At 40.4% G+C, this 116,922-nt stretch overlaps 1 protein-coding gene and 1 long non-coding RNA gene across 7 annotated transcripts; one reads left to right on the top strand and one right to left on the bottom strand.

Annotated features, from left to right (window-relative positions):
* The first annotated feature begins 29,192 nt into the window (after positions 1-29,192).
* Positions 29,193-53,069, top strand: LOC127568288 (cystathionine gamma-lyase-like). Its single transcript, XM_052011860.1, has 12 exons — positions 29,193-29,529; positions 35,068-35,149; positions 36,460-36,555; positions 37,533-37,642; positions 39,061-39,192; positions 42,251-42,308; positions 44,535-44,612; positions 45,863-46,015; positions 47,820-47,941; positions 48,907-48,959; positions 51,396-51,534; positions 52,675-53,069. The coding sequence occupies exons 1-12, from the start codon at positions 29,353-29,355 to the stop codon at positions 52,702-52,704; spliced, it is 1,230 nt and encodes a 409-aa protein (XP_051867820.1). The 5' UTR covers positions 29,193-29,352; the 3' UTR covers positions 52,705-53,069.
* On the bottom strand, positions 29,434-109,407 carry LOC127568289 (uncharacterized). 6 transcript variants are annotated; one of them, XR_007955988.1, is made up of 7 exons: positions 60,591-60,901; positions 60,198-60,280; positions 57,804-57,991; positions 52,654-52,693; positions 47,759-47,905; positions 39,593-39,718; positions 29,434-29,568 (listed from the first exon to the last, which is right to left on the bottom strand). It is a non-coding gene; the product is annotated as an uncharacterized LOC127568289 (long non-coding RNA). The 6 variants fall into 6 exon arrangements; XR_007955987.1 differs by lacking the exons at positions 29,434-29,568; positions 39,593-39,718; positions 60,591-60,901 and adding exons at positions 45,921-46,042; positions 72,204-72,351; positions 109,245-109,407; XR_007955989.1 differs by lacking the exons at positions 29,434-29,568; positions 39,593-39,718; positions 60,591-60,901 and adding exons at positions 45,921-46,042; positions 72,204-72,351; positions 85,230-85,324.
* Between the last annotated feature and the right edge of the window lie 7,515 nt (positions 109,408-116,922).

Here is a 116,922-nt window from a genome sequence, read left to right as displayed (position 1 = left end):
TACCCCAAGGTCCTTCTGTTCATCAGTATTCCCTAATGCCCTGACATTTACTGTGCATATCCTACCATTATCTGACCTTCCAAAATGCACCATTTTGCACTTGTCAGGATTAAATTCCACGTACCATTGCTCCGTCCAACTTGTCAGTTGATCAATATCATGATGTAGCCTGAAAATCCTCCTCATTATCGACAACAGGATAAATTTTGGTAACATTTGCAAACTTTCTAATCATACCTCCTACATTCACATCCAAGTCATTAATGTATATCACAAACGTCAAGGGTACCAGCAACATACTTAGTTACCTCTTCGATCAAATCAGTGAGGCAGGATTTCCCACAAACAAAGTCATGCTGACTACATAATCAATCCCTGCCTTTCCATTGTGTAAATAAATCCTGTCCTTTAGAATTTTTTCCAATAATTTTCTGATGTAAGACTCACTGGACTGCCATTATCGAGCTTATACCTGCTGCCCTTCTTGAATAAAGCAACTACATTTGCTATCCTACAGTCATCAGGTACCTCACCTGTGGCTAGCAAAGATGCAAAAATCTCTGTCAGGGTCCCAGCAATATCATCCTTTGCATCCCATCGTAGCCTGGGATACATCTCATCAGGTCCTGGGGACTTATCCATTATTTGCTCCAAGACACCTAAACTACCCCCCCCCCCCCCTTTCTTAATGCTAGCATACTCTAGAATATCACTGATCCTCTCCCTGAACTTTCCATATACCATGTCTTTTTCAGTCTTATATACACTGGACTCTTCTGTAGAGCTCCTGCAATCATATCCTCCATTTGAATCATCTTAATCTACAAAACCTACTGCAGCATCTTGTGCTGAGCCTTTTGCTTTTCACCTTTCCTTTAGGACCTAGTAAAGATGGAGTTGTTGTCCTAAAACTAATGTGAACTTACTTTCTCATGCTATTCAGATCGCAGATTCCTCCTATTAACTTCCCACTACTGAGTTTTGTGAATAATCCCATTGTTCTGATATTGCCAAATCCCTATCTACATTTTACCTTTTGACATATGTTACTCATAATGGGCTGTCTTCCATCAGTCCTAGACTCAGAACATCTCTTCCTCTGGGATCTCTCAATCTGGTCTACTTCTCTGAACAGCTCAGTACCTTGTAGGTCTGTTTTGCAATCTCATGGTAATCTCTGCAGATCCTTCTATAATAGCTATGCTCTGTCCTCATATTTCGCTAAGGTTTCCAGAACTTTTATTGCAGGTTTTGGATCATGGTGAGGTGACAATTATTCTTCTGGTGTGGGGTCGAATCTCCCATTGAACAATAAAGGATGTACTGAGACCCAACAAGATCTACCCACAGCATACTAGAAGACTGCACACTGTCACCATCAGATGTATACTTAAAAACAATTCAAAGATGCAAGGGAGAGATCTATGCCAGACCTCATCTCTTAGCAAAGCCACCAGGACTGGGGGATAATCATCCAGCCAGCTTCAAGCACCATTGAAAGGCCGAGAGAAACCTTTCCTGAAGTTTGAACTAAGTCAGGCAACACTGGAGCTGCCAGCTGAAAACTTTTGAGACTTCAACAGACAGTATTAAACACATATCAAACTTTTCCCAAGATATCAGTGATAGGGAGCAGGTGGAGAGGGAGTGGGTGGGGGGGAACATGTGGAAGAGTTGGGAGATGGAATGGGGAGGACTGAAGGGAAGAGCAGAGGCAAGGGGTTTCACTGGAGAAGGGACAGAAGAACCAAATGGTAGGGTGTGTGAGAGAATATTAGGGGATTAAGGGGTGGGAGGGACACCCTCCATCCCACCCTTCGAGGAGGAGACTGAATGAGATGCGATTCAAAGATGAGGAGATAGAGGATAACCAAGGAGGAAGCAATGGGCAAGGACTTATGTGCCTAAATCCACCCCTATATGAATGCCTACACTGACAGGCATTTGCACATGTATTATCTGGAAATGTCCTTGCAGCAGAGCCCGGTCATGAGTCATCTTGGATCCCCTTCCCACCTTATAGAGTTGTATATAGGACCCTGGACACAAGAGCTAATGAGGGTCTCTAAAATAAGCTAATTGCTTCTGGAATGTGAGTCACACTGATGCTACAACAATGTTACAACAACACTGATGAGAACCAGGATGTCAAGGATGAAATGCCTGATAAAGGTGGACTATGTTGAGAAAACCACAAAGTAGCTTGCCAAATAAAGTAATGGGCTATGTGTGAAGGTGTTAATAAACTCAGAGAACTTCCCCTCCAAACAACTTTGCATAAATTATTTGCAAGACTAATTAAGTTAGATCATTCAACGTCATGGTATGCAATAACATAAACAAGATCAAACCAGGTACATGGTCTGGGCTATAAAAATCAAATGAGTTTTGAAGGATCTCTGGAATAGGACAATTTCAACCAGTGTGTGGGAAAAAGGGATTAAAACCATGATTGCAGAGGTCATCACCCACTCTTGAGGCAGGCAATGAAGAGGAAAATGGTAGATTAGCATCTCCAGACCTATTGCACCAACAACAAGATGTTGTTGAGCAAGGTGCTAGTAAGTAAAATAGTTACTAAAAGTATTCAATATAATGCTGTAATTTTGTGTATTGTAGTGTTAAGTAAAGGGTTAAAACTTGAAAGCTACAGGTGAGGCAAAGAAGAATTTTTACTTCAGAAAGCTCTGGCCTGCATCCCACAGGGACACAAACTTATCATCCTGGAAAAGATGCAAACTCTCGGAAAGGCATGATTGACAAGGAAGGAGTAGAGAAGGCTAACTCCAATAGTATCCTCTTCCTGATGAAATTCTTGGAATGTGACCTTGTCATAACCAATGACCCGTTTCATCATTCTTGTAAGGGTGGGGGGGGCACCTATTAGATTATGTCATCATCAGATCAAGTGATTGCAAAGATATCCCACAACCTACAGCATAATAGATACTGATGATTGCTGTGCTGATCATTGCTTAATTTAATGTTACTTCTACTAGACCTGGTCCCAAATCAACATTGGCAACATAAATACTGCTGTAGGAAAATCCATGTTGAAGGTCTCAAGAACCTTGCAAAGAAATCTCTCCATAGTGCCTGAAGCGCCCCTGAAGTCCACCATAATAAGCATTCATAGAGGGACTCCTGGCTTCTCTACCAGCAAACATCAGATTAACTTTGATGAGAAAGACCACTAACTGTGGAATGTATAGACGCTTAAGCGCTCTTGAAAATCTTAAACTCTGTGAGATGAAGATGTTCCTTTAGGGTTTTCACAATATCATGTTCTTCATGCATATTACTGTGCTTCTCTTCTGTGTCTGCTCCTGGGACCTCACCAATATTGTTCACTCTCAGGAGCATTTCCACTTGTTTCAGTATGCAGGATAAATGGCTCAGTCCGCTGATACCTTTTACGAGCTCTTTAACATATTTGATATATCCACTGCCAGCCATCATTACTGTTCTACTTAGAGTATCCTGCTTTCCATTTTCTTCCCACCAGGTCATTCTCCTGGTATTCTCAAGGAGAAACATCCTAAATTTAATACTGTTGTGATGTTTGTAGGTTCCTTTTTATAGCTGCTTGCATAAGCAAATAAACAGAGGTAGAGCTGTAAACAGAACACCCAGAGACACAATAGATTCTGCAGATGCTGGCATCTGGAGTAACACACACAAAATGCTGGAGGAACTCAGCAGGTCAGGCAGCATCTACAGAGGGAAATAAACAGTGGATGTTTCTCATATCATTCCCTTTTATCCCCCCTCCCCCACCCACTTACCTTCCCCCTCTCACCTGGACTTGCCGATCACCTGCCAGCTTGTGCTCCTCCCCCTACCTTTTTATTCTGGCTTCTGCCCTCTTACTTTCTAGTCCTGATGAAGGGTCTCGACTTGAAGCGTTGATTGTTTATTTCCCTTCATAGATGTTGTCTGACCTGCTGAGTTTCTCCAGCATTTTGTGTGTGTTGAAACAGAACACCCATTCTTCATGGCAGTAACTCTCAAGTAAACAGTAGTGTCTGGTACAATGATGTATTGAAGTCATACCAGGTGATACACTCAATTCTTAAATACTTAAAAGCTTAAATACTTACACGTAAATGCACTATACCAACCAGATTGAAGAATTCTAAGATATACATACTGTAAGACATATAGGAAAAATAAAAATAAAATGTTATGCTTAAACCACTGCAGAAGAAAGAAAATAATTTATTGGGATATACAGATGGTATTAAGGGAGAGAGCTAATAAATACAAAATTTAAAAGCTTTAATGTTTAGCAAAATCTTCAATGTCTTGAATGAATGTAGGTCTAAACTTCCTCGATTATTTCTGTTTTAGTGAGGGGGGGCACATAGTCTGCTGAGTAGTAATTATCACATGATGTCATTAAAAATGCCCTATGACCTACCACATTCATGCCGGCCAGTGGACACCCATTTGTACTAATCCCATCTCCCAGCACTCAGTCAATACCTTTCTATGCCTAAGCCATTCAAGTGCTCATCCCAAGACTTCTTAAACGCTGTCAGCGACCCTGCTTGAACCACTCCCTCGGGCAGATTTATAGGCTTTTTAGTTTTAGACTAGTAGGTAATTATCTCGAGCTTACACCACAATTCCAGGGTATTTAACACAGATTGCGAATACCTGAAAGCCCAGTCGTAATTCTACTGGTATCACCAGATCTGACCCATGTATTCCTAGTCTTTGTTTTCTGTTCTTAAAGAAATTTTTGAATTTGCACATTTATCTGAACATGTCCAGGTGGCAGAAGCTTCTGTCAGACTTACTTTGTATTGCAGGTTAGCTAAGTTAGCCTTGCCATTGTTGTCAATGCAAAATCCAGGCTACTGTTGAGCAATTGGAAAGTGAGCCCATTGATAAAGATCAAAACACATAAAATGCTGGAGGAACTCAGGTCAGGTAGCATCTATAGAGGGAAATAAATAGTTGATGTTGCAGGTCAAGACCCTTCATAAGGACTGGAAAGGAAGAGGGAAGAAGCCAGAATAAGAAGGTCAGGGAGGGGGAGGAACACAGGCTGGCAGGTGATAGGTGAGTCCAGGTGAGAGGGGGAAGGTAGGTGGGGGGGGGGGGAGTGGGGATGAAAGGGAGTGATGCAAGAAGCCGAGAGGTGATAGGTAGAAGAGGCAAAGGGCTGAAGGAGGAGGAATCTGGTAGGAGAGGGCAGTAGACTGTGGAATAAAGAAAAGGAGGTAGGGAATTGATGGGCAAAACATGAGGGTGGGGGAGGGGAAAGAGAAGGGTTGAGGGGGCCACAGGAATGAGGGAAAACAAAGGGAAGGGAAAAAAAAGGAGGGGGGAAGAGGGGAGGGGTTACTGGAAGTTGAGAAATCGATGTTGAGGCCGTCAGGTTGGAGACTACCAAGGCGGAATAGGAGGTGTTGTTCCTCTAACCTGTGTCTGGCTTCAATGTGGCAGTAGAGGAGGCCATGGATAGACATGTCGGTATGGGAGTGGGATGTGGAATTGAAGTGGATGGCCACCAGGAGATTCTTGCTTTTGCGGCAGATGGAGCAAAGGTGCTTGAAGCGGTTACTCAATCTGCACCTGTAGAGGAGGTCGCACTGAGAGCACCAGATGCAGTAAATGACATCCTCGGATTCACAGGTGAAGCAGTGCCTCATCTGGAAGGACTGTCTTGGGCCCTGAACGGTGGTGAGGGAGGAGGTGTAGGGACAGGTGTAGCACTTAGAGCGGTTGCAGGGATAAGTGCTGGGGGGCGGGGGGGTCGGGCTTCATCCATGGAGAGGGACAAGTGGAGAAGGGAGAGGTGGAGAGAGCAATCCCTGCAGAAAGCAGAGGAGGGGGAGGGGAAGATGTACCTGGTGGTGGGATCCCGCTGGATGTGGCGGAAGTTGCGGAGAATGATGTATTGGATGCGGAGGCTCATGGGGTAGTAGGTGAGGACAAGGGGAACCCTGTTCCTGTTATGTTGGGGGGGTTATGTTATATGTTAGCCTCCCCATCCAACAATGTTAAGTTTCTTTTTCTGTAAATTTCCAAATTTACTCTAATTCCCTTTTTGAAAAGGAGTATAAGATTGGCCATGTCTCAAACTTTTGGCACCTACCCATTGTCTAAAAAAACATTTGAAATGGTGTTCCAGGTCATCACAGTTTCTCTCTTTATTTCCTTTGACAATCTAGAATGCATCCCAACAACTCTTATTTCAGGACAAAATGTTTTCAGGACAACATTTTTAAATCTATTGACTTTATTTTTACTCTGCCAATACTGCTAATGCCTCCCACTTTACAATTAGTTTGGATTACTGTGAGAAGATGAGATAAGATACCTTTATTAGTCACATGCACATTGAAACACACAGTGAAATGCATCTTTGCGTAGAATGTGCTGGGCGCAGCCCGCAAGTGTCACAATGCTTCCAGCGCCAACATAGCATACCCACAACTCCTAACCCGTATGTCTTTGGACTGTGGGAGGAAGCCGGAGCATCTGGAGGAAACCCACGCAGTCACGGGGAGAATGTACAAACTCGCTGGTGCTGTAATAGTGTTTATGCTAACCGCTACGCTACCATGCCGCTATAGCTGCCATAGCTGTCTCCACAAGATTTAAGTTGTCTCCAATCAGCCCAAATTTCCTTTAGACTTTCTATGTACTTTGTAAAAGCCTTTGACCTTGAAATTGAGACGCAAGAGATTCTGCATATACTGGAATCTGGAGCAACACACACAAAATGCTGGAGGAACTCAGCAAGTCAGGCAGCATCAATGGAGAGAAACAGTCGACATTTTAGGTCAAGACCCCTCATCAGGACTGGAAAGGAAGAGGGCAGCAGCAGGAATAAGAAGGTTGGGGGAGGGGGAGGAGTACATGCAGGCAGGTGATAAGTGAGTCCAGGTTAATGGGGAAGGTAGGAGGGTGGGGGAGATGTAAGAAGCTGAGAGGTGACAGGTAGAAGAGGCAAAGGGCTGAAGAAAAAGGAATCCGGTTGGAGAGGGCAGTGGACCATGGAATAAAGGAAAGGAGGTGGAGAATAGATAGGCAGGTCATGAGAGCAGGGGATGGGATGGGCAGGTCATGAGGGTAGGGGAAGGGGAAAGAGAAGGAGGAAGGGGGCCACAGGAATGTGGGAAGACAAAGGAGTAAAAAAAAGTGGGCAGGGAGAAGAGGGGAGGGGTTACCGGAAGTTAGAGAAGTCAATGTTGAGGCCATCAAGTTGGAGACTACCAAGGTGAAATATGAGGTGGTGTTCCTCCAACCTACTTCTGGCCTCAACGTGGCAGTAGAGGAGGCCATGGATAGACATGTCAGTATGGGTGTGGGATGTGGAATTGAAGTGGATGGCCACCGGGAGATCCTCGCTTTCGTGGCGGACGGAACGAAGGTGCTCGATGAAGCGGTCACCCAATCTGCATTGGGTCTCACTGATGTAGAAGAGGCCGCACTGGGAGCACTGAATGCAATAAATGACATCTTCAGATTCACAGGTGAAGCGCTGCCTCATCTGGAAGGACTGTTTAGGGCCCTGAATTAGTGGTGAGAGAGGAGGTGTAGGGGCAGCTGTAGCACTTAGTGAGGTTGCAGAGATAAATGCCGGGAGGGTCATCTGTGGGGAGGGGCACCACCTCTAACAGGATCCCACCACTAGGCACATCTTTCCCTTCCCCCCTCTCTCCGCTTTCCATAGGGATCACTTAGTTCCCCTACCCCGCACTGCCCATTTCTACCTCCTACAAAAGATCCACAAACCCAACTACCCTAGTAGGCCCAATGTTTCTGCCTACTCCTGCCCCACTGAACTTGTGTCTTCATATCTTGACTCCATTTTGTCCTCTTTGGTCCAGTCCCTTCCCACCTATGTCCATGACACTTCGCATGCCCTCCATCACTTCAACAACTTTCAGTTCCTTGGCCCTGACCACCTCATTTTCACTATGGACATCGACTCCCTGTACACCCATCCCCCATCAGGAAAGCCTTAAGGCTCTCCGCTTCTTTCTGCACAACAGACCCAACCATTTCCCCTCCACCACCACCCTCCTCCGTCTGGCTGAAATGGTACTCACCCTCAATAGCTTCTCTTTTAGCTCCTCCCACTTTCTCCAAACTAATGGTGTAGCCATGGACACTTGCATAGGCCCCAGCCATGCCTGCTTCGCCGGCTATGTGGAACAGTCCATGTTCCAAGCCTACACTGGTTACGCTCCCCAACTCTTTCTCCACTACATTGACGACTGCATTGGGGCTGCTTCCTGCACCCATGCTGAGCTCGTCAATTTCATCAACTTTGCCTCCAACTTCTACCCTGCCCTCAAATTTACATGGTCCGTCTCCGACACCTTTCTCCCCTTTCTGGATCTCCCTGTCTCCACCTCCGGAGACAGATTAACAACCGACATCTTTTACAAACCCACTGACTCCCACAGTTACCCTGATTACAGCTCTTCCCACCCAGTCACTTGCAAGGATGCCATCCCCTACTCCCAGTTCCTCCGCCTCCACTTCATCTGTTCCCACAATGAGGCCTTCCATTCTAGGATATCCAAGATATCCTCCTTTCTCAGTAAACGGGATTTCCCTTCCACCACCATCAATGCTGCCCTCACCTGCATCTGCTCCATTGCCCACACGTCTGCCCTCACCCCATCCCTCTCCCCAACATAACAGGGACATGGTTCCCCTTGTCCTCACCTACCATCCCACGCACATCTGCATCCAACACATCATTCTCTGCAGCTTCCGCCACCTCCAATGGGATCCCACCACTAGGCACATCTTCCGCTTCCCCCCTCTCTCCGCTTTCCATAGGGATCGCTCTCTCCGCGACTCCCTCGTCCACTCGTCGCTCCCTGCAGATGACCCTCCTGGCACTTATCCTTGTAACCGCACTAAGTGCTACACCTGCCCCTACACCTCCTCCCTCACCACCATTCAGGGTCCTAGATAGTCCTTCCAGGTGAGGCAGCGCTTCACCTGTGAATCCGAGGGTGTCATTTATTGCATCCGGTGCACCCTGTGCGGCCTCCTCTACATCGGGGAGACCCAACGCAGGTTGGGTGACTGCTTCATTGAGCACCTTTGTTCTGTCCACCACAAAAGCAAGGATCTCCCGGTGACCATCCACTTCAATTCCACATCCCACACCCATACCAACATGTCTATCCATGGCCTCCTTTACTGCCATGTTGAGGCCAGAACTAGGTTGGAGGAACAACACCTCATACTTCACCTTGGTAATCTCCAACCTGATGGCCTCAACGTCGATTTCTCTAACTTCTGGTAACCCGTCCCCTCTTCTCCCTGCCCCTTTTTTTTACTCCTTTGTTTTCCCAAATTCCTGTGGCCCCCTTCCCCTTTCTCTTTCCCCTTCCCTCACCCTCATGACCTGCTCATCCCTTCCCCCACCCTCGTGACCTGCCTATCTATTCCCCACCTCCTTCCCTTTATTCCATGGTCCACTGCCCTCTCCTCCCGGATTCCTTCTTCTTCAGCTCTTTGCCTCTTCTACCTATCACCTCTCAGCTTCCTACTTCTCCTCCCTCCCCCACCCTCCTACCTTTCCCCTCTCACTCGGACTTGCCCATCACCTGAACTCACCTATCACCTGCCTGCGTGCACTGCTCCCCCGACCTTCTTATTCCTGCTGCTGCCCTCTTCCTTTCCAGTCCTGTTGAAGGGTCTCGACCCAAAATGTCAAGTGTTTATTTCTCTATAGATGCTGCCTGACCTGCTGAGTTCCTCCAGCATTTTGTGTGTGTTGACCTCGAAATTGTTGTGCATCATAAAAATTGTGCAAACTGGTTATTATGCAATACAACAACAACCATTTTGGCTTGAGTCCACCACAAAAAAACTCAGTAGTGCTCAAGACCTCAGGCACCACTGAATAGTTATCATATTTTTCTTTCACATGCTATGAAGCATGCCAGGGAAAGAGCAGAATTCTGATTCTGGTGGGTGTGATCATGAAGGGAAAAAAGAGTGTAGGTAGTCAGAGGTCTGAATGGGGCCAAGGTTTACAAGTGGCCAGGGTTTGTGGTTAGGTGAAGGGTTTCAGTGAACAAGACCAATGCTGGGAAGGGATAGGGATGAGTGGGTGTTGGTCAGAAGAGAGTATTGCTTGGTGAGGGGGAAGTAAAATATCAGGCTTTATCAGGAATTTCAGGAGGAGGAAGTTAAGGATAAAAAATAAGTAATGACCCACCTTAGTACATCCCAGTCTGCCAGAGCACCATTAAAGTTGTTTGTTCCAACTATGACCAGTCACTTCCTGGAACACCATGGTTTAATTTCCCTGGCAAAGCTCCAAAATTTGCACAAGCATGACTCATGCCAGGACATGGCTAGTTAAATTTCTGAGGTAAAGCAAAACAACACAGAAATGGTCATTATTGCAATGCAGTTCAGAAATATTCCATTTTCAATCATATAGTACTGAAATTTTAAATTTACCATAATTTCTATATTTGCGGATGACACAAAACTTGGCGGTATTGTGAACTGCCAAGAGGATAGTGATAAATTGCAGCAGGATGTAAACAGGTTCGTAGAATGGATAGAAATGTGGCAGATGACTTTTTTTGTGGAGAAATGTGAGGCTGTGCATTTTGGTTGGAAGAATGAGGAGAGACAACATAGTAAACTGTGCACTGTTCTAAAAGGAGTGCAGGAGCAGAGGGACCTGGGAGTATGGATACGTAGGTCGTTAAAAGTGGCAGGACAGATTGAGAAAGTGATTAATAAGTTGCACGCAATTCTGGGCTTTATCAAGAGAGACGGTACTAATACAAGAAAGTCATATTGGAGCGTTATAGAACACTGGTTTGGCCGTAACAGGAGTATTGTGTTCAATTCTAGATGTTTTTTTATAGGAAGGATATGAAGGCATTAAAGGGGAATTAAAAAAGGTTTACAAGAATTGTTCCTAAGATGAGGAACTACAGTAACAAGGACCAATTAAAGATGCTGGGACTGGATAAAAGATCTCCTTATTCTTAAACTCCAGCCCCTTTGCAATAAAGGCCCAAATGTCATTTGCCTGCTTAACTACTTGTTGGACCAGCCTGCTAACTTTTTGTGATTCATACATCAAAACACATAAATCTCTCTGTACTTCATTCATTTGCATCCTCCCTCCAGTTGGGTAATAATCTGCCTTTTGACTTTCCTACATTAAACTTCATTTGCCAAGTTTTCACCCAATCACTCGAGCTATCTATGTCCCATTGCAGAATCACAATGTCCTCATCACAAAATGCCCTTCCACCCAATTTCATATCATCAGCAAACTTGGAAAGTTTACATTTCATTCCCTCCTCCAGATCATTAATGTAAATAGTAAGCAAATGAGGCTAAGAACTGATCCCTGGGCTACTGCTCTAGTTACATCCCTCCAGCCTAAAAACAACTAATTTATTTCAACTGTTTTCAATGTGACAGCCAGATTTCAATCCATGCTAATACTCTTCCTCCAATACCATGGACTCTTAATTTTTACACCACCTCTCATGTGACACCTTGCCAAATGCCTTTTGGAAATCTAAATACTACATCTACAGGTTCCCCTCTATCAACTCTCCCTGTCACTTCCTTAAAGAATTTGAGAAAATTAGTCAAACATGATTCACCTTTCATAAAACCGTTTGGACTAGCTTTGATTATATTCAGCTTTCCTAAATGATTAGTTATTCTTTATTGACTCTTGCATCTTGCTACCAAATAGTACCCCATCTTCTGTTTTCCTCTTTTTGAACAAGAGAGTCACATTGGCTGTTTTCCAATCTTCTGGTATCCTCTCTGGAATTCAGCATGTTATGACAGGTTCAATCAATGGACTCAGCTATCACCATCTCTGGAGCACTTCTTTTAAAACCTGTGAGTGCAGGCCATGAAGGCCATCAGGTCCTGGCAATTTGTTCACCTCTAGCACTGTGAATTTCTCTAATATTATATTCCTTGTGATTGGGCTTTTTACAAGTTCCTCAATATTATTTGAAATTAGCCTATCTGTGTCTGCCACTGTGTCACTGTGATGCAAAAAAGTTGATTTAACATATCTGCCATTTCTTTGTTTCCTGATACTAAGTCACCAGCCTCGCTCGCTAGAGGTCCCACACATACTTTAGCCACCTTTTTCCTAATTATCTATCCATAGAATCTCTTACTGTTTGTTTTGATATTACATTCAAGTTTTCTTTCTTTTCTCTATTTTCTCCCTTCTTATGAGCTTTAGTCTTTTGCTGCTGATCCTAAAAACTTCCTAATCCTCTAGTATACCATCAGCCCTTGCCACTCTGTTTGCTCTACTTTTCAACTTAACATTATCCTTAACCTCCTTTGTTAACCAAGGGTTGTGCCTTTTCTCATGGAATCCCTCTTTCTAATTGGGATAAATTCCTGCTGAGCTTTATGGACTAGCAGTTTGAATACCTGCCTCTGTTCATCTGCAGACCTGTCTCCTAGCTTTTTTTACCCAGTACACTGTTGACAACTACGATCTCCTTGCTAGTTCAGTTCATTCAGTCAATACAGATTAAAACCTCCATTGATAATTGTAGTTCCCTTCAAACCTGCCCTTGATATTTCCCCATTTATATTCTGCTGTATTGAGAGATCGCATTTTGGAGGCCCATAGACTATTCCCACCTGTGTGTTTTTTTCTCCTGCTGTTCATGATTTCAACTCAAACTGATTCAACATCACTTTCCACTGCCTCTATATCACAACTCAGCACCATTCTGATACCTTTCTTGATTAACAAGGCTACCCCACTTCCTTTCACTTTTGACCTATATAACCTAGAATATTGAGCACCGTGTCCTGGTCACCCTGTAACCACATCTCTGTAATAGCTTTTAGATCATACTCATCTGTTGCTATCTGCGCTGTCAACTCAGCTATCGTATTGCAAATTCTTTGTGCATTCAAATAAAGAATGTTAAGCTTTGAATTTTTACAGTTTTTACTCTGTGCTACGTACATCTTACAATTTTGGATTCTGTCTATGGATTCTGTCTTTGCTGCAGATAACAATGTCTCTTCCTCTAACTATACTATCCCCTGAGGTACTACACTTCTCATTTCTCCCCCCCCACTTGAATGACATTTGGTGTTATGACACTATGGATAGTTTGCACATCTTCCCTGCATTCCCCACCTTCATCCACACGGGGAGCAAGAACTTCATACCTGTTGGAAAAGGGTAAGGGGCAAGGCTCCTCTGGAACTATCCTCTGGCTCCTCTACTTGCCTCTTCTGCAGTCACATTGTTCTGTCCCTGAACAGTTGTCAATTTAGAGAAAGTAAATCTAAGGGATATGATTGCTCCTGGAATACTGTGTCCAGGTAATTCTCGCCCACCCCACCCCACCCCCAAAATTACTGTGTTTGGAGCTTGAGTTCCAGCTCATCAACCATGAGCCAAAGTTCCTTGAGCAACCAACATTTGCTAGAGATATAGTCACTGTTTACCACAATGGGGTCCACTTGTTCCCACACATTGCCACATCAACACATCACCTGCCCAGCCATCTATCCTAATTAATTCATTGTATTTATTAGTTTGTATTAGAATGAACTTCACCTCTTATTTCTAGCAGAATCCTTTACAAATATTCATGTCTAAAAGGATTAATTCTGTAAAATGGTCTCATTTCAATGTATTATTCTATTGGACACTCATGATTCAGAATGTCTGTCAGTTGCCAATTAGTTTGGCAAGAATGAAGGACTGTGCCAATTTAGTGCAATCCTTTTCATTTTTTCAAGTTCCTTGGTCATAAGGCAGAACACCAAAGCTCTGTTGCCAAAACCACATCGGTGCACTGTAGCAGAAACTTGATACCTTGCTGACTATTACTGGTCTCCAACAAAACCTTCTAATAACCTCAGCATGCATGATTGTTTGCTTGAGTATTGCAGTTATCAAGAATTAATAGACTGCAAAATTTGGAATATTCAGTGACAAACTATTTGTTGCAGTACTCCAATCTCAGGATGATTCCTGTCCTATCTAAAAAAGTAGAAAACATCACATTACCAAATCGTAGCATTCAAGCTGAAGCATAATCCAAGATTCACAATTATCCATGAGCAAAATACATTAGATAATATATTTATTATATAATTAATGGAGGGAACGCCAACAATGATGAAGGAATGTTTCAGTCAGATGGCATATGAATTGCAGGGAACAGTATTCCCATGCATCTATAGACCACGTTTTCTGTGTAATAAAAGTTCATGGGTCTGAGGTATGAAAAATGTAGTGTATCCTCTGGATTGTAGATACTTTAGTCACATTTAACCTCCTGGCTTGGTGATAATTAAGTAGAAGGTCTGGAGCTTCTTGAGCCTTGTAACTTTACCCATTCAGACAAATATTTCATCATGTTCCAGATTTGTGCATTGTAAGCTGTTAAGAAGTTTGTGGATGTTGGATGAGCCATTTGTTGCAAAATACTCAGTCTCAGACCTGTCTCAATAGCCATAGCATATGTGTGGCTGGATCAGTTGAATTTATATTGATGGTGGAGATATTGAAGATGGGGACCCAGTTGGTAATACCATTGAATTTAGAAGATGACACTGTTCTTATTCTTCCTCACTCCTTGGTATGTTTATCACCAAAACTCATGTTTCCACTAATAGTTTTGTATTGTACTCTAAGCTTTGCAATCAGATTAAATACATACCAGATCAGGTTACATACACCCCCATTGTCTAAAGATCATCCACTAGTTAGTAACTAGCAATTCAAGCAGTTAAAAAGGGTTGCTCAAAAAAAAATCTAAAGGGGAATCAAAAAGAAAATCACACTAGAGATATGAACATGCATACAAATTAGGAGCAGGAGTAGACCCTCGTATCCAATCTGCCATTTAAGACTACAGCTGATCCAATTGTGACCTTGACTCTGCATTCCCGTTCACCCATGATAATCTTATACCCCTTTGTTTATCAAGTGTCCATCTGCACTGCCTTAAAAATATTCAAAGACTCTGCTTCCACTGCCCTTTGAGGAAGTGAGTACTAAGACTCACAACCCCGAGAGAAAAAAAATGCCTCGATCCTTATTTTTAAACAGTGATCCCTAGTTCTAAGCTCTTCCACAAGAGCTTAGAACTTTCTAGATCCACCTTAAGACTCCAGGATCTTATATGACAATTTTTTCAATGACTTATCCATAATTTATCCTTACTCATTATCAAATTCAGACAGCAGGTAAATAGTATTTTTATTCATTTTTAGGAATATAGGAATTGCTGGTAAGGCTAGCTTCTATTTTCCTTGCCTACTCCTCATTGCCCTTGAGAAATTACGATGAACTGTCTTCTGCTGCAGCCCTTCTGTTGAAGGTACTCCCACAATTCCGCTGTATGGGGCATTCCAGGATTTAGACCCAGCAAATATATACTTCCAAGTCAGGATGGTGTGTTTCTTGCTGGTGGTTTCCCGTATGTCTCCTGCACTTGACCTACTTGGTTGTAGAGGTAAAAGGGTTTGGAAGTACTGTCAGAGTAGTCTAGACATGTAATTACAGTGCACAAGAAGGAATAAGTGTTTACAGTGAATTCTCATTATGGAAATACATTGTTTCCAATCCCAGCCTTCTCACTCTGTTATCAGTTTATACAGTATGTTCTCATGTCAGGCTAGCACTGCTGCTCTTCCTGTGGTTCTAATTTTAGTCTTCTCTGTCCATACTCCCTGCCTGCTGTTTGCAGTTTCAGTATCAGATCAAAGACAGTTGGTATTGTTGGACGCTAGAGGTCAGCATTGTCATTAATTTCCCTTTTCCTGATTCAGCTTAGCCATTACATTTAAGATTACCTGCTCCACTAGATATGCTTTATTGCCTTCCACAGCTGGGTCATCTTCTTACCTTCTGCACAGTTCTTGACATATTAGCAACGTGATAAAGCTGATGGATCTTCAATGAATTAAAATTTGTTCTCACATATCTTAGGTGATGGAGATGAGATTTCTAATTGTCATAGGGTCATAAAAATCATACAGTATGAAAATAGGCATGTCAGCCCACTGAGTCTGCACCAACCATCAAACACACATTTACAGTAATCCAATTCTAACCTCAATGTTATTGTCTCTGCAAGAACTAGCTTAAGGATTCTGCTATCTTGTTTGTACCCAGCAGACTTCTACACAGGTCAGGGATTATCCTGAAGAAGTGCTTACCACAAGGATAATGGAAGGTTTTGGTCTGAATAATGAAAATTTTTCTCTTCATGAAGCCAGATCCATATAACTCTTTTATTGAGTCTACTATTGGCAGTACGGTGGACTACCTTAAAATGAAAGCAATGTAATGGTTGCTTGGGAAGCAACTAGTACCCTTACGTAATACGATGCTGAACATTATAAGGGAATATATTCTTATTCATGTGTTGGCAATTTGTGAATAAATTGGTAAGTCAATTTGAGTATAATTTATGTGGAATCACAAAATTTATGTAGAATCACAGTACTATAGCATAATTCATGGCCATTTGACTGAATCTCCTTGCAATGACAATCTGTGTCCTACTTCTGAACCTTTCCAGCTAACATGTAAGCCAAAAGGTCATGGGTTTAAACCGCAACCACTTCAAGACAAGCACAATCTACAATGGTAATTCAATATAGCATTGAGACAGGATTGGTTTTTTGCAAAAGATCTTTAACATCGGGTGTTAAGTATTTTTATTAATGGCCCCTCTGTTGTGTGAAATTGTTCTTTCTGTCTTAAGGATCAAGGACTCTGGACACAAGCTTTGTAGACCAAAACTAGTTTAATCACAAAGGCAAACGCAGGACAGAATGGATGGGATCAGACACACACTCACTCATGCACAGGATACCAGGAACATGAGAGGGGAATCGCAACTGGGGTAAAATACACACACACACACACACACATACACACACACTCTGATACAAACAAGCACACAATAATAATGTACAACTTCAGGATATAACACTTCAATGCCTGACCCACAGTAGCATTGGCCCTTAACGCTCCCTGAGTCTGAGTGAAACGCTTCCTGACCATGTGGTGATGCGCTCTTACCAGTGATCTCTGCAGCATTGTCTCACTGCTCCTGGGGTTGTCAAAGAGGAAGAGCTAGGGGGATGCAGCCTTTTTTATGGTGTTAGGAGGCTGGGTGGAGCCTCACTGTTGTGATTTAAATGAGCCAATGGTGTGGGAGTCAAAGACAAACATTCCTGCCACAGCCAATGGTCAGGCAGGCTCAGAGACAAAGGGTACTGGTCAGGCAAGTTCAGAGTGGTCAGGCAAGTTCAGAGGCAAAAGGTACTCTCACGCCTGAGGGGTGGGTGGAGCCGCACCTTGATTGACAGTGGCATCACTTCTGATCAGAGGAGCAATGCTGTCCTCCAGTCAGCGGGGGTCATTGTCGTTACTGTCACGTGACAGCCATGTGGATTTCTCACAACACCCTCTTAGCTATTTTGTGTTTGATTATTCTCAGGTGAAGTGCAATGACTGCAGACACGGTGAAAACAACTTTATCTTGCATATTATACTATTAAAAACATCTGTAAGATAAAAGTATATGCCTAGCTCACAAAGTAAATAAGATCTGGTTTGTGTAGCTAAACTAGAAGGCTCAGCAGTGCAGGACCTCTTAGACATAACCCCATCATCACAGGAAGTTACCAGACCATATCAGTCTTTGTCTTTTCACAAAGACTGCTATCGCCTTGGTATCTGAGTTAAATCAAGAACCTAATATGTGGCACATGGACAAAGTATGTAGTAGCAATATATATTGGAAGGTAATGATATTTACCTGCACTCTACAGTAAATCCAGGTGATGGAATTATTAATTACTGTGCAGAAGAGACACAGAAGGCCTCTAGAGGAATGTGGTAATTGGAGAAGGTGGGCTGATCTTGGAGCTTTTGCCATCATAACTTGGGCCTTAACTAAAATAAGGGATGCTTTAGGCATGAGACCACCAGATCTTTCTCAAAGGTATGGGTCTGTAAGGCACATGATGATCATGCAGGGAAATTGATGTCAGAAGTGACTGATCACTCACTTTGTCATCTTAGGCTGGTCAAGATGTGCTAACTGAATATCTGTAGAGTGCGAAGATGCTGCACCCTATCTCTAAATGTGTATAAAAATGCCATTTTTCCCACTCTTGAGTGGGCCATATCGTTGAGGTGAATAGGCCTTCCTTCTCCCATAGTAAATAATACTTCTTGGTTCAACCTGAATATGGAGTTGTGTGTGTTATTTTTCTGTTCCACAATGTTTAGATCTGGATTGTACAGCAGAGGCCTCATTCAGGACCATAATACATGGTAGAAAGTATTTTTTTTTCCCCTCCTGGATGGAGATAAATTCACCTTGTTTCTCAAGCACCTGGGACAGGCTCTAAGACACAGAAAGCAGGAGTGTTCTTTTAAAGTACAGCCAACCATTATCTCTCAGACAATATTACCTTTAAAAAAAAGAGTATTTTGTTATCTGATTGCTTGTTTTTTAAGGGTGCTTGACATATGCAAACCAATTTCTCTCATTTTCCAACAAACAACAGTGATCATATTTCAAAAGTACACGTCACTGCAAAGCATTTTGGGACAAGTTGAAGAAGTGACAGCTGTTAATTTAAATCTAATTTTTCCAGTTTTTATTCTTCTTCTATTACTTAATGAATTAACCTTTGAAGTCTATTATGGATTCTTTTTTGGATATTGCATGAATTGGGTCCTAATGACTTTGTCCTTAAATCCTTTGGTAATTGTCTTAAGTTTATCTCTTGTAGTTACTGTGTCCCTGTCTGGGAGAGATAATTTTACTAAATTAATTTTTATCAAAACCTTTCATAAATTAAAACATTCCAATTAGATATTCTGTGAACCTTCTTTTTGGTAACAAAGAACTCTGGTTTCTCTCATCTGCTCATAATTAAAGTCTTGCATTGTTGATATCAGTTCCCTTGTCCATAACATTTACATTTTTGCTAAAGTAAGGTGGCCAAAGCTGCATACAATATTCTTAAGGTGTACTAACCAATGATTTACAATAATTGTTTGCTTTTGTAATCCATGTCCACTTTGACAAGTTTGAGTCCACATTTGCTTCCCGATTGTAATGGCATCATTTGCTTCTGCAAGCAAACTGGGTATTTTACACTTCTGTGAGTTGAACTACATACCACATAAAGTGGTGTAATCTGGAAGTGTAACAATACCACACACTAGTGATTTGAACCAAATAGTCATGCTTTTGGCACATACATTTCTTCAATCTTTGCAACTCAGGACCAAAAATGAGATGAAATCCAACTCAAATCAATAAGCTGCAAGGTGAATATATCAAAAGAACAACTATGATTTTGCTAAGGACTAGGTTGCCCTATATCTTGGATCATCTTATCTGATTTATTTCTAAAAGTACTCTACCATTTGGAGCCTGTTAGAGTCAGTTGTCAGTTATGGTTCAATGCTTGACACTCTTGCCTCTGACTCAAAATGTTCCCATTCTAGGACCTTCAGCATAAAATCTAGTTGACTGTCCATTTGGAGAATGAGGGAATGATGCACTCCCAGACATAATTATTGGAAAAACATTCGATGCACAATGTAAGTCATTATTTTGAAAGACTAAAGCTAAATAGAGTGGGTATTGAAAATCTGAAACAAAGAAAGAATTTGCTGGTAACATGAAGCAGGCCAGGCAGCATTTGAAAAGAGAGAAACAGAGTTAATGCTTCAGGCCAGTTCAGAAACATTAGTATTGTTTCCCTCTCCATATATGCTGCCTAATCTGTTGAGTATTTCCAGACAATCAGCAAGTATTCGTTAAGTATATGTCATGTCTGATTAACTCAATTGATTTTGTTTTCTGGAGATAGCAAGGAAAGTTAGTGAGGGTCGAGCATTTGATATAGTCTACAAAGTTTTAGCAATGTCCCACAAGGCACATTGATTGCAAAACTAAAAGCCTACAGGATCCAAGGTTAGTTCCAAAACTGGCTCAGCAACAGAAAGCAAAGGGTAGTGACTGACTAGAATTTTAACAAATAGAAGGCTGTAAGCAGTAAATTTCCACAGGGTTAGGTGTTATTTCCTTACTTCGTGTGGTATTTTTCAATAAATTAGATTAAAAAGCTTGAAGATAGTACCAATATTGCTGGAGTGGTTAATACTAAGAAGGAAAGTCATAGGCTGCAGGGAGATAGCAAGAAAGTGTCAAAGCAAAGGACTAGACAATAAATGGTGCAGGATCATGAAGTGTATGCACACAATTCCTGAAGGTTTAAGGACAGGAAGAGGTGGTTAGGGAGGCATACGGGATACTGGTCTTTATTAGCTAAGGCACAAAATATAAGAATGGGAGGACTTGCTGAAACTGTATAAAACATTAGGCCATAGCTAAAATACTGTATACTGCTTTGGTTACCAGACTATAAGGAAAGATGTAATAGAAGCTACAGAGGAGATGCATGAGGATGCCTATAGGGCTAGATAATGTAAATTGTGAAGAGAGATTAACTAGGCTGGGATTTTTTTTGGAATAAAGGAAACTGAGGGAGATTTTAATGGGATTTATAAAATTATGTGAGGCCTAGACAGCGTGAACTGAAAGATTCTATTTCCCTTAGCAGTGGGGTTGAAAACTAAGTAGCATGGATTTAAAGTAATTGACTTTACTAAAGTAATTACTAAAGTAATTAGAGGAGAGTTGAGGAAAATATTGTGTTGGTTATCTTCAACTCGCTGCTTGAAAGGGTGGTGGAGACAGAAACCTTCAACACTTTTGAAGAGTACCTGAAAGAATACGTTAAGAGCTATAACATAACTACCATAGATTTTTTAGGCCAAATGATCTCTATTGGTGTCATAAATTTCTATGGTTTTGAATAAAATCAGAGGAATTCTCCCTGATTCATGACCAAACTTAATCTTTTTGAAAGCAGACAGAGCTTGTAAAACAAGATCAAGTATCAATTGTTAATCATTAATCCTTAATCATTATTTCAAGGTTTGTCAACCCATACAGTTTCAACCAGAATAGCTGAACTTTTCCACATTGTTACTGCAGCTGTTAATCAGTTCAATAGTTCCTTCACTTCTACCTTTGATAACTTTGGCCCCAGGAGAATCATTACTCTCTTCCACAACAGTTAAACTTTTTGTACGACCCTAATCTTTGTTTTCACATGTCAAGGGATGTAGACTTGAAAATACAAGGTATAGTATTGTTTTGGCCAGATCCCTTTGCCCTCATCTTCAACGTAAAACCTGAAAATCTCTTGGACTTGTTTGTCACTAATATTGGAATAATTTGTTTAACTTCTTCTTCTATCTTTCTCCTTACCTTGCCCACCAGCCAAACCACTTTCCATGCTTCCCCTGTTCCAACCCTGAACCAACAACTCTCCCTCTCACATCTTTCTCATCTACTCTTGATCAGACATTAAACTGGGGCCTTGGCTGCTCCCTCAAGTGGATGTAAAATATCCCAAAACATTTTTTAAAGGAAAGCAGGAAGTTTTCCAGAAGTCCTAGTCAAAGTTTACTCTGCACTCAGTATCACTAAAACAGTTGATCTGATCACATACCTTACTGTTGTCTACAGGATTTTGCTGAGAACATTGGGCAAAAACTAAGTGTAAGGACAGTTTAATCAATGTCAAATAATGCACTTTAAACAAAATAGTGGGGAGGAAATGTGGGTAAAAGAAGTTTTTTTTATTATTTGAAGCTTCAATGGTTAACATCTGAAGGAACAAGATTCTACTTCCATGAAAGTTAATTTTCAGTGTTGGAGAAATATTTTTGGCAGTAGTTAAGAGTTATTGTATTGTTGAATTTTGATCACAAGGGAGCAGATATTATAATAGTGGCAAATTCTCTATCTTCCTCTCTGAGCTAATCTTGTCAAGAAGACTCACATAATGTAGTTTTCAACTCAGTCGTACTAAACTGTTGACCAGCCATGTTACCTTCCTGGCCCATATGGTAATCGGCATAGTGTACAGTTTCCTCTCCTCAAGTATGAACTCCCTCCAATTCAAAGCCACAGTCTGTCTTCATAAAAATCTCACCCACCACATTTCTATCACTGGAAACTAGAAATACCTCCACACCTATTTTCCCTACACAGCATTATCCATATCTAATTAGTTTGTTCTTCATTCCTGTGAAGTCAGCATCTCTGCAAATTTGAACATTGTTAATAATGTCATCCTGCCCCAGAACTCTCCATTTTCCAGCGAGTTTGAAAAATAATATAATTTCTGACTGCTCATCTGGATTCCAACCTTATTATAGTATTTCCTGGGTCTGACTTCTATGCAACATCCTGCTTTAAAAGCCTAATTGACTGCCTGTGTCACAATGTTTACCTTTCTCTGCACTCTTTGAGAATAGACTTGTGGATTTGAACTTTAGTGGCTTGTTTATCAACTTTCAGGATGGGTTAGCTAATTATTCATCTGTTCTGGGGAGACAAACTAATAAAAGTGTATTTTTTACCAGTTTGGTGCACAGTTAAGTGTTTGACAAAAGCACTAGAGGTGACATAACAAAAAACCTCTTCAAACAATGAGATAGTATTGGGAATCTATTGCCTGATTGGATGCTGGACACCGATTCAATCTGTGGATAGAAATACGGCCTTCATAAGGGAAGTCGATTAGTACTTGAAGGAAAAAAAAATAGTAGGGTCATGGGAAAGAGCAATGGAAGTGGGGCCAAGGAGATTGCTTATTGAAAGAGCCAGTGTAGATGCAATGGCCTGGATTGTGTAGAAAAACATCATCATTTACCCATGTAACTTCCAAGAGGTTAGACATGGAAATCAGGAGGAGGTTTCTATTCACTTGCTCCGCTCCTCCAGAAGCTATGCTATATAGATAGCTCACCAATGGACTCACCATTGAGACACATGTTAAAATGTGAGATATTGGTACTTACATGTTAGAAATCCACTGAACTGAACAAAAAAAGATTTAATTGTCCATTCTTATGTGAGCAAATATTTAACAGTGCAATAAGTTTTAATTACTGCCAAAAAAACTCTCTATTACTGAAGCAACAAACAATCTGCTGGAAGAACTCAGCTGGTCAAGCAGCACCTGTGGAAGGAAAGGAATTGTTGATGTTTCGGGATGAAACTCTGCATCAGGACTGAGAGTGGAGAGGTGAGATGGTCAGTATAAAGAGGGGAAGGGGTGTTCTTCCAGCAGATTGCTTGTTGCTCCACGTTCCAGCATCCGCAGTCTCTTGTGTCTCCATTGTGTCTCTAGTACTGAAAATGAACTTTTATATGAATGGAATCTCATTCCTTCAGATCTTAGTCATGTTACCATGAAGTAAATGTCTTTGTAATATTTTTAACCATACTTCATTCACTATTTTGTTTTAGGTGCATGTTTTAGCTTTGACTAAACTATTCTTACACTTTCTATTTAACTCCCTGTGTGCGTCAGTGAGGTTTCTTCAATCATATTGTTAAGATGACACAGGAGCCTGGAAACTACTATACCAAATTCTATAATAGTGAGCTATGTCAGATGTTAACAGTGTGATCTTCAGTTGTGAGAGTCCCAGGACAACATTGTTGGGTTTCCCTGTGTAATGCCATGCCGTGTCAGTTTCAGCATGTGTTACTGTACAGATCCATTGCAGATCTTGCACCTATCAGCACTTAACTTTGCAGCTGCAACCTCAACAGTCAGCCCTTCAAGTGACTTTCAAGAATACAAGCAGGACTTGTCTAGCTCATGGGGAACACTGATGATTAAAAATGAATGTGGCAGTGATTGGAGGGATATACAAGAGTGATCCCAGGGGCTGAGAGGAAGTTAGACAGGCTAGTAAGGAGCAGGAGGACTGTTCCTGCCCAAGGACACCAGGAAGATAATCAAGTCTACAATCAGATACTCCTGGCAGGAGGTTGTTAGGCAGGTCCCTATAACCATGAGCGCAAACTATGAAAGTGTAGCGACTCACCGTCCGAGCAAGCGAACCGGCTCGGCGGTCGGGTCGTGCGTTGTCAGAGCGGCGAGGCCCAAGATGGCACTGGGCCTTCGTCTTCCCCGAGCGACGGGGAGAACCCGCACGCAGGAAAAGTTTGATGACATAGCGCATATGTCATTTCCGTTTTCGGGGGGGTGGGAACTGTTCCTGTTAAAAAGCCTGCGCAAGGCGGGAAAATAAATCAGTTTTTGTTCTGCAACTTATCGACTAGTGTCTTACTTTTGCATCGCGGTAGCAGCCGCTACATTGGTGACCCCGATGGTCCAAACGGATTTTGGACCCACACAATGGACGACAACGTAGCAGCCAACGCAGTGGCACTCAAGTTGCGCACCTTTTGGACGCTTCAGCCTCACGTCTGGTTCGACCAGGCCGAAGTACAATTCCAACTTCAGCAGATCACCTCCAACTCCACATGGTATTACCATGTGGTCAGCTCCCTGGACCAGGAGACAGCCGCCCAGGTCGGAGACTTCATCCGGTCTCCTCCGGAGGAAGGCAAGTACCCAGCTTTCAAAGACCTTCTTATTCGGACCTTTGGCCTCTCCCGTCGCGAGCGCGCCACCTGCCTGCTTCATCTCGATGGCCTGGGGGACAGATCCCCATCGGCCCTGATGAACAAGATGCTGGCCTTGGCTGAGGGACACAAGCCCTGCTTGATGTTCGAACAGGCCTTCTTCGAACAACTACCTGATGACATTCACCTGCTGTTGGCCAACGCCGATTTCTGCAACCCACGTGAGGTAGCCGCCCGGGCGGATGTCCTGTGGAAGGCCAAACGTGAGAGCGGGTCATCCATCGGCCAAATCGCCAGACTGCGGGCCCAACGCCTACGTAAACCAGTCCCAGCAATCAAGCGACCACACCCCAGAAACACAGACAACAATACTGGCGACCAGCTGTGTTTCTACCATCAGAGGTGGGGCACAGAGGCCCGTCGATGCCGCCCACCCTGCAAGTTTCAGGGAAACGCCAGGGCCAGCCGCCACTGATGGCTATGGCAGCTGGCCACCAACACAGCCTCCTAATCGTTTGGGACAAGCAGTCCGGGCGTCGTTTCCTTGTCGATACCGGAGCAGAGGTCAGTGTTTTGCCCCTGACCGGCCGCAACACTCGTAGCAGGCAACAGGATCCCGCACTCAAAGCCGCAAACGGCACAACGATACGGACTTTCGGTACCCGTACAGTTCAATTACAATTCGGCAACAGCCGTTTTACCTGGAACTTTACCCTTGCCGCTGTCGCCCAGCCACTCCTGGGAGCCGATTTCCTCCGGGCCCACAGCCTGTTAGTCGACCTGCGAGGGAAACGGCTAGTGCACTCCAGAACCTTCCAAACCTACTCCCTGGAAGAAGCCAGCCTACCAGCCCCGCGCCTGGACTCCATTTCCCTGTCTGGCAATGAGTTCACCAAGCTCCTAGCTGAGTTCCCATCGGTTTTGGCACCCCAGTTTTCAAATTCGATGCCCAAACATGGGGTGCGGCATCACATCATTACCACAGGGCCACCCCTTCATGCCTGAGCATGATGACTACCTCCAGACAAGCTCCGTCTGGCAAAGGAAGAGTTCCGCCACATAGAGGAGCTGGGGACCGTTCGCAGGTCAGACAGACCCTGGGCCTCCCCCCTGCACATGGTCCCCAAAGCCACCGGTGGGTGGAGGCCCTGCGGCGACCACTGCAGGCTGAATGACGCCACCACCCAAGACCGCTACCCCGTCCCTCACATCCAGGACTTCACGGCGAACCTACATGGGGCCCACATCTTCTCCAAGGTGGACCTCGTCCAGGGATACCACCAAATCCTGGTCCACCCTGACGACATCCCCAAAATTGCGCTCATCACTCCATTCGGCCTCTTCGAATTCCTTCGAATGCCATTCGGCTTAAGAACACCAAGCAGACCTTCCAGCGGCTGATGGACGCGGTAAGCCATGACCTGGACTTTGTGTTCATTTACTAAGATGACATACTAATCGCCAGCTGTGACCGCCAAGAACACCTTTCCCACCTCCGCCAACTGTACTCCTGTCTCAGTGATTTCGGCCTCACTATCAACCCGGCCAAGTGCAAATTCGGTCTCGACTCTATCGATTTCCTCGGCCACAGAATCACCAGCAAAGGAGCAACACCCGTCCCAACACGGTCAAAGACCTGCAAGAATTCCTGGGGATGGTCAACTTTTACCATCGGTTCATCCCTGCAGCAGCCCTTTGCTCTCGTTGATGTCTGGCAAGGGCAAGGACATCGCCTGGAACGACGAGGCCGCGGCTGCCTTCGTTAAGGCCGAGGACGCCCTGGCAGATGCCGCAATGCTGGTACACCCTAGGACAGACGTTCCAACTGCCCTCACGGTGGACGCATCCAACACTGCGGTCGGTGGGGTACTGGAACAACTAATCGAAGGCCGTTGGCAACTCTTGGCGTTTTTCAGCAGGCACCTTAGACCACCCGAACTGAAATACAGCACTTTTGATCGGGAACTTCTAGCGCTGTACCTGGCGGTCCGGCATTTCCGGTACTTTTTAGAAGGCAGGCCCTTCACTGCTTTCACTGACCGTAGGCCTTTGTCCTTCACCTTCTCCAAGGTCTCCGATCCCTGGTCAGCTCGTCAGCAGCGACATTTGTCCTACATTTCCGAATTCACAATGGATATCCAGCATGTCTCCGGAAAGGACAATGTCGTTACTGACGCGCTTTCCAGACCGACCATCCACAGCCTGTCCCTGGGTGTAGACTACGTGGCCCTGGCTGACACACAGCAAGCTGACGACGAGCTGCCCAGCTACAGAACCGCAGTCTCGGGCCTGCAGCTCCAAGATTTCTTAGTCGGTCCAGGTCAGCAGACCCTCCTTTGCGACGTCACAACAGGTCAGCCCCGCCCTATGGTTCCTGCAGCCTGGCGGAAACGCGTTTTCGACTCGGTACACGGGTTGGCGCACCCATCCATCAGATCAACTGTCCAACTGGTCGCCAGCAAGTTTGTCTGGCACGGCCTGCGCAAACAGGTCAGTGAGTGGGCCAGGACTTGTCCGCATTGCCAGACATCAAAAATCCAATGACACACCAAGGTCCCACCACAGCAGTTCGAGCCTACCCGTAGAAGGTTCGACCATATCCACGTCGACCTCGTTGGTCCTCTGCCAGTTTCAAGAGGAGCCCGGTACCTCCTTACCATCATGGACCGGTTCATGAGGTGGCCAGAGGCAACCCCTCTATCCGACATCACGACTGATTCCTGCGCCCGGGCGCTGCTCACAACTTGGATCTCGCGTTTTGGTGTTCCAGCCCACATCACTTCAGACAGGGGCACCCAGTTTACCTCCAGCCTCTGGTCTGCATTAGCGAACATGCTAGGGACGCTGCTGCACACCACCACGGCCTACCACTCTCAATCAAACGGGCTGGTGGAACGTTTCCACTGCCATCTGAAATCAGCCCTGATGGCCTGCCTGAAAGGTCCTAACTGGGTCGACGAACTGTCTTGGGTCCTGCTCGGCATACGCACTGCCCCCAAGGAAGATCTCCATGCTCTGTAAGCTGAGCTCATGTACAGTGCACCTCTGGTCGTCCCAGGGGAGTTCATACCCACCCTTAGGGGCCAAGAGGAACAACCCACGGCAGTCCTAGAAAGATTGCGCGAGAGGCTCGGCAGCTTGGCACTGATTCCCACTTCGCGGCATGGTCAAGCCCAATCCTGTGAGCCCAAGGAACTACGAGACTGTAAGTTCGTTTTCGTTCACAGGGGCTCACCCCGGGCACCGTTGCAACGACCATATGAGGGGCCGTTCCGGGTCATCAGGAATAATGGGTCCAGCTTTATTTTGGACATTGGGGGCAAGGAAGAGGTCTTCACGACGGACCGCCTCAAACCGGCCCATTTAGATCTACAACAACCGGTCGAAGTCCCAACACCGTGACGCAGAGGCCAACCTCCTAAGCAACGGCTAGCACAGCCCGCGAACCTTGGGGACTGTATCGCCAGTTCTGTGGGTGGAGTTGTGTAGTGGCTCGGCGGTCGGGTCGGGCGTCATCGGAGCAGCAAGGCCCAAGCTGGCGCTGGGCCTTCATCTTCCCCGAGTGATGGGGAGAACTTTCGCGCGGGAAAAATTTGATGACGTAGCGCATACGTCATTTCCATTTTCGGGGGGGGGGTGGGAACTGTTCTTCTTAAAAGGCCCGCGCAAGGCGGGAAAATAAATCAGTTTTTGTTCTGCAACTCATCGACTAGTGTCTTACTTTCACATCGCGGTAGCAGCCGCTACAAAAGCTTCAATTTTGGGGAAGACTGGATTGAAGACAACTCTCCAGGCCCACTCTGCCTGCCACTAAGCCAAAAGAAAAATAAACTGCTTGAGTCTGGACTTTGGGTGATGCTAATGAGCAGTGACCTATGAAATGTGGCACAGATCAGTGGGAGCAATCTGGAATGATCCTGAGGCTCGGAGGCTGGATGTAACAGTGACTTTGACCTCCATGGGCAAAGCAGTCCTGGTACATGTACAAGGCTATGTTAGAACTTGTAGGAGGGCACAAATCTCAGTGAGAACAGAGATTGTAGTTTGAGTATTTGACTTTTAAACAGTTTCAGAGTAGGCAATGTTAGTACAAACTGGTGGTTTTGTGATTAAATAAGAACTGTTCTGTTTTTCAAAACAACGAAGTTGAAATCACAGTGGAAACAAATGATCGGTGTTGCACGTTTGTTGATATTATTTGTGTGAACTCTACAGCAGAATAACAGTGCTCGTGCCAACAAATGTTCCCCCAGAATGTCAGGGATTGAATTTCCCGTCGGTAACTCTGGGGCCCAGAAATGAATGCAATATTGCTGTTCTCCTGGTTAAGCTGACTTTTAATTGCACAGCTTGTTTTATTAGGTTGCGTGTAGGAACTTCTAGGCCAACGATGATTTTCCGTGTGAAATAATTCCTACATCCAGCCCCCACCCCCGTAGGTTCCTGCATTAAAGTAGTTTAGAATCGCAAAAAATGTACAAAAACCCACGGAAACTGGCTGGGTAAGTGTAACGATTCACTAGCTACTGACCACAATATCCAGTCCATTATTGTTTAATTTTATTAAACTTTATTTTGTTCAGCTTGTGAGTTTATTGTTGTGTTAAGCTTCTTAGCCCATGGTAACGTGATAGCATCACACCGAAGGTAGTTGCAGTAGTTGGCAGCATTTTACAGGTTAAGAACGGCTGCTCCAGTGACGCCTGCAGGTCGCGCCGCCGTCATTGCTACATCATCGTGCTTAGTGTTTTTTTGTTTTCCGCTGGAAGGCGACTTGTTTCAGTAGGTTATTGGCCCGGAAGGACGAACCGTAATGTCGGCTGGGGATAAGGAAAGCGATATCTTGAGCGGCTTTCAGCCTCCTTTTGAACATTTTTCCACCCAGGCTCTTCATGTGGGGCAGGATCCCGAACAGTGGAAGTCAATGGCAGTCGTGCCTCCAATTTCCATGTCAACCACGTTTAAGCAGATTGGCCCGGGGAAACATGCGGTGAGTGCCCAGTGACAAATTCGAATTCTGGTTCTGCTGCTAATGCGGGCAAAGAGAGAGAGAAAAGGCTCTGATGTGTATGTGGCCTTTGTAATAAAGAATAGTCAGAAGTAAAAATTAGGATGCTCTTTAAACTTTTAAAATGCTACCAATTTTGTGGTGGAAATACGTATAAAACGTTTTGTCTTAAAATGGAGACTTTGACGCTTCATGCATTTCGATTTGTAATTTAGCAACATTGGTAAATTGATTTATGTTGTTGGCTGTGATTGACATTTCGGAAGGATAGACACAAAGGTAATAATGAATGAGATCAATCAGTACAGTAAGGAGAAAAGATGTAAGATTGGTTTGGGTGAAGGTGAGAAATTGGAACTCCACTCTTGGGAGCATTTGAGCATAAATTCAAGCTTAATACTATACCATGTCTAAGTTTGACATAAGTTCTGCAGTGTTTTGGGGGTTTTGCTGTCTCACCTTTGGTTGCCATCCATTAAATGTACTTTTCACACCAACATAACAACTACCTTCTCTTCAAATGCATACTTCTGAGTTTTATATTAAGATTATATTTTGGTACTTGTAGCACTTGGTATACCTTGATTGCATAGACTCTAGTTTATTATAGAATGTTAACAGCAAAAAAGTCCATTCAGCCAGCTGTGTCCATGCCTGCTGTCCACTAGAGCGTACTCACTAGTTGCATACCTGGCCCTTTTCTTCGTAGCCATGCAAGTTTTTCTTCACGATATATCTATTCAATTCCCTCTTGAAGGCCACGATGGAACCTGCCTCCATAATATCTTCAAATGGTGTGTTCCAAATTCCATCCATGTGATGTGTCCTCCTGTCACTGTTAATCATCTTCCCCTTTACTTTGTACCTACGATCTCTAGTCCTTGACCCCTTCCCTCCACTAAAGGGAATAGCCTCCCAATATCCAATCTGTTCAGACCCCTCTTCATTTCAGAAATTCTTATCAAATCTCCCTTCAGATGTTTTTAAAGAATACAGTCACAGCCTTTGCTCTCTTGTTCTTGTACCTGTAACCATTCATCCCAGGAATCATTTCCATAAATCTTTCCTGAATCCCCTCTGCTGCCCTTGCATCTTTTCTATAATGTAGTAAACAAAATTGAACACAATATTCTAGTCAAGGACAAACCAGTGTTTTATAGAGATTCATCGCGACTCCCCTGCTTTTATATTGGAGTGTTTTGGTCGCCTTGTTATAGGAAGGATGGGATTAAACTGGAAAGGGTGCAAGAAAGATTTGCAAGGATATTGCCAGGACTCGAAGGACTGAGTTATAGAGAGAGTTTAGACAGGCTGGGCCTTTACTCCTCGGAGTGTAGGAGGCTGAGGGGTGCTAAAATCATGAGGGGCAAGATAGGTTGAGCAGTCGTTTTGAGGAATTGAAAATTAGAGGACATAGTTTTGAGGTTACAGGTGAAAGGTTTAATAAGAGCCTGAGGGCAACTTTTTTTTACAGGGGTTGGTAGGTATATGGAGCCAGCTGCCAGAGGAAATGGTTTTAAAGAATTTATAAGCAGAGATGGCAGGTATATTAGATACACTTAAGAAGTATGTGGACAGGTCTATGGATGACAAGAGTTTAGAGGGATACAGACCAGGTGCTGGGAAATGGGATCAGCTTGAATATACCTCTTGGTCGGTATGGGCTAAAGGGCCTTTTTCCGTGCTGTACGACTCTGACTCTATATTCCATCTCTATTGATAAAGCCCAGAACTGTGTGTGCTTATTAACCAATTTCTTAACCTGCCCTGCTGCTTTCAATGATTAGAGCACACGTACTCCCAGGTACCTTTGCTTCTGCATCTCTTTTGAACAATAAATTTTATATTGCCTGCTGGCATTCTTCCTACCAAAGTTCAACACTTCACATTTCTTCACAATAGACTTGATTTATCATGCACCCATTCCACCAACCTTCTTGTGTCCTGCCATAATCTATCACTATCCTTTGCAGTTCAGTGTTGCCAACTTTTGTTGCATCTCGTCCAGTTTAGCTTGAAAGATGACTTTGTGCATTGATTGACAAATTTTGCTGTTTCCTTATCTACCTTCAGTTAAGAATGTACCTGTGAAAGATCTAATTTGGTGAAACCTTTGGCTGCTCCCATCTCTGTTTATAAATTCTTTAAATGGCCACTGCTTATGGTCATCTTCTTGGTTTGGTGTTGTGATCACCACATAATTAAACACTGTTCTTCCTTGCCTCTACTGCAGTTTGTTGTCCTGTCACTTGTCTTCATTAGAGCTCTAATTCATTCTAATTTTATTGAACTCCACCTGCATTCACAATGCAAATTAAACAGGAGGAGGTGGGTATTGCACCTGGCTTTATACAGTACTGGTATTGTAAACCTATAAAATGCTATGTGGCTATGTTTTGAACACTTTTGTATATGTGTCTACACACCCATTTTCATTCAATCTTCAAACTTCTGGACCAAATTTGTCCATCACTTTGATCAGTTTAGAATAATCAATTATAAGTTTCCTTGACCATGATGAAATAAGATAAGATTTCTTTATTAGTCACATGTACATTGAAACACACAGTGAAATACTTCTTTTGGGTAGTGTATTCTGGGGGCAGCCCGCAAGTGTCACCATGCTTCTGGCGCCAACATAGCATGCGCACCACGTCCTAACCCATACGTCTTTGGAATGTGGGAGGAAACCAGAGCACCTGGAGGCAACCCACGCAGACGCAGGGAGAACTCCTTACAGACAGTGCCTGGAATTGAACCCGAGTCCAAATTCTTCAATATTTTTGTGTGAATGTTTCATTTTATTATATTTTTTTAAAAAATTAATGACACCTGGTTGAATTTACTATGTACATATGTATCTTTACCCATTATTGAGCAATCTGCTGCCATGTTGATGCATTGACTGACTTGCTGTACTTTTGTTTTGAGATCATTCTTCTTTCTGCAAGTGTTTTTATAAGCCTAATTCTGCATTATTTACATTGGCAGCAGTAGATGGTTTCTTGATGTGAAAACTTCCCTTCGATGAAGAAATCACACTTTTAGAATTGCTCTGATCCACTACTTTGCCTTTAAACTTACATGTTGAAAATATGTGCCTTTTGTTTTTGACAGTAAAAACAATTTGCAATTTGGATCTGTGTCACTTTGTGCTTTGGATTCTGCTCTGTAACTCAAGCCTATGTATATATTTTCCTAAGAAAGGAGACCAAAACTGCACACAATGCTCCTGGTGTGGACTCACCAGGGTACTGAATAACTGTAGCAAGGCATCCTTGTTCTTGTACACAAGATCTCTTCCAGTGAAGATGATCATACCATTTGCCTCCTTAAATGCACTTGCATGTTTGTTTTCAGGGATTGCTGTATGAAGACATCAGGTTTCTTCATACATCAACATTTCCAGATCTATCACTACTGAAGTAACACTCTGCCATTCTGGTTTTCTTACTAAACTGAATAACTTCTCATTTATCCGCAGTATACTGCATTTGTCATATATTTGCTCACTCACTCAATTTGTTCAAGTTGACTTGAAACCTCTTGGCATCATTCTCACCTGACAATCCCACCCAGTTTCATGTCCTTGACTCACAATCCCACCCAGTTTTGTGATGTCTACTTTGTCCAGATGAGTTGGATATGAATTCTCCCCTATCTATTAGGTTCTTTTCTTTCCCTTCAGGTTTTCATCTCACCTTCCCTACTCCACCACCAATTCTTTTCTCCCATGAATAGACCAAAACGTTTGTGTCTGGTCTGTAGAACCAGAAAATGTCTTTTATTTGGTTTTTCATTTGTGATTCAGGGAGCAAAGTTAGTGTGCCAAATGGTGTTTTCTAACTGCAAGTCGATAAACGGTAACCTGACATACGTCTTGTAGTTGTCCAGGTGCTCCATAGCAGAGTGGAGAGCCAGCGAGATTGCATCTGCTGTAGACCTATTGTGGAGGTAGGCAAATTGCAGCAGGTCCAGATCCTTGCTCAGGCAAGAGTTCTAGCCATAAGTAACCTCTCGAAGGAGTGAGATAGGTCAGCTGGTTGAGTGGTATCGCAACAACAACCTCGCACTCAATGTCAGCAAGATCAAGGACTTCCTGACTTTTATACTCAACCCCCGACCAATGAAGACTAGCATGCTGTATGCCTTCTTTACTACCCTACCTACTTGTGTTGACACTTTCAGGGAACTATGGACTTGCATGTGAAGAGCTTTGGTGGTTAAGATTACCATGATTTGAAAAAGAGACTGGATAAATAATTTGACTCGGAGAATGACACTGCACTATGGGGACAGTGTGATTAATTCCTCCTTCTAAGAGTGTAGGGCAACTTGCTTCCTTTACAGCCCTGTGGGTTTGAGTGACAGGCCTTGACCGTGTATCTGGTCGAGTACTGAAAACCTGTGCTGACCAACTGGCTGGAGTATTCAAGGACATTTTCAACCTCTCACTGCTGCAGTCTGAGGTTCCCACCTGCTTCAAAAAGGCAGCAATCACTCCAGTGCCCGAGAAGAGAAAGGTGAGCTGCTTCAATGACTATCGCCCTCACATCCTGTGCTGTGTGTGACATTATATACAGTGTTCCAATAGCCTTCCAAAGCAAACTCTACTGAACATCAAATGTTCACCTTGGAATTAGCAAGAAGGATTTTCTCTATCCTCATTTATTCAATCAAAACTCTTCAGACTTTACAAGCACAATCAAATTTTTCCTTCAGCTATATGTCATGAAGAAAAATACGTTATTATCCTCCTTTCCTAGTTGTAGTTTCCCTTCCTGGTGAACCTCACCTCCAGGTTAATTACTGCACAAACATCAAGCTCAAATTAAATTTTAGCGCAATTACATTTCAGACCCACTTCAAATCTAACAATAATAGATCATGAAGGTTAGACACACTACATAAGTCAATTCAAAGTAAACTAATTTTACATGTTTCAAGACTCCAAACTAATTTGAGTTTGTGAAGGTTACAGGGGTGCAATAATTGGATTAAATGCAATGTCAGAACTGAAGGTTAATGTGTTTACTTCATAGAAGAGAATGAAACTGTTCCAAATGTTGGTTAATATTTAAGAATTATTTTACAGTTCAGTTTTTCCTGAGAATTAATGCCTAAGCCAACAAAAAAATCATGAACAAAACATCTCTTTGGGTGGCGATTTGAAACTCCAATCCTTTGATCCAAAAGGAAACATTGAAATAGGTTGTACCTAAGTGATATGCAAATATAAAAATCTTTTTTTTAAGATCCTGCAAATATTTATGAGGGAGACCAGAATCAGTTGCTGGAGAAGCATTTATTTATTTTAAAAGAAGCCTCAAAGGATAATGGCTAACAATAGTAATGTTCACTGCATTTAAACTAAAACTGTGGACCGTAAAGAAACTTTTGGTGTGCTTTTGTTCCTTTTTAAAGTGCATATGCCAGAGGATTATGTTGCTTCATTTGCAAAGGCTTTATTTTGTGAATCTATTGTACAGCTAAAGTGTCTGATTCTGGATTTTTCTACAGGGCTTTGAATATAGCCGCTGTGGAAATCCGACGCGGAATTGTTTGGAGAAAGCCGTTGCAGCACTTGATGGAGCAAAATATTGTGGGTAGTAATACTTGGTATTTCTTTTATTGTTTTTGTGGCATTGCCTGGAGGGGAGGATATTAATGCATTAAAGGAGGCTTTTCCTGCTGCTATTGAAGTCTTTTTTTTACTGTCAGGATTGCATACTGAGGGAGGGCTGACATTGTTCTCTATTTTGGTTGCATCATTTCTAAAATGGCCACATGTATACGTGACATAAAGCATGCTGAATGGCAACTTGTTAAGGGGGTTAATGTACATACATTTAGCAGAAATAAACAGGCCATGATAACAGCCAATCTTACAATGTTTTGGTCCTCCACTCTTTAGTTGGAAGGTAAGCTGAAGAGCCTCCACTTGTCTATTTAGTTATTGTTCCAACATGTTTGTTTCAGAATTTGCCTCTCTATGGGTTATGCATCAGTGCCGTAGTAATTTTCTCATTGCTTTTTCTCCTGAACCACATTAACCATTTCACAGTATGCTTGCTTTTAAGTAACAATGGATGTCAGAGGCTCTTTCCTCAGCTCACCGTGCATTTCCACAGTTAGTTGTTTCCCTCATAACCAACCTCTCTTGCACACCTACTGTGGAATTCCTACATCATTGTCACAGCCACCATCCAATGCAAGTTATCTTTAAGCTTTCAGAGGCAAGGATACAAACTTCTCCAAGAGAAAGTAATTAATGACCTATTCTTAATCATGTGTTTCTAATTAAATTTCAAAATTAGACTAGTCTCCATTGATAAAGTTAATCTCAGAAATGTACTAATATATTACGATTTGTTGTGACTTTGTTCTTTTTCCATTTGTAAATTAAAAGGAAATCCTATTGTTGGACTGGCAGTTTTAAACTCCATTCTCTAGCATATGGAACAAAAGAGCTGTCAGTGGAAAGAGTCAATCAATCAAACTTATGGTTCCCTCTTTCCCGACAAAATCTCCAAGTGGGAAGAGCCAATTCAAAAAAAATGTCTCAGGCTTGCTGCAGCTGAGTGTTGACCTAGCTCTGAATAATTCCGCATAGACTGCAGAGATTAAATCCAACACATTCCTAATTTGTATAGTTTTTTGGCTTAGAGCATTGCAGTAATATTTTATTTAAAGGTAAATGGATACAACACTCAAAGAAAACTGCCCATCATTTTATGCATTCCGTAAAAATAAAAAAAAACTGCATCTCTTCGATCTGAAACATTAACTCTGCTTCTCTTCCCACAGATATGCCCTGACCTGCTGAGTATTTGCAGCATTTTCTGTTTCTATATTATCATTCTATTTTATTTGGTAAATTAATGTTTGGACTCTCATTCTCTCTGTCTGCAGGCTTGGCATTTGCATCTGGTCTGGCAACTACAATGACTATTGCTCACCTTTTGAAGTCTGGTGATGGCATTATTTGCATGAATGATGTATATGGAGGTATACTTTGTATTTCTCTTTTGTTTTGGATTTGTGTAAGACCATAAGATTAAACTTGTTTGCGTGTCAGAAATGGACGGGCAAGCAACAAAAATACAACAGTGAACTTGCTTGCTGGCTTTCCAACTGAGATGCCAAGAGCATCTGTCAAGGACATTTGTCAGAGGATGATGATGGTGCTTTTATGAATAAATATACAGATCAGATTGGATGACAACATTAGAACCCTTCTGCCTTTTTTAAATGGGTAGAGCAAGTATGCTTTCCTGCCAAGTTGAGGCAAACTGAACACCAGTTACTTTGTTGTTTTGTGGGACCCAGAGAAAAACAGAGACCCCAGGTGCTCCACACATGGTGTAGGACTACTCCATGAAACCTTTATTGCACATGGACCCACAATTTCCTATACACCTCTGCCTGGTTTTAAACCTTCTGGACTGTTTTGTAGGGATATTGTCCAAGTGCGTATTTGGAACGGGTTGGCTGATTAGATATGTTTCTTCAGTTGAGCTGGCCATTCATTGGGAAGTGATCTTCACTATTTCTCAAACAGGGGCCACTTTAGCCAAAAAACCTTCAATATGAGACCTACCATTATTATAAAACAGATATACCTATTGACTCTCGTTGTGCCACCTGTTCATGCACACATACGCATAGGCACACCTGCATGGGTACTTCAGGCACTACCTCTCACACTCCCTGAACTCATACTTGCTGTCCTCTCCTCCCTATTCCTAAATCCCTTCACATTAGTAGACATTTGGAACATGAAAATGATGCACGGCATAAAACATAATGGTATCTAGGGACAGGTAAAATATGGCCTTTTGTTGATGTCGTCATGGTGTTCGAGAAACCACAATGTATCTGTCTTGCCTTTAGTGGAAGAAAGGGTGAAAAGATCTTGCTCTAACAACAAAACATAGTATTACTCAATATATTTTTTTTAAGATCTATCTCAACTTGTATTTCAGGTACTAACAGGTACTTCAGCAGAGTTGCATCTGAAATGGGTTTGGAAACTTGTTTTGTTGACTGCACATCATTGAAGTGCCTGAAGGAAGCAATTAAACCAAACACCAAGGTACATGGAATCTGTGAAAGATAAAACAGCTGTTTATCTGTTTCTTTCCATCTTGATTATTTGCTACAGCCATAATGGTCAATTATTGCAACAGAAATCAGTTCACTTACCTTGTGCCATTTTCTTTGTTCTAACTACAACACTCAAAATGTGGAATGGTGCAATGTCTTTAAAATAAGATTAGTTCATACCCAGGAAAGATCTTTAGCCATTTTCCAAGATGTTATCAAGATGTGGAATTAAGTTAAATTGGTATATGAGGTGTCATTTTGAAGGCGTAAAATGGAAGAATGCATTGCTGGGACTACTTAAACCATGTAATATATACAGTAAGGGACTGTGGAATAAAATCAGTTCGTCAACAAATGTGGAGTGGCATATTTTCCAGAAATACAAAACAGTTTCACTGAAAATTAAATTTGTTCATTCCTGTAGGCTCAGAAAGAATATAATGAGGGAGACATGAGTTTTGACATTCCCTAGGGGGAAAGTGTATGAATGGATTGGTCTGTTTCTGGAAAATAGAAGAAATGAAAATGGGATATGCAAGTTTTCAGTATTTGGCACACAAACAGGGTTTTCATTGTTATGACTTTGCTTGTGGATATTGTATGACCAGATATAGAACAATAAGTTCAGACTTTTCTAGTTTCAAAAAATGTGGTGTTCGCATTAAGAATAAAGATTTTGGAACAATATTAAATGCAAACAGAATATTAAAGAAATCTATTTTAATAAACACTATAAAAATAAGATTTTTTCAGAATAAATAATTAGATTGGGCTGTTTGCCTGGTCTGATTATCAGAATTAACCGTATTTCCATTACCCAGCCCTTCTCTGAACTCTTTTGAAATGATTATTTTGCAATATTTAGGGACCAGTAAATATGCACAAGGCTGCAAAAGTGCTCATCAGACAAAAAATTTTACCCCAGTGGAGCAGTAGTAAATATTGCAGGCCTGAAGTACAAGATGGACAAGTTTCTTTGGAAACTCAAAGAGCTCTTATTGTGAATGTGTCACAGGGCTTCCTGCCTCCCCCTTAGAAGTTTTCTTTTCATTGTCCTCGCACTTCCAATTTGCATATCGCCCTGAATTGAACATAGAAGGCTGTGGGATGGATGCACCAAGCCTGGGACCAGATTTAAAAAGATTTAGGTTGGAAATGGGAAAAGAGATAAAGGTAAAATCCTTAGAATAAACTTTACTACATACTCTTGTATTAGTGGAAAATAGTCTTAATTTTAAAAAAAATGAAAAAAAAACATCTCCACTAATCCATTGTTGTTCACTAGGGTTGTCTTTGAGAAAACAATTGTCTTTATTCTTTCTTCCCTTTCTGCTTCCTCCAAAAAGCAAGTGGAAGAGCCCCTTTGGGGAAACCACTGCTTCTAATCTGTTATGGTTATTTTCACAGCTTGTCTGGATTGAGACTCCTACTAACCCTATGATGAATGTTACTGACATCAAAGCTTGTGCAGAAGTTATACACGAGCATGGAGACATCATTCTGGTGGTCGACAACACCTTCATGTCAGCTTATTTCCAGGTACTGGTATGACCAATAAATATGCAGCATACAAATAATCTAAATTTCAACATTCTTTCACATTTATAGTGTGGGTACATTTTTCGTCATTTAAGTATCACTTGTTTTAGATGACTCTGTATATGGTTTATCACATATTGGATTCTAGTTGGGCAATTTTATTTGAGCCATGCTACTGAAGTAATGTGTCCAGCATCTAATTGAAGGATTTGCAAGAAATATGCAACTGAACATTTCCCACTATATAAACAGTAAAGCTTAAACCTTTTTTGCAGAAATCATTGCACCAGTACATCCATACATTCCAGAAAACGTTCATCTATAAACATTTGCATATTGCAAACTCTACAATTTGTTTATTTAACTGTAAATTTGTCCAATGAATTAACATCCAGGTTACCTTGAGATAAGGATTTTGTTGTGTTGTATAGATCCAATGTCCTGGATAATATCAGTATCACATCTTGTAGTGTGGTTACTTCAGAATCCTTTTTCTTTCACTATAGAGGAGGTTTTGTTGATCCACCTATTAAGACACCAAATCCATTTTTCCTCTGAAACATCTTGTGATAACAATGCCTGAATCTTTGTTTCTCTTCCACAGTTTAATTGGTTTGCACATGTCAATGTTGAATTCATTTGCCATTTCTAAGCCCACCCAAACCGCCACCATTTTTTTTTGCCTCTGTATCCTACTTACAGGTCACGAACCAATGCTATTTAAAATATTTTAATAGAACAAGAAATGTTGACCTCTTGGCATGCAAGATATTGGCAAGATGACCATACACGCAGAATATTGACTAAGTTTGAAATATTTGATTAATCTTTGGAATATTCTGTTAATGACACAAAACCATTTCATTGGCTCTAGATGTAGTCAATGGGAGGTCCACCTTGAGTAGGACCCTTTTTACTTCTCAAGAAGTTCTCTTGCTCTCCTTCCCCCATGTGTGTTCCTCCACTGCACTGAAAAGCAGTCCTTTCACTGAAGGATCAACATGGTTCACTTGCTGATGTGTTTTTCTTTGTATCATTCCAAACGGAATATTAAATTTCTCGTAACAGCTAAATCTATCAGTTAAAATCTATTTTGCGATCTTGATTAAAAATTAAGAGGAGTCAAATCTTCTACTTTTGCTATTTAATGATTTTACTTAGTCCATAAGAAAATAACAAACAGAAGCAGGAGTAGGCAATTTGGCTGATCACCCTGAGCCTACCATTTAATAAAATTCTCTAATCTTATACCTCATTCCCACCCTCCTGTACCAACCCCAAATCCATTGATTCCCTTTAAAATCCAAAATTCTATCAATCTCTCAAATATTTTCAGTAATTGAGCCTCACAGTCCACTTGAGTGAATTCCAAATATCTACTTGTCCTTGGGTGAAGAAATTTCTCATCTCGTGTTGTCTTGGTCTTGAATGGTGACAACTTATTTTGAGACTCTACCTCTTGGTTCTAAATGTGTTTTAATATGATCACCTCTCGTTCCTCTAAACTTAGGTAATACATGTCTAGTTTACTTAATCTTTATTTGCAGCACAATATTCACCTTCCACCCCTCCCCACCACCCCCACAAGGAATCAATCTGATGAAGCTTTGCTGTACTTCCCTCTATTGCAAGTATATCCAAAACATGGACTAGCTTGGATACCCTTTTTAAGCCAAAGCAAAAAGGGCTAATTCTTCTTTGTGACCCAAGTGCTCTTCATACACTAATTTTTTTAAAACTTTTTTTCATTACCACAAAGGAGGCCATTTGGCCCATTGATTCCATACCTCTTCAAGCAATTCCATTTCCTTGTTATCTATTCTCTCGCTCATGCCCATTAACACCTTCTCCCAAGTATCCTACCACCCATTTACCGTTAATCTACAGTAGCCAATTAATAACAAATTTATCAAAGTACACAACATGTACATAATCAATTGATCGTTGTGACGCAATTTGGAAGAGAGCTAATACATTTAGAATCTTTGAAGAAAACATTGGTTGCAAATGAGGAGATTTAAATCCAGGTCAGACATCCTGTAGCTTTCAGGCTGTACAAATAGGGCAGTTTATTTTGGTTACTTTTTGGTGAACTAGATAAATGGTCAGTATAACCTACTTAACTTGCATCATAGCTTCCCAAGGGTTAATCTAATACAAATAATTATTTTTAGGGAGGTGTGCAGGTATCAGTAGAAGGGCAAGACTGTACCTGTTTGACTTAGTTGGTTGAGTCTAGGGGAACTGTGATCCTTGCTCCGTGCAGTACAATCTGCTGGAGGAACTCAGCAGGTCAAGCAGCACGTGTGTGTGTTTGTGTGTGGGTGGGGGGAGGGAGGGAGGGGTGGGTGGTGGAATTGTTGACATTTTGGGTCGAGACCCTGTATCTGACTCGGGGCTTTGGTGGTGTCACATTTTTAACTTTTTTTTTCCAAGTAGAATAAATTATCCGGTGAATCCAGTGAGTTTAAAGGGAGTGCAGGGAACTGGGTCCTGGTGAGCTTAAAGGGAGGACGGCAAACCACTCTTGGTGAACCAGATACCGAACCATCAAGACTTCTGAATAATCGGACAGCAGATTATTGGAGTTTTACCGTACTATGTAGTTGATGTAGCATCTTTCTGTGGATTGAGGTGCAGACATTAGATATGTTTTGTGTTTGTTGATATTTAACTGGATATTTAAATGTGCATCTGGAGATTGAATTGAGCTGGCTTGTGGTTCTGCTGGCCTGCCACACTTAAATTTGCTTGCGTGTAAAGTAGCTATTTGCACTGAGGATGTCTGTGATCCAGAAAAGAGTCATGTTCTTCAGGGTGTCAAATGAAATGTTTTGGGTGGGAGGGGTGGGAATTGGGAAAAGAAAGAAAATGAGATCCCGTGCCACAGCTTCTAGTATTTTGTGGGCTGTTTTCATTAGACTGGAGTAACAGCTATTTAATTACTATTCCACCTAATAATTAGGAATATTTTGGAATACTGCTTTGGTATTTTATCTGATTTCATGATCTAGTTAAAAAGATGTTTATTTTGATGATCTTTCTCCCATTCCTTTAGCGTCCTTTGGCCCTTGGCGCTGACATCTGTATGTATTCTGCAACAAAGTACATGAATGGTGAGAGAATCTGGAATTTAAAGCATTATGTTTGCACTTTAATGTTAGGACCTTATGCCTGAAGATAGATGAAATTCTGCTATAGCATAGTGATGATTTGTTGATTGTGTAAATGGTTACAGACATTAGAAGTACTAAAATCTCAATTTATTCCTCACTTTCTAGATTTCAGTTGTCAAATTACTATAGCTGCATGAGTAATAAGTATTATTCAAAACGTATATATCTTAAAACATCCTGTGCTGCTACAAATTTCTGCTTTGAAGAGCAATTTTCAAAGCACTACTTTGAACAGCCAATTTCTAAATTTGCTTTTTCACTTTGCTTTATGTCCAGCACCATTGTTTTAAACTTGGTCACAAAGCAGCACAGGTAGACAATCGGTCATCAGCAATCATGATGGATACTGACCTCTTTGTGTTCTCTCTCCTATAGCAGTGTTATCACCAGCTCTCCTGGTTTTTTTTCCAACCATGCCTTTCAAATCTTCAGTGATTCATTTTCAGATTCTCTCATTAACTCTTATTGGTCTGGTCGTTTCCCCTCCATCCCATTTGATAAATCTTTGTTCATCTTATTCCTTTATTAAATGTGTATTTTGTTTTGGGGGAAAAAGCTGCAATTTCCATAAGAACATTGCAAAAAGTGGGAGTAGGCTGGTCAGCCCCTTGTCACTTCACAGCCATTCGGTATCATCAGCGTCACTTTCTTGCACTAACATCATAATTTCTTGATTCCCTCAATATCAAAAAATTATCAATCTCCTGTCTTGAATATGCTCAGCAACTGAGCCTCTACAGCATTGGTGAAATCACGTCAAATATAGTACACAGGTCTGGAAGCCAAGGAAGGATATACTTGTAAAAGAGGAGGTGCAGTGAAGGATCACCAGATTGGATTCCTGGGAGAGCAAGTTGATCAAAACGGAGAGATTAAGCAGACTAGTAGAATATTTGACAAGATTTCACCAGTGCTCCATGCAATTGGAATAAGATGTACTCAAATCCTCTCTCAAAGGCTAGCATACCATTTTCTCTTCCCAAATGCTCGCTGCAGCTGCATATTGACTTGCAGCAATTTGTGTGCAAGGGCACTCCAATCCCTTTAAACAGAAGCATCTTTAAATCTTGCATCATTTCCAAATGTTTTGCTGCTTTTTTTAACCAAAGTGGATTACCTTGCTATTTTCCACATTATACTCCATGTCATATCCTTTCCATTCACCCAGCGTGTCTTTAACCCTTGAAGCCTCTCTGCACCCTACTCACTGTCCATGATATCACCTCACTTTGCATCTCCAGGTAAATTGAAAATATTCCATTGATTTCCCCCATTCAAATAATTTTCTGTTTTTTTTTGTTTGTGAATTCCTATTCCCAATTTCTTGCACAATTTTAATTTTATCCACTTGTATTCTAAAATCAATATATTCCAGTTTATGTACCCCAATTCCGCATTAATGTGATGCCTTTATTGCTCAGTTTTGATGAAGGGCCCCAGACCTGAAACATTAACTGTTTCTCATTCCATAGCTGCTTTTTGACCTGCTGAGTTTTTCCACCATTTTCTGTTTTTATCCATATCTCTTGCACTTGCTAATTATATACGTATTGAAATCCAACAACTCAGCCTCTTAAAACCTTTAATTTCACCTACCATAACTATTAAACTAGACCTTCCCCCCCCAAGTATGGTTGCCAACTTGTCTGGATTGTCTTGGATTCACACTGGTGCTAATGTGTAAGGAAAGTACTTTGTATGCACTGCTCACTTGCAAGTCACACGAATATCTGTACTACTTGCCCAACAGCTGTTGGCTTAACTCTTGGCATTTAATTCTCAGCTGCCTCATCTCAAAACTGGCTGGATTTTCCACAGCTGGTTCCATTGCCACAACTTAGTTTCAGATGTGTTGTTCTGCTGGGATAGTGGTGGAAAATTCTTGGATATAGACTTTTTAAATATAATTGAGTGAGCCTTTTGGGCTTTTGCCTCACTTGGACTCCACGTTGGGTCTCGGCTTTACCACCTTGCACCAGATATTTGTTGGGGAGACTTTGAATGCAAAGCCCAGTTGACCCTGCAATCTCTTGACTCAGTGTCTACATCAGCTTTATCTAACTCTAACTTTTAAATTAAAAATGTCTAGTCCAGCTTTTTACTTGAAAGCCATGTGACCAGTGTGTGACCCTTGTCTCATTTTTAATATATCCCTTAATTTTCCAGGTCATTCTGATGTAGTCATGGGCTTGGCTTCCATGAACCGTGAAGACCTTTATCAAAAATTGAAGTTCTTGCAAAACGGTAATGATTTACAATATTTAAATTCTATATAGCTATGTCATTAAAAACCAATCCAAAATATTTTGTAATAGCAGGGTCACTTATTCTATGGCACTAGTCAGTAACTGATTACACTGCTCTTTTGTAGATTCATCTACCATGAATTACACAATGTTAAAGCACAATCTGTTAATTATAAAGTAAATTTTGCAAATTTTTGCATTGATTCGTCCTTGGTTCTGCATGATACTGCCAATATTTTATCACTCCTCTGAAGGATTCTCCAAAGTAAGACCGATGAGAATTAGTGGAACAAGGTGAAGAGTATTTAAAAGGGGGAAATTATGATTGTGTAAAATATAATCCATCTTTTCAATATAAAGCTGGGATATCTGAGTAAGGATTTTTGCATATTAATAAAAGATGCTATTTATGAAAATAAATGGAATATAAAAGAAAAATGTATTTAAACATTTTGAGAAGACGTACAAAAGGCTGAAAATGAAAATACCAAGGTATATAAAAATAAATACCATCAAAAATCAAATTCAGATGAAAGAAGGGGAGAATTTAAGCAGAATTTATTTTTTTAAAAAAAGGAAGAGGTATTGAATAATCTAGAGATAAAAGTAATAAGCTGTTGTTAAGAAATGATCTGTGATGGGGCCAGTAGTCAGGAGCAATGGAAAAATATACTAAAATTCTGAAATGTTGGAAATATTTTGCCAATCAGGCAGCATTTGTGGAACCAGGGGAAAAAAAATTAACCTTTTGGGTTGAAACCCTTCATGAAGTCTGGAAAAGTGAAAAAAATGTGTTGCAAGTTGTAGAGATGGTGTGTTGGAGAAGAGAAAGGGATTGTCTTTGACTGAGTGGAGACCAGGGTTATCTAGAAGATGCAATACTTTCGGTAGCTATTTAGGAGAGAGAACTCAATGTTTGTACATTATAGCTGAGCTTTCCAGATGAGTTGAAATTCACTTGCATTTAAATGCTCTCTGCACTTGATAATTGAATAAAAGAAGTAAAAAAGATTTAATCTTATTTATGTAGAATCTAGGTTTCCTCTCCCTTGAACTACTATGTGCAATTCTGACTTCCATGGGTCAGAGAGGGAGTTAGATGTATTAGTCCATCTAATATACATTTCTGAATTTAATTATTTTGAATAGTAAATATTAAAATAGAGTAAGGTTAACTTTTCCAGTGTTTTATATTTTAAAAAAAAGAGGGTATCAAGTCTTTATATAGGTTTGTTAATTGTATTGCAGCTATTGGTGCTGTTCCATCTCCATTTGATTGTTTTTTGTGTAATCGTGGCTTAAAGACGTTATCCCTTCGAATGAAGCAACACTTTAAGAATGCACTGGCTGTAGCCCAGTTTTTGGAGGCAGATCCTCGGGTGGAGAAGGTCTTTTTCCCAGGTGGGTTATTTGAAGGCTTTGTATACTCTAGAAAGAGGAAGGTAACTTGATAGAGGTAGCAGAATCACAATTTATAACATTTCATTGTTGGATTTTTAATCAATAATTCTCTATTAATAACTCGGTTGTAAAATTAGTTTAAAGAAAAATTATTCCTACCAATCTGCAGGAACCGTTTCATCTCTTGTGGAATATTGGAAGATGACATTCAATGCATCCAATATTTTCATAGTACCTTTTAGTACTCCAGGATGCAGATTCGGATGCTGGGGATTTCAGCTTTCAGCAGCATTAATTTCTACATCACTTTTTGTTTTAAACTAGTATTTATTTCCTTAACTTGTCCCTTTCATAAGAATCTTGGTTCCTAAGCATTTCTGGAAAGTTATTTATGTACTCTTCTGTGAAAACAGCAATTTAAAAAAAAAACTTTGGTTCTCCCATGCCTTTTGTTCCTCATTATAAATTCTTGTGTTTTAAGTGTAAAGGACCTACCTACATTTATTTTAACTGTTTTTTTTATAAACTTTGACAGTGAGCTTTGTGTTCCTCAAGTTTACTCTCTAGGTCCTTTCTTACTGAATTCTAAACTTGGGTCTGCTGCTGCTGCTTCTGGCAACTTTATATGCCTTCTCTTTGGATCTAATAGTGTCCTTTTTCCATCCATGGTGAGGTGGCTATTCCTTTTTGCTTTTTGCTCCAGATAGGAATGAACTATTGCATTTCCTTCATTCCATACCTGTCCAGCATTTGGCCTTTGAATGAAGCTCACTAATGTAGCATAGCCAATACCCCTTCATTGCTTTCATATTTTCTTTTGCTTAAATGTGGGAAACTACTTTTAGATCAAAATTTCCAACACAAATCAAGAATTCTTAAGTTGTGGTCACTTTTTTCCACTGCTGTAGTTTGTACAAATCTTTTAGCAGAGACAATTAGCCCTGCTGGAACATGACTTTTACATATTTCCTTCAGTTATTTGTTTCACTCTATACACATTATTGATAATATAAGTATTTATATAGGAAAGACCAATCCAATTTATAAATACTGTGGAAAATTATGGTTTGCCATGTGGCTCATCAGGTAAATAATTGTCACACAACCTTCTGACTTACTGGGGCCCGGAGTCCTGTGCTCCCTCTTACACAACAGGGTCACAATTCCCCTGAACCCTTTCTATTTAGTGTGGCCTGGTTCCTGTGCTCAGTTTCAACAAATCTGGGTTACAGAAAAATTTATTATCATGCTGTGTAACATGTAATAAAAGTGAATTGGGGTATTAATAGATAGTCCAATACCACAAAGGATGGAAGAAAAAAAAAGACATTGGTCATTCTGTGCTGGTATATATAGAGTCAATGACTCCTGATTCAAACTGCAGAACATGGTACTCAAAACCTGCACAGAATTTGCTGATTCCAAGTACTTGGGTGAATAGAAGATTACGCTACGGCACAGTAGCGTAGTGGTTAGCGTAATGCTATTTCAGTGCCAGCGACTTGAGTTCATTATGGCCACTGTCTGCAAGGAGGTTGTATGTTCTCCCTGTGCTTGTGTGGGATTCCTCCGGGTGCTCCGGTTTCCTTACACACTCCAAAGACATGCAGGTTAGGAGCGCTGTGGGCATGCTGTGTTGGTGCCAGAAGTGTGGCAATATTTGTGGGCTGCCCCCAGAACATTCTACACAAAAGATGCATCTCACTGTATGTACATATGATCAATAAAGAAATATAATCTTACCTTCCTGCAGGCATTATACTTTAAAAATGCCTCTCTTTTTCAGTAAATGTGTTTCTTTCAGGTCTCCCTTCCCATCCACAATATAAGGTGACAAAGCAGCAGTGCACTGGAACTTCAGGCATGATTGCTTTCTTAATTAAAGGAAATCTGGAAAATGCCAAGATATTTCTTGAAAACCTAAAAGTAAGTACTGTTGAAGTATAGTGCACTTTATATAAAAAAATTAAGTTTGCCTAGGTTGTTTATGTTGGGCAACAAGATTTTTTTTTAAATATTCCTTTCTAGTCTCAAAGTATTAAATTGTACCCTTAACCATAAATTAAATGCAACTTTAAACTGCTGTTATTTGACTGGTAACATTTCCTGTTCACTGAAGGAAAGCAATGAACAAGTTAAAATTATATTTCAGGATTTTCTCTTTACTAAAGCACTTCATTTAAAATGGAAAAAAAAATTCAACTCCACTGAAACAGACTGATGTTAAACAGGCAAGTAATAGTGTGATTTTTGCACTTTAATCTCAAACTGTTCAATTCAAGCATAATCACAACGATAAGCCTATTTATAAGGCACCTGAAGTGTATTAGAATATGCTGCTTGCCTGGATGCGAAAATATTCAAGAAACTCAATACCATCCACAACAAAACAGCCAACTTAATTGGCAGGCCATCCTCCACCTTGAACATTCCCTTCCTTACCACTACATCATGCCCATATTGTACCATCTGCAAGATACTTTGTACCAATACACGAGGACTTCTGTGAAACTACCTTTCATACCTGCAGTCTTTACTAATTAGAAGTATAAAAAGAGGAGGTGCATTGGAACACTTATCACCATGTTTCACACCAAGTCCCTCTCAGTCCTGCCTTGGAAATCTACTCAATTACCTCTCAATGACATGTTTTTGACATTGTCAATTTGAGAAATTAATGGAATTAGTTTCTTAATTTATGAAAAGACTTAGTTTTTTTTTAAAGAAGTACTATTGAAAAGAGAACAATCTAGCATATTTCATTGTTTATCCTTAAACTCTTTTTGTAAATAAATATCTTTTGGTCCCCAGAAGGGCAGTTGGTATATGATATGTATCATGTGTCTGACCAGAAATAATCCTGTTTTCATTCTTTAACCTATACTTTTTAGATGTTTTCCCTTGCTGAGAGTTTGGGAGGATACGAAAGCCTAGCTGAGCATCCGTAAGATATTTATTTTGTTTCTTACAATTCTTAAGCTGATTGAAAGCTAACAAGCCTTACTTAGCTTGCTTCATCAATATGGCGAGGAGAGAATCATTTAATCCTATCTTATTCCATTAATGTTTTTAAAAACATTCAATATAATACTTAAATATTGTGGTTTCAATATGCAAAAGCAAATTGGGGAAAGTTCCCCATTTTTTTTAAATCATCAATAGTTTGTCGGTCAGTTGTAGCATGATTTGATTCAGAACCAAGTTTTTTTTAAAAACTTGACCCAGTAATCTGTCTGCCTACTTTAGATTCCTGATTTTGATAGGCAGCTTTGCTAGTGTTGTTAGGGATGGTTTAAAGTAGTTAGGAGTGGAGTTGGGAACCTAGCAGCAGCTTCAAGACGAGACAAAATTTAAATGTGGTAAGTCACAGTCTAATAAACAGTAAACAGCAGCCAGGAAGAGAAAATTCTGTAAATCTAAAATAAAACAGAAAACACTGGAAATATTCAGCAGAGTTGGGCAGCTTCTGGAGAGAGAACCATTCATAAGCAATATGGAAGTGTTCAATTTATCCTTTAATGCTAGTACTCTAAAGAAATAATGCACTGAGGTCATGCGAGTAAACATTGTGGTCATTACTGAAATAAGGTTTGAAGGCGGCAAGAATGGCAGTTCATTACGTCAGGGTCTTGTATAGGGGATGAGAAAGCAAAATGGAAAAGGATGTGTAACAATATTGATTAAGCAAACCTTGCCGATGGTGAAGAGGAATCATTTGCTTGAAAGATCAATGAATTCAAGGATAGAATCTGGTCATTTATCTCCTTCTGCTAACCATATGATTGCTTTTGTTACATTAATGGCCAAACGATCCATTTTGCTTAAATGGAAGGATCCAATACCCCCTACTACTTTTCAATGGTTTTCTCAAACTATATCATGCTTAAACTTGGAAAAAATTAGGAGTGGTACTGTTGATTCTTCGCTTAAATTTGAAGATATTTGGAGTCCATTTATTCAATATTTTCACATGATATAGATCCCCTTTCAATAACTTTCCAACTTGGAGGAATGGACTTGATGACATAATATTACTCTGTTTCTACTGAGAAATTTTAGCCCAGTTTTTTTTTCTTTTTTTTAAAAGTTTTTTTTTGTTTAGTTTATATTGTTTATTTTTTTTATTGATTTGGTTTTTTTTCTTAAATTTATATAATCTTTTTCTTTCCTTTCTTTTATATTCATTTACTAAGAGATCATTGGATCTACAGATTTTTTTTATATTTTATTGTTCTTTATGATTATATATGCTATGATTGTTATCCTGATCTCTTTGTATTACATGTATAAATATTGATGCTATATATCAATCTGTATTAATTTGAAAACTAATAAAAAGATTGAAAAAGAAAAGAAAGAAAGATCAATGAATGAAGCCATGTAGGTTGAACTGTGGAACAAAAAAAAGAGCTTTTGCATTGATGGGAGTGTATTTTAGGCTCCCAGTCAGAGGGAGATAGCACAGCAAATGTTGGTTACTACAAAAATAATAAAGCAGTAATAGTAAAGAAGTTCAGCTAACCTAACAAAACCTGGGACAGTAGTTGAGTGAAGGATAAAGGAGAAGATTTTTTGTTAGAAAAAAAGAAACTCAAACTTTTAAAATCAGTATTGTAACAAGTCCAAACAGAAGGGAGTGAAATTGGACTAGTTTTAGGGAGTGAGTTTGGACCTGTGGAAAAGGTCACTCTGGGAGAGCATTTGAGATAGCAATCGTAGGTTAGAATTGACCTATATATAGAAAAGAACAAAGTTAGTCAAGGAGTAAATGTTCTAAATTGGATTAAGGGAAGCTTCATCTGGCTGAGATTCAAGGTATCAAAAGTGGACTCAAAACTGCTACTTCAGAGTTACTCACTGTAGAACTATGCAGGGTATTGGAGGAGAAAGAGTTTCAGACCGAAAAGTTCTCTATTAAGGATGCTTCTGGATATTTATTAACCAAGGCATGGATTACAAGAACAAGCTAGAACTGTACAAACACCAAGTCAATTACAGCTACAGTACAGTGTGAAGGATGAGATGGCACTAGAAAAGGTGCAGAGGAGATCTTGGGCCTTTGCCAAGACAGGAGGAGTGACTGGTCTGTTGTTTTATTTAGGAAACTCAAGATTTAACTGGAGGTGCATAAAGTAATGAAAGACCTAGCTAGGTAGGTTGAACTGTAACAAATGTCAGTTGCGCGTGGAGCCTTGCTACTTGACCCAAGTCCGATGCATGTCAGGTAGTAGGGCCAGTGCAGTTCTACTCTAAATCAATCATTCTGGTCTGGATTGTGTTGACAAGTATTGTGTTTATGGATTGGACTTCAATATTACACTCTGACAGAACTTATCCTTAACAAAACAGCACAAAACAAATGAACTTTATTCTCTCTTAGGGCAATTATGACACATGCTTCTGTACCAATTGAGGAGCGCAAAGCATTGGGGATCAGCGATACCCTAATCAGATTATCCATTGGTTTGGAGGATGTTGCAGACATCATTGAAGACCTACATCAAGCTCTAAAAGCTGCAGTAAGAAAGCAAATCTAATTAAAAAGAAAACAAAGTTATTGTTCTTGCATGTTACTTTAGACTTTTATCATAAAACATCTAAGTAAGAAGTGCACGTTTGTTTCTGTTGAATGGAACTTGGTATGCTTCCCTGCTCTTCTGCCTTCCTCACCCATACAATACTGATGCTCTTTATGAACTACACTGTGATGGGAAGGATAATTACAGAAATTCCTTCTTGCATGTCCTACAGCTGCATTTCTGTTTACATACAGAATAATGCTTTGAATACAAATCCAGGGAAAGTGGTGTCAAATTTTATGGTACTTCCAAATAAAGGCAACATTCCTGGTTGTTAAGGCTATAAAAGAGAGATTGAACTTCTGGAATACACTGTATTGATAATGACCCTATGTAAACCATCCCATTAAGAATGAACTTTAAAATGATATGGAAGCATTAGAGAGGGTACAATGTTTCTTTAACAGGCAGCCAGAGTGAAGAGAAACAACTAAAAAGATGGCCTTGAAAAATTGGATTATATTTTGTTAGAACAATGCACATTATGGTAAAATCAAAGATTACTAAGGAATGGGACAGGTAAATGTGGTTGAGAAGTTGAAAGCAAGAGCTAGAGATAGTAGATTAAATGTCAGACAATTAGAACAGAAGTCAAAAAGGGGCTATAGAATTCACTCCCAGGGTTAGTCATTGAGGGAGAAACTGTCACCTTTCAAGGTTAAATTGGATGGGTACATGGTACAATCTATTTCCTTGCATGTAGATTGTATCAATATGGATTGGCTAAATCAAATGGCCTATATCCATGTTTTAATTCTTTGGCAGACTTGGCCTACCCTCTACAGAATGATGTGGAAGTAGTTTTGCCACAAGCAGGAGTTTAAGAGAGTTGTATATTATTGCCTAATATTATACCCTCTATCAGTACTTTAATCACTTGGTTAGCTTATTGATATTTGCCAACAAAAAAAATCACCAGACCCCCTTCTACTACAATAAAAACACCAGCTTCCCACCCCCATCCACATTCTGCCCTTGAGTTAGAAGTCATTTGCATATAGAACTAGGTGAGTAGAGTTTTGTTTCACAAAAAAATGTGGAAAGAGGAATTTCACTTACTTTGTTAATTTACTTCCCCAGCATCCAAACGTGGTGACACCTGCCAGATAAAGCAACAAGTCACTTCACAAGTAAGCTGGGAGTGTCCCTTGGAAGAAATTCAAATACCAAGAGGGGAAGAAACTTCAAAAGAGGCAAAAATTTTGAATCAATTACAAAGCTTAATATGTTACTTAAATGCAGCGTCTCAAGATGTGATCTGATTGTAAGATAGATGAATAGTAAATCTGTGCCTTTTTGAAATTGTTTTCTCTGTGGCATTGAAGAATTGGTATATATATAAAAAAAATCTTTCACTCAGGATTGTTGGAGGAAAAAACAACCTTAAAACTATTGTAATATTAATGAAGACAAATGGATAGTAATTATTGTCAATCATTTGCCAGCAGCCTAGAATAAATTACGTGGATGATGTCTTTTCCTGTCCTAGAAATTAATTTATTCCCATGTCAGACTGCTGGAACTGTGTGGCACCTTACCTCCTGATTTTCTTTTAAGTTGCCAAAGGATCATGATTTTCCAGTGAGGCACACTTTTTTCCCCCAAATGCTTACAAATCTGGAAAATGGTGTTCCCTGTAAAAGGAAACCTTGCAGAACTGCATCACATGGCTGTGTTAGCAGTCAGTCTTGGCCTTGGGGGGAAAAAAAACTCTCTCACACTGTTTCTGCAAGTATTGTTAGGCAGAATATGCCAGAGAAGAAGTGAAAGATAAGAAGGGAGATGAAGCAAGTAACCACTTCCCAGACAGAGACCTTGATATCTTTGAAGAAACTCCACAGTAAGAAGTCCTTTGGGGCACAGGGCTAGGTGGCCATCTGGGGCACACCTGGCAGGACATCATTGTAGAATTGACTTCAAGGAGCAAGTCTCCAAGAAATATGCAGCAAAAGTATTGTGAACCTCACTATAAGCAAGGCTGAGATTTCTCACCTTTAGGCAAAGCCCTGCAGAAAGTGGATATTTAAAATGAAAACTGAAAATAATTAGCATGTTAGGAAGCAGCATTTGTGCAGAGGAAATTGATTGTTGCAGGTGATATTTCATAAAAAAAACCCTACTATATTTAAGAACATGTATTGCCTTAGGTTGTACCAGTTCACAATACCCTTCACTTGTTGACATCCCTGCCTCCTACATAGTGATACCATTCTCTCTGTTAAGCTCTACCAAGCTAATGATAGTTTCTACCAAGGTCCTTGTGAAAGTGTGGTCTCATTTTAGCAGCACTCAGCAACTGCAGCTGGTGAATACACAAGAAGCCAAGTGAGGAGGGGATAACTTTTTTAAACCCCAAGGCCTCTGCTTAAAATGAAGGAGCCAATGGAAGCTCTCAGGATACCTTGCATGGATTACAAGAAAGTTCCTCTTGTGGTTGACTACAACCAGAATGTTGAGGGACTAGAAGCCCTCATGATTCAAAAAGAACTGTAGGATCTGAAAAGTAGCCTGAAGTGCTACAAAACTGCATACTACAAGTGCTGAACCTTGGCAATTGTCGTAATAAACTTCAGCCCTGTCAGAGAGTGAGACAGGAACATGGGTTGTAGGTCCCTGAAAGTCATGGTACATCTTCAGTAATGAGCCCTTCTATCCTACACTCCCAGAGTACATCACACAACTGCAGAGCAGACAATGTTAACAAAACCTTTTTGGTGTGTGAATAGCAAACAATAGAAGACCTTTTGGAAAACATCAAGTTTCATCAGACTCTGCTCCAAAATGGCATTATCCAAGAATTGCTGTCATTCATGCTAAAATCCCCTCACCCATGAACACGTGACTTGTGTTGGGAGGTGAATTTCCAGAATGATCCAAAACAACCATGAAATAGTTATCATTGTTTCATACCATGAAAAATTGATTTTAATTTGTGTAGCACTGGAAAACCAAAACAGCATTGTGTCCCCAGACTGGACAATAATTGTACAATATTATTGTTGTATTCAAATCAAAATACATTAGCTTCCTTATAATTAGAATTGTATGAACTGGTTTTACATGAAACTAAAATGCAGTAATCTTGACACATTATTATTCAAATCAAAATACTCTTCAATGCTTGATATTATGATTTACAATAAATATAACCTTTGTATAAAAAGCACCTGTAATTATTCTGCACATCCTTGTGAACCTAGTAAGCCCAAGAGGTTCAGCTGTAGGCTGAACACACACTCAACCAGTGATTGATGAAATACTGGCAGGTCTTAAAAATTGCCAAAGTTTCTTAATACAAGTCTTTGGTGTTGAAAGAATTGACTAATGCTGGTCTCCTTTTTTACCCCATCATACCAGAATTCTTTCAGCATTGATCAAGTATCTTGCACCAGTTACAATACAAATCAACAGCAAGTTATGCATAAACACTTAATAAAACAGAATTCTATTCAAAAATGGATATCCTTTGTCTCGAAGGACCAAATTTGTCATTGTGTTACTGGTGCAACCCTGCCTGTTGCCACATTTACACTTTGTTTCAGATAACTAAGAAAACAAAGCATAAATTCCCACTTGTGTGATGTGACAAAGACCACCAAATATCCTGAAACAAACTAGCTTCATGTTTACAATCTACCTCTACTTTCACAAACATAGTTCTTCGATGGCTCCCTCTGAACAACTCTTAAAAGTACATTCAAACAGAAAAGGTATAATAAATGCCTTTTGAAGTGAGAGGAGGGAGATACACATGGATATTCAATAAATTGTAACTGGGATTGCTTACCAATTTGACCTTTAACATCTCTTTTAGAGAGGCAAGCAAGCCGGAAGATGTGCAAAAATATGATGGGAAACTATCCAGCGTAAGCAGGGAAAGAAACATAACTGCAAATTGAGTATGTATCTTTCATAGGATACATACAACACATTTTGAATCATACACTGTAGAAGACCAAAAACTAAAACAAATCTCTAGTGGGAGCACTTCCTTAGGACACATCCATATGCTCGGTTTGGAGTGGAAGATTTAAATGGATAATCTGACATCCTTCCCTTGGAATTATATAATAATATTACAGATTTATCTGCCTTCCAAAACAAATAAACTTAGTGACTGGTAGCATCACCACCTGGTATGGAGGCTCCAATGCGCAGGACCGAAAGTGGCTTCAAAAGGGTTGTGGACTCGGCCATCTCCATCATGGACACAACCATCCCCCGCCATTGAGGACATCTTCAAGAGGCGGTGCCTCAAGGCGGCGGCATCAATCATTAATGACTCTCACCACCTGGGACATGCCCTCTTCACGTTACTACCATCGGGGAGGAGGTACAGGAGCCTGAAGACCAACACTCAGTGTTTCAGGAACAGCTTCTTCCCCTCAGCCATCAGATTTCTGAACGGTCCATGAACACTACCTCGTTATTCCTCTTTTGTACTATATATTTTTGTAACTTAAAAATTACTACAAGTCTTTACTGCTGCTACAAAACAACAACTTTCATGACATACGTCAGTGATAATAAGCCTTATTCTGATTCTAAAGAATCATAATCCTGTTCTTGAGCTAGCTAGTGAGAAACTCACAGCCCAGTTCAGAACCTTCCTTTCTAATCCCAGATGAGTGGGAGTAGGATCGAGAAGATGGAAGCAAAGGAGACTGATGCAGCAAATTGGAAAAAAGCCTCAAACGCATGGAAGCAATAGCCACTCAATGTCTCAATAAAAGATTCTCAATCACAGTGTAAGTTGTTGGTCGATTATGGTTACATCATAATGCACCAAATCATCAATACCTGGGCTCACAATTCATCCACAAAGTAATCTAAAACCAAGGCAACACTAAGTTTCAATGCACTCTGGTTTCCTAAAGCAGATACTGACTTGTTAATTCAGTAATTGTAGTTCCCCTTCCCATCATACCTTGAGAAAACTAAGCATTGCTCTAAGCTGTGAGAAACAGAACAACCGGCTGACAGTAAGGACACTACAAGTCTGACCAACTGGGGTGTTTGCATGTGTAAAGATCTGTTGTAAAATAGAGACACCTCATCTGAGTTTTGGCCCAAAAGACTTATAGATATTCTGACACACAAGTTATCAGTGTCTACATTACATGGTTTCAGCTTGGTTCAACAGCAGAACACAAGAACACAGGAGGAGGAGGAGCCATCAGGCCCTTCCAGCCTGCCCCACCATTTGATATGATTGTGGCTGATCTATGCTGCCCTCAACACCTCTTCTGTGCCATTTCTCCATATCCTCTATTCCTCGATCTACCAGGGCGGAAAGTTCCAGATGTTCACCACCACCTGTGAGAAGAAATGTCTCCCATACCTCAGTTTTAAATGACCGGTCCCTTACCTCGGTTGCTGTTGCTGATGCAGGTGCCGGGAAGTTTGTATTTCTTCACCTAAAGTGTATGCCATTGTAACTACTGACATTACATTTGAATGTAATTTAAAATTATGTCATAACATTAGAAATTGTATCAAACAACTGACACAGATACAAGATTAAGTATTGTTGGCCAAGACCAAGAGGGGAACAGGAAATATGAAAATGGCATTACATCAAAAAGGAAAAGACATGATTTTCATTGTTTGTGGTCTTTTGACTTAAAAGTGGGCCCTCTTCAGCCAGTTACTGGAAGAGAGGGGAACTAGTCACTTACCGGTCAAAGACTGCTTCATGTCCACACAGCCAGGAGCTACTGGGATCCTAAACAAAATATCAAGTACAATAGAGATTTGGGGTTGGGGGGGGGGGTGCAGGGGCATCAAAGAAAATATATGGATGTGTTTCAAATGTCCCCTTACACTAACATTCCCTGGCTTCAGTGGTGTGGTACTCACAGACAGTTTGGTGGAAATCAGAGACAATTCGCAGGGCTAATAAAAGTCCTATTTAAAGCAGTAGATAAATTGTCTTTCAAAACCTGCAATGCTGTGGTCATGGCTTCTATGGACTTGAGAGTATTATCTGAAACTCCAAATTTGAATTTTCTTAATTCCCTGGATGACTATTAAAGAATTGGCTGGATTCTTTCACCCTCTCTCCTCTTGTGGAGAGTGTGCTTTGCATATCAGACCTTAATTAACCTGCCAATTTACTTCATTCTCAGATGATAACTCCTGCAGTTCAGCATGCATCCATATAGACAGATTGTAGAGAGAACTGTTCTGCCCTGACCCTGCAAACTCACCACTGCTGTTTGTGTCAATGATGTCTGCTTGAGTTCAGTTGTGAGGGATGAATCACTCGGATGAAAACTCAACTGCACACGTGGACCGACTGAAGTGCAATTGTCTATCTTTGAAAAGTGCACCAACAAAAGGGATGTCATCTGAGGAATTGTCTTCATGCATATCTTGCAACATTTTCTGAATCCCTCTAAACCAAAACAAAAGATAAAATTTAGCCGTGCCTCTGAATTAGACTTGACAATCACCAGATATGTTACCTTTTAGTTCAATCATTGATAAAATGAAGGCAGCATGAGAGTGTAGGAGAAAAAAGAATCAAAAAAGCTGCAGGTGCTTTACGTAACAATAGAAAGTGCTGAAAAAATGTCAGCAGGTCAGGCAACATCTGTGGAACATCCTGCAAAGATAAAACAAAAAATAGTTGCATTTAGAAATTGTGGCCAATTCACCTTTACAGTTATGTAACAGCACAGATGGTAATGGGGGTGTCTACCAGTGATCAAGTCAAAGGGGACGTAGTCACAAGAGATTCTGCAGATGCTGGAATCTGAAGCAACACACACAAAATGCCGGAGGAACTCAGCAGGTCAGGCAGTATCTATGGAGGGAAATAAACAGTCGATGTTTCCAGTCGAGACACTTCATCAGGACTGGAAAGGAAGAGGGCAGAAGCCAGAATAAAAAGGTAGTGGGAGGGGGAGGAGCACAAACTGGCAGGTGATAGGTGACTCCAGGTGAGAGGGAGAAGGTAGGTGGGTGGGGGAGTAATCATATTTAAACATTGCTCACAAGTGAACCTTACAGATCACACTTACCCTTGTGGTGGCTTGGGTTTTATGGCATTTGTCTAAAGGATAATGAACTCATGAAGTCCCCTCCTATGTGAATGCCTCCCCTTCCATTCCATTCCTAACCAAGTTGAGATAATGAACGTTGTCATTGATATCACTTTGTAGGCTTGACTTCAGTGTTTGGGGATTCAAGGGGTACACTACTGGTGGTTTGTATGAAATGTGTGGTTATGTGTTTGTTAGTGTCAAGCACAATATTAAAAGGTATTGAACTCACCTCAACTTATCTAGCAAGGCTACAACTTTCTCTTGGCATTGCTCCATAGTTCAGGGATTCTCACTTGTGGCTGACTCTATCCAAGCCATGTCTTGCCAGGTTCTCCTGGCACACAGGACATCCCTCTTGCCCCCATTTTCTGCACCAGGACTTTAGTATCATGTGGTGGGAATCTGGGAATCTCTCTCTCTCTCTCTCTCTCTCTCTCTCTCTCTCTCTCTCTCACACACAGTTTCTGGCTCCTCCATGGTAGTCACAGTGTGTCACTGCTATGGGGAGTGTGTCTAAGAAATGCCACCATTCTGTTGTTGCAGTGCAGCCAAGTGTCAGCTACTGCAGTAAGCTGAGTGTGGTCCCTCCATATTAGCAACCACAGAGGTCTCACTTTACTGCTTTTATTCTGAGTGTAAGCTACCCTAACTCTAAACAATTTCTTTTTAGCCAAGTTCACAATTATTTGCATCTTGCACAAATCCTATCACCTGCATGAGGGTTAAGAGTACAAAAAAATGTAGAAATCCAAGGTATAGGCTTTTGTGGGGGACTTCATCAAGTGCTTTTTGGAAATTCATTTATACCACTTTCCATGACTTGCCAGAGCCCATTTTAGTTGATGATTACCCCATCATGTGTTCCCAACATTACTAATGTAATGTTTGACAGAATAAATAAAAAACATAACCTGATACTTTGCGTGAGAACTGCCAAACCATAGCAGCATCAGGTAGAAAAATGAAAATCCTAGTCAGTGAGCACGTGGATACCTTAAAATGAAAATTCTGAAATTTTTTTTGTTTTCGGTTTTCCCCTTAGTGTCAGTTAAAATGCAAGGAAGATTGTTGGCTTATTAAGGTGAGCCACCAGGGTGCAGGACTTTTAATCTGTGAACTGATTTGTTAAGTTGAGCTGAATGGAACACATTTGTGATATTTAATGTTAGTATAATATGCAAATGTTGCTTTAAGGTTGATGGGGTCAGTATATCGTGTTGTTAATTATTGCAACTTTTCATGCACCAGACAATTGAATATAGACTGCTATATGTTTCCCCAATACACTGCATTTAAGTGAGATATTTAATATTCTACATTTTGAGGACAAGAATCTAATACTCTACTCTAGCAATAAAGATAAGATCCTATTACAAAGATCTGCATTGCTGGAGTGAGTATGCGACTTAAAGTGTGGCAAAGCAGAAGTTCAAATCCTTTAAAGTAACAATACACAAACAGGGCTCAAGAAGTGATGGAAGAAACAGTACAAATGCAATGCATCAGGAAACTTGGTAAATAGGACAGAGCACAAGTGGTTTCTTAAGTATTTACCTTGAATGATTACCTTGATTATTCAAAGCCAATTACATTGTAAGGGTTACAGCTGAAAATTCCAAAGAATAAAACGTTGTGACCTGTGAGCACGAGAAAACTTATTAGTGGAAGTGAACCTGGATACTCAAACAACATGGACCAACACACAGTCATCATGCAGCACAGTTTGAGCTTCTGATTAATGTGATGTTTCAGATACTGATGACCTCAGATGGGGAAGGTGTTGTTTCACCCAGCACCATTGAAAATCTCTCAAAACTAGAAATTTGGAATACGTGATCAAATGTCAGAGGAAGCAATCAGTGAATTTGAGAAGATTAGTGAAACATTATCTCAATGTACAGTCCAGAACTGTTGCTAAATAACAGACTGGTGTATAGGCTCACTTACCAGCACATTAAAGTGGAGGTTTTAGGTGCTTCCGAGCTCACTTTCACCAAAGTGCATAGGATTGCTGTTGAAATGGAGATGGTGGAGAAAAATGAGAGGGAGACTGAGTCAGTACAGGACTCTGCAACTCAGAGGACTGCACACACAGCAATGCTGCCATCTTCATTGAGACCCAATCATAGGAGTACAAAGGGCAATTTTGACAGGAAACCCATAAATCACATGAATGCAAATTGCTTCTTGGTCACTGAATGTCATCATCTCCTTCTCAGGTAGTCCTTTGGGATTGTGGAAGACTTACTTCAGTTCAGATTTTGTGGGTTCTGAAATAGCGAATGAGACTAACATGAGAACCATAGACTCTTCCACAGATGGGATAGGTGGTGTCAAACAGAGCAGATAGGTGGGTATGCGGTGGTTGCTCCTCCTGCCACTTATACAGGGGTTCTGTGCGCTCCTGATGCATGGGTTCAAGGTTTCCTCACAACAGCCTGAATGCTTCTTCCCCACTTTGAACAGTCACGGGCCAGTGATTCCCAGAACCTAGTGGGGGCATTGCATTTCTTCAATGAAGGCTTTCAAGACATTTTTGAATCTTTTTCTGTCTACCTGGTAATCTGTTCCTGTGACAGAGCTTAGAAAATCATGCCCATTTCAGAAGTCTGGACTAGGGCAATATGGCCTGCCCAACACAGCTGACCAAGCGTAACTCAGGCCTCAACACAAGGGATGTTGGCCTGGGAGAGGACACCAAAATTGGTCTGCTTACTTGTCCCATGAATATGGAGAATTTTGTGGAGTCAGCATTGGTGGTATGCTTCTAGTGCTTTGAACTGCCTGCTATAGGTAGTTCGGTTTCCTGAAGCATATAAGAGGACTGGGATCACTTGTCCAGTAGACCTTGAATATTAGTCATAGAATTGCGCGGCATGCAAAGAGGCCCTTTGGTCCAACTCGTGCATGCCTACTAACCAAATTGCCTACCTGAGCCAGCCCCATTTGCCTGCATTTGGCCCATATCCCTCAAAGTTTCCTGTCCATGCACCTGTCTAAATGTCTTTTAAACATTGTAATTGCACCCACGTCTACCACTTCTTCTGGTAGCTCGATATACTCACCACCCTGTGTGAAAAACTTAGCCCTCAGGTCCCCTTTAAACCCTTCCTCTCTCACCTTAAACCTATACCCTCTAGTTTGAGACACCCTTACCCTGGGAAAAAGACTAAAAATTCAACTTATCTGTGTGCCTCATAATTTTATACACCTCCATAAGGTCACCCCTCAGCCTCCTGCACGCCAGGAAAAACAGCTCCAGCTTGTTTTAACTTGAGCACTCTAGTCCCGGTATCATCCTCGTTAATCTTTTCCGTACCCTTTCCAACTTAATGACATCCTTCAAATAGAAAGGTGACCAGAACTACGCACAATAGTTAGAGTGTAGTCTCACCAATATCTTGCACAGCTGCAACGTGATGTCCCAATTTTTGTAGTCAGTGCCTTGACAAATGATAGCAAGTGTGCCAATTGCCTTTTCCACCACACTGTCTACCTGTGTTTGAGGTACTCATCTTCCAATACCCCTTTCTTCAGCTAAAGATAGCACCAGGACACTGGAGGGGATGGTGAATTTCATCATCAATGGCTGTGGGAGTCATCAGTCGGTGCAAGCAGACATTCACCAACATCTTCGATGTGCAAGATGTTTTAGGCCAACTGAGGAAAAGTGCATTTGAAAATCAATATCTCAAAGCTTACACAAAACGTCGTAGTCTACTGGGCAGCAGCGATCCCTGTCCTCCTATGCTTCTAAGACCTGGAAAATGTTAGCATCAAGGCAGTGGAGTAAACGTCCCTGGACACAGATCTACACACATGCACACACTTATCCAACCCTCCTTCCTTCTTCAAACCCTCTCCTCTTGCCTGCTTTTCCCTCTTCAACTCGTGGCACTCTTACTTCCCAGCTCTCCCACTGCCAACTCTCAGCCTACATCCCTTCTCTTCCATGACCTTCCAACCATCCCTCTTCTCTTCAACCATGGGCTTTTGCTTGGTGTGAAACAATTTCCTGACCATATTTCCCTGATCTGCAGGCCAATATAGACGATCCCACCCCATCCCACCTGCCCAAATACATAAACAGTAGATGTTTCTCTACAGAAAGCTTGGTGCATGGAGGTTTATGTAGAGCTCCAGCTTTAGTCCAATGCTGCCTGTCAATGGGCTGTGATGACCCATTGCACTGCAAGCGGGTGGTGAGTATGGGTGGTCAAGATAGCAGCTTGTTATTAAATTTGAGGCAGTTAGCATTTCTAGTTACCAGGGAGCTTGTTACTTTTCAGAAAGTTTAAAGCTACTTTGCAATTACATTTTAAAAATCACTCTCATACCTCATGCATATACTCAACAAATTACTTCAGTCAATAGGGGACAGGATGCAATTTGGATTATATCAGATATCAAAAGTTATCAAAATGGTTTTCTGCTATTGAATTTAAAAGACTGCTTAAGAGACTGCTAAAGAAAAATGGAAATTTCATATATATTTGTAAGAAAATTTATCAGGCACTCTTTATTATCAGTCAGGAAAATTAAAAAAAATCCAATTGTAAATAGCATACCTGTAGTATTGGAATCAAACGTTTTGCAACTCCCTATCAACAAGGTTTGTGACTACTGCCCATGCAAATGAATTCTAACAAACCAACAACTTTAGCTGAGGAGGAGAGAAAAGCAGCGAGGCAGGAGGGCATTGATAGTAGACAGATAATAATGTTGACTCAGTATTGGAAAAAAAGATCACATTTAGGGTCAATTGAAAAATTAGTATTCTGATAATATGGTCAACTGAAACTGGATGGGAAGGATGTCTCCAAGAAAAACATGTTATTGTGCCAAGGAAGGAATATTGAATTAACCTGTAAAAATCTTCAAGGAAGAAATGACAAAATAACAATATTATCTTGAAGTTGGTGACCCAATTAATCTTAAAGATCATTCCACTGTAATATGATTTATGAAAAATTATTTACAAAAAAAGTGGACTGCATGTAATGCATTTATTGGCATGATCTAGTGTTCCAAGTGAAAATAACACACTGAAAATGTGTGAACTATTCAGAAGTATTCATTTTCTTTCATACCAAGGGAAGTACCTTCCATTTACTATGTATTCAATACCTCGCTCTTATGATTTAAGGAAACAACTTAGGGAGAGGATGTGACTTGCAGAGCTGCATGATAGTCTGTGTGGACCAAAGTGGGCCACAAACAACTGAATTAAACCAACATGTCCAGGCTGGCATTGGGGGGGGGGGGGGGGGCAGTGAGGTTCATGCAATGAGAGTCCTGTCAAACATTTTGATAAGTGCTCATCATCATTTGTTTCATTTCCCTTATTACAGATAAACTCACTCCTCAGATCTCCTTTAAGTTTCTCCCCTTAAACCTATGCCTTCTAGTTTTAGACTCCCATCCTATCTACGCCCCTCATAATTTTATAAACCTCCATAAGGTCACCCCTTAGCCTCCTACATTGCAGTGAGAATAAATTCAGCCTACCTGATCTCTCCTTATAACTACAGCCCTACGTTCCAGGCAACGTTCTGGTGAATCTCTTCCACACTCTCTCTATTGCTACCACATCCTTCCTGGAGCGTGGCAACCAGAACCATAAATAATACTCTGCGGTCTAACCAATGTTTTGTACAACTGCAACATGACATCCCAATTCTTACACTCAAGGCAAGAACATCAAATGACATTTTCACTAACCTATCCACCTGTGTCACCACCTTCGGGGAGCCATGGACTTGGACTCCAACGTCCCCCTGTACAAGAACGGTCTCTGTCATTTACTCTATACGTCTTACCAGAATTTGACTTCCCAAAATATATTACCTCACACTTGTCTGGTTTAAATCCCATCTGCCACAGCTTTGCCCAACTTTCTATCTGACCTATTTCAGATCAAGAACCTGCATTAGGACTGACCGTAGAGGGAAGATAGCCAGTATAAAGAAGTGAGAGGGAGGGAGGGAGGGGTGAACGGGGTAGGTAGGTGATAGTTTGAGCCGGGTTGGGTGGGAGGGGGGTGGGGGGGGTGGAAATGTTTAGAGGCAGAGGCTCGTCAGTGATATTTGGGTGCTGGATGCGGAGGCTCATCACCTTTCATCCCACTAGCCTCTACATCCAGCACATCATCCTTTACCACCAGCTGCAACAGGATCCCACTACCAGTCACATCTTCCCCCTGTCCTCCTCACTCCGTCCCCCACCTCGTCACTTTCCACAGGGACCACTCTTTGTAACTCCCTGGTTTGCTCATTGCTGCCTCCACAGATGCTGCCTAACCCACTGAGCTCCTCCAACAGTTTGTTTTTTGTTCATTCCAGATTCCAACATCTGCAATCCGTGTCTCCGAAAACCACTTCCCTCTGCTTCCCATCATCAAGCTAATTTTGGATCCAGTTTGTCAACACATCTTAGATCCCTTGTGCCTTAACTTTCTGGATCAGCTACCATATGGGACCTTTTTAAAAGACTTATTGGCCCATATAAACCATCAATTTTCTGAACTGTCTTCATCAATTTTCTTAGTTGATCTCCTCAAAAAAAACCTTAGATCTGTGAGACATGATCTTCCCTGTACAAAACCATGCTGACTCTTCCAAACAAGTCCCTGCCTTTCCAAGTGAACAGGAATCCCATCCCTCAGACGCCTGTCCAACAACTTCCCTACTATTGATGCAAGCTGTAGTTTCCAGGCTTATCCCTACTGCCCTTTTTGAATAATGGGACTACATTAGCTACCCTCAAGTCTTCTGGTACTTCACCCATGGCTAACAAAGATCTCCATTAGAGCCCCAACGATCTCCTCCCTTGCTTTCCTTAGCACCCTGGGATAGACCCCATCAGGCCCTGGGGACTTATCCACACTAACATACTCTAGTATTTCTAACATTTCTTCCTTCCTGATACAGACATGCACCAGAATACCAGCGCACCCTTCCCTGAACTCTCCACCCTCCTTGTCATTTTCCTTGGTAAATACCAATGAGAAGAATTCATTTAGGACCTCAATCATACAACAGTACAGCACAGTACAGGCCCTCAGCCCACGAGGTTGTGCCAACCTATATAAACCTTATCCACATTCAATCCATCACCCTCTCTCCTTCACCTTCATGTGAAGATAATTATGGGGGATTTTAACATGAAGATGGACTGGGAAATCCAGCAAGGCGGTAGAACTCAGGAGAGTGAGTTTGTGGAATGTCTAAGGGACGTTTTTCTGGAGCAACTTGTTGAAGAGCCCACCAGGGGATTGGCTGTTTTGGATTGGGTGCTGTGTAATGAACTGGAGGTGATTAGGGAACTAAAGGTAAAGGAACCACTGGGAACCAGTGATCACAATATGATTGAGTTCAGTTTCAAGTTTGAGAAGGAGAAGCTGATAACTGGTGTATCGATATTTCAGTGGAACAAAGGAAATTACAATGGTATGAGAGAAGAGTTGGCCCAAATTGATTGGAAGAGTAAGCTGGCTGGAGGGATGGCGGAGGAGAAATGGAAGGAATTTCTACGGGAAATAAGGAAAATGCAGGATAGATATATTCCAAGAAAAAAGGTTTTGAATGGAAAAAAGGCACAAATGTGGATAACGAGAGAGGTGAAAGCTAAAATAAAAGCAAAAGGGGTGGCGTACAAAGAAGCAAAAATTAGTGGGAAAACAGAAGACTGGGAAGCTTTTAAAAACCTGCAGAGAGAAACTAAGAAGGTCATTAGGAAAGAAAAGATGAATTATGAAAGGAAGTTGGCAGATAACATTCAAAAGGATACTAAGAGTTTTTTTTAAATACATAAGGAGTAAAAGAGAGACACAGGTTGACATAGGACCAATTGATAATGGTCCAGGAGGTATTGTAATGGACGATAGAGAGATGGCAGAGGAATTGAATGAATATTTTGCATCGGTCTTCACCGTGGAGGACATCAGCAATGTGCAGGTTAGTCAGGAGTCTCACAAAATGGAACTGAGTTCAGTTAAGATTACTAGGGAGAAGGTGCTAGGAAAACTAAATGGGCTAAAGACTGATAAGTCTCCCAGACCGGATGAGGTGCATCCCCGGGTTCTGAAGGAGGTGGCTTTAGAGATAGCAGAGGCATTGGCGATAATTTTCCAGGAATCGATAGATTCCGGCATGGTTCCGGAGGACTGGAGGGTCGCAAATGTAGTTCCATTGTATAAGAAAGGTGGGAGGCAGCATAAAGGAAATTACAGACCTATTAGTCTGATGTCAGTGGTGGGAAAATTATTGGAATCTATCCTCAAGGATGGGGTTATGGAATACCTAGAGGCGCAAGGCAAGATAGGTCCTAGCCAACATGGTTTTGCGGATGACACCAAGATAGGTGGAGGAGTAGGGAGTATTGAGGAGATAGGAAGGTTGCAGATGGACCTAGACAGTTTAGGAGAATGGGCAAGGAAATGGCAGATGAGATTCAATGTTGAGAAATGTGCAGTTGTACACTTTGGAAACAGAAATAAGCAGGCAGATTATTATCTAGAAGGAGAGAAAATTCAAAGTACAGAAGTACAAAGGGACTTGGGGGTACTCGTGTAGGATACCTTAAAGGTTAACCACCAGGTCAGATCGGTGGTAAAGAAAGCGAATGCTATGTTTGCATTGATTTCGAGAGGTATAGTGTATAAAAGTAAGGAAGTGTTGATGAGGCTCTACGGGGCACTAGTGAGGCTTCATTTGGAATATTGTGCGCAGTTTTGGGCCCCACATCTTAGGAAGGATGTGCTGACGTTGGAGAGGGTTCAGAGGAGATTTACAAGGATGATTCCAGGAATGAAAGGGCTTACGTATGAGGAACGTTTGTCGGCTCTTGGACTCTACTCACTGGAGTACAGAAGAATGAGAGGGGACCTCATAGCGACATTTAAAATGTTGATAGGAAAGGACAGAGTAGATGTGGCTAGGCTGTTTCCCTTGGTGGGCGAGTCCAGGACCAGAGGGCACAATCTTAGAATTAGAGGGTACAGTTTCAAAACAGAGATGAGGAGAAATTTCTTTAGCCAGAGGGTGGTGAATTTGTGGAACACCTTGCCACGTACAGCAGTGGAGGCCAGATCAGTGGGGGCGTTCAAGGAAGAGATAGATAGATATCTAAATAGTCAGGGTATCAAGGGATATGGGGATAAGGCCGGAAATTGGGATTAGAATAGGGTTTTTTCCGCATTCCCCATTTCTTTTTCCCTTTTCCTTGGAGCAGACTCGATGGGCCGAATGGCCTGCTTCTGCTCCCTTGTCTTGTGATCTTGTGACCTCCCATAACCCTCTATTCTTCTTTCATCCATGTGCCCATCCAATAGTCTCTTAAATCATTATATCATATCAGCCCCTACCACCACCCCCAGCAGTGCATTCTGGCACCCACCACTCTCTGTGTAAAAAAAACCTACCTCTGACATATCCCTTGAACTTTTCCCCACGCACCTTAGACGGATGACCTCTAGTATTGGCCATTACCACCCTGGGGAAAAGGTGCTGGCTGTCCACTCTATCCATGCCCCTCATAATCTTATACACCTCTATCAAGCAGGCACAGTAGAGTAGCGGTGAGTGTAATGCTATTACAGTGTCAGCGACCCGGGTTCAATTCCAGCCACTGTCTGTAAGGAGTTTGTACATTCTCCCTGTGTCTGCGTGGGTTTCCTCCGGGTGCTCCGGTTTCCTCCCACATTCCAAAGACGTATGGGTTAGGAAGTTGTGGGCATGCTATGTTGGCGCCGGAAGCGTGGTGACACTTGCAGGCTGCCCCCAGAACACTCTACGCAAAAGTGCATTTCACTGTATGTTTTGATGTACATGTGACTAATAAAGAGATCTTGTCTTATCAAGTCATCCCTCATCCTTCGTCGCTCCAAAGAGAAAAGCCCTAACTTGCTCAACCTCTCCTCATAAGACATGTTCTCTAATCCAGGCAGCGTCTTTGTAAATTTCCTCTGCGCCCTCTCCAAAGCTTCCACATCCTTTCTATAATGTGGCGACCGGAACCAAACACAATATCCCAACAGTGGTCTAACCAGAGTCTTATAGAGCTGCAACATTATCTCTCAGCTCTTGAACTCAACCCCCCGGTTAATGAATGCCAGCACATCATACGTTTTCTTAACCCCCCTATCAACTTGCGTGGCAACCTTGAGGGATTTATGTACTTGGACCCCAAGATCTCTCTGTTCCTCCATGCTGCTAAGAATCCTGTCATTAACCTTGTATTCTGTCTTCAAGTTCGACCTTCCAAAGTGTTTCACTTTACACTTCTCCGGATTGAACTCCATCTACCACTTCTCTGCCCAGCTCTGCATCCTGTCTATATCCCATTGCAACCTATGACAACCTTCTGCACTATCTACTACACCACCAACCTTCTTGTCATCTGCAAACTTACCAACCCACTATTCCACTTCTTCATTAAAGTCATTTATAAAAGTCACAAAGAGCAGGGGTCCCAGAACAGACCCCTGCAGAACACCACTAGTCACCGACCTCCAGGTCAAATAATCTCCTTTTACAACCACCCTCTGCCCTCTGCGCGCAAGCCAATTCCAAATCCACACAGCCGATTCTCCATGGATCCCATACCTTGTGACTTTCTGGATGAGCTTCCCATGGGGAACGTCGTCAAATGCCTTGCTAAAATCCACATATACCACATCCATCACACTACCTTCATCAACTTGCTTTGTCACTTTCTTGAAAAACTCTATTACGCTCGTGGAGGCATGACCTGCCCTTCACAAAGCCACGTTGACTATGCTTCTCCACGTTCCTTGGTTGCACAAACAGATTACCCCACTTGTGGCACTTCTGTTTTAAAGTACCAAAACAACATAATTTTCCCTCCACTTCACCAAATTCCCCCAATCAGCAAAATTCCAAGAACTTACCTTCCATAGAACTAAGTTGCATGCTCAGTTAATGCCTAGGAACTTCTACACTGCCTAGGAAATGAAGTCACTGTTTGGAGGAACATTTGTTCAGGTGTTGTCTGACTTACTGAGTATTTCTAGTATATTCTATTTTCCCCAATATCCACAATATTCTGCATTTGCTTTTGCTTTATGCATTGCCTGTCAAAGGGCACCCACAGAAGTATTATAAAAATTAAGTGGTATCTAAAAGACAGTTCTCTGGAGCAGGTACCAGCCCACAGCTGAGAACACCACCCAGTTAAGTCACTTTTTAAAAAAAAAATCCCCTTGCAGTTTGCCTGCTTTCCTTAGAGACCCCATCCCACCACTAATGTGCCAACTCGCACTTGCATGACTTCCTGAAACTGCTGTCCCCTCCGTCATCATAATGTCCCCATGTCCCAGATTCAAATCTCTGGGCATCCCACTTCCCCAAGGTTCTGACTGAGCCTACAGCCACCAACCCTCTCCTCTTCCTACTGGTTTGCAGGCTAACAAATATGGTCACTGACATGCCAGGCAATGACACTTCACTGGTAGATTTGAGTTTTTAAAATCAGGGTCAGGAGAAAAAAATGTTCATCCAACAATTTCCCTTTAATTGCTAAGTATCCAGGGAAAGATCGCAAAATTCTGAGGAAGGGCTGTTTTCAGTGATCAGAACATTTCTACACTTAAAATGTTTTCCATAACTGCTATGTTTTAAGTAGAAACATACAATTCACATAAATCCTGAATAGGACAAAAGGAGATCATTAATCTACCCAGTAAAAGATTGAACAATCATGTTTGCTTTTGATAAAATTCCTAGAAAAATGGCCAAATCACTGATCTTCAGGAAGATACTGCATAAGTTCCTCTTTGTAGAATCTCTATTACATTTTATGTTTGCCTTAGTTATGCATTACTATTGCAGTACATTTTGGAAATGCAAAACACTACAGTTAAAAAGGGAAAGATCCGGGCAACATCTTTGGTTAAAAGTATTGCCTCATTTTGTTTTGCTTTAAAAGCTTTGACCATTTTGTTTTAAACTCAAAACTGAGAACAAGCCATTGGACATCCCTATTCATAGGTCTACAGTTAGAGCAGGTGCAAGATAAAGAAGTCTATATTAATGGACAGACCTCAAGGTTCTGGAAGAGGCAAAATGCAGATTTATCATGACATTACCTAATATGATGAAACAGTTATCCCAAGTCTGAGGTGCTTCAGTTGAAACATTACATTATTGGATAATATGATAGACACATTAAAATAATACAAGGATAGCACTTGGTAGATAATAGACTCTATAGCTGAGAACCCTAGAAAGGAATAAATGTAAAAGATCAGAACAGAGTTGTGTGTGTGTGCATGCAAGTTGGCAGGCAAGTTAGAAATTGTGTCAACATTTAAAAATAGATTGGATTAGTTGATGGCAAAAGGGATAAAAGAAAATGGGAGCAGATTAAAAGCATTTAGTACTTTGTTTGTTCAGATGAAATGACCATATCCCTGTTGTAATTTCCATTAATTTCTGTGTCAAGGCTGCGCCATTGACAACAATCTGCAAAATCCCTTTTTTTTAAAGAAAAAAACACAGATTTGACTGAATTGAAATAGACGCTGCAACGACTTTTCAACTGACAACCAACCATACAACCATGAGAAAATATGCTACAAATTGAGTATACTACGTACCACATACTTGCACGTTCCTGACTAAAACCAGGACAAAGCTCAGCAGTAACACTGACCAAAAATATTTTTGAATAACTTGGTTTTTCTCCTCTCAAGACAAATGTTCACAGAAAATAGATTGAAGAACATTAGAAAAATAGCACATGAACTCCTAACAGTTAGTCATTGATCATGAAGCAGCAGATAATACTAGGAGGATACATTTGGGGCATTCTGGAGAACAATTCGCGTCACGTGTAAAGAGTAATTTCATCATTATCAATGTGAAAGTTGAATAACTCCACACTGCAAGAGATTTGGGAAATTACTGTCCTTTCAAATATCACAGTATGAATAATTTGGAAAGATAAAAAAAATCAAATGAACAGGTATGACCAAGAGCAATAAAAATACATAGCAGTTTAAGTAAAAATTGGATCCCGCCAAAACTTTGCAGAAAAATTAATAAAATGTATCAACTTGCATACAACAATGGATCAGGTCATATTGGTCCCAGCCTGTGTTCTGGACTTTCTTTCCACTATTTTCTGCAATTCTTGCAATGAAGAGGTCCAGACAAGCTGTCCTCACACCCCAGAGAAATCCAGTGAGGAGGAGCCAGCTCTGAGTAATGAGGAAATCTCTGGCATCTTCCTGATTGAAAATCATTTAAAACATCTTTGCCAAAATATCACAGATGGAGATATTAAAAAAGTGTATGTATATTAAAATATCAAATTAAAATTGTTTTTATTAAGCATTTTAAAGCACTAACACATAATTAAAAACATCATACATAGTCATGGAGTCATACAGCCTGAAAAGGGGCCCCTTCCGCCCATTAAGTCTGCACACATCCACACTTACTCTACAATAATGCTATTTTACTCTCCCCACAATCCCATCAACTGTCCCCAGATCCTACCATTCACCAGCAATAGGAGCAATTTACAGTGACTACTTACTCAACTAACTTACAAATCTTGGGAAACCAGAGCAGCAGAAAGAAACCCACATGGTCACAAGAAGAACATGCAAACTCCAGCAGCAGAAGTCAGGATTGAACCAGGGTCGCTGGAGCTGTGAGGCAGCAACATCAAAGGCTGCACCACTCTGTTGCCCAAAGATTAAAATAAAGAAAAAAAGGAGTAGTGTGAGTTTCATAAATTTCTAAATTTACAAAGTGAGAATTTCAATAGCAGTAGCTAAAGCCAATTTGACCTAAAGCCTATAAAAATAGTTAGGCAAAAAAAGACAACTGTCACAATGATATGGAACAAGAATTATTACAAGAATCATAACCCCCAGCCAACATCAGAAAACCCACTTCCTTGTTCGATAATTAATTTGTTTTAGAAAAAGCTTAAACCCATTATTTTGGACTTCACACATTGACCTTAAATTTGACAGGCTATCAGATTAACCTGAATTTAATACATAATAACAATTTAATATAATCTGTTCTCAATTACTTCCTTGATTAAAAAAACATAAAATGTTGGAAACACTCAGCAGGTCAGGCTGCATCTGCAGGGAAGAGAAACACATCTAATGTTATGGGCTAGACTCTTCAATAGAACTGGGAAAGAGAGGAAACAAGTTAGTTTCATGTTGCAGAGAGGATGAGAGAGGGAACAAAAGGCAGGAGGGAATAGCTCTGATAGGGTGGGGCCAGGAATTGCCATTGTGATAAAGTGTGTGAGAGAGTGCGAGAGAGAGCACCAGAGACAGAGACACGACATGTAAAAGCTATGAAATGCAAGTCATACTTGTAGGAAATGCCCAGAAGATCAGGCAGTGCCAGTGGAGTGAAAAAAGAACTAGTTAATATTGTTGATGCATAATCTACAGCAGAACTGACATATTCCAATACAAACAGGAAAGTGAGTTACCTGAAAAGGCTGTAACATGCCCAGATGGAAGTTGATGTTTATATTAGGTTGCAATGGAACAACGTAGGTGGTCACAAACAGGCAAGAGCGGGAGTAGTTTGGAGAATTAAAGTGGCAAACAGGGAGCTCAGAGTCACCTCTGTGGACTGAATGCAGGTACTCCACAAAGTGGTTACCTAACCCACATTTGTTTTTTATCCCCACTGTAGAGGAGACCACATTGTGAACACTGAATATGGTACACTAGATTGGTATTGGTTTATTATTGTCACTTGTACCGAGGTACAGTGAAAAGCTCGTCTTACAAACCGATCGTACAGGTCAATTCATTACACAGTGCAGTTACATTGAGTTAGTACAGAGTGCATTGAGGTAGTACAGGTAAAAACAATAACAGTACAGAGTAAAGTGTCACAGCTACGGAGAAAGTGCAGTGCAATAAGGTGCAAGGTCACAACAAGGTAGATCATGAGGTCATAGTCCATCTCATTGTATAAGGGAGCTGTTCAATAGTCTTATCACAGTGGGGTAGAAGCTGTCCTTAAGCCTGGTGGTAGGTGACCTCAGGCTCCTGTATCTTCTACCTGTTGGAAGAGGAGAGAAGAGAGAATATCCCAGGTGGGTGAGGTCTTTGATTATGCTGGCTGCTTCACCAAGGCAGCGAGAGGTAAAGAGTCCAAGGAGGGGAGGATGGTGTCCATGATGTGCTGGGCTGTGTCCATAACTCTCTGCAGCTTCTTGCAGTCCTGGGCAGAGCAGTTGCCGTACCAAGCCGTGATACATCCTGATAGGATGCTTTCTATGGTGCATCAGAAAAAGTTGGTGAGAGTCAAAGGGGACAAACCAAATCTCTTTAGCCTCCTGAGGAAGTAAGAGTGCTGGTGAGCTTTCTTGGCCGTGGCATCTACATGATTTGACCAGGACAGGCTGCTGGTAATGTTCACTCTCAGGAACTTGAAGCTGTCAACCCTCTCGACCTCAGCACCATTGATGTAGACAGGTGTATGTACACCGCCCCCTTTCCTGAAGTCAATGACCAGCTCTTTAGTTTCGTTGACATTGAGGGAAAGGTTGTTGTCATGACACCATTTCACTAAGCTCTCTAACTCCTTCCTGTACTCCAACTCATCACTGTTTGAGATACGGCCTACAACGGTGGTATCATCTGCAAACTTGAAGATGTGCAAGTGAATCGCTGCTTCATCTGGACAGCTTGTGCAAGTCCCTGGATGGTGGAAAGGAAGAGGTGAAAGGAGTAGTGGTGCATCCACTGCAGTTGCATGGGAAAGTGCTGTGAGAAGGGGAGTGGTTGATGGGTATCAAAGAGTGAACCAAGGAGTCAGGAAGGGAATAGTCCCCTTGGAAATGCTTATAGCTGAGAGGAGAGAAAGGTGTGTCTGGTGGTGGAAATTGCAAAGGATAATCCATTGAATTCAGAAACTGGCAGGGCAGAATGCAGCAACTGGTGATCTGTTTGCTTCATTCCGAAGGAGGAGTGTGGGAAATCCAGAATCCAGGTGTGGGGATCCAGAAAGGGAAGCAAAATGTCAAAGATGGATCAGGTGATGACAGAAGAAGTGTAGAAATTTGCAGCTAAAGGAATGAAATTTTTAAGTTCTGTATGAGTATAGGAAGCTGCACTAATACAAGTGACACCCACATTACAGAGGGGTTGCATTCCTAGAAAAGGGTCAGTATTGTGATTTTCTGTAATGTGAAGATGTGTCATCTGTGCCATCTGTGCATGTGCCAGAAACAGGAGTTGAAGGAAATGTTTATTTACTGTTCCCCCCAACACAAATTCTGTGAGAGTGAGAGTAAGGTTTATTTTGTACCTCACATTTTTGCATACTGTTTTGTGAATTGTTAGGGCAAATTTACGTTACTCGAATGGTAGTAACGTGTGGGTCACCTGTACAGCAATCCAGAAACTGAGTTGAGAGAAGGGATCTGATAGGACTGAAACAAAGACAGGTGTAGCTTGGACTTGCACAAGTTCCCATAACCATTCTTCTGAAAGCAAGTGGAGATGTTTTTTCAATGTGAGGACGAGTTCAGCCATGTGAAAGAATGTGTTGATTTTGCCTCTGTTCAAAGTAGTAGTGAAGGGCCTTCAGACCCTCAGAGTTGGGATGGAGGTGTAAAGGGATTGTAGGTCCATGGTAATGACGAGCTATTTGGGACTAGGGAATTGGAAACAGTCAAAGTGGCAGAGGACATCAGAGGTTTCAGAGATACAAGTTAGAAAGAACTGGGTTGGAGAGAAAGAGTGGAATCAAGGGAGGAAGTAATAAGTTCAGTGGGGAAAAAGCAGGCTGAAACAATGGGGTTACTAGCTTGCAGATCTTGGGCAGCAGGTGGAATTGTACTGTGTAGGGTTAGGAAACTTTAAAGCCAGAAGCAGAGGAAAAGATCTCCTGAGAAAATGGAGGTCTCTGACCGTCTGGGAAACAGAGGCCTGATTTTCAGTAGTGGGGTCAGATCCAAAAGGAGGTAATAGGCTGAATCTTACAGCCAATGTTTGGCCTCTAACAGATTGAGGTCAGTTCACCAAAACATAACACCACCACCTTTAACAGTGAGTTTGATGATGATATTGGGGATACTTAGTCAATAGAGTGCTGCAAGTTCAGAAGGGGTAGCTTAAACACAGAAAGCTTTGGAAAAATTGAGAAAATCGGTGTCATGTGAACAGCTATAAATAGGTCCGGAGAGGGCAAGAGGCCAGAAAGAGATGTGTGGATAGATCTGGGATTCTGCATAGCAGAAGAAAAGATCTACATTTTGGGGTGAAGACTCCTTGCCAAAGAAATGAGCACAAGATGGAGATGGCAGAAAAACGGCTTCACATCATGTCAGGGTTGGAATTCACGAAAATGGGAACATAGATGAATGAAGTTGAGGCCTCTGCTGTGGACTGACTGGGATGAGAAAGGGGAATATCAGAGGGGAAAGTGAAAACACACAGAATGTAGAATAGGGTAAGTGATGGGGTTAGAGTCATAGACTCGTCCATGCTGACCAGTTTACCCACCCGAGCTGGTCCCATTTGTCTGCATTTGGCCCATATCCCTCTGAAACTTTCCTATCAATGTACTTGTCTAAATGTCTTTAGACATTGTAATTATACCAACCAACCTCTACAGCTTCCTCTGGCAGCTTATCCCAGACACCATGTGAAAAACTTGCCACTCAGTCCCCTTTAAATCTTTCCCTTCTCACCTTAAATCTATGCCCTTTAGCTTTAGGCTCCCCTACTCTGGCAAAATGACTCTGACCATTCACTTGATCTACGCTTCTCATGTTTTATAAACCTCCATAAAAGGTAACCCTTAGCCTCCTTCACTCCAGGGAAAACAGCTCTAGCCTATCCTCTAGTCCCGATAAGAGACCAGAGGGAAGGGGAGAAGGATTGAGGGGGAAGTTTAGAATTTGAGGTCAGTTGAAATTTGTGATATTTGACCTCAGAATTTCCATTTAGTTTCTTGATATATTTTTCTAGAAAACTTTTCAAAATGCATTTTATAAACTCATCATTCGTGTTACTTCTGCAAATTTGGTTTGTCTAGTCTATAAGAAGATTAAAGCCATCCACAATTACTGCATTAACCTTGTTACCTGCTCTTTTAATGTCCTTTTTTGTATTCTGTCCAACATTATGATTGCTAGAGTGCCTATAAATTACTCCCACTGATGTTTTCTGTTCTTTGTAATTTCATAGTGCTATCAATAATGATTCAACATCCCAATATTCTAAGTTGAGGTTCCTATTTTCTAGTTTTAGCCTCATCCATTATTATCAGGGCTACCAAACCACATTTTCCATTTTACTTTTTCTTAAAGTCAAGCACACTAGAACATTTAATTCTAAAAAAAGACCAGCCTATAACCAGAGCTCAGAATGGGATTCAATCAATACACATTTCAACTCCATCAATGCCACTCTTTTTATGGATACATTATGCACCTTCTACTTTGCCAGCTCCACTTGAATGTACTTGTACCATGGTGCCTTGATTAAGTTGCCATTTCTCCCTGCAAAATTTTATTCTCCTCCACAGTTGGCTAGGACTTCATTCCTGTTGGATAGAGTAAAGGCTAAGGATCCTCCAACTGTGCTTTGAAATTCACCTTTAATTTTAACTCCAATTTACAGAAATGCTGAAGTAAATTAGATCTGCTTTGAATGCAGCCTTCTTGCCTGCTCTCTTACTGTACTGCTTAGTTTATTCTTTAACAACTTGCATTTATATAATGCCTTTCATGAACTAAAACATTCCAAGAACTTCACAGAAGCATTACACAATTAAATATCAAGTCACATGAAGAGATATTGGAACAGGGTGACCAGGAGCTTTATCAAAAAAAAAGTAGATTTTAAGGTACAACATTTACAATCGGACAGAACCAGAGGGACATGGAGAGGATATTATCAGGCTAGAGGAGGTTACAGTAACGAGGAAGGATTTGAATACAAGGATAAGTATTTAAAAAGGCATTGCTCAACTGAGTGATCAATGATCACGGTAATGATGGATAATAGCAGATGTACGAGTTAGAACATGGGTAGCAGAGTTGCAGATTAGCTGTAAGGGGAATGACAATAATCCTAGAAACAGAGCACAAAAATGGACCCTTTTGTCCCACCTTGTCCATACCGACCATGATGCCTATCCACGCTAATCCCATTTGCCCGCATTTAGGACCATATCCCTCTACGCCTTTCCTATCCAAGTACCTGTCCAAACATCTTTTAACTGTTGTAATTGTATCTGCCTCTACCATCCCATCAGATCTCCTTTAAATCTCTCCCCTCTCACCCTAAATCTGTGCTCTCTAGTTCTACAACCCCCTGCTCTGGGAGAAGGATTCTGACCATCTATCCTATCTACATCGCTCATAATTTTGTAAACCTCTACAAGGTCACCCCTCAGCTTCCTACATTCTAGTCAGAATAAGGCCAGCCAGTCCAATCTCTCCTTATAATTACAGCCTTACATTCCAGACAACACCCTGATGAAACTCTTCTGTACTCTTCCTGTTGCTACCATATATTTCCTGTTGCATAGTGACCAGAATTGCACACAATACTCTAGGTGTGGTCTAACCAACATTTTATACAACTGCAATGAACAGGACATTCCCAATAACAATCATGTTTAAATGCTTTGTTACGTGCATGGCCCGATAACATTTTTAAGATGATCTCTGGTCACTGACATTGCAAAACTCTACAATTGCCTGCAGACTTAAAAAATTACAGAACCCTGGAAGCTGGTTTCTCCACATTTTCAAAACCCATAATTAGAAGTTCCATCAAGACAGACTCAGTCATGCATACTCAAGGTTAATGTTCATTGCTTTTATGAAGTGGAGCTGCAAAACACAGCGTTTTTTTATCTGCCGTCACTCAGAGATCACGTTATAGATTGTTCATGAAGATTAGGTGCTAGCGTAAAATATAGATATGTCAGAGGCCTGAGGACATATTTAGAGCAGGCAATAGATCAAAAAGACTTGAGTAGCTTTCATTTGTAAGTGGAGGGGAACTAATGTTCATAAGTTTATCTCAGAAGAACCACTTGTGACAATAACAATGTGCTGTTAACAATAACAGTGAGGGCGGTAAAAATCTTATCCACGACTTGTGTAATTTCTTTCAGTTGTTCACCACAATGAAATCTTCAGTTTTACTACTGAAGGGTGTTCATTCACTGAGTGGTCCCTTCCATTACTACAGTGCAATAATTATGAAAATATGAAATGGGACTTCACCCTCAGCCCAAGTTAAGATCTTGTTTCATGATTTAATACAAACGTTTCTTAAATTATTCTTCCCACACTAAATTCACATTCAACTATTCTTTATCAAAAGAGGAAATGACTCCTTTGAATACTTTAATTGAGTTAGTGCATGCCCTAATTTGGGAATGGCTACATTGAGGTGGCTTACATTTACATCTGTGAGGTAAGTTAAATATTTTGTTTTCCCCTCAAGCTGTCTTTATTGCAGTTAAGAAAATACTTTCTTCACACTGAAAATCTGCTGAAGGGAGATGTTACCCTCTTAGGTCTTATTTAGCTCAGTTTTGATTTTGATTGATGTACAAATGACTCACATTCTGAATTCTTTCAAGGATTTTTAATTTTCTCCCAATCGACATGGGTTTAGATTCAGCACCTCCCTTTTTCATCCTTTGTTATTAAACTTCTCTATGTCGGGAATCAATCCTGGTTCTCTCATCTCAGGATTTTTCATTTTGCTTTTTGTGGTAGAGTGTTTCACAGTTTCCAGTTATCAAAAGGATTTAAATTTTTTAAAAAATTTTATTTACAGCATGATAACAAGCCCTTGCAGCCCAACGAGTCCGTGCCTCCCATTTTAAACCCAAATTAACCTACCCATACATCTTTGCAATGTGGGAGGAAACCGGAGCACCCGGAGGAAACCCACGCAGACACGAGAGAACATACAAACTCCTTACAGACAGTGACGGGAATTGAACCCCGATTGCTGGCGCTGTAATAGCATCGTGCTAACCGCTACGCTACTGTGCTGTCTTATTTTTGGTTCTTGCATGTAGATTTGAGTTTCTTTGGAGAAAAGTAATTTGCCTTTCTTGTTTCACTGCTAACTTACAAAATAATTGTCCAACTTCTTAAAGGGAACAGATAAGTCACAATGCTTTTCTGGTCTACTCATTAAATAGATGAAGATTCATGTAGGGATATTGGTTTTGAGGAGAATGCATAGTTGCCAATGCATCTTGGAGGGCACTATGGTAGAACCCAATCCCATCTTCAACAATGACTTGAGTAAACTCCCCACTCTCCCCTCTCCCAAGCCCAGGTTCTGTTGCCAATTGTTCTGCCCCTCATGTCACTGACCAAAACACAGACCAAACTTCTAGACTATCAGACCTAATTCTGTGATTTTGTGGTAGGCAAATTAACTATCTTTTTTTTTTCCTTAAGCTGTCTTTATTTCAGTCAAAAAAAATGTTTTGACAGCTTTGTTCAATTTCTAGAACTTGGTTGTCTTCAAAATATTAGATTTTATTTTAAAACCAGGGTACAAAAGTGATAATCGTAAAAAATATATATTTTGTCTCATTCATTATCAATGTTTTCTGTTGTGTTCTATACCTGCAAAGTAAAAGATAAAGTATGAAAACCACTATGATGCTGGAGGGACTCAGCAGGCCAGGCAGCATCCATGGAGAAAAGCAGGTGGTCATTGTTTCGGATCAGGACCCTCCTTCAGGACTGAAGATAGGAAAAGGGGAAGCCCAATATATAGGAGGGAAAAGCAGAGCAGTGATAGGTAGATGCAGGTAAGAGAAAGTGATAGGCAGGTGCGGGGGAGGACGGGAGAGCGATCCACCGGAGGATGGGTCAAAGGTAAGGAGAGAAGCGAAAAAAAAAGGAAAAAAAGAGATAGGCTAGGAAAGGGAGGAAGAGAAGCAGCATGGTGGGGTGGGGTGGGAGAGGGGGTTGTGAAGGAAGGATGGTGGGGATGTCCTAAAGTGGGAGAATTCAATGTTCATGCCATTAGGCTGCAGGGTTGCAAGGCGGAAAATGAGGTGCTGTTCCTCCAGTTTGTGCTTGGACCTCTCCTGGCAGAGGAGGAGGCCGAGGACTGACATATCTGTGATGGAGTGGGAGGGGGAGTTGGAGTGGGAGGGGGAGTTGAAGTGGCTGGCAACAGGGAGATGCAGATTGTGGTTAAGGGCAGAATGCAGGTGTTCTGCGAAATGGTCACCTAGTCTGCGTTTGGTCTCACCAATGTAGAGGAGACCACATCTGGAGCACAGAATGCAGTAGATGATATTAAGGAAGGTGCAGGTGAATCTGTCTCACCTGAAAGGACTGTTTGGGCCCCTGGATGGAGGTGGTGTAGGGGCAGGTGTTGCACCTATGGTAGGGGCAGTGGAAAGTTCCCAGGGTGAAGCAGGACGGGTGGGGGGAAGGGGGGAGTGAATTAGGGAGTCGTGGAGAGAGCGGTCCTGAGAAAGGCAGAAAGAGGTGGGGAGGGGAAGATATGCTTGGTAGTGGGGTCCTGTTGGAGATGGCAGAAGTAGCGGAGGATGATGTGTTGGATACGTAGGCTGGTGGGATGAAATGTGAGGACAAGGGGGACCCTATCCCTGTGAAGTATTGTTTATGAAAGCATGAAGTAAACTAGTAACACTCAAATGGGTAATGAATAATAAGAGCTGAACAATAGCAAAATACCACAGATGACAAAAATCTGAAAAATAAACAGATTCTGGACATCTTCAGTAAGAATAGCAACATCTGTGGAGAGAGAAACAGTTAACATTTTGGGTTGATGAGGAAAAAAGCCAAAACAGATGGCTGACTAATGTGATTGACTGATTTTGTTGACTTGGCAGATTTCTCATCCAAGAAAACAGATTGTCACAAATATTAAGTTTCTTCATTATGACAAACAAGCACTTAAAAAAATTATTAAGAGCTGAATATTGAATAAATGGCAACTCTTTTCCATTGACATCTCACATGAAGTTTGGAAGAGGATGCTGTGGTCAATGCCACAATGCTTTTAAATACCTGACAGGTAGATATAATCATAGTATGAACTTCATGGTATTTAGAGCCAATTTTAATGCAAGAAATGGAGTTTATCTTTTCCCCATACCAAATGTGTATTTCAAAAGGTAGATTGCTCTATTGACCACCATCAAATGCCATATGACAGGAAAACAGAATTCACAACCTTAAAAGTAAAATATTAGAACATAATAAGATGGAACAAGGAAATACTATTTAGCCCAAGACGACCAGATACAACCTCCCACCTCCCAAGATAAATTATTCTTATTTGCTATATGTAAATAAAGCAAATTTCTGGAATGCTGTTTTGTTTTTTGATCCCTTTTCTGTTTTGGCCCAACATATCAGTAGTATTAACAGCTGAGGAAAATATTATATTCCTCAGGGTATTCAATCATTTCCAAAGTGTGCTAGTATCTCCATGCTAGTAATATGATTTCATAGCAAATAAACAAATGGCTTTTAGATTACGTGTCCCATTGGTGTAAAGGACATAAGACAGTATCTCTCTCTATTGTGACTGAACTAATTTGGGTAGCCCACAGACTATGTTTGGAGTCCACCCAGTGCTGGTGTACATAACTAATCTACAATTGCAGATTTATACAAAATAGACTAATTTGCAGAAAGCACCAATAAACAATTTGGTTTTGACACAGTAAGCAGGTTTATTTTACAATGTTATTAATAAGGCTAAAGTCCAAGTATAGTTACAGAATCTGGAGTACAGGGGCCTTAGAGCTCATTTTACCAAGGTCTGTTCCAACAAATATGCTGCCCATATTTCTTTATTGCAACGAGAACGTGGCCTTTCTTAATACTAATTGCAATGAAATCTGTGCATTGTTTTGATGATTATCAAATGCCATTTTATTATCTTTCAGACAGACTACCCACTTCCTTATTTTCTTGGTACAAAGCCTATGGGGTTAAGTTTGCTGTGGGATGTAGTGGAAAAGTTTATTTCAAAATTATGCCCATTTATCCAAAATCTGCATACAGCCACGTTTCCTACTACTCTTATTGGGCAGTCTGTCTGACGCAAGAGTTAATGCTAATTCCCAGTGAGCTAAAGCACTGGTTCTTTCTAAGATGATCTGCTACCAACTACATCCCAAAGACACCATGGAGACACAAATGTGGCTACTTTGATCCAATTCATTCACCTAACTTTGCTTTCTTCCTCTATTTCCTTCCATTGGTAAATTGGTTCATTATTGTCACATGTACCGAGGTACCGTGAAAAACTTGTCTTGTATTCTGTCATACTTATCTAGGCTGGCAGCTGAATCTTTGAACATAGACCAGTCTACTGACTCAAATCAGTCGCTTAGAAGCTCATCTATTTCCTCAGACTAGCACTGTACAACTTTCTGTAAGGGATCCTCCCGTTTCAGCTTCTGTTTGTATGCAGGGAGAAGGAGCACAGCCTGGTGGTCTGATTTACCAAAGTGTGGGCAGGGGGTGGCCCGGTAGGCATCTTTTATGGTTGCGTAGCAATGGTCAAGGGTGTTTGGGGCCCCTGGTGGGACAGGAGACATGTTGGTCATATTTCAGTAACACACTCTTGAAGTTGGCCTGGTTAAAGTCACTGGCAATGATGAAGAAGGCCTCAGGGCATCCTGTTTCAAGGCTGTTGATGATGGTTCATAGAGTGCAGGCTTCACGTCCACCTGGGGTGGGACGTAGACTGCCATCAGGATAGCTGAAGTGAACTCCCTTGGCAGGTAGTATGGGCGGCACTTCACCTTTAGATATTCCAAACTGGGTGAGCAGGAACTTGCCAGGACTGTCACATCTGAGCACCACGAGGTGTGACATTTTACAAAGCATAATCAACTTCCCTGTTCCATTCTTCACCTGCATGATATGCTCATGATATATTGGCACGATAGTGTAGCGGTTAGCATAACGCTATTACAGCACCAGTGACCTGGGTTCAATTCAGGCCACTGTCTGTCAAGAGTTTGTACATTCTCCCCGTGTCTGGAATGTAGGAGGAAACCCATGCAAAGATGTACAGGTTAGGAAATTGTGGGCATGCTACGTTGGCACCAGAAGTGTGGCGACACTTGCAGGCTGCCCCCCAGGACACTCTATGCAAAAGATGCATTTCACTATATGTTTCAATGTATATGTGACTAACAAAGATATCTTATATTAATTTCTGCTTGAATATGTAGGCTTCATTACCATAGGGTGAATGGTTGCTTCTTGCAGTACCTGGGACTTTGAGCTATCTCCTCTAACACCACAGCTTATGAGAGTCAATCTGCCTCCAATAGCTCTTTCATAAAAGTCCTACCTTCACATCTGTACTAGTCTGCCAGGAAAGCAAGTGTTCTCAATGTTCTTTAAGTTGTCACAGTAACATCATCTTTATCTTTAATTACCAGGGTTAAGCTTGATGATGCTGTTCTAATTAACACTAGCCTTTTGATTTCTTCTGTGTATCACCCATTTCAGTCTGCTCTGATCTGATCTCTAGGAGGATGAAGCTTTCCATAAGCTTCACTAGGTCATTATTGATTTCAAGTTCTCTTAATATTCCAAATGAGATAACATTTGTGTCCTTGATGTTTAAATAGCAGAAACACTCACATCTCCTTTGCCACTCATTATAAATTTTCATCTGGAGTCCAATTATAAACAATTGGACCTCAAGGCAAACACCAATCCTACCATATGTTCATTCTTTCAGTATGAAAGTAAAATTTCAAACCAAGTATCATTTATGCACATTAAGCACAGCAGGATAATTTCTGCTTCCATGTTTCCTACACAAATTGTGCCCAAAATTGTGCCCTACTCATTATTCCCCCCACAACCCTTCCATCAGTTTCCACTAACATTCTTGCATACAGGTCCATCCATACATACATATGAATGAACATTTAGGAGGCAGGCAGGATATATTTGCTGGCTGCTGCTAGGCTGTGGGAATCTTCTGCCAATGTGGGAACTCTGTTTGTGACCACATTTCTGACTTGCAAACTGTTCGGGTTATGAGCAGTTCACGGGAATAGAAACCTGCCGTAACCTGGGGAGGACCTGCATTGTACAACCTTTCCCAAAATCAGCATAGTAATTATTTTTAATTTGTATTTGAAAGTCCTGACCAATGTTTCTAAATAAAATTCCTTCATGCATTTAAGGGTTATAATCTGGAGAAGTTTAATTAACACAGCCAAAAATATATTTTACAAAACATATAAAGACCCGTTACATCTATAGCTCCAGTCTCCATGTGGCTCTTTGACCAACAGCTGTTGGAATATGCAATCTGGCCCTTTGTACCATGGACTAGTTGAGGATTACTGTAGTGTGTAATTTGCTCCAGCTTTATTCAGCCAGCACATCATTCACACAAAGTATGGAGAGGAGACAGTACTTGCATGGCCAGGTCCAGAGAACACACCGTGTTCACATTGTTGACTTGGAGAACACAGAATGTTCATCCAGCGGAGTTCACAGAATGGATAATTCCATGACAATGAGGTTCAGAGAGTGCATAGTACTTACATTGCTGCAGCATCTGTAGGCTATTTCACGTTGCTATTTGCATAGATAAATAACAGAGATAGAGCTATCAACAGAACATCAGTGCCCAACACAAGATTGCATCATATGATACAACTTTCGATACTCAGTTCTTGAGGGTACACAGTTGCTCACGCTATACTACTTCCCTTTATGCAATAAATCCATATAAATCACTATTGATGTAAATAATTAACCATGATTATATGGTTAACTATTTACATCAATATACTGCTGCAAGTTCAACCAACTATAAATTCACTCAATCATTTGGAACATTTGAACATATCATGCAACAGTGCAGAACAGCACAGGAACAGGCCCTTTGGCCGATGACGTCTGTGCCAAACACAATGCCAAATTAAACTAATCCCAACTGCCTGCACATAATCCATACCTCTTCATTCCTTGCACGTTCATGTGCCTGTCTAAATGCCTCTTAAACTCCACTATTGTGTCTGCTGCCACCACTTCCCCTAGCAGCATTGATTGAACACTTCACTATAAATTGCACCTGATGACTCTAAAGATTCCACTCTAAGTACTGATGATTCTAGTGGATCACTTCTCCAGATAGATACATTTGGTCCCAGATTTTCTGCAATTGTTGCTTCAACATAATTTATCTTTATAACTGTTAATACATCATATTGCACATTCTTTCATCTTGGTAGTGTCACCACACCAAATTATCCACATCAAAAACTTAATGCTAATAACTTATCAATTACTACTGTAGTTAAAATTACACTTTATTTTTGTCTTGTTACTTGATTTAACTACCTTGGTAGTAATTGTCATTACTTTGCGTGAATGGAGAGCCCTTAAAAGCAACCAGTCGTACATGCTGACTCCCACCCCTACCCCTATAGACGCCAGATCGTTCCATTTTACTGCTGTCTCTCTAGAGGTCACAAAGTTGTCATCTCTGTTTTCCTTCTCTAGATCATTTCTAAGGTTTTCAACTTTGGCATAACTGTTTCCAGATGCCATAGTAGCAGCCACTGCATAGCTTTTGTAAATCCTTCTTGAAGCGTGTATATCTATGTCACTATCAGAAACTCACCACAGTGCCTAATTCATGCTCGTCAGTGTTGTTAGATTTATGGGCAGGACCTTCTTCCATTCCAATGCTTTTAAGATTAGCATAAAAGGTTCCAAAAGCTTGAGTGGTTCTAAATGCAAATTGCACTTAAAATTCCATGGACTTGCAACAATTTCGGTTGAATAGCAACATGGAATAAAAGAGCACAATTTAGGATGACATGTTTAGGAAACCTTTCAATTTGTGAAATTTTTTTTACTGCACATGCAGATCTATGAGAAATTGAATAAAAATGTTCAGAAATTACAAAAATATCAGTAACCTTCTTTGTTAGTGGAAGGTCACTTGGAGTAAGTGGGAATGTGGTGTTGAAGCTACAAACGGATTAGCCATTTGTCTTATTGAATGGTGGGGTAGACTTGAGGGGCCAAGTTTACATATTTATCCTGATTTACATATTTATTTTCAGCTGTGCCTGAAGTTTTAGGCTTAGATATACCAGTTTTCTGCTAGTACAATTGCAGACTAATTGCGGTAAATTCAATTTTAGAGTTCTGCATTGTGCAGAAGCTATAACAAGAGGAAATGAGGTTGGGGGATCAGTTGTCTTTTGGGGGAAAGATTGGAATGTTATTACGCATATCCAGATGTTCTCAAATTTTTAGTACCAGATCTTTGCTTTATGCCCTGTCAAGGCACATCCCTTGGTACTAATGAAAGGTATTATTCTTTCCGTGTGACAAACAGATAAACAGAGATATAACGATGAAATTCATTTAAAGGCAATCTTCAGCACATTGGTCTTAAAGAATGGGATATGTATTAAGCATATTGTAAAACAGTCTGGGTTTCACTATTAGCTTTGTTGTGCTATTGATATTGACCAATTTTCAGTTCCATACCTTCTTAACATACAGCAAGTAGCTTTAATATTTTTAATATTCCAGTAAAAAACCTATTTATTGCCCTTCATTGTTTAACTGTACTTAAAAGTACCTTGTTATATTAGGTGAGCCTCTAAGTGGCACACAAGTTAAGAAACTGGAGACTGGAGGTTAAAAAATTGAAGTGAATGTTTAATTGTGTTTGTTCCTAAATGGTTTACATTATTGCTGATTTTTCTTACACAAATTAAATGATGGGTGGAGTATCAATGCAGGTAGTTTTAAGTGCATGAAGCAATAAATAGCGGGTGGTACTTCTGATTAGTGACTGAGACATTGAGGACTCATAACCATAGGCACCAGCTAAGATTATTAATCTGTAAAAATACATTTCATTGTCATTTATCCCAATGTAATCTAATTTTAAAACCTGCACACTCTGATAGTAGAGACTGAACATTTGAAAAAAAATGTCAACAAATGAGGCAGCATGAAGCCGTAGAAGAAATCCTTTCATAACTTCAGAAAGGAACAAAGAGTTTTCTAACAAATGTGGTATTGTCACTGTTTAATATAGATAATTGCCTGTCAAGTTTACCAGAGCATGCACCCTCAAGCAGCAATATGATAATGGCTAGATCAATTTTAAAATCACATCACTAGTGTCCTGGTCAATTAATATCTCCCGCATGAAGCAGTGAAATGGAATCCATTACATTCTCCTGGAAGGACTGAAAGTATCTTGGTTTAACACTTCATTCTAATGGTGCACCACTCCCCCAGTACTGCCCAGTGACAACCTTGTCTTTTGTGCTGAGATCTTTGGAGTGGGACTGACTCAGATGGAAGAATAACTGAACCATGGTTGGCAGAAAGAGTAAATTACATCTGGAAACCTTAATTTGTTGCTAGACTAAAAGTGCAGCAGTCAATGCTGCAGTTTTTGTTTGGTTGATGTTGCCAGTGTGATTAGGTAGCTGGTAATGTCCACAAGCTGAGAGATGTGTGTGAGGTTTACAGCAGTAATACATAACTGTGTGGAACCAAAATACCAAAGCAGGATTACAAATACGTTAATAAAGAGAGGTTGAAAGTGGGAATGGTATTTACATATGTGGCAATAAACAGTTTACTCACTTTACTTGCATCATTACAAATGCAGAAAAGTTATGTCAAACTTTGATAAAATATGTCACATTTTAGCTGAAGTACTGTGTTTAATTCTGGACACCACACTTTAAGAAGAGGGTGCAGAAGACATTTTGTTGTGAGACCACTACTAGGATCCAGAGTGTGTAGGCAGGTGTTTGCAAATAAGGCATAGTAACCTTAAGTCAACACATTTTCTGGAGTTAAAACTGATTCCTGAAGTTGTCTAGTGTAGCCAGGAATTGTGCAACTTTCAGAAGAGGATTCCAAGAACATAGTAGTAATGTTGGCAGCTGTATTTTAAATAAGTTCTTTATTCTTACTTTTTTCCATATTTGCTTGGATGGCCAGGAGCTTCGAGTCTACATTTAGTATCGTTTTAAAACATCCTCAATATTAGCACAATTTCCCAGAAGACTTCTGCTTCATTTATAATCTTTATAGAAAGAAAAGTTGAATTAACATTCAGGGGCTTAGTAGTTGAACTTCTCTGGGGCTATCTTTACTTGCATCACCTCTGCATAGGTTATGTTAATTATGTATAATAGAACTGTCCAGTATACTTAAGTTCAAATTACACTCAAACTCTATGGACATGCCACTGTCTGTGAAAGTCACATTTTGCTTGACCTTATGTATTCTCTGACCTTTCCTTCATGAATAGAACTCAACATAGAGATTCTGGATATATTGCACAGGTATGGAGTTTCCTTGCACATACAGTACCATAGGCTGTGCATCGTTCACCAAATTAGGTGCTCTACTACTTCAATATTTGTCCACAGACTGTCCTTCCTTTCTTGTTGGTTTTCCCCTCACCAGAAGTTGCTTTGTACTTCTTTTATGACAACCTGAGAAAAGCAACAGCTGGAAATAGTGATCACTGATTCACCTACTTACTTTGGAATATTAAGTTTAATCCGAGAGTTATTTGGCTATAATTGTCCACAAAAAGACAAAGCTACACATGGATAATTAAGGAAATCAGTTTAATTGTGAGCAGTTACTTCACTGCACTTTTGTGTAGCTTCGTACAAGTTTTGATTTTTGCAGCTAAATAAATGCATCCAAGAGCTATCCTTTGTTTGTTAATACAATATACGATTTCCTGGTGCTTAAAAAGCAAATATAAAAAGTATATTAAAATATGGGATACAGGTCCCTTTGTCTTGCCAAGGGAAATAGCTTCCTGTTTATTTCACTTGAGCAAAATCATTTCAAATAATTGTTCCATCAAACGAATTTTTTTGCATCAGAGTTTATGGTTCATCATTGAACCTAATTTGAATTGTTTGAGGAGTCAAAGCTCTTAGGCAGTTCTGAATGTTATAACTTGGACATTTATAATAGAACAATGTTTGCCAGACTTCCAGTATTTACAATAGATTTAAATTCCCAGTGTGTGGATGTTTAATGTAAGTCTACTGTTAAACTTTAATGACATGGTGATAAGTTAAACCACTTATTAGACGTTGTCCAGAACAAAAGAAAGAAACAGACACCCTGAAGTAGAACTGAAATGGGTGCCAATTATAACCTTTAAAAAAAAGACTGGATAAATATACTGGAAATAACACAGTTGGTGTGAGATCTTCAAATGCTCCATTGAATATGGATATTCATATTCTGACATATTGATGTGTGGCATATTTAAAAAAGTAAGTGCTTATTTTGTAGAATCATAGTGATTGTGATAAACATTGACATTTTTTTCATTACTTCTAACAATGCAGTCCAAATTCTTGCTTCTTCTATATATGATAAAGTCTAGCTGTCTCTACCAGCTATTTCTCTTCTATCTTTGAATAAAATAAAGGGACAAAGGTTTTTTTTCCCCCCCAAGTGTCAAAAATGTGGTTAAAATTCTGTCAGTTTGTCAAGGGGTAGTCAGTTTTTGTTTTGCAATGCACCATTACTTGGTCTGATCTTTCAGCAGTTAATTTAGGAGTTTAGAAGTATTCACAAATGTGAGGGTACATTTAAGAAGTAAGTTTACCACATGGTATGACCTTGATCCTTTGTTGTACAGCTTGAAAATAACTAGGAAGCAATTTGATCAAAGGCTATTTAAGATCTAGTATTAAGAAAAAGGGTTTATTAATAATATTGTTGTAAAGGAGCCTTTAGGAAACATGACCATATGACAATTTTTTTTATCAAGTTTGATAGTTATAGTTCCATCTGGATATAGGGTCTTAAATCTAAAGTGTATGACGGATGAGTTGGCTGTGGTCGATTGGGACATGACGTCAAGAAAACTATGACGATGGACAGACAATGGCTAGCATTTAAAGAACTAATAGATGATTTTCCAAAAAAGAAACTTTACATTTCTTAAGCCACAAAACCCACCAAGAAAAATGATTCATCTGTAACAGGGGAAAACATTAAAGATAGTATTAAAAATCAAAGTAAGAGTCTTATAAAGTTGCCAGGTATACAAATAGGCCTGAAGATTGGGAGAATTTTAGATTCAGCAAAAGGACTAAGAACTTGATAAAGAAAGGGATCACAGAATGAGAGTAAACAAAAGCAGTAAGACAGTTTTTATGGTATGCAAAAAGGAAGAAGATAGCAAGGGCAAATGTGGCTTCCTTACAAATAGAAGGAGAATTTATAACATGAAGTGAGAAACGGACTGCAAAATTATATCTATCTTTATGGAGTGTAGAAAAATTGTCAGACATATTAGAGAACCAAGGATGTAATAAGGAACTGAAATAAATTGGTAAAGTTTCTTTTAAGAAGCACCAAATAATTGAGACCAAGTATCATCAGGTGCTGAGATCTATTGGCCATGTGCAAGCATTTTGAAGTGATAGTTATAGCGATAAACAACAAATATTAAGATCTGGCAAGATAGCAAAATAATGTTAACTTTCTCTTCCAGGACATCCTCAGCATTGAACCCAAAATTACATGCAGTCAGCTCCATTGCACAGGTTATGTACTTTACAGGCTTGACACCAGATTTGTGAAACAGATTCTCTTTTCTGAGCTTTGTCACTGCAAAAGATTACCAGGTGGACAAAAGAAAAAAAAATTCAAGGATGTTCTCAGAACAACTTTGAAAGAATGCTACATCCCCACTGACTCGTAGCAATTCCTGGCTTGCCGACTCAAAGTGAAAGAGGACCATTTTGGATGGGATTTAGAAATTTATGTCTACCTATCAAAAGCACACAGAGGGCCAGTGCAGACACTGAAAGGTGTGCATCACCTCCCAAACTACTTATCCACCCCATCAAGCATGTTCTGGCCCACCTGTGGTAGAATCTGCGGTTCCACATTGGTCTGATCAGTTACAGCAGAACTAGAGTGAAAGCAAATCATTATCAATCGTAAGGGACTGCTGAAGGAGGGGGAAATTCAGATAAATATCCAGCCCAGTATGGTGTGCTGCTTGGAGGGGAACTTGCAGATGACTCCAATACACATTTATTGCCCCTATCTACTGTTCTTCTGAGCTCTATCTGTGTTGCCATTAATCAACAGGGAAATAACCTTAAAATCAGCACTAGGCTTTTCTCAGATGATACAAAACAGCACTTTTACAAAACAGGATTGAAAATGTGGAAATCTTCCACAACAGGCTTTGAGTGCTAGACTTGGTTCAAAAGTGAAATCGATAAACTTTAGAGGCAATACATTCAAGAATTCAAAATCAAGATGGAGAGATGAAGTGAAAATTCAGAAACAGGTAATGTCCAATTGAATGGCGGAGCTTTCATTCCTCATTTTTTTGGAAGATCAGGAATCCAAAGAATAGCGTTCACTCTGTATGAACAATTCATTATGACTTCTGATTGACATGTTTTGTGGAAATATCATCTTGAGTCAGCTCCCTTCAGAGGTGACAGCTATGGTCAGCATGATTTGGCTCATTGTTTGAATGAAATAGAAATTAATTTCACAATCGTCGTGGGCCAAGAGAGCATTGAAAGCCATAAACCTCAAGGCACGTCAAGTCGTACCTTTGTAAGGTCATGGTACCTTTGTAAGGTCATGGTACCTTCCCAAACAATTTTAGAAGATTTTACAAATTTTAGTTCTATTTACTAAAGGTGATTCAGAACCTGGACAAGAATATCTAACTGTATATTCTCCATTAGGAATCCAAATCAATGGTCTTCTTTGACTTGATACCCTCATGGCTCCAGGTATACATTTATAATAATTGCATAACTGCCCTATGTAATGAGCTTTTCCTATTCCTAGAAAAGAACCTGCCCAATTTTGTGTTGGAACTCAGAATCAGGTACGAAAGAACTATAGTAATCAGAATGCTGGGAGAAAATAATAGATTAGCTGACAAACTGTGTTAGACTATTCAAACCGATAAATAGTGCAACTGCAAACAGCAGCTTTTGCCGGGAATAGCCTTAGAAAGTAGACCCCTGCCTTATGGGTCTCTACAAGTAGCATTATTCAGCTGTCTATGATAGGTTACTATCATGGTATGAAAGCTATTTTATTGAAGACTGCTATCAAACAAGGCTGTGTCCTTGCTTCAAAATGTTTGTCAAACTTTCTTGCTGCAATGTTGCTGTAAAACTAGAAGAAAAAGACCTCGTATTCCATTTGGATAGCCTACAACCCAGTGGTATGAACACTGAATTTTCTAATTCCAAGGAACCCTTACCTCATGTATTCCCCTCTCTCCTCTTCCAATCCCATCTCTGGTTCTCCCATTTTTGTTCTCCTCCAGCCCTCAATCATTTTCATGCCCCTTCCCTTCCTGGCCACATCCACTTACTCCTAAACCACCCACCTGTCCACCCCATCAGCTACCTCCTGCTCTACCTGGGGCAAGAGTCTGCAGTTTCCACATTGAGTAGCCCCCTCAGAATCCAGAAAACCAGAGTTGAACAGAGTCATCCATGATCCTGAGGGAATGTCTAAGAAAATCACCTACACCAAACAATGTGCTCACTATCATGACCCAAGAAAGTTAAGTACTAGCCAGCATTACAGCTGACAAGAGTATTTCAAAGGTGATATGCTGCTGACATTATTCAAAGCTAAAATTAGTGCAGATGGCTAGCTCCAGTAAATTTGATGCAAACATAGAACAGTACAGCACTGGACAGGCCATTCAGCCCATGATGTTGTGCTGATCTTGAAGCTGATTTATACTAAATGTCATCCTCCTGTTTATCATCCATATCCCTCCATTCCTTTCATATTCATGTTTCTATCTGAAAACCTCTTAAACTCTACTAAACTGCCTGATTCCACTACTACCCCTGGTAACCCATTCCAGGTGCCTACCACACACTGGGTGAAAAACTTGCCCCTTTAACCTTTGCTTCAACTGATCACTTGCTTTGAAACAGCTGTTCCAAACCTACAGAAGTATCAGCTATATGAACTCACAGCAACTGATGGATTCCATACTTAGCAGGTTGCTCCAGAAGTTACCTAATCGGTATCCTTTGCCAAATTGTGAAGGGGCTTGATAAGTTGTTGTCATTACATTCTCTCAAATACCTTGGCACCCTTAATCCTTGCAAACTACTGCAACAAAGTGCAATACCTGTTTTAGCCTCCAATTAATGTTTTTTGTCTGAATTCTTTCAATCAGATTTTTGCACCTATCACAGTATCCAAAATGGCTCAGATAAAAGTTGTTAATTTTATCTTATTACATATATACACCTTATCTTCTTTGATCTGTAAACAGCCCTTGACATGGAAGACCACATCAACTTCCTGTCCACCATCATCCATCAGGTGGGGACCTTAAGCCTGATTCCATTCTTACATGTGAAATAAAACAAAATGCTGGAAATACTCAGAGTCAGGCATGAACTCTGTTTCACTCTCCACAGTGAAAGCTTCAAATTTGATTACCTTTCATTAGAACCAGGGAAAGCTGGAAATCAGGCATGGTTTACATTGGAGAAGCCAATGATTAGGGAACAGAGATTGTGACAGCACAGTTCCTACAGAATGCTCAAACAAATATCTCTGCAAATATTTTTCCACAGTTCCTATAGAACATTCAAAGAAATATTTAAAAAGGCAATTTGAAAAGGAAGCAGGTTGGAAAGATGTAAACGTCAAAACCAGAAATGATAGCTTTTAATGCAAATAGTAAAATAGTGAATGTCAAGAACTGCTTACAACAGAGTCCAGCCATAGTTGGGTGAGGATGTGTTCTGATAAAGCTCTATAGAATGGAGAATAGGGCACAGAGTTCATTGGCACTGCAAATTACTGAACATTTGGAAGTTGCTGACTGATAGCCAAGGTGTTTAAAGAGCATTAATGTAAATTGCAGAATAGATGGCTGCTTAAAAATGCAAATTTTATCCAATATGAAAGAAAGCTTAAAATACTTGAATTGCTGAGGAACATCATTATGCATATTATACATCAGTAGGGGAGCCAACTAAATTTAGACCTGACGTAAATTGGATAGCTTGCATCCATATTCAGAACTGTATTTCAATAATTCAAGAACAGCATGAAGCTATAGAGGCATCAGATAGCACTATGTTGTTGTCAGCTGGTATTGATCTTAAATACAAAACCCAATGATGCCTAAGAGCACTCTTCTTTGCTTTTTGTTAGCCGTTTACTATCCACTTGATCCATTTCAGTAAAAGGGAATGCTTTTCCCCTATCTTTAATTATCCTGTCCACATCACCACCTGATGTGGATTCACACTTATCTATAAGAAAAATATTTGCTTAGATTGTTAGCATCAACCCTGGCTAAATCCAAATTTAGCTTGATGATAACCACTGGCTTTTATCCATTTTATGCTCCTCTATCTTAATAGATTGTTTCAAACAATTTGTTCATGATTGATGGGAAATTTTGAATATTATTAGACAATTTCTTCTGCCTTGAGCATTTATCAGAGAATAGTCACTATGAGGTGATCTCCTTGGCACAGCCAGGGCAGGTCTTCCAAGAGGGAGCAGTTTAAGAGGGAGGCTAATTATCTGCATCTAGCCATGCTGTAGCTAACCTGAGAGTTCCTGATACTGACAAGGGGTTTGTAACTGATTGCCGCATGGCTTGTCTGTGTATGCTTTAAACCATTTATTCAAATAACAAAAATTAAATATTTTACAAAATCAAAATGAAAGATATTCAAATAAGGTGCTTGGCTCATATTACTTTATTTTATATTCATCTCAACCTTTTGTTCTTTTTCCCTTAGCTCTCTGGTATAAATTCTGTTCCTTAATTTGCTACTAATGCAGTGATTGCAATCAACATTAGATCCATTATGCCAATAAGTAGGCCAGACATGAGTCCAATTACCAAAAGGATCAGGAAGCACATTCAGATAAGATTTCTGTCCTTTTGATCTTGGTCAAATGGCAAGGAGGTTAGGATAAATAATAGAGGTTTAGCATTCCAAGTACTGTGTGTTTTTTTCTGTGCAAGCACCAAATATGCCTTTACCTCATGGCATTATGAAGGTATCATTTCAGGTATAAAGGGCAGAGGGTTGAAAAAAATGGTAGTGGTATTTTTACCAATCCCATATATCACAAGCTTTCCAAATGCTTATAATCCTGTCAGCACAGAAACCCATGTAGCTTTTCATCTTCTATGAATGATAGTAAGCAAACCCTCTACATGGAATGTAACTACAGAACAAGGTCATTCATCTAAATGTAATTTTTCCTCTTTTAATATAAACGTAATGTTTTATAATAAACACAAGGAAAAGTTGTGTGGAAAATTCGTAACTTCATGAACAATGCATAATTTTTCAGTGCTTTTTTATTAAGTGAAATTACTTTTCAAATGTACATCTTGCATTGATTTTAATCAGATAGAATACAAACACAGGCTAAGCAGAGAGTAAAGTCTGCTTAATCTCTCTTCATAAGACAGATCTGCCATTTGAGGAATCAATTTGCGAACCTACATTGTGCTCTCTATCACATGACTAGACTTGTACACAATATTCCTGATATAATCTCACCTGGGCTCTATATAATTGGAGCCATACATCTCCACTCTGGCAATAAATAACAACATACTATTTTATCTTTGTAATTGCGCGATGAACTTACAAGCTCAGTGATTCATGTACAAGGACACCAGGTCCCTCTGAATACCAACGCCTTTTAATTAAAAAAATACTCTTGCCTTTATATCGTATTGTGGATGACGTCTCATTTTTCATATTATATTTCATCTGTCATGTCCTTGCCCATTCACTTAGTCTGTTGATATGCTTCTTAAATTTTTCTTCATTCTCCTCAGTCCATAATGCCACTTAGTTTCATATCATGAGTATACCTGGATATCTTACATGTGATCTCTGATCCAGATTGCTGATATAGGTTGTGAACATCTGGAGCCTGAGCACAGATCCCTGTGGCATCTCACAGGCTACTGCCTTCCAATCCAAAAATAACTATTTATTTCTATTCCCTCTTTTCTATGCATTATACAATCTTCAATGTACACCAGAGTATTACTATCAATACTGTGTATTCTAATTTTGTTTAATAACTGCTTGTGTAGCACCCTTCTGAAAGTGACCACACCAATTGGCTCATCTTTTCTTATTCTGGAGTCACACCAGCTCTAGAGTCACTCCAGCACTTGGTCAAAGTGTTTCCTGATATTTGTGCCACATCAAATGGTGGACTATACCTACGGAGGCGAAAAAGCAACTTTTAACAAAAGTAATGGCTTGAAGGCCTCTTCAAAGTCTGAAAACCAAGAGTCTGACTCATTCATTATGGTGTACTTGCTCTATACTCTACTTCTCATCACTGCTTCACTATGCGTTCTGTGATATTTTTGAGGATACCTATCTCAGCAATGGATAGGGTAGAGGTTTGTTTAATATTGCAAAGTTCAGGGACATCAAGAAGAAGGTAATCATCATTAAGAACTTGTAATTTTCAGATGATGCAGCCTCTATAGCTTAGTGTTGATGTCCTACAACATTTTATTACCATGTCTTACACAATGAAATCTTTGGCCTAGCATTAAGCTCAGAAGATTTATCATAGACCAAGGCTTGTCAAACTCCAGATGTCACCTTGGATGATACTTATCTGGTATTTTTGAACAATCTTGCTACCGTGACTCTACTGTTGCCACCAATGATGCTGAGCTCATTAGTAAAATCAGCAAAGTACCCAGGAACTTTGGTCTTTGGCAGGATAGGGACAGGAGAAAAAAAACTGCCAACCGAAGTGAAAATTCCTATTTATTAGCCGTGTGTTTTATTCACTCCATTAAACAGTTCTGAAACATGGAAGACTTACACCAAACATATCGAAAAACCAAACAAGATTCTTGCCAGCTACCTGCATAAAATTCTTTGAACACGTTGGAAAGACAGGCTGCCAAAGTGTTTATTTGTCATTCATGGGGTATTGATTAGCATGCAAGGACTCCATTCACAACTTCATCAGTGTAAAACTCCATTCACAACTCTTATAGTAAAGCATCCTCAACCTCCAGCAGGGCTTGGGTTAACAAATAGCAAGTGACATTTACTTTGGTTGGATGCAGCATCAAAAACACTCAGAGCAGAGCTGGTGCCACTGGACTACATATTTTTGCCGGTGCTTTTGTGCATAATGCAGCCACATCTGTAAGATGAACTTCAGCAGCTCAGGAAAGATGCAGTGTGATCATCTCCTGAGATCACTATGACAAAAGAATGAGAGTAGCAATGTTCTGAGCAAAGCGATACATTCTAGTTGCTAACCAAATGCACGTCTTCATGACATGAAGAGATTTCATATTACTTTCATTGATCTTGTGTGTCTGAATCCCATGTTCCCTACTCAAGGCTGTGTGTCATGAGCAGGACAGCAGTGGTTCAAGAAGTGGCTCTGTACGACCTTCTCAGAGTAACTAGAGATGGGCAATAAATGTCATGTCAGACTCAGCCACTTAAGAAAGACAGGTAGACCAATTTATAGAGAAAAGAAATTAAAATAGCTGGAAGAGGAAAAAAATGCAAACATATGGGACAGAATAACAGAGTTAAAAATTCAATTAGATTGGATTATTGTTCCTGTCTGATTCTTGGGCTGGTGGGGATCAAGGGAAACTGAAATTTATAAAGGGTTTGGGCGTATCTTCTTTAGGGAGTAGTAAATCCTCTCCTTGCAATATAGTTTGGATTATTCCATGTCAAATTGTGAGATGGGGAGACACAGATTTTGTAAAGGGGGATGATCAAACTTGCGTTGCATCTGTCCAGAATATTTACAAAGAGAGTTAAAAATAAAAATCAGCGATTATGATGGCAACAAAATATAAAGGAACTGCTAATGCTTTCTTTACTTTGGATGTTACAACAAACATTACTACTACTTAATCACATAAAATGTATAAAATAAACCAGGTTCTTTATTGTTACATTGATTATTGTCTCAAAAGTACCTGTCTTTACAAGACGAAGGAGTTGCAAGGGAAACCAACTTTAAACCTACAGCATCTGGTGATACGTTCCATTATGAACAAATTTGTCTTCTCCTTCATATTACCACATGGCTAGGCATTGAGGTGTAAGTGTAAACTCCTGGAAAAAAGAATCTTGGAATGGACTTCTGGTAGTAATCAAAGTGCTTCTGAACCGTAAGAGAATGTATAATGTAGACTTAAAGTTTATAAGTACTGGTTCATATCAAAAGCCCTTTTGAACTGAAAATGACATAAAAGTAACACAAAAACACTGGGGGTAGGGGGGGGTGGGTGGGGAAAGGTGTTTCTGGTGAGGTGAAATTTAGAGAATATAAGGTTGTGAAATGGGTAACGATAACCAATGTAAGGAGGGGATAATGCATACAAACATAAGAGCAAGCCCAAAATTAGAGAGTCAGAATAGGGAAAAAAATGGCAAAAAGGCAACATTGAATGCTCCTTATCTGAATGCATACAGCATTTAAAGCAAGACAGATGAATCAATGACGTAAAAAGAAATTTATAAGATTCATGGAGGATAAATTCATGAAATTTATTTGAGATGATTTTTTAGATTAGTATGTTGAGAAACCAAAGGACAGGCTATTGTAGATCCAGTTTTGTGTAATGCCAAATGGTTAATTGAGATCTGGTAGTTAGAAGGGCCTTTAGGGAACAGCAATCATAATATCATAGAATTTTATATCAAGATGATTTGGTTCCATCTAAATCAATAAATTCCAAGTAAAACCTAGCAGGGTATGAATTATGAATTGTTAAGATAGATATGGCATATTAGAGTGGTATGACAGTGGATGAGCAATGGCTAACAGTTAAAGAACTAATATATAGCTAAAAACAATTTTATATTCCTTCAAGGCACAAAAATCCAACAGGGAAAATGTCTGACCAGGGCTAACAAAGGAAGGTAAAGGTAGGATTACATCAAAGAAAAGGATGATAGTATTATCAAAAAACAGCAGTAAACTGGGGATAGAGAACATTTCAGAACTCATAGAACATAGAAAACCTACAGCACAATGCAGGCCCTTTGGCCCACAAAGTTGTGCCGAACATGTCCCTACCTTAGAAATTACTAGGCTTACCCATAGCCCTCTATCTTCCTCAGCTCCATGTACCTATCCAAAAGTCTCTTAAAAGACCCTACCATATCTGCCTCCACCACCGTTGCCGGCAGCCCATTCCACGCACTCACCATTCTCTGAGTAAAAAACTTACCCCTGACATCTCAATAAAAGAGTACCAAGATCTTGGTAAGCAAAGAGAAAGTAGAATACAAAAAAAAATCTATCAAGACTAACCTTTCCCTCTCACATAGCCCCCCATTTCTCTATCATTCATGTGTCTATCTAAGAGTCTATGATTACAAAATGGATAAGCAGAGTGTACTATTTAAATGTCATTAGACTGAATGGCAGTGACACTCAGAGGGACGTAGTTGTCTTTGTACATAAAAAACACTGAATGTTTACAAACAGGTACAGTAAACACTTAGGAAAGCAAACAGTGTATTGGTCCTTATTGCATGAAAATTTAAGTAAAAACATCTTACTGAAAGTATTAAGGGCCCTGGTGAGATTGCACATGGAATATTGTGTACAGGTATGGTCTCCCTATCTAAGAAAGGATACATTTCCAATATAGTGAGTGCAACAGAGGTTCACCAGATTGATTCCTGGGATGGGAAAGAGGGGGGAAAAAGTAGGTTTAGTTCTACAAGAAGACATAAAGCAGACCAAGTCTACAATCCCTGAAGTATATTAGACTCTGACATGATCAAACCGAAACATACAACATTTTTTTTTTACAGGGCTCAGATGCAGTGATGTTTTCCCCATGTGGGGGTATCAAGAACCATGGATTGCAGTCTCAAAATAAGGGGGCAGCCATTCAGAACAGAGACAAGAAGAGATTTCTTCACCCAGAGGGTGGTGAATCTTTAGACTATCTAAGAGGGCAGTGGAGATCTTGTTGTTCAATATATTCAAGACAGAAATGGAGAGAATTGTTACATTAAGTAAAAAATGTGGGCTTAATACATGAAGCGTCACTGAGGTAAAAGATTAAACCATGATTTCAATGAATATTAAAGCAAGCATGACAGACTAAACAGTCTACTCTTGGTCCTATTTCTTATGTTCTTAATAACTAGACCTGGGCAGTCACAGTAGTGTAGTGGTTAGCGTAACGCTTTACAAGGCCAGTGACACGGGTTCAAATCCGGCCACTGTCTGTAAGGAGTTTGTATGTTCTCCCCATGCCTGCGTGGGTTTCCTCCGGATGCTCCAGTTCCCTCCCACATTCCAAAAGACATATGGGTTAGGAAGTTGTGGGCATGCTCTGTTGGCACCAGAAGCGTGGTGACACTTGCGGGCTGCCTCCAGAATAACTATGCGAAAAGGTGTATTTCACTGTGTGTTTCGATGTACATGTGACTAATAAAGATATCTTATCTCGCCTTTTCAGTACAAAATAAATGGTAACCTGTATCTCAGAATTACAAATTATCACATTGGCAATACACTGATCTAAAAGCTTAACATTTTGATGTACTATGCTTTGACCTCCTGTGGTGTTCAAAGAATAAATTTCTTGGATGAATCCTAAAACTGTTTGCAAGAGAATTTGTAAATTAACTGTCATGCGGAGGTTTAATTGCAAGAAAAAGTTAGTTTTAAGATTAAGATCTTTATTAGTCACATGTGCATCGAAACACACAGTGAAATGCATCTTCTGCGTAGTGTGTTCTGGGGGCAGCCCGCAAGTGTCGCCACGTTTCCGGCGCCAACATAGCATGCCCACAGCTCCTAACCTGTACATCTTTGGAATGTGGGAGGAAAACAGAGCACCTGGAGGAAACTCATGCAGACTCAGGGAGAATGTACAAACTCCTTACAGACAGTGGCCAGAATTGAACCCGGGTCACTGGCACTGTAAAGCATTATGCTAACCACTACACTATGTACAGATGTCTATGACTAGGTCTAGATCACCAATTAAATCAATGATATTTTGATGTTGCCAAAATAGTACATCTGTCCAGTCCTTGGAAGCAAACACCTCTTTAGTGAAATAGTTCCTTGGGAACAGAGGTTCAGCCCAGCCTACCCTCCTCTGCTGGCCAAACCCTGCAAAATCTCTCAATGATTTCTTGTATTGCAAATGTGGCAGCTAGATGATCAGATTCATAGTGGAATTCAAATAGAATGCCATTTACAGTGTCACACTGGATAGTAACAGATAAAAAAATGATGAGGATATTTTTCCCCAATTTTTTTTTAATATTCCAAAATAAACTTTAGTCATCATAAAAAACAAACTATATACGACAATACAACAGTGCAAACCTTTACATTTATGTATGGATCAATCATTAGTGTTACCTTTTAATATAAAAACCACAGCATCGATGCCACTTGTGTGGCTCCCTGGGATGCCTCCCCAATCCTGTATTTACAATATTTAAGGGGCTTTCTCGACTGACCCCACCCCTCCCTCTCCAGTGGCAGAAAAACCCTAAACTGTAGTCCTTCCCCACCGAGCCCTTGTGTTGGCTACACCCAGCTTCAGTGTGTCCCTCAGCACGTACTCCTGCAGCCTGGAATGTGCCAGTCAGCAGCATTCCCCTACGGACATCTCGCAGTGCTGGGAGACCAACAAGTTTCGGGCAGACCAACGGGCGTCTTTCACCGAGTTGATGACCTTCCATCAGCAGTTGATGTCTGTCTCTGTGTGCGTCCCCAGGAACAGCCTATAGATCAGAGAATCCTCTGTTACACAGCTGCTGGGGATGAAACGTGAAAAGGACCCTTGCATCTTTCGCCACACCCTCCTCGCAAACCCACAGCCCGCAAAGAGGTGGGCGATCATCTAATCCCCAGCGCAGTCCTCCCAGGGGCATCGCGCGCTGGGACTAATGTTTTGACCATGCAGGAAGGATCTGACTGGGAGGGCCCCTCTCACCACCAGCCAAGCGAGGTCTTGGTGCTTGTTGGAATGCAGTGGAGCTTACAGAAATGTATGATTAATGTCCTGAATTTACCAGCTTTTGCAAGGACCAATTGGAGTCAGGTCTCTTCATAGTTGTGGAAAAAAAACAAAAACAAGAGCTGAACTCCAGAGGTAAATGTGTTCTTGACATCAAAAAAAAATGTGGTTAAACATGTCAATGGCCATTAAGAGCAAAACTCTTCCCTTGCTAAGCACAGCTCAAATGCCATCTATAAATTTGCCAATGACACACTGTTATTGGTAGAATCTCAGATGGCAATGAAGATGTTCACAGGAGTGAGATAGATCGGCTGGTTGAGTGGTGTCACAACAACAACCTCACACTCAACGTCAGCAAGACCAAAGAACTAACTGTGGACTTCAGGAAGGGGAAGTCAGGAGAACACGCACCAGTCTTCATTGAGGGGTCAGCAGTGAAAAGGTGAGCAGCTTCAAGTTCCTGGGTGTCAACATCTGAGAGGATCTATCCTGGGCCCAACACATTGATGCAATCATGAAGAAGGCACGCCAGCAGTTCTACTTCATTAGGAGTTTGAGGAGATTTGATATGTCACCAAAGACTCTTGAAAATTTCTACAGATGTACAGTGAAGAGCATTCTGACTGGTTGCATCACCGCCTGGTATAGAGGCTCCAATGCACAGAATCGAAAGAAGTTGCATAGGGTTATAGACTCAGCCAGCTCCATCACAGGGACAACCCTCCCCACAATCAAGGACATCTTCAAGAGGCAGTGGCTCAAGAAGGCAGCAGCCATCATTAAGGACCCTCACCATCCAGGGCATGCCCTCTTCTCATTATTACCATCAGGGAGGAGGTACAGGAGCCTGAAGACCCATACTCAACAATTCAGGAACAGCTTCTTCCCCTCCGCCATCAGATTTCTGAATGATCCATGAACACTACCTCATTATTCCTTTCTGGCACTTATTATTTATTTTTTAATTTATAGATTTTTATGTCTTTGCACTGTACTGTTGCCTCAAAACAACAAATTTCATGTCATATATCAGTGATAATAAATCTGATTCTGCTGGAGTCATGAAAGAAAATATTTGAGATTATTGAAAGTCAACCACCCCGCTCCAGGACATCAAAGCAGGAGTTCCTCAGGACAGGAGTTTTAATCATCTTCAGCCATTCATTAATAACCTTCCTTCCATCATAAGATCAGAAATGATTGATCTTTTCATAATGTTCACCTCTGAAGCATTCAAGCATGGGCTGATAACAAGTAACATTCACACTATTGTCAACAAGAGAGATTCTAACCATTTACCCTTGGCATTCATCAGCTTGCCATTGCAAGGCTTTCATCGTCAACATCCTGGGAACAACCATTGACAAGAAACTTAACTAGATGAGCCACAAAAGTACATTGACTACAAGAACAATTCAGAGGCTGGGGTTACCCCATCGTAAGCAACTCACTTCCCAACTCCTCAGGACCTTCTCACCATCTGCAAGGTACATCAGGCATGACAGGATATTGTCCAATTGCCTTGAATGCAGGACAGATAACACGCAAGCTCAACATGATCCTGCACAATGCAGCCCGCTTGGCTGGGACAGAATCCATGACCCTGAACATTCACACTTGCCACTAACATTGTGTGCACATTGGATACCATTTACAAAATCCATTGTAGTTATATACCAAGGCTAAAATGCTAGGACTTCCCAAACACCACCACTTATAAGATCAAGGATAACAGGTGCCCGAGAATCCCAACATCACTGGATTGAATAACAGGAATTCCATAATGAACAGCATTGTGGAATTTCTTCACCTGAAGAATGGTAGCAATTCAGGGGGCTCACCATCACCTTTTAAAAGGATTATTAGGAAATGGGCATTAAATGTCAAGCTTGCCAGCGATGCCCACACGCTGTAAATGTTATGATTTAATGTATTGTAAATGGATAATGGAGTATGAATTTAACTCTGTTCAGAAACATATTTTTTGAATAATCCTGAATCATTAAAAGTTGCTCTAATGATGAATCATGTCAGTCCTTTTTCCCTCAGCAACTGAAAATTCTAAAGTCAAAAATAAGTCTGTAAGGAAGATAATGGTGGAAGAGCAGATAGCTTGGAAGAAAACCAACTTTTGAAGTCAATATGGAAAAATTCCTTTTGATTTACACGTGACTATAAATGTTAAGCATGGGAAAGTCAGTCTCTGGTTCCCTTCAGTCCCATCTTGCAGACAGGCAGCACTGACAAAGATTGCAGCATCTGTGAACTTGATGCCACAATTGGTGGCCCTAATCCAGCTGCTCCATACCAAGGAAACTCCATTGGCCTGTATTATTTAACCCCTCCACACACAACGACTGATTTTATGAATCTTCATGGCAACTATTGTGACCATCACAAGTAATTTATTTTGGCAGTGCTTCTTCCCATCGGGTAGCATGTAAATGAAATGAAGCAAGTCCAAACAGCCCCAGTTGTTTGTGAATGTGAAAGTTGGCTTGTCATGCTTCTAACTGGGAGAAACCACAATAGTGATTCCTTAAAGTGAGAATGTCCCAAATATTTTGTCAAAAGTCAGAAGTTGAGCTCATTGTCACATTAACAAGTACATGTATGCACAGATGCAATGAAAAATCTTACTTGCAGCAGCAACACATAAGCAGCGTTCACAAGAAAAACATAAATTAAACATAACTAAACACACAATTTTTACAAGAAAGAACAAACAGAACAAAAAAAAACAAAGTATATTTTAATGCAAAGTTATCAAAGTGGTCATAGTGTTGCTAAACTCTAGTGATTAGGGTTGTGCTGGTTGGTTCAAGAACTGAATGGTTCTGGCATTTAACTTGATGTTACTGTCAAATGTAGCACCCATTTAGTGCATCAAAAATGGGTAAAATCCAGTTTAAAGTCATAAGAGTTATAGAGTAATGCAGCACAGAAACTGACCCTTCAGCCTAACTGGTCCATGCCGACCACAGCATCCTCCCTACTAGTCCCAGTTACCCGTGTTCGGCTCATAACCCTCCAAGCCCCTCCCTTCCATGTACCAATCCAAATGTCTCTTAACTGTCGCAATTGTACCCGCTTTGACCACATCACTCACTACCCTCTGTGTAAAGAAGTTACCGCTCAGGTCTCTTTTAAAATCTGTCCCCACTTATCTTGTATCTGCGTCCTCTAGTCTTGGACTCCCAACCCTGGGGAAAAGACCATGACTGTCCACCTTATTCCTTCCCCTCATGATTTTGTAAACTTCTGTGAGATCATCCCTCATTCTCCTACACTCCAAGAAATAAAGATCCAGAGTGCGCCAACCTCTCCCTATAACTCAGGCCCTCTAGTCCAGGTAGCGTCCTCATAAATCTCTGCTGTACCCTGTCCAGCTTGACAATGTCTTTCCTATAAACAGGGTGACCAAAACTGTACACAATACTCCAAGTGCAGTCTCACCAACGAATTATATAACTGTAACATAATGCCCCTACTCCTAACCTCAGTGCCCTGACTGATGAAAACCAGCATGCTAAACACCTTCTTCGCCACTCTGTCTACTTGCTCGGCCACTTTCAGTGAACTTATACTCCCAGCTCCCTCTGTTCCACAACACTTGTCAGTGCCCTGCCATTCACTGTACAAGTCCTACCCTGGTTTGAATGTCCAAAATGCATCACCTCACTCTTATCTAAGTTGAAATTCATTTGCCATTCCTCAGCCCACCTCCCTAACTGATCAAGATCTCTTTGCAATTTATTGTAACCTGCTTCATGACAAACAAGACCCCCTAATTTACTATCATCAGCAAACTTGCTAATCATGCCATGTACATTCACATACATAATGAATAACAGAGGTCCCAACACTACTACTTGTTTTGATGGAAAAGAATTGTTTGGCACAGAAGTAAAATTTAAGTCCCTTGGGGCACATTTGACAATGGGAAAGAAGTTGGAGTATCATTTGATGTTAGAAAGTATGGTGATGCCAAAAACAATCAATGATGAAAGTTTAAAGTTGAAACAATCAAATGCAAGGTCAGGAATCATGTTTTGAATAATTAAAGCAATTTTATTTATGAGAATATCAAAGGACTGCGATGCTGGAATCTAGATGAAAAACACGATGATGCTGGAGGAACTCAGCAGGCCAGGCAGCATCCATGGAGAAAAGCAGGTGGTCAACATTTCATGTCAGGACCCCAGCAGATGGGTCCTGAAGAAGAGTCCTGATCCAAAACATTGTTTTTATTTACGATAGACTAGAAAATTATAGATTGCACCCAAAGTCATATTTGCTGAATCTAAAGGCCAATATTATTGTTCTAAAGTTCCCTTGTTGTTAAAGAAATTCTGTTTGTCCCCTTTGACACTCACCAGCTTTTATCGATGTACCATCTGAATGCCTCACAGCTTGGTACAGCAACTGCTCTGCCCAGGATTGTAACAAACTGCAGAGAGTTGTGGACACAGCCCAACGCATCACGGACACCAGCCTCCACTCCTTGGACTCTGTCTTTACCTCTCGCTGCCTTGGTGAAGCAGCCAGCATAATCAAAGACCTCACCCACCTGGGACATTCTCTCTTCTCTCCTCTTCCATCAGGTAGAAGATATAGGAGCCTGAGGGCACGTACCACCAGACTTAATGACAGCTTCTACCTCACTGTGATAAGACTATTGAACGGTTCCCTTATACGATGAGATGGACTATGACCTCACGATCTACCTTGTTATGATATTGCACCTTATGGCACTGCACTTTCTCTGTAGCTGTGACACTTTACTCTGTACTGTTATTGTTTTTACCTGTACTACATCAATGCACTCTGTACTAACCCAATGTAACTGCACTGTGTAATGAATGGACCTGTACGATCGGTATGCAAGACAAGTTTTTCACTGTACCTCAGTACAAGTAACAATAATAAACCAATACAGTAAGAATGTTTACATTTTTATAAATTCAAGTAAAAACTATTTTACTCAGTAGACCATAAAATATTAAATCAAGTCATTTTGAAGTCTACCTGAACAATAAACCAATTAGTGGCCATACACATGCAAAAAAATTGTCTACGTTCACTGAACAGTAAGTGGGAGTATCATCTACAGTGTACAATCCCTTAAGCGAATGAAATTGCAATAGTGAATTTATAACTAAATTACAAAAATAAAAAAATTCAGACAATGAGTGTTTTGATTTTTTTACAGTACAAATCAGTAGGCATTCAATGATGTGGCTCAAAGATAGTTAATGGCATATTTACCGCAATCCCATTTAATGGTTCACTTATCGTAAAGCAGTAGATTTATTGAGGAAACATATCACAAGGTCAACAGAAAGTAAAATTATTGCACATCTCACAGACACTGTAAAAGTAAATTGCATTGCCTTAAAGTGCTTATCTCTAATTGGTAGTGCCTAGTAAACAAAGTTTGCTTGCGAGTTTCACGGGTGTCAGATGGACAGTCGTCTTTTACGTATCAGTGTAACACAAAAAACACCAATTTATTTTATTCTTTATGGAACTGGCATCTTCAAAATATAAGGAAGCAAAATGAAAACAGATTTCAAATTGCAGAAAAAGAATCACAGCAAGGAAATTTTAACATCAGATCAGCTAGTTTTAAGGATCTGTTAAATTGCAGATGCTGCATTTTATTGCTTGTTGAATGTTTACAAACTTAATGGTCCATTGGGAGCCAAATGAACTAGCAGTTTTTCCTTGTTTATAGATGAAATCAATGCTGGAAAGGAAACACTTGTTGGTGTATTTTTCCAGAACACAAGCAGAATCATGAAAAAAAAACAGACTAATCAGAAGGATGGATCAATGTTCAAATTGTGACATCCTGAAAAATATAGGATTGTTTTTCCTGATAAAAAACTCCCTTCATTTATACTTCCCCTTGCCTATAATCAGTCATAGAATCCTGAGAAATAAAAGTATGTTATATTAATAAGTCAGTAAACTTAAACATTCATCTAAAGAAATTGTTTTCATAATGTCTGAATATCAACATGATCTATTGAAGGAATGAACTGAAATGTCACAAGACAACCTAACCAAACGATATATTTCCCCCCATAAATAAATGGTAACCAAAGTGAAATTGATTGTTCACACCTTTTAAAGCTGTTCAAAATGCACATGGGAAGCCTGAGAATGTACAAACTTACATTACAAATCATAATCAGATGTGACTACCCTAAAGTCAGTGAACATAATGCAAGTCCCCTTCATCAGTTGTGTGCTTAAATAGAATTCAATAATAACTAAGACTTTTTTTTTGCATTGATTTTACACTTACTTGACATTCATTGATAACACATTTTGCACAGTTGGCCTTCAATCCAAGCCTGTAAATTTCCCTCCTGCTCCTTCCAAAGAAACATACAAGCCCTCCTTCAATCACTTCTTTGTTCAATCTTATGTTACCTGTCCCACCCACTTCACAATAACTGAATACAAGCACATGTCCAGAAAGAACTCCATACCTTCTGAAAAGCCTTCACTATGGTTGGGTTGGTAATAATCTCTCACGAGTGTCACAGGTTCAGAAGCAGTAAGGCACAAGTTTAACACTGCACAAGCAGGATCAAATACAAAAAAACCCAATAAGTTCTCCAAAATGTCATTCTCAGTTTCAAGAACCACTGATTTGCCTTCTCACAAACTATTTGCAACTTTCAGTCAGGCCTACCCACAATGCCATGTGAGTCTAATAGCTGGAAAATCAGAGCTTCATTTTCATTGGCTCACATTGTAAAATATGTAGATAAGCCAATAACAGAGGATGTGGTGGATGAATTACTGGACTTGCCAAAAAGAGTACAAAGGAATTTAGAGATGGCTTAATGGTTTAGTAATTATTTTATCAATAAAAGATTGTTTTTTTGCTAAATATGTTGAGAAATTATTCAGAAAAGATGATTGAGTTTTTAGGCTGCTACTACTCCAGCATGGCATGTTAATGAAGTACTGAGAAGATATTAGAAGAACAAAAGGGTTAATAATTTGTGAAAATGTTGCAAGAGGTCAAAAGCTGAAGTCTGAAATGCAGAAAAGAAATGTTGGAAACTCATGAAAGTTCTGCCACCATGAATGCAGAATACATATAATTTATTTATCAAGTAATGTGGGCAATTATGCAGCTAATGTAAATTTTGAATTGTTAAATCTATAGTGAGAAACTGATTCATATACAGTGGCCTGGATTTTGCAGTTGTCCTAATACTGAACCTGTCAATATTTTTAATCAATACACCTTAACTAACAAAAGCTTCTCAAACATGTACACTCACAGTTCATATTTTTCAAATTTCCTTACAACAAAGGAGTCCAATCAGCCCATCATTAACACCATTTTCAGAACAATTCTATAAATTCCACTCCCTCACTTATTTCCCCATATGTCCTTCTCTCTCAAATGAGCATCAACTCCACCCTGACTTTCCTACCACTCACATATATTAGAAATAACTTACAGCAGCCAATTAGCCAACCAACCAACACATCTTTGGGTTGTGGGAGGAAACAGGAGCACTCAAGGAAAATCCCCATGGTCACATGGAGAACGTGAACATTACACACAGAAAGCACTGGAAGTCAGGATCGAACCTGAATCACTAAGATTGTAAGTCAGCTACACCACCTGCAGTACCACTGTTCTGCCTATGGAAATCCTGAAATTGCTTGCTCTCTGTGATATGCTGTTCCTCCATGGAAAGTGTTATTTTGGAGCCATTTCCACTTCAGTCTCTATGATTCAGTGATATGCTGATAACTTTAGACATTTAGGAACTATTTCCACTCTAATAATTACACCTGGAAATATTAATATTTAGATACAATATTACTATAATACCTAATAATATCAAGCTGTACTTGAGATTATAATAGTGTACTCACTATAAATGATGTTTAACATTTCCTCCAGTAATTATTTCATAATTCAGTGCTTCTTAAGATGATAATATAATTTTAAAAAAACAAAGTATTTTTAAATGGTATCTGATTTTCTCTCCTAATTTCATATGTACTTTGTAGTTTTATTTGATATTTGTAAAATTTTTAAAATATTACCTTTACATTGTCCTTTCAATTTCTGGTTTGCTGTCAGTGAAGCTTGTTCAATGTGATTAGCTGCTCAGTTTAGTTAAATACATCATTGTTGCAGGACAGCTGAGATCATCTGGAATGTGGCCTCAAATGCAAAAAAAATATATAACTAAATCCATGCCACAGGAATATCTAAATATTTGCTAAGTGTTTTCCTTAAATGGTGAATGCTACTATTTTGTTGCTGACCACAAAATAAATTATTAAGAAGAAAAAGGCACACAGGATGGGATTCTGGGATGACCCATTCCAATCTGGCAGAAAGACTATCTCCAGGCTTCAGTGGTCATGTGGTGAATCATACGTTGCTCACCTATTAAAGAAACTAATATTTTCCTGCTTTATATTGTCAATAATTTGACTATCCCCTATGTTTATTATACTTTCTTCTTCCAAGTGATATTGATTTATCAACAGTATACATTGCCCTCTGCCAATGTCCAGCAAGATACAAATTACTTTGTATTATTCTTGTTATCCTGAGTGATAATGAATATGTAAATCCTAGCTTGATCAGATAATAATTGGTCAGACTTAAGAGGGACTGGAACTAGCAGGCTCACTGTAAAGGTTTCTGGTTTTCACTGAGCCCCAGAATCAGGGTCCTTCTTTCTATGATATCAATCAGAAATTTAAATAGTAATTAACTGTATCAGATTTATTTCCCCATCTCAATGAAGCTAATCTGATGTTATTTTGACTAGGTTCTTCTCGGGACTGGATGGGAATTCTTTGGCTGATTCCTTTCTAGAGATCTGCAAGTCTCACATTTCTGCACATGGCCCTTAATCAACTGAAACTCTGAAGTTGACCTTGTAACAATATGATATGTAGTTCATATAATATGAGTCATGAAGTGGTAATGTCAGGGAATTTTAACACATCTTTCAAGAGTTATGGGCAGGAGTTAAGGTGCAGCCAGTTAATACAAATGAGAACCAGTCTTCAATCGAAGACAAGGATAGCTGCACCATTGTCTGCAAAGAGCCATCTGGCAATGCAGTGGTAAAAGGCAGCTGTTTTGGGTGTGCAGAGGTGTTTGAATATGCTCTTGTCACTTGAGATGTGCTCCCACTGTAAATATGTAGTTCTACACAGTTTCCTGTCTACAACTAAAATGTTGAAGTTAAGTGGGTAATTATAAGCATTGACACTGTGTTTGATTACCGATTATACTCTGGACAGTGCTGAGGGACTATTCTTTCCTCTGATTCTTGAATTCACTTTGACCACAGATACAATTAACACTTTCTTTCCAATCAACTAGCATGTTTTTAAGTAATAAATAAACCTTCTGTTCACTAGTCCTTCACTTTCTGCACTTCACTCTGTTGTTCTTCAGGTCGTTATATTTTTTTAATATTTCTTGGCAGCCAACTGTAGAGAATGTTGATCCATGTTTATGACAACGATACTTATTGATTTACCTGACAGACGACTACAAATAAACATAGATATCTGTTTAAAGAGTATAAAACCTCACTGTACCTTTGAGATTGGGCTGAGTTTCTCCAGAGTGTTTCCAAGAAAGAGATTATCAAGAATGCCTGTTTGTACTGTATAAATACCTCCTGCATCTTACATGCAGAAACCTTCTGTCAGTCTCTGCATGGCTCATTCACAGTGACAACATCTACCAAATCACCACTCCTACAGCACATATGTTGCGGTGGTGACTTATCAATATGTATTGAAGACAATGAAGAATATAACTTAAGATTTGCTGCCCTCCTTGTGATTATATATATTAACTGTTATGATTGCTATCCTGATCTCTTTGTACTGCATGTATAATTACTAATGTTTTATATATATAATTTTGTACTAATTTGAAAATTAATAAAAAGATTGAAAAAGAAAGATTTGCTGCCACTCTGGACATAAACCCACCATCTCTATTTTGACTCTTTTATCTTGCTGCTTTAGTTTTCTCTTTGTCTACAATCTAGGCTGCTGAGACTATTCAACACCTGCATAAATTCCAATTGCTTGCCTAAGAACAAGAAAACAAAACATGCTTTATTGCACTTCTGAGAGTGGATAAGAACCATTCAGATTTGCTAATTTCCTTATTTTGCCAATTCCACAAACTTCATGAGTACTTCTTTCTGAATCAATTCTCACCCATTCTAGAAAAGCAGTTCATCATCTGAACAATCTGGTTTTATGTACCAGTCAGGTATTGAATCCAATACATTAAAGCTGTCCTTGAGAAAATCTGACTAATTCACCACTGGATCTAGCTGGACTGCACTAAACAGTATTAGGCCCTGCTCTTGACACCAAAACCCTTCACCATTCCAGCATCAGCCTAGATCTTTACTGTAAGCCAACTCGTTTTCCTTGTTCGCTGCATCTTCACCTACAATAATAAGTTGAGACCTTCTGCCCTGTCCCTCCCTCCCTCTAGCCAATTAGGCCAAACTTTTCAGTTAGTCAATCTGGGGCAGATTTCTGCTGACTCAGAAATCACCAGCAGCCTAGCCTTCCACTAAGTAGTTTGTTCTGGGTGCAGCCTTCCACGTGGAAGCTGTTTCCCAGCTGAGTGGAGAGGCCTAGTACAGGGTAGTACTGCTTGGGGCTCTCCTGGCATAAGTGGCTAGCTACCCTCCCAAAATGGCTTTGACAACTGCAGAGACCTGCAACCCTGCACATCTGCTGTCAAAGCTGTTACTGAAATTGAAAGCTTAAAAATGTCATTCTCATTGAGAAGCATCCAAAAGCACTCAAATAATTGAAAAATAAAAACAATATTGGAAAAAATTAAAGTAATCAATTAGTAAATTGCTCACATCCATTTAAAACTATCAAACATATACAAATTTACTGACTTCAAACAAATATATAGGTCTAATTACCAATCTGTGGACAGCTTTTTGTTCTCATTCATGTCAATGGGTCTGCTGTACTTGTGCCAAGTCCAAATTGGTAAGGCACTGTGAGCATAGTTCCCAGTCTGCAATCTGGAAAATCTGTGAAAGTCTGTGCAGTTCCCTTAGAATCTAACAGGAGCCCTTGAGAGGTGTGTGCCAGTTTGGAGGCCAAGCTTTAAAAGGAGGAGAAGGCTGTGCTATAGTTCATGCTCAGTCATTTGAATAGATCTGTCAGCCTTGAGAAGTATGATTTGGCTTATCATTCTTTCCTTGGGCACTGTGCATCCTTCTTCAAATCTTTGCCATCAATCTTCTCTTCTGAAAGAAACCTTTGACTCATCCATCCTTGCAAATTACTGTCCCACCTCAAATTTCTTGTTAATTTCCTAAGTGCTTGAACTTATAGCATCCAAAATCAGGGAGACTTGTTTAACAGGTATAATGTACTGGCTACCAATATGGACAGGGAGAAAGACCACAGACTTGTCGGCCATAATATAGACAAGGCACCATAGCTCAGAACACTGTCTTAGGTGGACTCCATTATAGGAAGATTGATATCCTTTGTAGTCAACTTCCAAAATCCCGAAGTGTGTTGTTTAATATATCAGGGTAACAGATATATTGTGGCAACTGGACAGAAACTTAGGAAGAGAGGGAGTAAATCCAATTGTTATGGTCCGTGTTGGATCAAGTGACCTGGCTAGGAATAAGAAGGAATATTAAATTGGACTCTAAATTAAAAGCAAGGATCTTCAGCATTATAACCTCCAGATTATTGACTGCTCCTCATGTGAAGTGGTATAGAGGCAGCCAGATCAGGAGAGCTGTCATGTGGCTGAAGGGCTGGTATGGAAAAAGAGGGGTTCCTTTTCATTGAAGCTGATACCAATGTTGGGGCAGGAATGAACTGTATCAGTGGGGATGGACCCATGACCTATCAGAAAGATGACAAAGGTTTTAATAAAGTATTGGTGAGTTAGGGTGACTGGGGAATGAAGAACATATTAGTATTGGTTTATTATTGTCAGATGTACTGAGATACAGAGAAAAGTTTTTGTTTGCATTCCATCCAGACAGATCATGAGCATACAAGTAGTTAAAAGAAAAACAGAATGCAGTATATAGTGATGCAGTTACAGAGAAAGTGCAGAGCAGGTAGACAAATACATTTCAAGGGTTACAATGAGGTAGATTGGGAGATCAGAATTCAAGAGTTCATCTTTTAGCATATGAGAGGTCTGCTTAAGTGTCTGATAACAGCGGGATAGAAGCTGTCCTTGAGTCTGGTGATACGTGCTCTCAAGCTTTTGCATCTTCTGCACAATAGGAGGAGGGAGCAAAGAGAATGACCAGGATGGGAGGGGTCCTTTATTATGTTGGCTGTTTTCCCAAGGCAGCGAGAAGTGTCAATGGAATCAATGGAGGAGAGGCTGGTGTGTGTGATGGACTGAGTTACATTCACAACTGTCTGCAATTTCTTGCGGTGTTGGGCAAAGCAATTGCCGTACGAAGCTGTGATGTATCTGGATAGGATGTTTTCTATGGTGCATCTGTAAAAATTAGTAAGAGTCATCAGAGACATGCCAAATTTCCTTAGCCTTCTGAGGAAGTAGAGGAAGTAGAGACATCGGTGTGCTTTCTTGGCTGTAGCATCCACGTGGTCAGACCAGGATAAATCGTTGGTGATATTTTGGGACTGCCATAGAAGTAAAGGATATGTGATTCAAACAGGAAAGTGGAGCTGAGGCCAAAGATCAGATCAGCCAAGTTCTTCTTAAATGACAAAGCATGCTTTTAAATGTTGATGAATTATTTGGTACAAATAACATTTCTCTGGAAAAACTGTTTTAATCTGTGTTTGTAAATAATTTGGCTGGCAACATGGCAGTAACATGATTTCAGCTGCATGATGGCTGAATTCAATTATATTCCAACCATCTATAAATCTTGATATTTTGATCTGTCATACTCTAAATTTCAATGTTTACATGGAAACTTAGCATCCAAAAAACAAACAAGTGAATAAAATGAAAACATCCTGTAATTATCATTTCACTTTGAGTTCTGTAATTTGGTCCTGTGGGGGAACCTTTTCAAAGGCCTTTAAAAACTCCAGATAAGTTACATCTACAGAATTATCATTGTCTGCTCTCTCTATTAACCACTTCAACAAATTCAATAAGTTTGTCAAGCTAGATTTTCTCCTTTAAAATCCAGGTTAACTACTTATTATTATTAATAATTGTAATGTTAATATTTTCATTTCTAAGTGTTCTTTTATTCTCTTCTTTAGTTGAGACTCCATTATTTTTCTGATCACCAGTGTTATAGTGATTGGTCTATATTACTTGGACATGTTCTATCCACTTTCTTAAATGGGGCAATTACATGGGCTATTTGTCAGTCCTCTGACACTACATCCTCATCTAATAAGTTACTAAAAATGTTTAGCAATGCTTATCCTATCTTTCCTCAAGCTTCTTTTAAAATCCAGTCCATGTGGATGGGGATTTTATCCTCTTTGAGTCTGATTAGTTTATTTAATATATCTTTTCCCTTATTAGCTGAGGCATACAGCAAGGAGATTACACTAGATTCATGCAACACTAGATTGAGAACTATTCACAGTTCTCGTCACCTCATTACACTGGAAAGGGTGTAGAGGAGTGATACGAGAACGTTATCAGGACTGGAAGACTGTAACTCAGGGAAAAGATTGGATAGGCTGGAGTAGTTTTCTTTGAAACAGAGGCTGAAGGCCTCTGTGTAAAGTTATAAGGTGTCTATATAGAGTAAACAGCAAAGAGGTCAAAAACCAGGAGACATAGATTTAATTGGTAGGTGGATTAGAAGAGAGATGAGGAAAATTTTTCTTTTTCACCCAGAGAACTGTGGAGGCATGGAATTTTTGCATGACAGAATTCCTTTATCACATTTAAAAAGTACTTGGATGAAAACAGGAGTTTGGACCAAATGCTAGAAGGTGGGATTACATTGAGTTGTTCTATTTTCACCAGCACTGACACAATGGGCTGAATGGTCCCATTCTCTGTAATAACTTTTCTATGATTTTGTATCTTCTTCCATTTTAAATGCACTTATCTCATTACCTATCTCTTTATCCAATTTCATGTCCATCTATTCTATGTACACAAAAGCAAAATAATGATTTCATATT

This window comes from Pristis pectinata, chromosome 3, assembly GCF_009764475.1.
Source record: "Pristis pectinata isolate sPriPec2 chromosome 3, sPriPec2.1.pri, whole genome shotgun sequence".
NCBI classification, from domain to species: Eukaryota; Metazoa; Chordata; class Chondrichthyes; order Rhinopristiformes; family Pristidae; genus Pristis; species Pristis pectinata.
The sequence above is the reverse complement of the archived record's forward strand: the minus strand, read 5'-3'. Positions and strand labels throughout refer to the sequence as shown.

Bases quoted from the DNA above. Each gene is read 5' to 3' on its own strand.
- LOC127568288 (XM_052011860.1), top strand. From the start codon at position 29,353: ATGTCGGCTGGGGATAAGGAAAGCGATATCTTGAGCGGCTTTCAGCCT. The intron at 46,016-47,819 runs GTGGGTTATTTG...TGTTTCTTTCAG, and splicing joins GGAGAAGGTCTTTTTCCCAG to GTCTCCCTTCCCATCCACAA. The intron at 48,960-51,395 runs GTAAGATATTTA...ATTCTCTCTTAG, and splicing joins GAAAGCCTAGCTGAGCATCC to GGCAATTATGACACATGCTT.